General features: G+C 51.2%; 4 protein-coding genes and 1 non-coding gene across 8 annotated transcripts; 2 read left to right on the forward strand and 3 right to left on the reverse strand.

Moving 5' to 3' along the window:
• The first annotated feature begins 29,922 nt into the window (after positions 1-29,922).
• SERHL2 (serine hydrolase like 2) lies at positions 29,923-50,846 on the forward strand. Its single transcript, XM_052640028.1, has 12 exons — positions 29,923-30,041; positions 30,737-30,886; positions 31,005-31,118; positions 31,471-31,512; positions 31,909-31,928; positions 32,336-32,410; positions 34,030-34,139; positions 34,546-34,625; positions 41,252-41,286; positions 47,877-47,959; positions 49,522-49,618; positions 50,431-50,846. Exons 1-12 carry the CDS (start codon positions 30,038-30,040, stop codon positions 50,548-50,550), a joined length of 930 nt encoding a protein of 309 aa, XP_052495988.1. The 5' UTR covers positions 29,923-30,037; the 3' UTR covers positions 50,551-50,846.
• On the reverse strand, positions 49,819-57,771 carry RRP7A (ribosomal RNA processing 7 homolog A). The gene is made up of 7 exons (XM_052640029.1): positions 57,682-57,771; positions 55,645-55,787; positions 53,577-53,702; positions 52,777-52,894; positions 52,497-52,594; positions 52,020-52,218; positions 49,819-51,334 (listed from the first exon to the last, which is right to left on the reverse strand). Exons 1-7 carry the CDS (start codon positions 57,752-57,754, stop codon positions 51,249-51,251), a joined length of 843 nt encoding a protein of 280 aa, XP_052495989.1. The 5' UTR covers positions 57,755-57,771; the 3' UTR covers positions 49,819-51,248.
• Positions 57,772-61,242: 3,471 nt separating this feature from the next.
• POLDIP3 (DNA polymerase delta interacting protein 3) lies at positions 61,243-83,094 on the reverse strand. 3 transcript variants are annotated; one of them, XM_052640101.1, is made up of 9 exons: positions 82,956-83,094; positions 71,757-72,147; positions 70,918-71,004; positions 69,848-69,886; positions 67,898-68,077; positions 67,236-67,313; positions 65,584-65,713; positions 64,459-64,525; positions 61,243-63,486 (listed from the first exon to the last, which is right to left on the reverse strand). In XM_052640101.1, the coding sequence occupies exons 1-9, from the start codon at positions 83,012-83,014 to the stop codon at positions 63,309-63,311; spliced, it is 1,209 nt and encodes a 402-aa protein (XP_052496061.1). In that variant the 5' UTR covers positions 83,015-83,094; the 3' UTR covers positions 61,243-63,308. The 3 variants fall into 3 exon arrangements, with proteins under 3 accessions (XP_052496061.1, XP_052496060.1, XP_052496063.1); XM_052640100.1 differs by having other exon boundaries at positions 69,848-69,943; XM_052640103.1 differs by lacking the exon at positions 70,918-71,004 and having other exon boundaries at positions 69,848-69,943.
• A 304-nt stretch (positions 83,095-83,398) lies between these two features.
• Positions 83,399-83,548, forward strand: LOC128049060 (U12 minor spliceosomal RNA). The gene has a single exon (XR_008199436.1). It is a non-coding gene; the product is annotated as a U12 minor spliceosomal RNA (small nuclear RNA).
• Positions 83,549-86,309: 2,761 nt separating this feature from the next.
• LOC128047283 (NADH-cytochrome b5 reductase 3) lies at positions 86,310-111,247 on the reverse strand. Of its 2 annotated transcripts, none has more exons than XM_052639392.1 (9): positions 111,161-111,247; positions 101,538-101,669; positions 98,016-98,088; positions 97,539-97,645; positions 95,289-95,418; positions 94,757-94,840; positions 94,469-94,554; positions 91,019-91,118; positions 86,310-87,440 (listed from the first exon to the last, which is right to left on the reverse strand). In XM_052639392.1, exons 1-9 carry the CDS (start codon positions 111,179-111,181, stop codon positions 87,268-87,270), a joined length of 906 nt encoding a protein of 301 aa, XP_052495352.1. In that variant the 5' UTR covers positions 111,182-111,247; the 3' UTR covers positions 86,310-87,267. The 2 variants fall into 2 exon arrangements, with proteins under 2 accessions (XP_052495352.1, XP_052495351.1); XM_052639391.1 differs by lacking the exon at positions 111,161-111,247 and adding an exon at positions 104,158-104,277.
• Positions 111,248-140,946: the final 29,699 nt, after the last annotated feature.

The raw sequence follows: 140,946 nt of genomic DNA on the forward strand, positions 1-140,946 counted from the left end.
TTTTCTTGGGCTCCCCAAATCCCTGCAGATGGTGACTGCAGCCACAAAATTAAAAGACACTTGCTCCTTGGAAGAAAAGCTTTGACAAACCTAGACAGCATATTAAAAACCAGAGGCATTACTTCGCAGACAAAGGTCCATCTAGTCAAAGCTATGGTTTTTCCAGTAGTCATGTATGGATATGAGAGTTGGACCATAAAGAAGGCTGACTGCCAAAAAACTAATGCCTTTGAATTGTGGTGCTGGAGAAGACTCTTGAGAGTCCCTTGGCTGCAAGGAGATCCACCCAGTCATCCTAAAGGAAATCAACCCTGAATATTCACTGGAAGAACTGATGCTGAAGCTGAAGCTCCAATATTTTGGCCACCTGATATGAAGAGCCAACTCATTGGAAAAGACCATGATGCTGGGAAAGATTGAGGGACAGAGGAGAAGGGGGTGACAGAGGAGGAGACGGTTGAGTCCATCCCTGACTCAATGAACATGAGTTTGAGCAGACCCTGGGAGACAGTGAAGGACAGGGAAACCTGGCGTGCTGCAGTCCATGGGGTCACAAAGAGTTGGACACAACTTTGGCGACTGAACAGCAACAAATAAGGGCATTACCATAAATCAACAATAAATCAAAGAGGCCCTCTGCTATCCAACATCGTACTGCAGGCATTAGGCAAAGCAGTGAGAGAAGATAAACCAATAAGAGGTATAAGAGGACTTCCCTGCTGGTCCAATGGTTAAGAATCCACCTGCCAATTCAGGGAACATGGGTTCAGTTGCTGGGCTGGGAAGATTCCCCACGCTGAGGAGGAACCACAACTGTTGAGCCTGTGATTCAGAGCCATCAGGCAAAAGAACAGGGGAGAAAAAGAGCAAATGTATCCTTCATAGGTGATATGACTGTGCACCTAGAAGGCCCAAAGTATTTTATATTTGTCTTCATTGTTATCATTTCTGGAGTCATTCATTTCTTGATATAAATCCAAATTTTCACCTGGTATCATACACTTTCTGCCTGAAAAACTTCCCTTAATGTTTCTAATAGCACAAGAATAGATTCTTGGCTTTTGTTTTTCTAAAAACATCTGTATTTTTGCCTTAGTTTTTGAAAGATATTTTCACTGGGTGTAGCCTTTTGAGTTGACAGTATTTTTTTTTTTTCATCTCTTTAAAGATACAATTCTTATCTTTGTTCCTCTGAGTGTAATGTATTTTTTTCCTCTGGCTGCCTTCAAGATTTTTCACTTTATCTTTGGTTTTCAGCAGTTTTAATATAACATGTCTAGATTGGGGCAGGGGGAGAAGGTTCTGGAGTCACACCTCCACTTCTCTAACCCAATCTCCCACCTGTCAGCACCCAAGTTTTGGAAGGACTTGCCACCATCTGCTTGTGTAAGACAGTTACACATGGTGCATGTAATAGCCAAGGGTCCCCCCTCCGGCTAGCTCAGGTCTTAGGGAATGTGCCAGGCACACTGTGCTACACAGGGCCACAGCCAAAGGCCTGCGGATATTATTGCCCCTGGGGTGGGTGGTGGAAACCCAGAGGAAGAACCTACCAGATGTTTAAACCATGTTGCTTTTGCAGTAGCTGAGTCCTTTCTGACTCTGCGACCCCTATGAACTGTAGCACAGCCAGGCTCCTCTGTCCTCCACGATCTCCCAGAGTTTGTTCAAATTCATGTCCATTGAGTAGGTGATGCTATCTAACGATCTCATCCTCTGCGGGGCCCCCACACCATGTTGCATCCACCTTTCAAACACCCCGCAGGATCTGTCTCAGCAGCTAGCGCTGGTCCGTTCCCAGCTTTCGGGTCTTCTCCACTTGCAAATGAACCGCGCCATAAATCCCGGCAGAGGCAAAGGCATGATTTTCTCAGTAGGGGGATGCGGAACGCTTGGAGACCTATATAATAAGCCGCGATCGGCAACAAGCACTTTCTCTGCCTGTTCATTATTGCTGCGCTTTAAGAGGCACAGGGAGGTCCCGCTCTCGCCCGGATCCAAAGAGACGCTCTGAGACTGCCTCGGGGGCGGGCGGCCGCTCCAGCACCAGCAGAGACAATGGAATACATTTTGAAATGTCTTTTCCCCAGTGCGCTGCCAAGCAAAACCCTCGGAACCCTTCTGGGAATTCACTGTACATGGAAAGAAAACGAGGCCGGGCGGTCGGAGCCAAGTGCGCCTCCCTCGGCTCAGCTCCCCCCGCCCAAGGTCTCCGAGGCCGCGCCCGTTCCCAGCGGCTGTAGTTGGGGATGCGCTCGCTAAACGCAGTCGCTATCTGCAAAGGCTCACGTCCCCTTCGGTTTTGAAGGCGTCTCTGTTTCTTCCCATTGATTGAACCGCCCGCCGCAGAGGAAGACCCCGACAGCTAAGCCCCGGAAAGCCGTCTTCCCTTTTCTTCTCTCCCCTCTGGACAGACCCGTACCGGTGGTGCACAGCAGAGGACCTGCCTGAGCGATGGGTCGCTACCCGCTCTCCTGCATGACGTTCCCAAGGGAACACCAATTTCCCATGCTTTAAAAATTCTCCTTGGAAAAAAAAAAAATTTGTAGTCACGGAAGAGTCCACCAGCCGGAACTTCAGAGACGGAGAGCTTGAAGTTACAAGCTCTGAACCTATTGCTAAACCCGCAGAGTCCCTCTGATCCCTGCTGGGTCAGGAATCCTCGCTGCTCCTAGTGCTGCTGACAGTGGTGTGTGACAGTTGGGCCGATTTGGCTCACTTGAGGGGAAAGGCCAATCTGGGTCAGGGAAAGTTATGAATTAGACCGAGTATAATAAAATGTATGCCTTTTAAATGATCTATTTACAATCTTTATTTATAATTCTTCATGCATACTGTAAAGAAAGGTCTTATGAAGGGAAATTTGGGGCAGGCCCCTATCAGTCATATTTGCATGGTTTGACTCTTGCTGTGAATACAGTTGAGGACTTCCCTGGTGGTCCAATGGCAGACTCCACACTTCCAAAGCAGGGAGCCGGGATTCGATCCCTGGTCAGGGAACTAGATCCCATATGCTGCAACTGAGTCCTGGCACAGCCAAATAAAAGTAAATAAAAAATAAGTAAATGTTTAAAAAAACAAACACAGTTGAGGACCAAAGTAAATCATTTATCTTCTGTCACTACCCAGGAGGAATGAAGATGCAGTATTTATCACCAAGACACTCAAGTAAAGAAAATTTTTCTTTCATTAACTAAACTTATAAAACAGTATAATAAACCAATAATATTTAAATAAAAATATAATAAAATCTGTGAAAACCAAGACCAACTGATCAATTTTTTTTTTTAATCAATATTTGGCTATTTAGAAGCCAATATATCTTTACCCAGAATATAAAGTTCCTAACACCAGAAAAATCTTTTAACCACAACCTTTGACCAACTCTCACTAAATGTGCTTTGCAGCTAGGACTTTCTAAGAATGTTTAGAACTCAGCCTCACTTGTGTTATTCAGAGTTCTTCAGAAAAGTTCACTGAGTCAAAAATGAATTCTGAGTTAAGACCAAGACTCTTATCAAAACTAAACTTGAGCTTCCCCCTCAAGTTACAATATATTTATTAAATGTCTTTAAGGGAAAATCATTAAGTCCACTGAATTATGCATCACAGACAAACTATATGGGGCATATGTTTGTTTTTTAAATTTAAAACATATTCACACACAAACATTTTCCAGAACACTTATGCCTAATAATTGTGTAATTATATTAAATGTGGGCTCAACTGTATAAAATTGTTACCTTCAAAAGACATTTTGGGTAAAGATGATAGAATAAGTCATCCCTCAATACCTAACTGTCTCCATGGTGTGTTTCTGGTCCCTTTTACTTTCTGTTTGGGAAGTTCTTTGGTCAATGCCCATTTTACAGACCAAAGAACTGGAGCACGGAGGTCACACACGGAGCCTGTGATAGAATCACTCACGAGCTCGTGAGCTGTTCTCTCCCACCAAGAAGCCACAGTCCTCGAGGGCTCCACATCCACCCACTTGTCTGTCTGTAGGACAGCAGATTCTAGATAAGCATGTGAGGTCAGTCACTTCATTCATGTCCGACTCTTTGTGACCCTGTGGATTGTAGCCCGCCAGGCTCCTCTGTCCATGGGGATTCTCCAGGCAAGAATACTGGAATGGGTTGCCATGCCCTCCTCCAGGGGATCTTCCTGACCCAGGGATTGAACTTAGGTCTCCCACATTGCAGACAGATTCTTTATCATCTGAGCCACCAGGGAAGTCCAAGAATACTGGAGTCGGTAGGCCATCCCTTCTCCAGGGGAACTTCCCGTCCCAGGAATTAAACCGGGATCTCCTGCATTGCAGCTGGATTCTTTACCAAGTGAGCTACCCGGGAGTAACTAAATGCAAACTTTTAAAAAAATCTGATTTAATGTTTAAAAATGGCAACCCCTTCCAGTATTCTTGCTGGGAAATCCCATGGAGAGAGGAGCCTGGTGAGCTACAATCCATGGGGTCAAAAAGAATCAGCCACGATTGAGCAATTGAGCACAATAATATCTCATAGAACTACTATCGTATGAAATACAGTTTGGAAAATCATGTTTTCATATAAATCCAAGGAGTTTTAAGAGTATGAAAAAATTTTCCTTTTCCTCCAAAGTTTAGAAAATCAAATCAAGAGTACTGTGGTCATGGCACTTCCCAGGTGGTCCAGTGGTTAAGAATCCGCCTTGGGATGCAGGGGATGTGGGTTCCATCCCTGGTCAGGGAACTAAGATGCCGCATGCTGTGGAGCAACCAAGCCTGGACACTGCAGCGACCAAAGACTGTGCACTCTGGAGCCGTCGTGCTACAGCTAGAGAGTCCGTGGACCATAGGAAAAGATCCTGCTGGTGCAACGAAGACCCAACAGTTCAGTTCAGTCGCTCAGTCGCGTCTAATTCTTTGTGACTCCATGGACTGCAGGACAGCAGGCCTCCCTGTGCATCAGCAACTCCCGGAGCTTCCTCAACTCATGTCCATGCAGTTGGTGATGCCATCCAACCATTTCATCCTCTGTCGTCCCCTTCTCCTCCCACCTTCAATCTTTCCCAGCATCAGAGTCTTTTCCAATGAGTTAGTTCTTCACATTAGTTGGCGAAAGTATTGGAGTCTCAGCTTCAGCATCAGTCCTTCCAATCACTATTCAGGACTGATTTCCTTTAGGATTGACTAGTTTGATCTCCTTTCAGTTCAAGGGACTCTCAAGAGTCTTCTCCAACACCAGAATTCAAAAGTATCAGTTCTTCAGTGCTCAGCTTTCTTTATAGTCCCAACTTTCACATGCAAGAATGCTCAAACTCCTGCACAATTGCACTCATGTCACACGTTAGTAAAGTAATGCTCAAAATTCTCCAAGCCAGGCTTCAGCTATACGTGGACCATGAACTTCCAGATGTTCAAGCTGGTTTTAGAAAAGGCAGAGGAACCAGAGATCAAATTGCCAACATCCGCTGGATCATGGAAAAAGCAAGAGAGTTCCAGAAAAACATCTATTTCTGCTTTATTGACTATGCCAAAGCCTTTGCTCACAATAAACTGTGGAAAATTCTGAAGATGGGAATACCAGACCACCTGACCTGCCTCTTGAGAAATCTGTATGCAGGTCAGGAAGCAACAGTCAGAACTGGACATGGAACAACAGACTGGTTCCAAATAGGAAAAGGAGTACGTCAAGGCTGTATGTTGTCACCCTGCTTATTTAACTTCTATGCAGAGTACATCATGAGACATGCTGGGCTTGAGGAAGCACAAGCTGGAATCAAGATTGCTGGGAAAAATATCAATAACCTCAGATATGCAGATGATACCACCATTATGGCAGAAAGTGAAGAACTAAAGAGCCTCTTGATGAAAGTGAAAGAGGAGAGTGACAAAGTTGGCTTAAAGCTCAACATTCAGAAAACGAAGATCATGGCATCTGGTCCCATCACTTCATGGCAAATAGATGGGGAAACAGTGGAAACAGTGTCAGACTTTATTTTTCTGGGCCCCAAAATCACTGCAGATGGTGACTGCAGCCATGAAATTAAAAGACGCTTACTCCTTGGAAGGAAAGTTATGACCAACCTAGACAGCATATTAAAAAGCAGAGACATTACTTTGCCAACAAAGGTCCATATAATCAAGGCTATGGTTTTTCCAGTGGTTATGTATGGATGTGAGAGATGGACTATAAAGAAAGCTGAGCACTGAAGAATTGATACTTTTCAACTGTGGTGTTGGAGAAGACTCTTGAGAGACCCTTGGACTGCAAGGAGATCCAACCAGTCCATCCTAAAGGAAATCAGTCCCGAGTGTACACTGGTAGGACTGATGCTGAAGCTGAAACTCCAATACTTTGGCCACCTCATGCGAAGACCTGACTCATTGGAAAAGACCCTGATGCTGGGAAAGATTGAGGGCAGGAGGAGAAGGGGACGACAGAGGATGAGATGGTTGGATGGCATCACTGACTCAATGGTTATGGGTTTGGTTGGACTCTAGGAGTTGGTGATGGACAGGGAGGCCTGGAGTGCTGCGGTTCATGGGGTCGCAAAGAATTGGACACGACTGAGCAACTTAACTGAACTTTCACATCCATACATGACTACTGGAAAAGCCACAGCTTTGACTAGGTGGACTTTTGTTGGCAAAGTAATGTCTCTGGTTTTTAATATGCTGTCTAAGTTGGTCATAGCTTTTCTTCCAAGGAGCCAAACCTCTTTTAATTTCATGGCTGCAGTCACCATTTGCAGTGATTTTGGAGCCCCCCAAAATAAAGTCTGACACTGTTTCCACTGTTTCCCCATCTATTTCCCATGAAGTGATGGGACCGGATGCCATGATCTTCGTTTTCTGAATGTTGAGCTTTAAGCCAACTTTGTCACTCTCCTCTTTCACTTTCATCAAGAGGCTTTTTAGCTCCTCTTCACTTTCTGCCATAAGGGTGGTGTCATCTGCATATCTGAGGTTATTGATATTTCTCCCAGCAATCTTGATTCCAGCTTGTGTTTCTTCCAGTCCAGCGTTTCTCATGATGTACTCTGCATAGAAGTTAAATAAGCAGGGTGACAACATACAGCCTTGACGTACTCCTTTTCCTATTTGGAACCAGTCTGTTGTTCCATGTCCAGTTCTAACTGTTGCTTCCTGACCTGCATACAGGCTTCTCAAGAGGCAGGTCAGGTGGTCTGGTATTCCCATCACTTTCAGAATCTTCCACAGTTTGTTGTGATACGCACAGTCAAAGGCTTTGGCATAGTCAATAAAGCAGAAACAGATGTTTTTCTGGAACTCTCTTGCTTTTTCCATGATCCAGCGGATGTTGGCAATTTGATCTCTGGTTCCTCTGCCTTTTCTAAAACCAGCTTGAACATCTGGAAGTTCATGGTCCACGTATAGCTGAAGCCTGGCTTGGAGAATTTTGAGCATTACTTTACTAGCATGTGAGATGAGTGCAATTGTGGGGTAGTTTGAGCATTCTTTGGCATTGCCTTTCTTTGGGATTGGAATGAAAACTGACCTTTTCCAGTCCTATGGGGACACTGCTGAGTTTTCCATATTTGCTGGCATATTGAGTGCAGCACTTTCACAGCATCATCTTTCAGGATCTGAAACAGCTCAACTGGAATTCCATCACATCCACTAGCTTTGTCCGTAGTGATGCTTTCTAAGGCCCACTTGACTTCACATTCCAGGATGTCTGGCTCTAGGTGAGTGATCACACCATCATGATTATCTTGGTCCTGAAGATCTTTTTTGTACAGTTCTTCTGTGTATTCTTGCCACCTCTTCTTAATATCTTCTGCTTCTGTTAGGTCCATACCATTTCTGTCCTTTATCGAGCCCATCTTTGCATGAAATGTTCCCTTGGTATCTCTAATTTTCTTGAAGAGATCTCTAGTCTTTCCCATTCTGTTGTTTTCCTCTATTTCTTTGTTTATCGGTGAAGAAGGCTTTCTTATCTCTTCTTGCTATTCTCTGGAACTCTGCATTCAGATGCTTATATCTTTCCTTTTCTCCTTTGCTTTTTGCTTCTCTTCTTTTCACAGCTATTTGTAAGGCCTCCCCAGACAGCCATTTTGCTTTTTTGCATTTCTTTTCCATGGGGACGGTCTTGATCCCTGTCTCCTATACAATGTCACGAACCTCCATCCACAGTTCATCAGGCACTCTATCTATCAGATCTAGTCCCTTAAATCTATTTCACACTTCCACTGTATAATCATAAGGGATTTGATTTAGGTCATACCTGAGTGGTCTAGTGGTTTTCCCTACTTTTTTCAGTTTAAGTCTGAATTTGGCAATAAGGAGTTCATGATCTGAGCCACAGTCAGCTCCCAGTCTTATTTTGCTGACTGTATGGAGCTTCTCCATCTTTGGCTGCAAAGAATATAATCAATCTGATTTTGGTGTTGACCATCTGGTGATGTCCATGTGTAGAGTCTTCTCTTGTGTTGTTGGAAGAGGGTGTTTGCTATGACCAGTGCCTTCTCTTGGCAAAATTCTATTAGCCTTTGCCCTGCTTTATTCCATATTCCAAGGCCAAATTTGCCTGTTACTCCAGGTGTTTCTTGACTTCCTACTTTTGCATTCCAGTCCCCTATAATGAAAAGGACATCTTTTGGGGGTGTTAGTTCTAATAGGTCTTGTAGGTCTTCATAGAACCGTTCAAGTTCAGCTTCTTCAGTGTTACTGGTTGGGGCATAGACTTGGATTACTGTGATATTGAATGGTTTGCCTTGGAAACAAACAGATCATTCTGTTGTTTTTTAGATTGAATCCAAGTACTGCATTTCGGACTCTTCTGTTGACCATGATGTCTACTCCATTTCTTCTAAGGGATTCCTGCCCACAGTAGCAGATATGATGGTCATCTGAGTCAAATTCACCCATTCCAGTCCATTTTAGGTCATGACCCCTACCCCTGTCAAACACAGCCCCGCCCATCAACAGAAAATAGGATTAAAGATTTATTGAGCATGGCCTTGCCCATCAGAATAAGATCCAGTTTCCCCTGAAGTCAGTCTCTCCCATCAGGAAGCTTCCACAAGCCTCTTATCCTGATCTGTCTGAGGACAGACAGAATGAAAATCACAATCACAGAAAACTAATGAAACTGGTCACATGGACCACAGCCTTGTCTAACTCAATGAAACTATGAGCCGTGCCGTGTAGGGTCACCCAAGATGATATAAATATATAAAGATGAAGAAATAAACAAAGATAATATAAAAATAAATAAATAAAGTCCTCCTTTATGTGTGTGTGTGTGTGTGTGTGTGTGTGTATATATATATATATATATATATATATAAAGAATACAGTGGACATAGTCTAGAAGAAAATCTTACAGCCTGAAGTTAGGATGTGTGCATGCTAAGTTGCTTTAGTTGTGTCTGACTCTTTTTTGACCCCAAGGACTGTAGCCCACCAGGGTCCTCTGTCCATGGGATTTTCCAGGCAAGAATACTGGAGTGGGTTGCCATGCCCTCCTCCAGGGGATCTTCCTGATCCAGGGATCAAACACAAGTCTCCTGCATTGGCAGGTGGATTCTTTACCACTAGCACCATCTGGGAAGCCCCTGAAGTCAGGAGGTCCTGGCAAATCATTTGATTTCATGTCTCTAGGTCTTGATCTCTTGTTCCCTGAGGTTCAGGGTTCAGCTCACACCAAGATCTGTGACCTGGCCTTACACCTCATACACGGGCCTCTTCCGCAGCTGCAAGGCTGCTCCACATGGGCCCAACACGCTTTTGCTAAATGAATCAATGCCCCTAAAAGTACAAATGATGTGGCGCTGTTGGGAGGAAACAGGAACAGGCATCTCTGTTTAAAGCACAATCATGAAAGAGGATATTTATTGGGCTTTTAACTTAATCTGGCTTTCTTTTCTTTTACCTATGCATTAATATATGTTATAATTTCCGATTTGGGGCTGACTGCAGAGTTTGTTAGGAGCCAAGGAGAGAGGAATAGTGGGGAGGTGAAAAGCCCATACGGCCATCTGCGTGCTTCTACTGACACCAAAGGCTCATCATGAAACTGACACTCCTAGTGCAGTCTCACTTCAGATCTGCTCTTTTTGTGCAAGAAAGGCTCAGGAGGACCTGTCAATAATGGGAAAACGAGATATACCAACTACTGACTGAGTCTTAAGTGCAAGTTTTTCCTCTGTCTGACCTGTGCCTAATTTTGCAGGTATATATTAGCAGTCAGTTGCTGGTAACCTCATCCTGCTTAAGTGCCCCATCTAGGATGCCCTGGCCAGCCTTGTTTTGTTTGCTTTTCTTTTTTCCTTTTTTCTTCTTTTTTTCAGTGATGGTTGTAGTTTTAGAAGGAAAGGTTGATGATCCTAAATAGATAGTTCTGGTCCCCTACTGCAGTCCCTATGGAGGGCCTGTGGCTCTACTTTTAGCAAAGTAATTCCTTTTTTCCTGTATAGTTTTTGAAAAGGCAAGATGGGGATTTTGTGGCTGTTGATGTGTGTGTGTGCTGTGTGCTTAGAGTCTTTGCAACCCTATGGACTATATAGTCCACCAGGCTCCTCTGTCCACGAGATTTTCCAGGCAAGAATGCTGGAATGGGTTGCCATTTCCTACTCCAGGTGTTCTTCCCCGCCCAGGGATCGAACCCACATCTCTTTCGTCTCCTGCAATGGCAGGCAGATTCTTTACCACTGCGCCATCTGGGAAGCCCCAGGTGGCTGCTGGTACATCCTTCTAATACATACCTGCAAAATTAGACATGTGCTGCAGTTGGACACATGTTAACAAGATTTTAGAGACTTTCCTGATGGCCCAGTAGTTAGGACTCAGAGCTTCCACTGCTGGGGGCATGAGTTCAACCCCTGATCAGGGAACTAAGATCCCACAAGCTGTGCAGTGCAAAATAATAATAATAATAATAATAATATTTTAGAGAGTAAGATTCATCCCCTGTTCCACTACATAGTAAGCCAGAGCCCTTCACCAAACATGACAAGCTGCTGTCGAATTTCTTCAAACACCAGGAATCACGCGGAACCTGGCCACGCCTTCAGCTTGCAGGATACCTTCATATCAGTGTCCTTGACCCCCTTTCCCTCTCCTTAAAAATTAGCGTCCATTTTTACCTCTGAGGAATGCTAGTTAGTTCATGGTCCAGGAGTCACACAGGAATCACCCTCAGGGCCCCCGCAGCCTTGGTGAGGAACCAGACTTCATTCTGAGTGCTGGGGAAGCTGGTGAAGGATTAAGAGGTGAGGCATAGCCTGGCCTCGCTTACATTCTAAAAGGATCATTTCATTTGCTATGGAGACTATTTCCCCAGTGCAAGGGCGAGAGGATGGCTTGGGTCAGAACGGGCGGTGGTGGGTGGAGGAAGAGGTGGATCAACTCTGGATGAATTCTGAAGATAAAGTCAGTGGGATTTGCTGATGAACTAGAACACTTTTGCGCAATGTTTAAATCCCTGCTACTGCCTTGTCTACTGTGCCAGGTAGATAAGGTTCTGTTTCATATGCATTACTCAAGTCAAGACCCATTTTCCTGCCCAAATGTTAAGAGGTCAGGGCAACCCCATTGGCTGCACCGACTTCCTGCCCTAATCTGGCAGCACTGAGCTAACTGTACAAGCAAACCTGAGCCTCCAATTCCACTGCATTCGAAGTGCGTGCTGCAGCCTTATTTAAGAGACTAGATAGGAACTTCCTCGGCGGTCCAGTGGTTTAAGACACCTGCTTCCAGTGCAGGGGCCACGAGTTCAATCCCTGGTTAGAGAACTAAGGTCCCACATGCTGCATGGCACAGCCAAATTTTTAAAAAAATAAAATAAAAGCCTAGATGGATGGCCACAATGGAAATGCCCATTCATAGATAAATTATAGCACACCCAGACTCTGAAAACTGACATAATTGTTTAAAAGGAGGTAGAAATATACAGGCTGATGGGAAAGATGTCTGCCACATAAACACTGTCAGTAAATGAATAAAGTGCATGAAAATATGTATGCTTTCTATTTTTATTTTAAAAGCATGATCTAGAAGGAAATGGCACCCCACTCCAGTATCCTTGCCTGGAAAAGCTCATAGACAGAGGAGCCTGGCAGGCTGCAGTCCACGGGGTTACATGACTGAGCATGCGTGCATGAGGGTGGAGGGAGATGGGTTGGCAGCAATAAACTGGTAAAACTAAAGAAATAAAATAAAAAGCATGTGCATGAGCTTAGAACAGAGAGCTGGGAGGTTGCATACCGCTGTGATTGGTAACTTCCCCAGGTGTGGGAGGGCAGAGGGTGAAAAGGACCACATATACTCTGTACTGGTTGCTTTTTTTTTTTTTTTTTTAACAATTATTGTGTTCTTTTTATAGTAAAAAATTAGATCTGTTCCCCTCACAGGTCCTGTCCAGCTCTTGCAGGAGCTGGAGAAACATCTCTGCCCCTCCCCGCACCCTCCACCTCTTGTTATCTCTCCCAACGCTTTGCTCCTCTAGTCCTGCCAGGCAATGCCCTGCAAGGCTGCTTCTGGCTCCCAGCTTTTGGCTTCATGCCCTGGACTCCATTAAAGCCTCTTTTCCATCTGGCAGTGCCCACAGTCTGCCATCTGGAGACGGCCCTCACCCCCAGATCCTACCCCACCAGGCTAACCTGACCACCCACTGCTCCCGGGCCCCCTTCTCTAACCCGGCCCCCATGCCCATGTCCCGGAAGGTCTAAGACACTGATACACTTTGAAGCGCTTCTCTGCTGGGAAACTTCCAAGGTTTCCACTGCCTGTGAAATAAAATCCAAGTGCTCTGGCAGGGCAATAAAGGCCCTTTGCTAAACTTGGCACAATGTCCCTGCCCACTTGGGGCCATTCTCCTGATTGCCATTACCCAAGCTCAAGCCACACCAAACTGCTCAGGGTTCCAAACATGCCACACCCTGTAGGCCCTGTGGTCGTTATACCTTTGCTCAAGGAGCCTGGGATCAGCTCCACACTGGTCCTTATCCTTCACCCCCAAGTACTGATCCCAAGCAAACAAATATATAGCTGTCAAAGCCTGTGTAAAATCCCCCTCCTCCTGGAAGCATTCTCAGTCTTACCTTAGTCCTGCAGGAATAGTTACCCTCTGCCTGCTCTGTATTCTGTAGCATTTTGTACATTATGAGGTCAGTCATAGCTCAGGAATCAAAAAGGAAAAAAACCAAACCATAGCCTGTGGGTCAAATCTGGCCTGCCACTGATTTTTGTTGGCCTGCAAACCAAGTGTGTCTTTTACATTGTAAATGGTGAACAAAAATCAAAAGGAGAACATTTCATGACATATGAAAATTATATGAAATTTAAATTTCAGTCCATAAGTACATTTGATTGGAACAAAGCCACACTTCTCTACTTAGTTAATGAGTGTTCATGGTTGCTTTTCATGCTACAATGATAGAACTGAATAGACTCCATGACCGCAAAGCCTAAAATATTTACTAGCTGGCTATTTTTTGTGCTCTCACCTCGTGGCATGTGGGATCTTAAGTTCCCTGACAAGGGACTGAAACCGCCTGCTCCAGCAGTGGAAGCATAGAGTCCAAACCACTGGGCCACCAAGAGAGGCCCCACCTGGCTTTTTATAGAAACATTTGCCGGCCCCCGGACTGCTCTGTTTATGTATTTATATGTCAGTTTTCAACAAGACATTAAACTCATAAAAACAAGAATATGCTGTACTTCCCTGTCTATCAAAAAGATAGCCCTTAATACTGTATCCAGCATGTAGCAGAATTTCAGTATTTAGTGAGCAAACGCTTAGCTGTGCTCTCAAAAGGGAGAATATACCAGGCTCCTGATCCATGGAGGAAATGTCACCATAAAACAAAGATCAATGCCAGGTGTTACTGGGATCAGTGGTTAACATTATTTTCATGAAGTGGAGAGAAAATAAAACATGTCACCATCTCGATTCCATCCACAATTTCTACTGATTAAGGACAAAAACAAAGACATAAAATAACAAAAGAAAAGTTGCTTTTCAGGGAAATTTCCCAGGCTCCGTTCATTCCACTGATCTTATTATCCTAACCAGGCTCTTTTAGTAGGGACTGTAATTATCTTAAGACTTTGCTTCAGATACACAGGGCCTCTCCATTTCCTCTCTCATCACACCCAAAAAGCTGATTAGTTTCTGAAGTTCCCCACAATTTGGTCCTACCCCAACCCATCCAACCCCAAATAGGATTTCTCTCCCCACAGGCAAATTGGGCTCTATTCTCCCCAAACAGCCATTTCCTGCCAAGGCCACTGACTGAACTCTAAGCATCCTTGAAGACCTACCTCAAGCCCACTCCTCCTTCCTGGAAGATTCTGACTCCTCTAGGTTTCCAGGACGTGTGTTAAAAACAAAGCAATTACCCGGTTAACATCAAAATATCCACAAACAATAAATGCTGGAGAGGGTGTGGAGAGAAGGGAACTCTCCTACACTGCTGGTGGGAATGTAAATTGGCACAGCCCCTATGGAGAACAGTACGGAGGTTCTAAAAAGAGCTACCATATGACCCTGCAATCCCACTCCTGGGCATACATCCAGAGGAAAACATATTCTGAAAGGATACATGTACCCCAATCTTCATTGAAGCACTGTTTACAATAGCCAAGACATGGAAGCTACCTTAATGTCCATCGACAGAGGAATGGATAAAGAAGGGGTGTGTGTGTGCACACGCGCGCGCAATGGAATATTATTCAGCCATTAAAAAGAATGAAATAATGCCATTTGCAGCAACATGGACGGACTCAGAGAATGTCACACTGAGTGAAGCAAGGCAGACAGAAGGAGAAATATCACAGGATATCCCTTAAAAGTGGAATATAAAAAGAAATGGTACAAATGAACTTACAAAACAGAAAGAGACTCACAAACTTAGAGAAGAATTTTATGGTTGTTGGGGAGAAGGATGAGGGGCAGAGATAGTTGGAGAGTTTGGGATGGACGTGTACACACTGCTACATTTAAAACGGATAACAGCAAGGCCCGACTGTATACAGAGGGAACTCTGCTCTATGCTATGTGGCAGCCTGGATGGGAGGCGGGTTTGGAGAATGGATACATGTGTGTGTATGGCTGAGTCCCATTGCTGTTCACCTGAAACCACCGCAACCTATCACAGTTTGCTAACTGGCTATACCTCAATATAAAAGAAAAAGCAAACAAAACAATTACTTGTCCTAGAACTCTTGGCACTTGATAGAGTCTGGAAAATTAGTAGCCACAATAGAATTACATATATTGTATATAGTATTATATACACTGCATATATTATATATAATATACTGTATATTCTCTGCGACAGAAAACTTCATGTCACTGTGTTTGTGTATCCCACATGGGTCAAGACCCTCAGCAAATGCTTGAAGGTTTTTTGAGGTGGGGGGATCAAAAGAGGAGTAGCCGAGATTAAACAAGAAGCTCAAAACTGTAATACTAAAAGTAAACTAAAGTAAATTCTTTTTTTCAAAAGTAAATTCTATAATGGAAAACAACATACGAAGCTAGTGACAAGTCAGTGGGATCAGCCTGAGGTTCAGGGAATAGGTGCATGCCGTCCATTCAGGACGTTCTCTTTCACCAAAAGAAAGTGTCACACAGGTCTCCAGGCCAGGATGGAAATGCGCCCCGCCTGAGAAGGGGTTCTAGAAGGAGGGAGAACAGGGTTTGGAGGGCACGATGAGGATGAGACACTGTTCTTGTGTGGGGGGGTGTCTTTCTGTCTCTCTCAGAAGCAAACTCGCTCCTGGAAACCATCCAAAGGGTGGGAAGCAGCCGGTGCTGGGTGGCAAGAGAATCAAATTGAGTCGAACCTCACTTGGTGGAAAGCAGTTTTCCCACCTGTGAGTCCTGGTCTGCAGGATTGGTTAAAATACTTGTGTTTCCTCAGTTGCAACACAAGGGGCTTGGATGAAATTTTCTCTGGAGCCCATCTGAGGGCCTCTGAGCATCTATGCCGCCTTCAACCTGAGACTTTTTCACAATCTAAATGGAGACTGAACTGCGGCCTCACCAGAGGTGGGAATATCCTGAGGCCAGGAACAGGAGCCAAAGGGAAGCATTGCGGTAAAATCAGCGGGTGATCGTCAATGCACGCGGGTGTCGCCCACCACAGGGATCCGAGACAGGATCCAGTCTCTGAGTGCTCCAGAGCACTCTGATGGCGAGATGAGTGAGATGAGGAGCCCGGCTTCTCACGGACCCTCAGTCCCTGTTGAAAGAGAGAAGCCAGCAGGGCTGGGTGGAGCACCCCACATCTCCACCCTGGGGCGCTAGGGAGGGGACAACCCGACGGGCAGAGTGCGGAGGCTCAGAGACAGGAGGAGGCGCCGAGGCCAAACTTGACCTCCCTTGAGAAGCTGTCCAGGGCCTGCCCTGGTATGCTAGAGGCCAAAATAATTACCACCCTGACCTCCCGCAAACTCTGTTCCATTTAGTAAACATTAATTTAGGAGGCCCAGCACTCCCAGCAAGAAAGCAGCCTACTCTTATTGGGAGGAACCACTGTATCGTCATAGCAACCACGGGTTATGCCACCAGTCCCTTTCAACTGAAAGCCTCTTGTCTTAGGTTGGGTGCCTTGGGAAACAGAGCTGGAGTCTCCTACTGGTGCATTCAGACAGCTAATTGGGGAGCCTCTCAGGAAATGGCCTTTGAACAAATCAGACAGGCTGGGCAGAAGTTGAACTCTGATGCAGCTGGGAGTCATTGTTGTGTTAGCCCGCCAGGCTCCTCTGTCCGTGGGATTCTCCAGGCAAGAATACTGGAGTGGGTCGCCATGCCCTCCTCCAGGGGATCTTCCCAACCCAGGGATCGAACCCAAGTCTCCCTCTTTGCAGGCAGATTCTTTACCGTTTGAGCTACCTGGGAAGCCCTGCTTGGAGCCTCACCTAATTCCACAGGAAGCTGAAGAGCTGGGATGGACTTTCAGAGTGGTCCCGAATCAAGGTAGGGGGCTGACCCCAGCATGGACTGGATGTTAGCACAGAACTACCCAGGGAGGTCATATCCTTGGGCATGGCAGGTCCCTTAATTAAAGGGCAAGTCTCGGGGAAGAACTCAGCCGTGAGATTTCACAGCTGACGGCTGGAGGAACCTCGGAGGATGCTGGTTGGGCACCAAGCCTCCCCTTCACTTCTTAAGGGCAGCCTGTTTTGTTCTCTGTTCTCTGTATGTCGGATTTTTCTCTTCCTGCTCCTTAGGTTGCAAGGATAGATGATGGTCACACCATTGCTCCTAATTTTTAAAAAATGTGTTCCATTTGTCTGAAGACAAACCTAGACTAAGGCTGGAATCTCAAACCCAATTCCAGATTTGTGGGGCAGAGACCTTGGTTCAACTTGGGTCAGTGTGCCCACCCAGTAATTAGCTATGATCTCAGGTTAGAGTCCAAGATACCAACAAGGCTGCCCAGGACCCACCCTGGTGACAATGTGCATGGGAGGTGGACAGATCTCCCCAACGGAAAATTCTTGTGAATTAGGCATCCATCCAGAGGTAAGCACAGCAATGAGTAGGAGCTTCTAGACTGAAGTAATAACATATGCCAAGGCATGGGAGAGTGGCGAGTACGCCATTGCCGAGAGTTCATGCATTTATTCATTTGACAAACATTTACTGAGCACCTGCTATGTACCAGATGTAATTACACGCTAGAAATACAACTGCAAAGAAACTGGGAAACTGACAACAGAGACGTAAGCGGCCGTCCCCAGAGCACTTCCCAGCAGCGCTGAATGTAGAACCTACTAGAATACTTCCCTGAGATGTTTTGGTGAGACGTTGATGTATAAAGTAGCAGAGGTCGAGTTGACCTTTATCATGGTCATTGAGCAAGAAGAAAGAAAACCCCATTTCTTCTGTTATATGGTAGCAGTTGAGGCATTCTAGTCTGTGTTGCTCTGGTTGCTTAATAAACCAGGAAGAGCCTACCTCATTTGACTGTGGAGACCGTGGTGGGCAGGATGCAGGATTCGGGGCACGGGCGTGCCCTGCACCTGGCTGGGGGAATGCCAAAACATTAGAACTCTTGCTTCATTTTACAGCAAGAAAATGTGTCCCACACCTGACTTGGAGGAACCAGATGCACCTGGACTTCCTGTTCTGTGCTCCTTCCATGCCCCAGGGAAGATTGCAGTCCTTGGCTCACCTGTGACTCTGGCAGCTGACCACGGCAGTTGACAATGGATGATCTGTCAGCCCTCCTCCCGCCCGTCCCTCTCCCCGAGCTCTGCCCTGCGGCTTGAGGATAGTGATATCACTGAATGCTGACTCTGTGCCATACATTGGGAGAAAGTAGGGAAAACCATTAGACCACTCAGGTATGACCTAAATCAAATCTCTTATGATTATACAGTGGAAGTGAGAAATAGATTTAAGGGCCTAGATCTGATAGATAGCGTGCCTGATGACTATGGAATGAGGTTCCTGACATTGTACAGGAGACAGGGATCAAGACCATCCCCATGAAAAAGAAATGCAAAAAAGCAAAATGGCTCTCTGAGGAGGCCTTACAAATAGCTGTGAAAAGAAGAGAAGTGAAAAGCAAAGGAGAAAGGAAAGATATACCCATTTGAATGCAGAGTTTCAAAGAATAGCAAGGAGAGATAAGAAAGCCATCCTCAGTGATCAATGCAAAGAAATAGAGGAAAACAACAGAATGGGAAAGACTAGAGATCTCTTTAACAAAATTAGAGATACCAAGGGAACATTTTATGCAAAGATGGGCTCAATAAAGGACAGAAATGGTAGGGACCTAACAGAAGCAGAAGATATTAAGAAGAGGTGGCAAGAATACACAGAAGAACTGTACAAAAAGGATCTTCATGACCAAGATAATCATGATGGTTTGATCACTCACCTAGAGCCAGACATCCTGGAATGTGAAGTCAAGTGGGCCTTAAAAAGCATCACTATGAACAAAGCTAGTGGAGGTGATGGAATTCCAGTTGAGCTATTTCAAATCCTGAAAGGTGATGCTGTGAAAGTGCTGCACTCAACATGCCAGCAAATTTGGAAAACTCAGCAGTGTCCCCATAGGACTGGAAAAGGTCAGTTTTCATTCCAATCCCAAAGAAAGGCAATGCCAAAGAATGCTCAAACTACCGCACAATTGTACTCATCTCACACACTAGTAAAGTAATGCTCAAAATTCTCCAAGCCAGGCTTCAGCAATACGTGAACCGTGAACTTCCAAATGTTCAAGCTGGTTTTCAAAAAGGCAGAAAAACCAGAGATAAAACTGCCAACATCTGGTGGATCATCGAAAAAGGAAGAGAGCTCCAGAAAAACATCTATTTCTGCTTTATTGACTATGCCAAAGCCTTTGACTGTGTGGATCACAACAAACTGTGGAAAATTCTGAAAGAGATGGGAATACCAGACCACTTGACCTGCCTCTTGAGAAATCTGTATGCAGGTCAGGAAGCAACAGTTAGAACTGGACATGGAGCAACAGACTGGTTCCAAATAGGAAAAGGAGTACGTCAAGGCTGTATATTGTCACCCTGCTTATTTAACTTATATGCAGTGTACATCATGAGAAACGCAGGGCTGGAAGAAGCACAAGCTGGAATCAAGATTGCTGGGAGAAATATCAATCACCTCAGATATGCAGATGACACCACCCTTATGGCAGAAAGTGAAGAGGAACTAAAGAGCCTCTTGATGAAAGTGAAAGAGGAGAGTGAAAAGTTGGCTTAAAGCTCAACATTCAGAAAACGAAGATCATGGCATCTGGTCCCATCACTTCATGGCAAATAGATGGGGAAACAGTGTCAGACTTTAGTTCTGGGGGCTCCAAAATCACTGCAAATGGTCACTGCAGCCATGAAATTAAAAGACGCTTACTCCTTGGAAGAAAAGTTAGGACCAACCTAGATAGCATATTCCAAAGCAGAGACATTACTTTTCCAAGAAAGGTCCGTCTAGTCAAGGCTACGGTTTTTCCTGTGGTCATGTATGGATGTGAGACTTGGACTGTGAAGAAGGCTGAGCGCCGAAGAATTGATGCTTTTGAACTGTGGTGTTGGAGAAGACTCTTGAGAGTCCCTTGGACTGCAAGGAGATCCAACCAGTCCATTCTGAAGGAGATCAGTCCTGGGTGTTCTTTGGAAGGACTGATGCTGAGACTGAAACTCCAGTACTTTGGCCACCTCATGCGAAGAGTTGACTCATTGGAAAAGACTCTGATGCTGGCAAGGATTGGGAGCAGGAGAAGAAGGGGATGACAGAGGATGAGATGGCTGGATGGCATCACTGATTCAATAGACATTGAGTGTGAGTGAACTCCGGAGTTGGTGATGGACAGGGGGGCCTGGTGTGCTGCAATTCATGGAGTCGCAAAGAGTCTGACACGATTGAGCAACTGAACTGAACTGAACTGAACTTCTCTGTCTTATCTAGTCTACCCTAGGAATCAGGTGTTAGAGATTTGCTGGCTTGCTTATCTTCTTTTCCCCTATCTCTTGATAAGACAATGGGATTTAATAAAAGATAACCCATACATCCACTGGATCATGGAAAAAGCAAGAGAGTTCCAGAAAAACATCTATTTCTGCTTTATTGACTATGCCAAAGCCTTTGACTGTGTGGATCACAATAAACTGTGGAAAATTCTGAAAGAGATGGGAATACCAGACCACCTAACCTGCCTCTTGAGAAATCTGTATGCAGGTCAGGAAGCAACAGTTAGAACTGGACATGGAACAACAGACTGGTTCCAAATTGGAAAAGGAGTACGTCAAGGCTGTATATCGTCACTCTGCTTATTTAACTTATATGCAGAGTACATCATGAGAAACGCTGGACTGGAAGAAACACAAGCTGGAATCAAGATTGCCGGGAGAAATATCAATAACCTCAGATATGCAGATGACACCACCCTTATGGCAGAAAGTGAAGAGGAGCTAAAAAGCTTCTTGATGAAAGTGAAAGTGGAGAGTGAAAAAGTTGGCTTAAAGCTCAACATTCATTTCGAAAACGAAGATCATGGCATCTGGTCCCATCACTTCATGGGAAATAGATGGAGAAACAGTGGAAACAGTGGCAGACTTTCTTTTTTGGGGCTCCAAAATCACTGAAGATGGTGACTGCAGCCATGAAGTTAAAAGACGCTTACTCCTTGGAAGAAAAGTTAGGACCAACCTAGATAGTATATTCCAAAGCAGAGACATTACTTTGCCGACTAAAGTCTGTCTAGTCAAGGCTATGGTTTTTCCTGTGGTCATGTATGGATGTGAATTGGACTGTGAAGAAGGCTGAGTGCCGAAGAATTGATGCTTTGAACTGTGATATTGGAGAAGACTCTTGAGAGTCCCTTGGACTGCAAGGAGATCCAACCAGTCCATTCTGAAGGAGATCAACCCTGGGATTTCTTTGGAAGGAATGATGCTAAAGCTGAAGCTCCAGTACTTTGGCCACCTCATGTAAAGAGTTGACTCACTGGAAAAAACTCTGATGCTGGGAGGGATTGGGGGCAGGAGGAGAAGGGGACGACCAAGGATGAGATGGCTGGATGGCATCACGGACTCGATGGACATGAGTTTGGGTAAACTCCAGGAGTTGGTGATGGACAGGGAGGCCTGGCGTGCTGTGATTCATGGGGTCACAAAGAGTCGGACACGACTGAGCGACTGAACTGAACTGAACTGAACCCATACTATCTGAATTTGTATAATAAGAACTTACTCTTCTTGTGATTAAAAAGGTAAAGCAGTTATCCACAGCAAGACTGTATATGAGCCTAAGCTGTAATGACATTTTGAAGAAGCAAGGACAACCTAGAATGCAGTTTCCTTAACTGTAACCTTTGAAAAAAAAGAGAAGCCCAAAGTGAGAGGATCTCTGACTGTCAGGATTGTATTTCCTGGGCAACAGCAAAGATCTGTAGGTAATGCAGTCCTAGGCAACTCAAGCGTCTCTGGGTAATGGCTGGCTGGCAGCAAGGGTCTCTGGGTAATGCTCGGGTGGCACCAAGGGTCTCTGGGTAATGCCCAGGTGGCAGCAGGGGTCTCTGGGTAATGGCTGGGTGGCAGCAAGGGTCTCTGGGTAATACCCTGGTGGCAGCAAGGGTCTCTGGGTAATGCCTGGGTGGCAGCAAGGGTCTCTGGGTCATGTAGTCCTGGAAAATGCAAGGGTCTCTGGGTAACAGCAAGTGTCTATAGGTAATGCAGTCTGTCGCTGATACTGCAATGACACAAATGCCCTGACATGGCTTTGTTTAACACCTAGAATGTGTTTCTGGTGCATTTGGCTACACCCCCTCTTCCCTATGGAAGGACTCTATTTGGATCAGCCCCTCGCCCATTTTACACTTGTTCATTGTAAAGGTGGGTAACGAGAAGACTTCTGGAGACTCACACCACATAGACTTCACTGCAGAGGCCCGCATGGCTATCATCCTATCCCAAAATATCTGTGACTGGGCTCCAAAACAAGAGACGCCTGTGTCTTGTGTTGTGTATAATTTTTGGTTATTAATTTGCTTTTAAAACTTCTGTAATTCTCATTCCACCATTCCTTATAAACTTTTTTATTTACTTACTGGCTGCGCTGGGCCTTGACTGTTGCATACGGGCTTTCTCTAGTTGCGGCGAGAGGGGGCTACTCTAGTTGCGTTTCGCCAGCTTCTCTTGCTGCAGAGCACGGTTTCTAGGGCATGAGGGCTCAGTAGTTGTGCTTGTGGGCTTAGATGCCACACAGTATGTGGAATCTTCCAGGGACCAGGGCAGGCAGATTCTTAACCACTGGACCATCAGGGAAGTCCCTCAAGCTCCTTAAGTTAATCGCATCTGCAAGATCTCTTTTGCCATGTAAAGTAACACAACCACAGGCTCCAGATATTAGCACGCAAACATCTTTGGGAGGTTTTTTTCCTACTACAATGTACTTTATAGATTTTCTTTTTTTGGACTCCTTGTAAAGTGTATTACACTGTCGTTCGCTTTTGTGTCTTGCCTCTTTCGCTCACCATTATGTTTGTAACATTCGTCCACGGTACTGTGTGTAGCATCATTCATTTTTTGTCATTGCTACATTGTAGCCCCTCAAATTCATACACCACGGTTTATTTATTCATTTTCACTGATGGCCATTTAGATCATTCGGCTTTTGAATTTCACAAGCAATACTATTTGTACACATGTATCTTGACGGTCAGAATCCTTTGATTCCGCCTCTTCGGTCTCCTCCCCACTCTCAACCACCCCCAGCCTGGCTATACTACCTCCCTGTCTAATCCCTCCTGTCATCACCAGCCGAGGGCCTCCTGACATGCTTCTCTGCTCTGGCTCCCAGCACAGGGTCTGGGGAAAACCATCTGTCCACAAAATCTTTCTTTGATGAATCTGAAAACAGAAGTGTTGGGGGCAGATGAACCTTGAGACCCTCTCAGTTAGACATTCTGGGATAAAGAAAGCGGCTTCCCTTTCTCACCTGAGGCCACAGGAAGACCCTGGCGGTGACAGGACGGTGCAGTTGGACCACTGGTTGAGCTACCGAGATCTTACACCTAATGGTCAGCAGCCTCCACAAGACCCTCCACGTATGGTTTGCAGACCTCCCCAGCAAACAAAGGGTTAAGGCGGACTCCAGCCTGGCAAGAGGTCACACACTTTGACTATCACTCCAGAAGGGTGGGTGTGGAAGGAGAGTTAGCTTTACTGAGTCAAGGTCTATCGGTCTAAAGAAAACAATAACAACTGATGGTTTGGGTGAGCTCTATTTTATGACTTCTTAATTAATTAATTTTACAGTAGGTCCTTGTTGGTTATTTTAAATAAGCAGGGATCTCCCTGGTGGATCCGTGGCTGAGAATCCACCTTCCCATGCAGGGGACACGGGTTCAGTCCTTGGATGGGGAGCTAAGATTCCACAGGGCAACAAAGCCCATGTGCCACAACTGGAGAGAACCCCCTAAATGCTACAACTAGAGAAAGGCCACATGCCACAACAAAGACCCAAATAATAATAATAATTAATAAATGTAGCAACATGTCTGTTTTGTGACTTTAAGGTCTAAATGAAATGAAGTGAAACCCCCCCCAAAATAATAATAAATAAATAAATAAATAGAGCAAAATGTTTATTTTGTGATTTTTAAGGTCTAAATGAAATGAAGTGAAAACCCAAAATCCCTGGGCCAAAAGACCTAAAAGGGAAGCTGTGGGTCTTTCTCAGAAGGAACTGGCTATTTAGTCCCTCAAAGAAGAGGTTTTGTTTGTGGAGGAGAAGCAGAGAGGCAGGCCGTTTCCTTCCATCTCATCAGTCACCTGCGGGCTCCGAGGAAACAGGTCAGGCCTGGCCCCCGGCAGAAGCGAGAGGGGAGATGGAACAGCTGGCCGGGCAGAGGGTGCTGAGGTCACTGTGCTTCAGGCAGGACGGGGCTGGCAGGCAGCCAGCTAGGGCTGAGGCCATCAGGGCACAGACAGCTCTTGTGACTGCGTGGCGTGAAGTGCCAGAGCGCATGGCCAGCCTCGGGGCTGAGTCAGCTGCCCTCGGCCACCTCGCTCACCCTGAGGCTGCTTGTCCAGGGCCAGGCACCCCACCGGGACCCGGCACTCCCGTACACCAAGCCCCCCTCGCCGAGACCCCAGCACACCAGCCCCCCAGGCCGACCAGCCTGGGCTACTGCCCATCGCTGTTTCAGTTGGCTCTGATACACCCCCTGTCCCCTAAGTCATCATCTAAGTCCTGAATCCAGGCCCCAAGCAAAGAGGATCTGCTCTCTCGAAGCCTCTGGAGCTGTGTCCACTCACTCCTGCCCTCCCCGTCTGCAGGGGTTGGTGGGGCGGTGGGGGAGAGGGCAGGGGTCTGTTCTGAGGCTGAGCCCATGCAGGTCACCCTCAGTCAGGGCCCTCGTGCCTGGGCTTGCATTTGTGTACAGCGGGGACATCTCTAACAGTGTGAAACTAAGCTGACCCACAGGGGACTGAAAATAAGATATGAGCAGCATCCCCCAGAGACTGACCCATAAAACAACACCAGAGGCCCCCAAACATGGGAGCAGTCCCATGGGCACTGCACCTAAGGAGCCAAAAAGAAAAGTACAGTTCTTCAGGGGCCCTTGTTTCCTGAGGTTATGCACCATTCTTTATTCTTTCCTGTATTAATTCATTCAACAAACAAATCTTCAAGCTCTTTTCACGTGCCATAGCTGTTCTCGTAACCTATTATTGTGTAACCGTCCGCACCAAGACTTGGTGACAAGGGCTTTTCTGGAGATGACTCAAAACTAGAAGTGAAGCAAGACTGACCGATTTAACTGCATTAGAAACAAAACAAAACAAAAAGACTTCTGTGTGGCAATGAGTACACTCATAAGTCAAATGAAAGACATTTGGGGAAAACATATGCAACTCATGTCACAGAGAAAGAACTAATCTCTCTAATAGAGAAAAGACATTTAAAAACACAGATGGCACTGAGGTTCATAAAAAAAAAAAATCAAGCCCACTTAAATCAAGAGAGAAATTCTAACTATAAGCGCCCTGCGAAACCATTTCTCTTCTAGCAGATTGACACAAATTCAAAAGCTGGAAACTGGCCTCCTCTGTCAAGGCCACAGGGGAGCAGGCAGGCTTGTCCAGCACAGGTGCAGTGCAGCATGGGACAGTCTGGCAATGTGGAAATCTACCAACATCATGGGAAAAGGGGGAGAGATTTGTCCACGTGTACATTAAAAAACAAAAAAACTGAGGAATACTAAGAAATTAATACAAGTTTCCTGAATTGAGTGGTAAGAGTGAGCTGGCCAAGAATGGGGTAAAAACAAGATGCCCCACTGCATACCTTCTTGCGTGTTCCTTCTTTGAACAACAGGAGTGCCTTATCACTTCAAACAAATATGCATAACTTAATGAGACATAAAATGCACAAGGTCAAATTGTATAGGACCTAGCTAAAATCATCTTTTAGAAGTGTAAAGCTTTAGGGGATTTCCCTGGTGGTCCAGTGGTTAAGACACCGTGCTTCCACTTTAGGGGGCACAGGTTTGATCCCTGATGAGGGAACTAAGATTCCGAATGCCTTGAGATGCAACTCCCCACACCCACCCACACCCCCCCCCCCCAAAAAAAAACTGCTTAAAGCTTTAAATTCGGAGAATAGGATACAAGGGAAAAAAATGTTTTAAGTTAAAGCAAGTTGGAACAGAGCAAAACAGGCTTGTTAATAATGGCTGACATTTCACAGTGCAACATACTTGCTATCCCCTCATGTATTTAATCATATCTAAACTATAAATCAAGGGTTCTTGTCAGGTTTTTGGTTTTTTAGTGGAACTCTTAAGTTTGGGTATAATTTTAATTCACAGAAAAAGCTACAGAGATAGTATAGAATTTCTTCTATGTCCTTCACCTAGCTCCCTATGATGTAGACACCTCGAATAACCATGATACAAAGGTAGAAATTAACATTAGGATGTTACTATGAACTAAACCCTAGATTTTAGATTTTTCCAGTTTTTTCCAAGAATGTCCCTTTCCTGTTGCAGGATCCAATCCAGGATACCACACTACATTTAGTGTCAGAGATTGCCTTTATTTCATAAACTTAACCGAGGGAAATTTCCCCTTGCTGATGGACTAGGAACTCCTGGGAACATTTCTGCCTCTCACTTATTAATACCTTCCTACCTCTCTGGATGTGGACAGTATTCTGAGGAATGTAACCAAGGGAGTAAGGACACAAGACCTTAAGAATTACTCCCTGACTTCCCCAACTCTGGGCTGTTGCTTTTGTGAGTCCAGAGGGACAGGCTGGGAGGAAATGTTCTTTGTCATTCTCAGCCAATTCAATTGGCAGAAGTTGATTGAGCTTCTGCTGTGTCCAAGGGCTCTGGTAGATGCTAAAGGGGCAAACAGAATTGAGTAAGACCTTTTCCTAATTTTAGAAGCTGACATCTAGGGACGGGACCCAGCCGAACACAACACCATACAGGGGATGAGAGGTGGTGTACCGGCAGCAAAAACAAGAGATGGGGAGATACACGTCTCACCTGCAAGGACTGAAGAGGGCTTCCTGGAGCAGGTGACTTTCCAACCATGCTTTGAAAGAAGGGTAGGGTTTCAATGGCAAGGCAAAAGGGAAGTGTATTCTGGACCAAACCACAAACAGAGAACCCATAGGCTGGGGTTCCTGCAGCTGGATGTGTACCCCAAAGGGCAGGGAGACAGGGGACTTCCCTGGTGGTCCAGTGGCTAAGACTCCGGACTCCCAATTAATTCAAGGGGCCTGAATTCAATCCCTGGTCGGGGAATTAGATTCCACATGCTGCAACTAAGAGTCTGCACACCACAACGCAAAGATCCTGCATGCAGGACTTTCCTGGTGGTCCAGTGGTTAAGAATCCAGCCTGCAAGGCAGGGGACACCAGTTCGATCCCTGGTTTGGGAAGATCCTACGTGTCTCTGGGCAACGACTGAGCCTGTGTGCCACAACTGGTGAGCCTGAGCTCTGGTACCCAGGAACTGCAACTACTGAGCCCACGTTCTGCAGCTACTAAAGCCCATGAAGCTGGAGCCTGTGCTCCCCAATAAGAGAAGCCTCCACATTACAACTAGAGAGTGGTCCCCACTCTTTGCAACTAGAGCAAGCCCATGCCCAGCAACGAAGACCCAGCACAGTCAAAAAAAAAAAAGATCCTGCATGCCACAATTAAGACCCAGCACAGTCAAATAAGTAAACGTTAGAAAGAAGAAGGGAAGATGGGCCTCAGAGACAGTCTCTAGTGCTAGGCGGGAGATCCACCTCTCTCCAGCAGGCAGCGATGCCAAAGGCCAGAGCTGCGGCCATGCAGCAGGGGGAGCTGGTGGCGGCAGGATGTGTGAGTTGGAGCAGGGGGCCTAGCCGAAGGGAGTCCTTGTCTTCTTGGGGTGATGGGCACCCAGCCCAGGGGGTCACTGGAATGGGAGGGGTCAGAGGCAGGCAGTGAAAGGGTGCCATGGATCCCGGTCAAGATGTGAATGTGAGGATGAGGAAGAGGATGGGGTGGGATGACTGAGGGGAGCCTGACGGACATAGGTGAGGCAGCGGATAAGGTCTGTGAGGGAAGGGCCGACTGGACTGAGGAGTGCAGAGGGGTGCGTGCATGCTCAGACGCTTCAGTCACTTCAGTCACATCTGACTCTTCGGGACCCCATGGACTGCAGTCCACCAGGCTCCTCTGTCAATGGGATTCTCCAGGCAAGAATACTGGAGTGGGTTGCCATGCCCTCCTCCAGGGGATCTTCCCGACCCAGGGATTGAACTTGCATCTGCCTGTGTCTCCTGCATTGTGGGCCAATTCTTTACCCACTGAGCCACCTGGACTAACAGAATTTGAGGTCAATGTGCTAGCTAGAGAAGTCCCCACTCAGAGGTCAGGCTGGAGCCTGGTGCCAGGTATAAATATGGCATCATCCATGACAAAGAGGTGGAACCCAGGGCAGTGGAGGAAGGAGCCTCTTCACAGGGGCCATGTCCCTCCCTGTAGCTTCTATACCTCAGGGTCTGTGACCCCTGCTTAACTTGTCCAGGAGGCCACAGCATTTCTGGAACTCACGGACACTACCATGCATGTACCCACTGAGAGATGGTCTTGTCAACCCCAGCTCCCAGCTGACCCTCACCACTTAGTAAGGTCCAACCTCCTTAACTCCACACTCGGCCCCATCCTCACCTTTATGCACACTGTCCAGCCACCAACACCTTTCCCTGCACTGTGACTCGCTGCCAGTGTGTCCCCCACCAGCCCTGTCTTCAGAGCCTTGGTCTCTGATCCCCTCCCCCTGACACACACCTACACCCCAGGGAGAATTCACTGGACAGCTCTCTCTCTAGCCCTCAGCTGCCTGGATTCTGGGCTCCAGTTAGGGGCTCTGCTGGGCCATGACCCCTCAGGGTCCTAGGCTTTCCAACTAGCAAATGGTGCTAAGCGAAGAGGAAGTATTTCCACTTATTTGTCCTAGACCTGTCACTTTCAGAGGCTCAAAAGATGCACTTTTGCACCTTTATTATAGGATTTGGTATCTCAAATATCCCCTTCATGATTTGGAGTTCTTGATCCTCTCCAAGCTCAATGTCATTGTCTATAATCCTCCCTTACCTGGGGGTTCCTCCATGTTCCCAATTTACACATTCATTGGTTCACTGGTACAACCAATATCAAGGCTAGCTCGTGCCAGAGACCTTGAAGACCCCAGGACACCGTGAGAACACAATGGAGGCAGTCCCGCCTTCCAGGAGAACGTTAAACCACTAAATAAAGAGCATCCTCACCTTTAGCCCTCCAGTGGGGGTCCGTGAGGACCCAGGGGGTGCCCCGATCGCTGGAGCAGCTTCCTGGGCCTTCTCCAGCTCCTGATCCCGCGCAGGGGTAAGGATGGCCATGGGGATTGAGCAAGGGTCTGGTCCCATCGCCCCCGAGTCAGGCAGAGCCGGATCTGTTACCTAAGACACGGCCCCGGGTGCAGCCCAAGATTTTGGAGGTCGTTTGGCCAGAGCCCGCGGGCTCCCCAGCCGCTCTGCTCACAGCTGAGCGCTCAGCCCCCCGTGGGCGCGTAGGGGCTTCCCATTGTAAGCACGATCGGGGATCAGGTCTCCACAGGAATCCGGTCTCCACAGGAATCCACCCAGCCCGCCGGAAGTCCTGCACGTGGGGGCGGGGGCGGGGCCGACCATTGGTGGGCGGGGCCGAGGGCGGAGGGAAACGGCCGCTGGTGGGCGGGGCCGGGCCGGGACAGCCTTTGGTGGGCGGGGCCGAGGGCGGAGTGGGCAGGTCTTTGGTGGGCGGGGACGAAGGCGGGGCGGGAGAACGGAAGCTGGTGGGCGGGGCGGGGCAGGGCAGATAGGACGTTTATGGACGGGGCCGAGGGCGGGTTTGGGGAAGGGACGACAGCTGGTGGGCGGGGCGGGCCACGACCATTGGTGGCCGGGGCGGGGCGGGGCCGGGGGCGGGGCCGGGGCCGGGGCAGGGCCGGCTCCCGAGGAGCCAGAGCCAGAACGGAGGTGTCTGTCCCACGGGGGAGACTTAGCTGGAGGAACGGCCTCCGTGCAACCTTGGGACGCGAACGATGGGTGAGGCTCCGCAGTCCCGGGCTCCCTAGACCGGAGTGGGATGGGCGAGGCCACCCACCGGCGCGAGGGTGGGGCCCCGAGAACTGGTCGCACTTGGTCTCTCAGGATTCCGGGGGCCCCAAGTTAGAGATGCAAACTGGCGGGGGCTCTGGGGGCACGCGGGTCTCAGGCCTGGCCAGGAGCGCCTGCGGGTGAAAAGGTCAGCCCTGGCGATGGAGGAGAGAGCCGGACCTGAGCGGGCCGGTGCCCCGGGCGTCAGGGCAAGGGGTCTGGGGTCGTGCCACCCGCGCTGAATCCGCTCTCCACCTGATTGCCCCTGTGTGACCTAGGGCGTGGACTGCACTTCCCTGTGCCTCAGGCTTCTGGGTTTGGGAAGGGAGGGCGAGAGTGCTCCAACTTATTGTGAAGATGTGGGGAGATGGGGTCCACGAAGGCTTAGAAAACCTTGGCCATTGCTTATTACTCTGTTTACTCCAGTTTTACAGGAAAGAAAACTGGGTCAAGAGGTTTTAGTAACTTGCTCCAGGTCGCATGGCCATAAGTTACAGAGCCCAGGCCTAGCTAACCCCCACCCCCAACTTATTCTAGAAAATTCTACTGTGAACCCCTCCCAAGGTTTTTCCTCACCCAGTGGACCCAGCTTACCTCTCCCTCCTCCAGGTAGCCACACACCCACATCCGGCTCTTTATTTCAGGTCTCATCTCAGAGCTGAAGCTTGCTGTTCCCTGGGGCCACATTGCGGCCAGAGCCTGGGGCTCCCATCAAGCTGCCCCTGTTCTCTGCCTTCACGGCTGGCTGGACAATGCCAACTCCTTTGACAGACTCATCCCTCTTCTCCCAAAAGGTGGGTCTGGGGGCTGAAGGGAAACCATGGGGTGAGGCATCGGGGTCTGTAGGAGAATCAGAAGTGGGGGAGATGGTTGACCTGGATGCCTCCCCCCCACCCTCTCCCCCTGTCTCAGACTTTTATTATGTTGCCATGGACTTCGGGGGTCATGGGCTCTCATCCCACTACAGCCCAGGTTTCCCATACTACCATCAAAACTTTGTGAGTGAGGTCCGGAGAGTTGCAGCAGGTGAGCAAGAGACAGAGCCTATGTGTTTGTCTGTAGGGGTCGGGGGTGGGGTGGGGTAGGGAATTGGGGAGGTGCTCTGTGAGTGGGATGTGATGGCCAGGAAGCAACGCTGGCCTGAGAGTGCCTTGGGGTCTGGCCCTAATTCTGCCAGCAACTCATGGGTGACTTTGTGCAAGCTGGAGAAAGATAGCTTCTTCTCATGAGTTCCAACCCCTCAGTGGCAGTGGGGGCCCTTTCAGGGTGTTTCCTGAGTGGAGCATCCCAGGGCACAGGGACTGCGGACAGGGACTGCGGGGCCGAGGGCAGGTGGCGGAGGCTGGCCCCACCCTGACCTGGCTCCATGTGTTTTCAGCCCTGAAATGGAACCGGTTTTCCATCCTGGGCCACAGTTTTGGTGAGTGCACTGGTCTCCAGCAGTGGGGCTGAGAGGGAGAGGACTAGTACATAGGTTCCCTGAGCCCCTGGGAACTGCAAGGAGATATAAAGGAGTTCGTTAGACACTGACCCATGGGCACCATGCCCAGTGGCCTCAGGCAACCCCCTAAGGGACAGGTGGCCCCATGGATGGCCGTTGTCTCCTGATTTGAGAAGGGAAACAGAGTCAGGTCCGATGCAGGGGCCACGTGGCCCCAGAGAGGGAGCTTCAAGTTTGATGGTGAATGCAGAGCCCCGACTGCTGGTGGGAGACAAGAGCTGGGTGGCCTGTCTGGGGGTAGGTCCTCTGGGAAGGAGTCTAGGTAGGACTCGGAGAGCTGGGGAATATCCGCCAACTACTCTTTTGTCCCCCCAGGTGGCACTGTGGGTGGAATGGTGAGTAGATGGTTTGCAGTGACCACCTCTGGCCCCTCCTCCCGGTGGGATGGGGAGAGTAGGAGCAGGAAGGGGTAGTGAGCCCCAGGCAGCGCATTAGTGGCTTGTGCCAGCTTCCTTTGGAAGTACCCATGATAATCACTGTTGTGAGGACATTCCTGATGGAGTTAAGTGTTTCCACTGCCCATCCCCTCTGCAGAGAACCCTGGAGCATCCAGCCATCACTGGGGTCGGTGCTGGGTCGGGAGGAGGGGAGAGAAAGGTGCCTTGAAAGGATAGGAGATTCCCAGTGGCCCAGTGATCAGTACCCTGTCCCCACCCGCACGCCAGTGTCCCCAGGGGACAGTCTGAGACCGTCTCCTTTTCCTCCCCTCTTCATGCTTCCATTCTTCGGTGTTGCATCATAGTTTTCCTGTATCTTCCCTGAGATGGTGGATAAACTCATCTTGCTGGACTCCTCACCATTTGCCCTGGACATGAACGTAAGGACGGGGCTTGCGCACATGGTGTCCCTGGGGTACCCGGGTCCCAGATAGTGTCCTCAGCCCTGCCGCCTTAGCGGATACCAGGGAGGCAGGAGGAGGTGGAAGACGGTGGACAAGAGGGCTCAGGGATCCACCTCCCACCGCCCCCAAAGGCAGAGTGGTGCTACCTATTCCCTCGGACTGGACAGGGAACAGGGTCACGGGCTGTGTCATCCTCAGAGGCCCTGCTTGTGGCCTGGAGTCTGCAGAAGGCCAGGTTGATCACAACGGCAGGGGTGGAGAGGGGAGGGCAGTGGGCTGAGGAGGCCCTAGGGGTGCACAGTTGGGCGGGGGCACCGGCACTCAAGTGCCCTCACGGTGCACACGCACTGCACAACTGCACACATGAGGTCTGAGTGTGGACTGGTGGGCAAAGCGTTGACCCCTCTCGCCAGCACCACCAATGACGACCACCAGGGTTGTCTCTATATCTGAGTCCTGGCTCTGCCATTTTCCCTGCTGTGTGACTCTGGGCAGGTCACTTTGCCTCTCTGGGCCTCAGTTTCCTCACCTGTAAAATGAGGAGGTTGGACTAGGGCAGGGGTCCACAGCCTCTGGGACCTAATGCCAGATAATCTGAGGTGGAACTGCTGTAATAATAATAGACATAAAGTGCACAGTAAGTGTAAAGCGCTTGACTCATTCTAACACCGTCTCCCTCCCCCACCCTGATCCAAGGAAAACTTGTCTTCCACAAAACTGGTCCCTGGTACCAGGAAGATTGGGGTCCCCGGACTAGAAGATGTGGAGGCACCCTCCAGCTCTGACAAGAGTCTTTCTGTTCCCGAGGGCTTAGCCTCACACAGCTCCTTTATCAGCTTCAGTTTTCTTGTCCATAAGATGTCCACAGATTCCGTAAGCGCAACAACCACAGCTGTCTCTTTACCACCACACACCCAATCCTGGCACACAGTAAGCACTCAATAAGTGCATCGCGTGAGTGGAGAGCTCGTGGGTTACAGTGAGGATCTCCGAGACCGTGGTAACCACCACTCTGGCGTCTTTATTGGTTTCACCCACTGAGCTGACAAACACTGTGCCCCAGGGGGGTTCCTCGGGAATTTCTGGTGACCCTTGGCTCCTCCCGGGGTGGATGGAGGTGTCACTTCCCATCGCTGCTCCAGGCAGTGGGCCTTGGATGAGGCCAGGCCGTGCTGAGAGTGAGCTGGGCTGGAAATGGGTGCACTGGAGGCTCCCTCCAGGTTGTACCCCCTCCGCAAGTTCCTCTCCACCATGTAGCGTGAGAGTGTCAATTAGAACAGATGAACTTGCCGTTCAGTTGGACCCTAATAGTGCACCTTTGCAAAGCACTTGGCAGTTAACAGAGCTCTCTCTTCCCCTCCGTCTTCAGCCCGACCCCTCCAGCTCTCCCGGGCTGCAGGCTGGGCTGGGCAGCTGTGACCGAGGCGGACAACTTGCTCCAGGTCACAGGGCTGACCGGCAGGGGCTGATCCGGTGCCCTGTCGCTCTCGGGTTCAGAGTATTCTCGGGCTAAGAGGGTGTGCCGCTGAGTGGAGGGTGGGGCTGGGCGAGGAAGTGGGTCCCTGCCCACCCATCAGAACCCACGTCTCCTTTAGGAGATAGACAACTTGCTGACCTGCAAGCGGAGGGCCATAGAGCATGTGCTGCAGGTGGAGGCCTCCAGGAAGCCCGCGCAGGCGGTCAGCCCGGAAGAGATGCTGCAGGGGTGAGTGGCGGGTGGGACCAGTGGGAGTCGGAGACCTGGGGAAGCTATGGACCACCAAGGGGGGAGGTCTCGGGCCTGGAGGAAGCTCCGTCTCCTAGTCCCAAATCTGCAGCACGCCTGTTTCTCTGTGTGCTCACCTGGCGCTCCTTAGCCGCCCCGGCTGGGACTTTGTCTGCCCTCACTCACCCCACCCTGTAGCTGTGCCCTTCGCCCCACCCCTCCACAAGCTTTCTGCCACTCCTGGTACCCACACACACACAGACACACACACACTCACACAACACTGACACAAACATCCCCATTGGTACAGGCGCATGTCCTTGGCCGGTGGCCTTTCCCCACCTTCCTCTTCTTTCGCTTGGCCCCCCACCCCCGCCCCAGGCATCCAGTGTGCCCTCTTCCCCAGGTTCCTGAAAAACAATAGCCACGTGGGCGAGGCGTGCGGGAAGCATCTCCTGCAGAGAGGAACCACACAGGTGGCCACGGGTAAGGGGCTCGCTGTCCAAGGCCTTTGCTTATGGGCACTGTCCTTTCTGAGGAATGACAGTGGCTAAGCTTTACCGCTGCTTGCTCTGGAACAGGCGTGATCCTAAGCGCTTCGCAAAAGTACCTCCTTTAATGCTCCTGCTGACTTAAGCATGCTAAGTTGCTTCAGTCATGTCTGATTCTTTGCGACTCCGTGGACTGTAGCCCGCCAGGCTCTATGGAGTTCTCCAGGCAAGAATATTGGAGTGGGTTGCCATGCCACTGCCCTATACTCATCCCATTTAAAGCAGGAGAAATGGAGACTCAGATGGGCCAAGCATGTGCTAGGTCAGACGGCTGCCGCACATCCCAGAAAGTCACATCCTATGGGGAACTTAGTCAGGGGTCTGGGGGCTCATTGTCGAGGCACAACGCTGCCCTGCTCTGCCAACCCGGTGTGCTGGGCGTCCAGTGTCCAAGGCGAGGCTTAGAGGACCCCCACGGGGCAGGCGACTTTTAAGATGTTTTTCAGAATGGAGAAGTTGAGTTGGTGGCACCTTGGTTTCAGGGCAGCATCAGGCCTGTGTTTTCTGCATGTTATTTCCCAATATATTCAATCAGGAAACCTTTACCCAGAGTCCGCTCTGTGCCCAGCCCCGAGGGTGGTGAGTGAGAGCCAACACCTGGCTGGCACGACCCCAGGGGACGCCATCCACAAGTGCCCTCGCTGGCAATGACTCCCCGAGGAGCTCAGAGAGCGTGGGCAAGCTCTTCTGGACTCCTAGACCTTCCCAGGTGACTTTAGTTTATGAAGAACCAAATGAGGCCAGAGTCCAAAGTCCAAGTGCCCTCGGGGAGGAGTTGGGGAATTACCCCAGCTGCTAGAGGTGGGGCCTTGGGAAGTGATGGGGACCTTGAATGGAGACAGCAGGGCAGCTGCCAGTGGCCATCACGTGGGGACTCAGGTGGCCAGAATTTCTAGTTGTTCAAGAGAAGCCAAAGTTCGGCTACGCTGTCTTTTTTTTTTTTCTTTTCTTTTTGGCCACATGGTGGGGTATGTGGGGCCTTAGCTCGCCAACCGGGAATAGAATCTGGGGCCCTGCAGTGGAAGCGCGGTACCTTAGCCGCCGGACCACCGGGGAAGTGCCTGCTGTGCTGTAGTTTTTCTCAGAAGTTGCCAACCCACCATTAGGTCAAGGGGAATATCCCTGAGTGGGTTGGCGACCTGTTCTTGTCTTGGTCACCATATCTGCCCCTCCCTGCAAATCCATCATGGAGAAGGGAGGTGGAGTGCAGAGGCCTATGGGCTCCGGCTCCCCTGATGGCAGACTGGAGGGGCCCCGAGGCAGAAGTGGGCTAATCTGGAATAAGACGGGGTGCCTGGCGAGGCTGGAGAAGCCGATTAGGGCAGCCCGGGGTCACATGAGACGGTGAGCAGACGCTGAGCCAGGTGTCAAGGGGGTGGGAGCAGAGAAGAGAGGCGTCCTGGGCAGTGGGCAGGCGGCTGGACGGCTGTGTTGGGACAAGCCCCTCTGTGGCAGTGTGGCCCTTTGAGGCCTTGGGTTAACCTACAAGCAGACCAAGCAGTCTCCCAGACCCAACCAGACAGGGTGACCCCAGGGAGCTCGTGTTCCAGGCTCTTCCTGAGTCCTGACCCCCTGACAGCCCTCCACTGCATTCTGGAGCAGGTCACACCCCCATCATCCAACCCAACCCCCCAGGATGTGTGTTTCTTTCCTAGGGCTGCCGATACAAAGCCGCACAGATGGGGCAGTCTACACGGCAGATATTTATTCTCACAGTTTGAGGCCAGAAGCCAAGATCAGACTGTTGGCAGGGCTGTGACGGGCCATCTGAGCCTCCCCCCGGCTTCTGGTGGCCTCAGGCGCTCTTTGGCCCATGTGTGGCCCCGTCGTTCTCCCCAAGTCTTCCCAGAGTCTGAGATGAGAGCACTCTAGGAAAAAAAACAAGTAAGGGAGGCCAGAGTTGGGGCCGAGCTGGTCCTTTGCTCTCTTCAATAGAAGGGCCTGGGTTGACCTCGTGGAGAAGGTGACCTCTGAACCCAGCGATGCAGGGAAACCTCCAGGAAAGGCTTGAGGCAGGAGCTTGATTGGGCTTCTGGGAGAAGCAGGAGGCAGCAAGCAGGGCGAGGAGGGAGGTCAGCTCCGATTTTATTGGCTTCTTATCCGTGTTCCTGTCATAGCCCTGGCCCAGGCTGTCTAGAAGCAAGCTCAGTTGTTGGCGTGAGGTGGGGAGAGCCCTGCTCCGGGTGGTTTCGTGACCATGGACAGTCCCGTGTCAGCACCCGGCCGCTGCGGTGCTGACTCGGTCACTAGCTGGGCTGCCCTGGGGCTGCAAGCGTGATTTGTTTGACTTGTACACTTGAAACGCAAACACTGGACACGAGGGGAATTTTGAACAGGTCGCTTGTGTTTAGAATAGAAAGGTTGTGTGTGAAAATGCAGAGTTCCAGTTTCTTTTTGTTCATTTGTTTGGCTGTGCCGGTCTTAGTTATGGCATGCGGGATGTTTAGTTGTGGCCTGCGAACTCTTAGCTGTGGAGTGTGGGATGTAGTTTCTTAACTGAGGATCGAACCTGGGCCTCCCGGGGTTGGGAGCACAGAGTCTTAGCTGCTGGACCATCAGGGAGGTTTTCTTTTGAAAAACGCAAAGAGCTGGTGACACCCTCCCCACAGGCAACAGTAGCTGGACGGAGACCCCACCATGTGCTGGTGGGCGCAGCACCCACTCTGCCCAGCTCCTGTGGGTGTCTGCGTCCATGAGCTTGGCAGGTCCCCGCAGAGAAGGGGAGTGGTGTGCCACCTTCCCAACACCTCGCACAAGCTCTCCAAACGCAGAGATTTCTATGGGCTTTACCCCATAGGCATGCTGCTGCTGCTGCTAAGTCGCTTCAGTCATGTCCAACTCTGTGCGACCCCATAGACGGCAACCCACCAGGCTCCCCCTCCCTGGGATTCTCCAGGCAAGAACTCTGGAGTGAGTTGCCATTTCCTTCTCCAATGCATGCAGGCATGCTAAGTCGCTTCAGTCGTGTCTGACTCTGTGCGCCCCCAGGGACAGCAGCCCACCAGGCTCTTCTGTCCACGGAATTCTCTAGACAAGAATACTGGAGTGGGTTGCCATTTCCTTCTCCCAATTCAGCCTCTAGTCCCTCTCTTTTCTCCAAAGGACCAAGGTGGGGCTGAAAGTTCCAAGCTCCTACTCATGGCCTGATCTTCCTGGTGACCAGCCCCCACCCTAAAGCCATCGAAGAACCACCCAGGATCACCCCATTTGAACAAAAGACACTCCTATTGCCCAGGAAATCCCAAGGGATTTAGGAGTTCTCTGCCAGAGACCAAGTGTTAGGACAAAAGATGACGCTTTAGGCAGGGACAGTTTTGGGGAGCGCTGGCCAGGAGCCAAAGAGCAGGACTCAAAAATACTTTGTATCATATCACCACGGCACAATCGGCTGTTCCAAGAAAGGGGGGAGTCTAGGGTTCTCATAACATCTGCCTTCAAAACTGTTTTCTTATAAAATGTATATTTCATGCAACTTTCCAGGGATTTCTAAACCCTTGGAGGAGGCGTCCCTCACAAGTCAGGGGCTGGGCCAGCCTGAGGGGTCCCAGCCGCCAGGCTGACCTCAACCTCAGCCCTCCCTGGTTCCTTCCCAGTAAAACAGATGCTGGCGTCTGCCTCTGTGTGGTTGTTGAGGGAATTAAATGAGGTGAATTGGCACAAAGCCCTCCTCATGGCTGCTGGCACGCGGTGACTGTGGGATTGGAATCTCACTGAGAAAACACCACGCGCCAGTCTCTTTCACAACCAGGAGCACCAGGGCCACTTGCTTTTGGACCTGGAGCTTGGACTTCTTATTTAAGTGACATCTGCTGTGGCCCACCAGTCTGAGAAACACCGTTCCTGCCCTCACAAAGGTCACTGTCACAGGAGAGGCAGGCAGGAAAGCAGACAGGTGCGGGAGTGCCCAGGTGGGGCGGGAGTGCCCAGGTGGGGCGGGAGTGCCCAGGTGGGGCGGGGGTGCCCAGGTGGGGCGGGGGTCAGCTGGAGGCGAGGCTTGGAAGAGACGGAAGACGACCTCAGGGCGGGGCAGGGCCTCAGGGCAGAGAAAACAGCACTGTGGGGTCCTCAATACCTTGGGGGTCACCCCACCCCCAAGATAAACCCCCCCTTTTAAGTCTTTTCACATCCTCTGAGCAGCAGAAGCTCAGGCTTGGAGGAGGGAGGAGGGCCGTGAGCCTGGAGGCCAGGAGACGCAGGGGTCAGCTCCAGCCCTGCACGTGCAGCAGAGCCGGTCATCTGTGCAGGGAGGTCGTGGCCAGAGCTGAAGGCGGCCCAGCGGCCTCGGCCGTGGTTGCATCAGACAGCAGTGATTTAGTAGTGCAGTGACCAGAGCGCCTTCCGATTACATGCTCCTTCCAAGCATTTCGAGTCACGAATGCCTAAGAACCCCCACCAACAATTAGCTATGGGACTGCCCTGGTGGGCCAGTGGTTACGAATCCGCCTGCCAATCAGGAGACACGGGTTCCATCCCTGATCCTGGTAGACTCCACTTGGCGAGGGGCAGCTGAGCCCATGAGCCTGCGCTCCTCATCAAGAGAAGCCACGGCAGTGAGATGCCCACACCACTGCGAAGAGCAGGCCCCGCCACCAGAGAAAGTCAAGTGCAGCCACGAAGACCCAGCGCAGGCAAGAATACTTTAAAAAATCAGCTGTGGACAAAAAAGAGACCAGATAATCCCCTTGTCCTCATGGAAGCTGTGACCTAGCAGAGGAAAGAAGCACAGGCGGTAGATGACAGAAGGCATTAGAAATTTCTGGGGACAACAGAGAGAAAGAAGTCATCTGCGGTCATCTGTGCAGGGAGGTTGGGCGTGAAGGAAGGTCCCGGAGGCCTGGCTGGGAGCGTGGTGTTTGTGCAAAGGCGGGTGCAAAGGAAGGAACAGCCTTGCTTCTCTCCGGCAGCACGTCTGCGGGGTGACCACGTCACTGTATTCTCTCCCCTACTCAGGCCCTGCACCACTCAGATCAGGCTGCCTCCAGGCTCTGAGATTCTGTACCCTCCCTGACACCCTGGAGCCTTTTCTTTTTTTTTTTTTAAGTATGAAAGAACACAGGAAAAACTGTTGGTTTTATTGGTATTAGAGGGTAGTTTTAATATAAGCTAAATACAAATGATTGTTAGATATTCAGTCACTTTTCTTGCCAAACAATATGCCAAGATCAACCTTGAAGCATTTATACAAATGAAAATGTTTTCATTTTTAGAGTCCTCAATTAACTCTAAGGACTCCGTATACAAATTTGAAAACTTGAACTTATCAATGATTCATCAAAATGTTGCCCTACTAATAACTGAGTGGTAAAAAAAAAAAAAAAAATTCTGATTTTTAAATTAAATAGCTCCAGGTGAAGCCATGTAATTTCCCACATCTGTTATCTTTGTATTCTGCACAGAGTTCCAAGGCAAAGATTACTTCTAGTTTTATGCCCTACCAGAGTGGATGACTCGTGTGGCTGGCTCATCACGGCCTCTTAGCCTTCTTTCCTGAGAGATCCTTCACTCCTTTAGGGGGAGGCATAGGAGTTGGTTTCCATGGAATTGGGTTAGAAAAGGCTGGTTCTGGATAAGAATCCCCACTGTAAAAAATGGGTTCTTTTTCTGAACCCATCCCTCGTGCTTTTCTTCAGCAATTGTCTTTCTCTTTTCACGTTCTTCCACTTCTTTCTTTCTTTTCAGCTGTTGATTTAATTCCTACTGGTCTTGGAGAGTTTCCTAGGCTGGCATGAGGTGGCTGTGACTCACCCTGGGGACATGGGCACTGGTGATGGCAGTGTTTGGCTATATGAGCTGATGGCGGCTGCCGTCCTGACTCCCGCCGCCCTTTCTTGAGGGGACATTGCCCAGGCGGGAATTGCTGGGCCGCATGTCACTGTGCTGTGCTGTGCCTAGTTGCTCAGTCGTGTCAGACTCTGCGACCCTATGGACTGTAGCCCACCAGACTCCTCCGTCCATGGGATTCTCCAGGCAAGAATACTGAAGTGGGTTGCCATTTCCTTCTCCGGGGGATCTTCCTCACCCAGGGATCGAACCCGGGCCTTCTGCATTGCAGACAGATTCTTTGCCATCTGAGCCACACAGGATAGGTGGCCCCTGTAGGGACTGTGGCAGAGAACCCAGATGGGGCTGGGACCACCCAGACCTCCCCCTGACACACAACCTTTCTTTTTTGGCTCAATTTCTCTCCAACAAGTGATGACGTTCCTCTTAGCTTTTTGGTGCTTCCTGGTACGTAAAGATCCCAGTGAACATTTCGGGGTCCCAGAGATGAGATTGTGATGCCAGGTGGGTAGCTGTTCCCACTGCCACCGTCACTCTGCTCCCTCCAGGATGGCTTGGAGGCACCTGCCTGGGCCACTCCAGTCCATAGCAGGGCAGCTACAGGCAAGCTGTGCTCTGAGGAAGCCCGAGAGGATACTCAGGGTGGTCCCTGCGGGCCCAGACTGAAGTGATGAGCCCTGGCTGGAAGGACCCAGGGTCCCTGGAGAACTGAGCTGTGTCTCCACCCCCCTCCACTTGCAACCGGCGGTGCTGAGTCCACGTCTTTCTGCTTCCTCCCAGGTGTGTGGCTGAACAGAGATCAGAGGATCACTTGGGTGAGTGCTACTGTCTTCCCGACCCGTCACAGTGCCTGTCCACTTCTTTCCTTTTTTATGGTAGTAAGAGATATATTGTATAGCATGATAAACAACCATTTTCAAACCATTCGTGGCATTAAATGCATTCACGATGTTGTACAGTTGTCACCAACCCAAAATTGTTCATCATCCCCAATGAAACCCCTGCACCCGCTAAACACCACCTCCCCCGTCCTCCTCCCCCAGCCCCTGGAAACTGCCAGACTGTTTTCTGTCTCTCCCAGTTGACTCCTCCAGGCACCTCGTATAAGTGGGATCACACAATGTGTGACTTTTTGTGTCTGGCTTCTTTCACGTAGATAAATGTTTTCAAAGTTCCCTCGTGTTATAGCATGTGTCGGAATTTCATTCCTTTTGTGTCTGAGTAACATGGACGTGGGCCTCCCTGGTGGCTCAGAAGTAAAGAATCCCCCTGCCAGTGCAGGAGACATGGATTCGATCCCTGGGTCAGGAAGATCCCCTGGAGAAGGGAATGGCATTTTTGCTTGGGAAATGCCAGTGGACAGGGGATCTTGGTGGGCTACAGTCCATGGGATCTTTGCCTGAGAAAGATTTTTTTTTTGCCTGGGAAGTCCTGTGGGCAGAGGAGTTTGGTGGGCTACAGTCCATGGGATTGAAAAAAGTCACCACCACTTAGCAGCTAAACAACAACAAATATGGATATACCATTCATCCATGAAGGCAAGGCCTGCTGTCAGCCGTGTTGTGGACAGACTTGCAGTTCCATCTCTTTCCTTACGAGTGTCTGGAAGAAAGACACTCTACACAGACAAACACAGACATTCTACAAAGACAGACTTTTGTTCTAGGGCTTTTTTTTTTTCATCGTTTAGGTGTTTACACGTTGTTTAGTTGCAAAGTCGTGTCTGCTGCTTTGGGACCCCATGGACTGTAGCCCACCAGGCTCCTCTGTGCATGGGATATTCCAGGCAAGAATACTGGAGTGGGTTGCCAAATGGTTACAAATGCTTAGATGGATTTAGAATGACTGGAAGGGCAATAGGAGTTCCAGGGCAAGCCAGCCGACAGCTGGGGGAGGACGTGGTCAGAAGTCCCTTAGAGCAGGTGGGCCGTGCCGGGCCCCAGGAGTGGGATGGAGAAGGGAAGGACGCTCAGGTAATTGTGACCATACAGGTGAGGCCTTGGAGTCGGTTCTGGGCATCTGAGGGGCGTTCCTGCTGGAGGGTTTGAAGACTGAAAGAGGAGAGAGGGGGACTGGTTAACAAAAGGCCTTAGAGGACTTCGCGGGCAGTGCAGTAGTTATGAATCTACACTTGAGGGCTCAGCTTTGATGCCTCGCTGGGGAAGTTCTGCATGCTGCAGGGTGTGGCCAAAAAACAAGCCAACTAAAGGCCTCAGAAAGTGGCAGGCAGCCTGGAAGCAGCCTGGTGTGTGACAGGAGTACTCTAGAAACTCAGTCATCTCTGCCACAGAGAGGCTGTGTGACCTTGGGCAAGGCACTTACCCTCTCTGAGCCTTGGCTGTCTTGTGTGTAGAAAGAAAAGGCATTCGTTCGTTTATTCATTCACGCAGCCAGTTGGTGAGCTGCCAGGAGGTGCCAGCCCCTGTGCATGCCTTCCTGGGGGGCGGCTGTGAAGACTAGCTAAGGTCACGTCCTGAGTGACCAGGCACCGTGCTGTCACTTCGGCGCTCACAGACGAGGCTCTTTCTGCGACCGTGTAAGAGGGTTAAATGCTCTACACTGTGAGACGCTAGCATTTGAGGAGGGAAATTCTGGCCCCATGGAGCCTGCTGAGAGCTGTCGCCCAGGCCCAGGCGTGGACGCGAGGCCTGAACCAGGGCATCAGCCAAGGGGATGGGAATGTTCGGAGTTTTGTTTTTGATCCAGCTGGAATTTGTTCTCAAGCAAGGAGGGGTTGTTTGTTTGTTTAGTTGCTCAGTTGAGTCCAACTCTTCGTGATCTCATGGACTGTAGCCCGCCAGGCTCCTCTGTCCTTGGGATTTCCCAGGCAAGAATACCAGAGTGGGTTGCTCTTTCCTCCTCCAGAGGATTTTCCCAACCCAGGGATCGAACCAGGTCTCCTGCATTGGCAGGCGGGTTCTTTACTGCTGAGACACTGGGGAAGCCCGTGGAGGGGTAGGGATCCATTTTCATTTTCCCCAGAGGAACACCAGTGGGTCCACCACCAGCTATCCAGGGCTGTCCGTACCACGGGGCTCACTCTCTGTGTCTTGTCTTCTGGGTGCCCATTCTTGGTGGGGGAGGCGGAGCTTACGGCTTGATCCCAATCAGCAGGGTCCTGGAGGCCCTGATGGAGAGGTCTTCCTCCAGGGAGAGTCTCCTGGCTGCCCCCCCGGGCCTGAGTCAGGCTGCTGTTCCAGCTGTCCGCTTCCGAGAGCACAGTTTGGGGTTTTTAAGTTTCTGTAGTAGAGCTACTCCTGCCAGTTTATTAACTTTTAGACTATTTATTTACTTGGCTGCGTGAGTTCTTAGCTGTGGCACGAGCAGTCCTCACTGTGTCTTGGGGGCTCAGTCGTCGGGGTGCGTGGGCCGAGTTGCTCTGCTTAGAGTCTTAGTTCCCCACCCACGGTCGCACCGGCATCACCTGCATTGCAAGGCGAATTCTTAACCGCTGGACCACAGGGAAGTCGGTTTGTTTGTTTTTGAGGGTGTTTGGAAATGCCCTTCCAGCCTCGGGGACTGTGCCCACAGCTGTTCTGCAGGGGCAGCCATGTGGTCATCACAGGGCCCAAGGGAGAGGGCCACTCACAGATGGGAAGACTCCCCTTGGGGCAGAAACTAAATCGCCAAGAGACAAATTCTAGGATGGGCCTGTCCCTGCTTTTTATGTCCCATCGATCTCTTTGTCCACATCAAGTCACACGTTCTAATTCCCATTTCTTTCTAATACGTTTTGATAACAGATCTAGTCCACTCTCCTTGTTCTTTCACACATTTTCTTGCTTTTTCTTACATATTCGCACTTCTGAGTGAAGTTTAGAATCATTGACTTCTGTTAAAAATTATATTGGGATGAATTTGTAGAATACTTTGGGAATTTAATTATGAAAGTTATGAATGGGGCTCTCCCAACTTATAATAAAGGCACCACCTCAGTTCAGTAGGGGGCGGGCAGTGGGTTATCTAGATGGAAAAGTATGACCCCAGGTCCCTGCCTTACACAATATACAAAAAATTAATTCACCGTGGATCATAGATCAAATGTGAAGGGTGAAACAGTAATGTTCTAGAAGAAAAATTAGGGAATGGCTTCATGACCTTGAGGTAGACAGATATGTTTTAAGTAGACAAATACACACACACACACCATGAATCAATGAAAATGTTGATAGATACAGCTTTATTAAAATTTAGAATTTCTATTCATCAAAATAGAAAAGTAAAAAAAAAAAAAGAAGAAGAACTTCCCTGGTGGCTAAGACTTTGTTCCACCAATGCAGGGGCCCTGGGTTCGATCCCTGGTCAGGGAACTACAGCCCACGTGTCGCAACTAAGACACGACAGAGCCGAATAAATAAATAAATACACAGGCTTGCGGACGCACTCACATCTGGAATATGTAAGGAACTTCTACAAATCAATAAGATTAGAGGCTGACAACCTCATTTTTAAAAACTGGCGAAAGATTTGAACAGGCCCTTTCTGAAAGAGGCCATCCTGGTGGCCGATGAGCACATGAATGGTGCTGGGTGCCATTAGTTATTAGGGCAACGCAAATCAAAGCCCAAGCGAGAGACCTTCACACCCGCTCCAGAGCAGCTAAAACCGAAGTTGTGACAGTAAATACCAAGTCTCGGTGGGGATGTGGAGAATCCAGAACTGTCCCACACTGCGGGAGGAAGTGTAAGTTGATGCAGCCATTTTGGAAAACTGGCAGTAATTACTGAAGGAAAACACATGCAAATTCTGTGCCCAGCAATCTCAATCCTAGATATACACCCGGCAACGGTGTATGCTCCAGAAGACACGGCAGCTTGATTCATAATAGCCCCAAAGTGGAGATCACGCAAATGTCTATCAACGATAGAATGCATAAACTGCCACGCATTCATACAGGAATGTGAAAAACACACATACAGACCAAAAGAAGCCTGAACCCAGAAAGAACACTATGACTCCACCTATATGAAGTTCGAACAGCCGCAAAACTGTTCCAGGGAGCTAGAGGTCAGAACAGGTGGTGTCCTTGGAGAAGACCCCCAGAGGGAGCAGGCTGGTTGCTGAGCAGGTCCAACCTCCACCGGGGTCATGGTTACATCCTTCCGTGACACATGTACCCATGTGTCAGAAGCCATGATGAGGTAATACTCAGGTCTGTGCACTTCATTATAAGTTACACTTGAATTTATTGTTGTTGAGTTGCTAAGTCGTCTGACTCTTTTGCAGCCCCATGGACTACCCATCAGGCTTCTCTGTCCATGGGATTTTTCAGGCAAGAATACTGGAGTGGGCTGCCATTTCCTTCTCCAGGTGATCTTCCCATCCCAGGGATCAAACCCATTGAATCTCCTGCATTGGCAGGTGGATTCTTTACCACTGAGCCACCTGGGAAGCCCACACTTGAATTCCAAAAGAAAAATATAGATCAGGGAATGGAAGCACACTAGGAAAAGAAGGTCAAGGGAGGGATGGAGAAGAAAAGAAAAAACAGAAGGAGATAAGATGCGCCCAGCAGCTGTCCTCAAAGGCTTTTTGGAGCCTTCGTATTGTTGCCTTTGAGGAAAGCACTGCACAAACCCAGATCTGTGTTCTGTTTTCACATCTGGAGACATGCATGGAGGTGATATCCCTCAGAGACCTGCCTGTAATTCTGTTGAGGGCCTGTCTGGGCCATCAAGCCACAGGACCCCAGTCCTGGTGGGAGAAGCAAAATTAAGGCAAGCCTGAGAGACTGAGCGCCGAATTGCTGCTTTTGAGCTGTGGTGTTGGAGGAGACTCTTGAGAGTCCCTTGGACTGCAAAGAGATCCAACCAGTCCATCCTAAAGGAGATCAGTCCTGAATATTCATTGGAAGGACTGATGCTGAAGCTGAAGCTCCAATATTTTGGGCACCTGATGCGAAGAACTGACTCACTGGAAAAGACTCTGATGCTGGGAAAGATTGAAGGTGGGAGAAGGAGACAACAGAGGATGAGATGGGTGGATGGCATCACCGACTCAATGGACATGAGTGTGAGTAAACTCTGGGAGTTGGTGATGGACAGGGAAGCCTGGCCTGCTGCAGTCCATGGGGTCACAAAGTGTCGGACACGACTGAGCGACTGAACTGACTGAACTGAGAGACTGCGGGTGGGGAGCAGTCCGTGCCTGAGCTGAGTCTGGCGCCATCTCCTGTCACCTGTTGTTATTTAGTCGCTAAGTCGTGTCCAACTCTTCTGTGACCCCATGGACTATATATAGCCCGCTAGGCTCCTCCGTCCATGGGATTTTCCAGGCATGAATACTGGAGTGGGTTGCCGTTTCCTTCTCCAGGGGATCTTTCCAGCCCAGGGATGGAACCCACATCTCCTGCCTTGGCAGATGGATTCTTCACCGCTGAGCCACCTGGGAAGCCGGTCAGCTGCTGACTGAGACACAGTTGCTTTGCCGTTCTGATCCTCCGGGGAGGCAATAACATGTGGCATGTCTGGGTCCTCAGTAAATCTTCATCCAGCAGGCCTTGTGGCTGACAGGGGGACCTCTGTTTCTGGACATTGCAGCCTGAGGAGAAGATAGCTGGGAGGGGTCAGGGCAGAACCAGGATGCGTTTTCTTGGCTGACCAGATAGCTGTGTGTGCGCGCGTGTGCTGCAGGGGAACCAGACACTAACAATCAGTCCATGTGGGGGCGCTCTTGAATTAACCCACTCGGCACACACTCACTGAACCCCGTGCCCGTCACACGCGTGCTGAGAGCTGTGGACACAGAAAATCCCGAGCACCCGCCCTCAGTGGGCTCTCGGCCCAGAGCAGCGCAGTCCAATAGAAGTATGACGTGCGCTCATGTTAAAGTCACACCTTCTTGTGGCCATACAAAAAGAGTGAAAAGAAACAGGTGAAGTCAACTTTCATAATACCTTCTAACTCAGTGTATCCAAGATGTTGTCACTTCAGCATGGAATCAACGTTAAAAAAAAGTCGAGATATCTGACATTATTTTTTCATACTAAGTCTTTAAAATCTAGTGAGACAGCATGTCTCAGGCTGGATGAGCCCCAAGCCAAGCCCTCAGTAGCCACATATGGTTACCGTGTCACGCCTCAGTCCTAAAACCTCGGTCTGAAGTGGCCCGGGGTCACTTCTCTGCATGTAGTTGCGTGGCCACACCTGGCAGAGGGGGGCCTGGACATGCCGTCTGCCTGGGCAGCCATGAGCCCAGGAGGAGGAATAACGATTACGGGGACAAGAGTCTCCAGTCTGAGTGAGGTGAAGCCTCTCTTGAGGTGGTGATGTGGCTAGGCAGCAGGCTTGGTCCTGGTTGGGTGCCCGAGGGGGGCGTCCACTGCTCCCAAGAGAGCTGGGTTTCCACCCATAGCAGCGCCTGGGGCCTTGTGGCAAGAATTCACTGGGGTTTTTTGTCTCTGCAGCCGGAGCACTGCTTTGATTTCGTCAGCAGGGAGCTGTTCGTGCAGTACATCAAAAATCTGCAGGCCCACGTCCTGCTCATCAAGTAAGTTGGAACCAAGCACCCGAGACAGACCCGAGTTTCAGGAATGCCCAGGTCTCCTGGTATGAGACCACTCTGCCATCTTTCCTGGGCAGCCCCCGACCGGTCGCTGGTGTGTGGAAGGCAGGCGAGGGGAGGGGGATGGGGAGAGGGCGCTGGGGGTGGGCAGGGATGGCACCACACCTTTCCACGGGTGTCTGTGTCCGGAGGGCGGGGAACACTCAGGTGTAGAGGGACTGGCAGTCAGTACCGCCTGGCCCTGTCCTCCAGCCATGCCGGGCCCCGCGCATCCCCAGGCCAGCCCTGAGCCTCCATCTGCTGTCCCCCCCTCCGCCATCCTCAGCCAGAGGCCATCTGCCGCCTCTGGGCCCCACAGCCCATTGAACATCCTTCGGGGGGGCTCAGGTGCCACCCCTGCTCCACTGCATTCAGCCTGGACCTGGGACCTGGCAGGAACTGTGACTTCCAGGGACACGTCTGCCGAGCACAGAGGTTCAGAAGGCAGGGACTCATGGGGGGCAAATCCCAACCCCAGGGAGGGATGCTGCACACCCTCTGGGACATCTAGACTTTACAGGTGAGATAACGGGCGCTGCTGAGGGCGTGGAGGAGCTAGAAACTAGAACCCCGCCAGGCTGCTGTGCGACTGTAAAACGGCGCAGCCACTTTGGGAAGGTCTGGCAATTTTTCAAGCCCTAAAATCACTGTGTGACCCAGCAGTTCCACTCCTCGGTGTAATCCCAGCATCTGTCCACATCACACTGAGTGCTAGTGGCTCACAGCAGTGTCCTTCAGAACAGAATGAACTGAGTGTGGGAGGCAACTCCGATGTCCGTCAGCCCACCGACAAGCAAATAGGCTCCATCCACACGATGAGATGGAATAACGCAGTGACACTACAACAGGCAGGAACCTTGAAAACATACTCGTTGAAAGAAGCCAGTCGGGAAAGCCCGCGTACTGTGTGATTGCATTCACTTGCAAGTCCATATCCATCATTTGCTCAGTCGTGTCCAACGCTGCGACCCCATGGACTGTAGCCCTCCAGGCTCCTCTGTCCATGGGGTTTCCCAGGCGAGAATACTGGAGTGGGCTGCCGTTTCCTCCTCCAGGGGATCTTCCCGACTCAGGAACTGGACCTCCTGCATTGCAGGATCCCCTGTGGCTCAGTTGAGGTGATAAATAGGATCTAAAATTGACTGTAGTGATGGTTGCTCACCTCTGAATGTACCAAAATCCATGGAACTGTACATTTTAAATGGGTGGAGTTAACTCTATAAAGCTGTTCAAAAAAGCACACTCAGAAGCCTGTTCAGATCCTGGCTCCACCATTCAGTGGCTGTAACCCTGGGAAGATCCGAGATGAAACTTGTACAGGCCTTGCTGAGCTGCGAGGGCCAGTGGGGACTGACTGACTCAGCCCTGAACTAAACCTGGGCTTGAAGGGCCTGGCAGTGGGAAGGTTAGAGGGATGCTCAGGCTTGGGCCGGTTTCAGAGCCTAGAGCCCAGGGCAGAGGCAGGGCATGCAGGGAGTGGTCCCAGGTGAACCTCCCTTATCTTACAGAGCAACCGAAGGATATTATGCCATAAGAAGAGAGAACGACGGCAACAGGGAGCCCATGATGTTCGTGAGCAGCTCACTTAAGTCTGTCCTGAAACAGGTGTGTGCCCAGGGTTCAGGGCAGCTGGGGTCAGCAGGGGCTGCCAGGCTGCCCTGAGCTCCACCTGTCCATCTCTTTTCTTGCGCTGGGACCCCTGCTCTGGGCCCAGGTCTAACAGGTAACCCCAGGAGCTACCAGGCCTCATGTTCCACTGTGGTCCCTGGAATCACATATAAATCACACAGAAAGCAGGCTTTTCATTGGCAGAATCTCCTGGTTTTATTGTCCTCCTGTACTCCTGGGCCATGCCCAACTGAGTGGTTCTACAATTTCCTGGGGTCTCAAATGGGAACAGATGACCAGGCCCACCAGCGGGTGCCAGGCTCCAAGTTGGAGGGCTGGCACGTGGGCTGTGACTTTGATGTTTGCCTGGGCCCCTGGGAGCACCTGGCATTTTGGGAGCATCACCTAGTACAGACAGCCGACCCTGGGGCCTGAGCAGACAGCTGGGTGTCATCACAAAGGGGACGCCCCTGTGTGCCAGGCAATGTGCAGTCCTTCTTCCTGCTCTGTGGGCCTTTCTCCCGGGCAAGATGGAAAAGCTGCTTGTTCCTTCTTCAAGTGAATATTATCTGATGACCAGACCCAGGAGCAGCCTCTGGACTCTCGAGCTCTACCACCTCAGCTCAGAATGGCCTAAAACCCGAGGGCTGGGCACTTCCCTCCCAGGAAGGCCTTTCCCACTGGCTCTGAGCCAGGCCCGTCTGCCCCCTCCCCGACTGACTAGGGCCTGCAGAGCTGTGGACACGTGGAACCGCTGGGAGGCGGCCTTCCACTGGGTCACCTCATCCCATGTTCCCTTCTCTCCCCAGAGATTCCAGTACTTGGAAGTCCCAGGCAATCATTATGTCCACATGAACCAACCCCAGCAGGTGGCTGGTGCCATCAGCTCCTTTTTACAGAACAAGGAAGGAACCCCAGCCCCCCTGTAGCCCTGGGCCTGGGGCTACAGCCGCCTGCTTCAGCACCAGACTCCCAGCTCCCAAGCCCAGACCAGTGTGCTGGGGACAGGCCCCTGGTCCCGAAGACCAGCACAGCCAGAAGCGAGTGCTAAGGCAGAGCTGGGGGTGGGGGCGTGGAGGGGTGTAAGATTCTGACTTCAACATCTGTGACTTCTGGGGGGTGGGATGGTGTCTGTTTTGTGACTAGGCAGAGGGTATGTGTGAGGCCTGAGATAGGCCCAGCTGGCTTTTATAGTCCTTTCTTGCCACCCAGCTGCATAAAAAATAAAATGTTCTTGTATTCTGCTTGTGAGGCCGTCTCACTGCCCACAGGGGCTTCTCTATCAGGAGGAAGGGGTGAACACAGCAGTCAGTCAGCCCTGAGAGGAGAGTCCGGAGCCAGACGGGGACGGGACCCAGGACAAGGAAGGAGCCAGCTCTGGGCCAGGGGCTTCCGGAGGCCAAGTCCTCGCTCCGGGCCCTAGGACGGCCGAAGCACACAGGAACTGACGGGTGACTCTGTACTTCACCCCACCCTGTGGGCTCAGGTCTCTGGGGTGTCACACAGCGGCCCCTCGGCCTGGGCACAGCCGTTGAGACGGGTGTTCCAGGACCCCGGGTCCTTGCTGGCCGTAAACTGCCACCCAGTCACCACCCTGCTCCTCGGGGCCTGTTGGGGTGGGCGACGCTCAGTAGGGTCGGAACTTGCGCTGGGCCCGCATCAGCTCGATTCTCTGCTTGTCCTCCTCGAACTTCTTGCGCAGCTGCGCGATATCTGGGGCGAGAGGGCAGGAGGGGAAACAGGGCCGGGTTCAGACGGCAGGCCGGGCGGGAGCTATGCCCCGTGGCCCCACTCGAGAGGACAGCAGCACCTCCCCTCAGCCGCCACTGCCCCGGCTGGCGCTCAGCACGGCCTCCCCCATTGCCTCTGTGCTAGGAAACGGTGCAGATGCCAGGAAATGGAACTGGGCAGCAACCCAGTCAGAGGACGCAGGCTGAAGTGGAGATGGCATGCCTGAGGTTTCAGACAGAAACTACCAGGTCAATGGGGCTTCCCTGGTGGCCCAAGGATTAAGACTCCGCCTTGCAATGCTGGGGACTCAGATCCCACACGCAGCAGGGCCACTCAGCCCTCATGCCACAACTACCCGAGCCCAGGCACCTCAACTAGAGAGGGACCCACCCATCACAGTTAAGAGCCTGCTCACTACAATTAAGACCCAACAAAGCCAAATAATAATAATAAAAAAAAAAACACAACCTCTGTTATCCCCTCCACCTCCAACACACACCCCGAGGTGAAGGAAGAAGGCTTTGGGGGTGCTGGGAGATCCCCGGGACCCCTCTCCCAGCCTAACAGACCAGGGAGCTCCACGCAGCTGGGGCTGGCAGAGCGGCCACAAGACCACGGCCCGGGCACCCAGGCAGGGGGTGAAGGGCGGGGCCCTGGGACGCCTTACGCTCCATCTTGGTCTCGCGGTGCTGCCAGGCGTAGAAGTTGAGCAGCTCCTTGCGGGCGCGCTTCCGCCTCTCCCGCTCCAGCACCCGCAGGCTGGCCGCCTCCGTCCTCGGGAGCACTGGTCGGCGGCCCCGGCGGGTCACCTTCACCCAGCCCTCCTCGTCGGGGACTCCTTCCTCCTCCTTGGCCTTGGCCTCCTCCTGCAGGTTACAGGGCCCATGACGGGCGGGCGCCTGGGAGCCACCCTGTGGCCCCAGGAGCCCCTCGCCGCCTCCTCTCTGCTCTCCCTCCCACGCCTGGCACCACCCCGCCACCTCGGCTGCTCCCTCCGCGCCCAGCACCATGTGCCCTCACGCTGCTCCCTTCCAGCCCTGATCGTCGGCCCCGACGAGAGACCATTTTCCGCGAGAGGACCGCTTCCGGCTGGATGTTACCAGCTGGGAGGCCCAGCCAGCCGCCGCCCGTGCGGAAGCCCCACCTCCGCTATCTTCCGGTCGTACGTCTCCATGAAGGCGTCCACCTCGACCCTCAGGGCCTCGGGGTCCGGCACCGAGTCCGTGTAGTCTCGGATCCACTCTGAGGGGGAAGAGGGCGAGGGAGACGGGGATTCCTAGGCCCGCCTCTCAGGGCTCCCCCAGGACCTGCAGCGGGGCGGGATCTCCTCGCCCAGGCCGCCAGGATGCCCACCCTGAGGGCCAGGCGACACGGGCAGACGCGGCCCCCGAAGCTGCCCTCCCCGCCCGGGCCGCGGTACTGACTGAGGACGCCGCTCCTCACAGGGTGACTCTCAGTGGAGACCAGCAGGGGGCCCTTCAGGGCCAAGGCGGCCGACATGCCGCCTGGCTTCTGGAACACCACGTAGGCCACCTGGAAGCCCTGGAGGAGAGAGGTCAGTGGCAGGAGCCTTCCCCAGGGGCGTCTCACCCCAGGGCCCCCCACCCGCCCTCAGCCTGACTGCTGCGGGACCCGGGGAGAAGGGCTGTACTAACCCAGGGGTGGGGTGCCCACACTCCTAGCTACGCAACTTCTGCTAAGAGTGACCCGATCCAGCGTCTTCACCAGGGAGCGGTGGACCCTGGGGCCTGTTTCACTTGTGGGAGGGACTCGGGGAGGGCGTGCTCTCCCGGGGCCAGGGATGGACGGACAGACGGGGCGGGGGGGGCGCCCGCAGAGTCCCCTCAACAGGAGGAGGTGTGGGCTCCCGGACACAGAGAAGGGAGACCAGGGCCACCGAGCCTAAGGGAGAATCAACTTCCGCGGGGGGAAGCCAGTGGTGGGGGTGCTCGGGGAGACCCCTCGGGCGGGGAGCAGAGATGTCTTTGAGCTTCCCCCCCAGGACGATGGAAAGAGCCGGACAGGGAGGCTCCAGGACGTGGCAAATTCGGGTGGAGGCCGCTCAGCTGACAGGCCTCCTAGACCACAGGTCAGGACGGGCCTGACCACAGGTAACACCCTAATTGCCGCGGCCACCCCCGATGCCACGTTCCCCTCACAGGCAGGGGACACCGCTCGGCCCTGCACACGCCCTCACTGCTGCGGCCCGGTCCTGCAGGCTTACGGGAACTGGTTTGGGGTGAAAGAACTTCGACCGGGGCTCCTTTGGGCTCTCAGCAAGCTCTGGCTTCTCCTGTAACTTCACCGACTGGACGGGCCCGCAGGGGGAGAGGAGGCGGGACAAGCACTCCTGCCAGGGCAGAGAGAAGCGCAGGGTGAGCCTCCCGCCACACCGGAGCCCCGGAGTCCAGCCTGCGGGGCGGGCACAGAGGGCCTGGGCACGCCACCTGCTCTTCAACACCAAGGTCACAACCCCAGCCCCCCACGGCCCAAGGGGGCCACCTTTTTTGACTTTGTGTTCAAAGCTGTGGGTAAAAAGGGACTCCAGAAGGAGGAGACAGAAGGGAGATGGAATTCAGGTATAATTTTTTGGCTTTATGACCTAACCCTGCTGGAAGCATGTGCCCAGGGTATGCTCTTGTCTGTTCCGGAAAGGGACTGCTCCCTTTGAAAGGCCACCTGGCTGAAAGATCTCTTTCCCCCTGTCAATGTCTCTGAGGGATCTCCAAAGGAGGAGTGGGTTCTCAACTTTTCTTTTCCCACTATTACAAGAATGCATGCATGCTAAGTCACTTCAGTCATGTCTGACTCTTTGCAACTCCGTGGATGGTAGCCCTCCAGTCTCCTCTGTCCATGGGATTCTCCAGGCAAGAATACTGGAGTGGGTTGCCATGCCCTCCTCCAGGGGATCTTCCTGACCCAGGGATTGAACCCAGTCTCCCAGAATAGGTGGGGATGTTTTTAATTGTATTTTGATTTTATAAATTTTACTACCTGAATCACCATTTAGAAATAATTAAATCTCCCCTGTTGGAATCAGGTTGGTGGTTATCGCTGGCAGGGGGAAGGGGCGCAGCGGGATTTCCGGGGTGTGGGCGATGCTGTTTTTCAGTCTGGGCGCAGATGACACAGATTTGCTCAATCTGTGAAGTGCAGCGAGTGCTACACCTGGGCCCAGGTGCTTCTCTGTTCATACAGTAGTCTTCAGGAAACATTAAAAATGACATCCTCCCCTCTCACTGTTTCTCTCTTTAACTGCAGAGGAATCTTTTAGAAATTAATATTTCTTTTCTGAAAAAAAAAAATTCATCGAAAATCCAGCAATTCCTTTAGTTTCTCTTCTGTAAATTAAAGAAATACTAAATTTAATAGCTTTTGTGAAGAAAAAAAAAAGTAACACATATCTGCATGCATGCTAAGTCACTTTAGTCATGTTCAGCTTTTTGCAACCCTATGGACTGCAGCCCACCAGGCTCCTCTGTCCATGGAATTCTCCAGGCTAGGATACTGGAGTGGGTTGCCATGCCCTCTTCTAGGGGATCTTCCTGGAGGGATTGAACCTGTGTCTCCTCCATTAGCAGACAGGTTCTTTAACACTAGCACCACCTGGGAAACCTCTGAACAGTAGACTCAGAGGTAATTTTACTTTCTCCTACTTTTCTTTTTTTTTTTTTTTTACTATGGATGCGTATCAATTAAAAAAAACAAAACAATGTTTATGTTGTCAGACTTCACACAAGTAGTTAGCACAACCTTCACAATACTCAAGAAAAAATGTGAGAACAAGCGTCTGTCCTGGAGGAGGCATGACAACCCACTCCAGTATTCTTGCCTGGAGAATCCCATGGACAGGCAGGCTCCTCTGTCCATGGGGTTGCAAAGAGTAGGACACGACTGAATGACTAACACTTTTGGTTTCAAGTGTATCTGTCTTAGGTGGAATTATGCTTGGCAGACATAGTTATGCAACAACTGCTTTAGGCAACAGAAGACTTTAGCTGTACTATAATACTGCCTGCAATGGACATGTATCAATTTTATAATCGGGGAAAAAACACGTAACTCAAACAATTCTGGGTAACATATAAGAAGCTATGGGCTCCCTAGAGAATTATATTTTAAAAAGGACATCCTTAAAATGCCAACTTCCTGTTGTAAGGGATGCAGACTTCCAGACACCACCCCTCGGGACTTCAGTTAGCTGCTTCCCTCCCATCACTGAGGACTGGGGGGTGGGGGGCCCACAGGAGCCCCTGCCCCAGGCTCAGGTTCCCTTCCAGACACCCGTTTACCTCTGTGCAGTACGGGGGCACATTGAGGACAAAAAGAGTCCGCTTCTGAGGCCAGGAAGACTTGGTACCTTCTCGAACTTTGTGCTCTCTCACATAGAGGTAATGAGAAGACTGCTGCTTTTCAGAGAATTTGATCGGAATGGCTGGAAGGAACATGGGAACAGGGAGGGACGACACACGAGTCAGGTTCAGGCTGTCCCTTTTTAGTCCTGTGTGCCTGTTGGTCCGCCCATCCACCCATCCATCCTTCACTGAGCTCTTCTCCTAAGCAAGGCCTGTGCAAGATGCTTGGGCAGGCTACACGGCTGAACGAACACCATCTGCCCAGGAGGGGCTCCAGTCGGTAGTAGAGAGAATTTTAATGGGATGCGAAAGGAGAGAGGTTCAAACTCTGCTGCTCTGGGAGTAAACCCCAAATCCTTACCACGGTCCCCCATGTAGCCTCTCTTCACCCCATCTTCCCCTCTCCACACCACATACCTCCTCTCTGTTCCTCCAATCAGCCAGGGCCTCACCCATGCTGCTCTGAAACATCAGCCCTCATCCTTCCACCCATTCTTCAGGTCCTCACTCCCTCGGGAGAGCCTTACATGCCAGGTTAGAGCTACCCGCTTTGCGCCTTAACATCTCTCTCAGTCTCTAAGCCCCTTGCTGTGTGATGATTTGGATAATCGCTGGCATTCCCATAAACTTTAATCCTGTCACAAGAGATGCAAACTTCCAGACACCACCTCTTGGGGCACGGAGAGCACGGAGAGCACGGAGAGGATCCAGCTGCAGCCCTGCACTCAGGAAGCTCACGTAGTGAAGTGAGAGGACAGAACAAGTCAGCACGTAACAAGGTGGTATCAAACAGGAAAGAAACACACAGAGTGAAGTAGAGCAGGCTAATGGGTGACAGACGCCTTTGGGGACCACCTCTTTGAGGAAGTAACATTAAAGCCTCCACCAGGGGCTTCCCCAGAGGCTCAGTGGTAAAGAATACACCTGCCAATGCAGGAGACACAGGTTGGATCCCGGATCCGGGAAGATCCCACATGCCACAGAGCAACTAAGCCTGGGCACCACAACTACTGAGTCTGTGCTCCAGAGCCCAGGAGCAGCAACTGCTGAAGCCGGCATGCCCACCTAGATAGAGCCGGTGCTCCACAAAAGAAACCACTGCAATGAGAGGCGCACTGCAACCAGAGAGCAGCCCCGCTCCTGGCAACTAGAGAAAGGCCCGAGCACCAACCAAGACCCAGCACAGCCAAAAATAAATAAAATTCCAAACAGGAAGGAAACACACAGAGTGAAGTAGTGCAGGGTAATGGGTGACACAGGCCTTTAGACATCTATCAGGACCACCTCTTTGAAGAAGTAACATTAAAGCTTCGACCAGAATGACACGAAGCCCTGTAACGGGGCAGAGCTGTTTGAGGAACTCAGAGGAAAAAGACACAGTAAGTACAAAAACTCTGTGGGTGTAAAGAGCTTGTTGTCTCGGAGAAACAGAAAGACAGAGCTTGTAGGTCAGCTAGAGCCAGGATAGGAGGGATGTGATGTCTGGATTTTGTTTTACGTGCTAACTTTAGTCACTGCAGAGAGTTCGTCGGGGATGGCCGTGTGAGGCAAGATCTGAGTTAAATCTGACTTTAGAAAGAACATTCTGGCAGCTGAGTGAAAAACAGAAGGCAGGGGAACAGGCGAGGTGAGCGCTGAGGCGGCTGGACCAGAAATTGCAAAAAGGGGCTGATAAGTGGATGGGTGTATCTCAGGGGGGAGAATATAGACAGACACAAGTTCGCCCTGGAAAAGTGTAGACGGAGGTGTGCTCACTCAAGGAAAGCGTTGGCCAAACTAGGCTCGTCCCGAGCCAAGTGAACCCAGACGAGAACAGGTGCCGCGTGGGCTGAGGGGGCCCGGGGCTTCAGAACCTTCTGGGGCTCACGTCCAAGCGTGTGACTGCTTCTCGGGGTCCTGACCCACTGCCGACCCCCCAGGCTCTTCGTGGAGAAGCATGGCCGCTCCCCAGCCTCGCGCCCCGGAGCCCCTTACCTGAGTAGCCGGGCAGGGTTGGAACCCCCGAATCACATTCCCGCGCCGCACGCTTCCTTCTGCGCGCCACCATCTTGCCGACCGGAAGCTGCGGGGGATGCTGGGAGTTGTAGTTGGTCGCTGGTAGCCGTTTCCGTGACGACGGCGCCTCCTGGGGCCCCGCCCTCTCGGTTCCAGGCCCGCCTCTTGCGACCCCTAGTTCCCGCCTGCCCGGTCCCGCGGTCCTCCCAGGGCCCAACCTTTAGTTCAGTCGCTCAGTCGTGTCCGACTCTTTGCGACCCCATGAACTGCAGCACGCCAGGCCTCCCTGTCCATCGCCAGTTCTTGGAATAAGGAATTATATTAAAGTACACAATTATATCATGTAAAACAACACATGAATATGCAAACATTTATTATTTGTATGTAAATATTATGTAAATACATATATATATTAAAAAGTTACCACAGTATACTATTGTTTTTTATCAGTGTTGATATTTCTAAGTGCCGAAACATTCCTTCTCTAGATATCCCGTAGCCCTTTCCCATTTATAAAATAATTGTTTTAAATATTTCCTTTACATGCACTGAGAACATCGTTATTATTTTTGCTAACCACTAGGCTACCAGAGAACTCCCAACAACCATTATTTCTTCGACTTTTACTTTTCTCCTTCTGGGACTCATGTCACAGATTTTAGACTTTTTGTTACAGTACCATAGGCCCCCAAATTCCTTCATTATTTTTAAGTCTATTTTTCCTTATTGTTCAGATTGGGTAGTTTCTATTGTTTCACCTTCAAGTTCACAGATTCTTCTCTATTACTTTTTTTGGGGGGCGGAAGGGGGAGAATGGTACTTGTAGTTTTCAACTTTATTTGGCTGCACCGTGCGGTTTGTAGGATCTTAGTTCCCTAACCAGAAATCAAGCCCACAGCTTTGGCAGTGAGTTCGAAGTCCTAACTACTGGACCTCCAGGGGAATTTGGTGTATTTTCAACTTGAAAAGGTTTTTCTCTACTTCTGAAACCAACTTAAAGTGGTTTTTCTTTACTTCAATTGTTTGAAGTTCAAATATTCCATCAATTGTTTTGTGTTAATCGCTTCTTGATGCATTTTTAATGGTTGCTTTTAAATCCTTATCAGTAAATAACATCTCTGTCATCATTGAGTTAACATCCATTCTTTTCTCCTTCAGGGTGAAATTTTCCTGATCTTTAGTATGATTTGGAGAAGGCAACAGCACCCCACTTCAGTACTCTTGCCTGGAAAATCCCATGGACGGAGGAGCCTGGTAGGCTGCAGTCCATGGGGTCTCTAGGAGTCGGACACGACTGAGCGACTTCACTTTCACTTTTCACTTTCATGTACTGGAGAAGGAAATGGCAACCCACTCCAGTGTTCTTGCCTGGAGAATCCCAGGGACAGGGGAGCCTGGTGGGCTGCCGTCTATGGGGTCGCACAGAGTCGGACACGACTGAGGCGACTTGGCAGTTAGTATGATTGACTATTGACTGAAACATGGGCATTATGAAAGTTCTGTATCTTATTTAAATGTTACAGCACACCTCCTCTAATGGGCATGGAAAGAAACTGCGTCATTACTACCAGGTTATGGGTGGCAGTGAGCTCCATCATCCTAGACCCTCTGCTAATACCCTGGTTGGGAGGAGCTGTGGGGAGGTGCCCATTTCTCCTCCTGTGGCCTCCACTGACATCAACTTAAAAGTCCCAGCTCCCAGATTTGGGGGTGCCCCCAATACAGCCTAGTGAGTGAGCATGCATACATATCTAGGACTCAACTTGGCATTTACTAGTGAAGGTGAGGCTGCAGTTTTTCCTGTGGTGTTTCACTAGTTTTCTTTCAGTCTTGTTAAGCTATCCCTTTTCGGGTCCTCACTTGGGGTTTTGGTTGTTTGTTGGTCTGCTTATTCAGCACCCAGCTTGGCATATATGAAGCAAAAAGGAAACCCAGGGAACTCAATGCTGGTCATTCACTGGGTCCCCAGCTCAGTCTTTTTTCTTTCCACCTTCCAGTCTTATGTTTTATGTAAAATAGACAAGGTTGTATTTAGTGGAAAGGATAGGAATAAAATACTTGCATTCCATCTTCCCATAAACGAATGTAAAATGGTGCAGCCACTGTGGAAATCAAAATGGTTGCCATCTTCAAAAAATTAAAAATAGAACTGCCACACAATCCAGCAATTCCTCTTCTGGGTATATACCAAAAAGCTGAAAACAGTCTTGAAGAGATATTTGTACATTCATGTTCATAGCATTATTCACAATCGCTAAAACATGGAAGCAACCCAAGTGTCCAACAGATGGATAAGCAAAATATGGTATACACAGTGGAGTATTATTTAGCCTTAAAAAGAAATGACACATGCTACAACATGGATGAACCTTGAGGACACTATGCCAAGTGAAAGTCAATTAAGTTCAATTGCTCAATCGTGTCCGACTCTTTGCAACCCCATGAATTGCAGCACGCTAGCCTTCCCTGTCCATCACCAGCTCCCAGAGCTTGCTCAAACTCTCGTTCATCGAGTTGGTGATGCCATCCAACCATCTCATCCTCTGTTGTCCCCTTCTCCTCCTGCCTTCAACCTTTCCCAGCATCAGGGTCTTTTCAAATGGGTCAGTTCTTGGCATCAGGTGGCCAAAGTATTGGAGTTGCAGTCTCAGCATCAGTCCTTTCAATGAATATTCAGGACTGCTTTCCTTTAGGATGGACTGGTTGGATCTGCCTGCAGTCCAAGGGACTCTCAAGAGTCTTCTACAACACAGTTCAAAAGCATCAATTCTTCGGTGCTCAGCTTTCTTTATAGTCCAAGTCTTACATCTATACATGACTACTGGGAAAACCATAGCTTTGACTAGATGGACCTTTGTTAGCAAAGTAATGTCTCTGCTTTTTAGTATGCCGTCTGGGTTTGTCATGGCTTTTCTTCCAAGGAGCAAGTGTCTTTGGAGCCCAAGAAAATAGTCACAGAAAGACAAATATTGTGAGTCCACCTACGTGAGTAGTTAAAATCATGAAACAAGAAGCGGACTAGTAGTTGCCAGAGGCTTGGGGGAGGGTGGAAGAATGAGCTGGTGTTTAATGGAGACAGTTTCAGCTCCATAAGATGAAAAAGCTCTCGAGATGGATGGTAGTGATGGTTGTACAATTCTTGTGAATGTATTTAATACCACATATTTTATCACAAAATCAAAAAACCTACCAACTAATTTTTTTCTAGTACATAGTTGATCTAAGAGGTAAATTTTACCCCCAAGTGTAACTTCAAGGCAGCGACTCCCCTGTTCCCTATGAATAGATCTATGTTCGAGTTGACCATGCTTATACTCATGACGCACTTTAGGCCCAGGAGGTACTGAGTTTCTGTGCTAGGTCCTTCCCAAACATTCATGCTCATATTCTCTCAATTGTGGCGAAGTTTAAAGAGTCCTGTGAGAAACTGCCTGAAGGTCACAGCTGGTGAGCATCAAAGCAAAGGCAGATCTCTTTTTTCTGGTGCCAAATTCCAAGAGGCCCCTTAACATAATCTTTTAAGAAATGACAGCTCAAAAGTAGGAATAACAAACGTTTATTCAGAAATGGGTAAGTAACACATAGTCTCCTCCATCCCTTAATGCCTCTTCCTCTCCTTTTGGAAAAAAAAAAAAAAAGAGAGACAGACGGGGAATGTAGGGGTGTGGGAGGTGGAGAGGGACAAAAGGACTGGCCTACCACCTTCTCGTTTCCCACGATGACACCTGTAGAACAGGGGGAAAACAGACTCTACCCTGCAATGGACCACACAGCCACCCAGAGGACAAGGTCCAGAGGGCCAGTGGGAAGATAAAGGCATACAGGCAGGGTAGTTACCTTCCCTACTGGACGCAGAGTCCAAGCAGTGATCTGACTGTCTCCGGACCTGAGAAGCCAGCTCCTAGTGTCTTATGGACACTCTCTGGGGTCAAGAAGGGGAGAGTGTAGGAGGAATGTCTTCTAGCTGATGAAGAGAACTCAGTTTGCACCCATTCAAAGAGGGAGAAGAGAACAAAAGCAGCCTTCTTCAAAGTACTGGACAGCGACCACCATCAGGCACATTCCCTGGACTTCCCAGGCCTGGGCAACCTCAGAGCTGGAGAACTGAGCTGAGTTCAAACCTAGGTCCTTGCTGCTTGATCTAACTCTGTGGAAATGTGAGTTTCCAGGTTTTTCTTCGCTGGAATGGCCCCAAGTAGGTCATGAAAGACTCTGTCTACACTTTCTAGGCTTGTGCCTTTCACACTATTTACTTACAGAATCTTGCTCCCCAAGACTCGCCAGCTCTGCTAGGCTGGATTCCCTCTACAGTCCCAACAAACCAGCAAGACACTGAGGATGAACGCCCCTGGAGTAATGCTGTCCTGGTGTAATCAGGGCTTCCCCCTTGGTTCTAGAGTTGTGCCCCCAATGCCTGGAACCACGCTGAGGGGACAACCTATCCACCTGCCTGGAAAGGCTGCTCTGCTCTCTCAACTCCCTCCCCACCGTCCCCTGCTCCCCTCCCACCTCAGTCAAGGCAGGAAAATGCCCCTCTGGTCAGGATGAATGGGTCACTCACAGCAGTGGAGACAGTGCCCCCTGGTGGCTGCTGGATATCTGCCACCTCTCAGCTTCCCTGACTATTGCATGAACCTGAGGCCAGGAAAAAAACATCTTGGAGCAAGCCAACATCCCTATTCAAACAACCCCAAGGTCCTCCGTGTCACAGAACAGGAGGCAGACCTTTTGAAAACCCAACTATCAGAGAGCTGGCATTTGCACCAAAACCAAGTGTGACGAGTGCTAGGCTGGGTGAGAAATGGGGGGCTAACAAGGCAGCCCTGCCCAGCAGTTACACTCAGAAGGCCAAGAGAGCTGGGCTAGGCCATTCGGCACAACTCAGGGGAAGAAGAAATGTAAGCTTGAGAATTTACTCTGGGTTGACTGAGACAGTAGGGTCCCCCAAACCAAGAGCTAGGGTACACTCTTTCTGGCAGAGCAGTAGCCTCACCCTGCCCTTGCCAGGGTTCTCTCCAGAAAGCACTGGTCTGGAGCCAACTGCAAGGAGAGGACAAGGAGCCCGCGACCTGATCCCCACCCAGGCCATCTCCACTGACCAGGAGAGTGAGTGGCAAAGCTTTTGAGCTGATGTGGTTCCTATTAGGATGGCAGGGGCTTCCATTCCCTACTTTGTTTGAAAAGTTTTAAAAAGAGAAAGGGGAGTCAAACCCTCACCCTGAAGAAAGCAGTATCCTTCAAATAGCCCCTGCCCTGCATTCTATGGGGCCACAAGAAGGCCACTCAGAGAATTTAGGGCACCATTTCCAGATTTAAAAAAATCTATTTGGGGCTGAGTTTAGGGGGAAACACTGAACAACACAAGTCTACCTTGGTGATGAGGTGGAGAGAGAAGAAATGCACTACAGGAAACGTGAGCATACAGAAGAGCGCAAGGCAGAACACAACACGGAAAGGCGGCTGCTGCCCAGTGAGGAGGCTTCTACCCCCGGTGGCCCTTCCTGCACTCGGGGGACCCCAGCCAATGGCCCCTTGGTCACAACTTTTGTTTAGGGAAACAGAGCCACCCTCCTCTGCCCCTGCTTCTGGCTGTCTCGCTCCCCAGCTCAAAGTTTGATTTTGAATTCTGTGGGCTGTGTAGTCACAGAGGCCCCCGATGACTTGAAAAGCGCCTTCAGGATGGTGTCAGGATCCACTTCAGCTGGAGGGTTGGATGAGGCGGCAGAATTCACTCTGCGAGGCAGCTCACTCTCCTTTTTCACTGAGGGGCTATCACTCAGCCGTCTGTAGAGAGCAGAGAAGAGTCAAAATCCTCGTCAGGTCCCTCTTCAGTGGAGAAGGGTCCCACCATTAGCTGGAGATCTGTTGTAAGCTAGGCACCAAACACAATGCTTTCCATACCCTTTTACCCTATTTCTTATAGCAAACCTACCATTCTTTAAATTTGCTAAGAAAGTCGAGATGCAGCCTGCTAAGATCTGGGGTTTTAAGTTTAAGCCTCAAGGGATAGCCAAACACACATCAGCATATCACACATTCTGAGAAGTTCAGTAGATTTAATTGGGTCTAGCCCAGCGGTTCCCAAATCCACTAGGTCATAAAACCCACATTTTTCAGAATACACCTTAATCCTGGAACACAGTTTAAGAAACTCATCTAAACCACACAATTCAATATCCAGGGTTCAAACTGCAGTCTTTCTAAATTTCAAAGTCTATTACAGGCCTGCCCCTCACTATACCCATGTTGACAAGCCTAATATTCTCCCTGGGTCTCTGTATCCGCCTCAAAAGGACCTCCTTTTACATATCAATCTAGACATTTTCTGCATCTCAGGCTTCAAAAAGTCCTCAGTCCTGAGCCAGGCATGTACACTGGGTGTGTAACAAAATAAGGGGGAGCACCCAGCATAGTCCCCAGAGTCAATCATGAGGAGGTGGGTTTTCTGCTCATCTGACAATGCACACCCAATCATGCAAACAGGGACACAACTAGCCTTCTCTCCACTTTCTAAATTATAAGGCAGGGAATGAGGTTAAGTTAGCCCCTGTGGGGTCAATCTCCTGTAGAAATGATATAACAACCCACTCTGTACAAATTTAAGCCTCCTCATTGGCTGGCTGCTCTCAGAGCAGAGGAAATGGAATGGAGCTGTGATGCAAACATTTCACTCCTCACAACAAAGAGATGATCATGCCCAGTAAACAAGCAGAAAAGCCTCACATGGTCCCCAGCACCTCTGCCTTTGGAACTTACAGCAGGATGGGCTGGTCTGAGGTGATAACATTCCCATTCATGTGGAGGTTGCACTTCATTGGTTGCCCTGAAAAACCAAAAAAGAAAAAGCTCTGCCATGAGCCCTCAGCTCCTCACATGGAAGGACAGGGACTGCCGCTTTTGTTACCAGGAGTCAAAGCACCCACCGCTGGCAGCTCTGGCTTCACAGCTAGGGCTGGGGCTGTCAGGTTTCAGCAAAGCCCAGAGACTATGAGGGTTATGAGGTCCATGAAACTTTGGTAATGACAGTGTCAAAAAGCAAACTGGCAACACACCCTGCTTCGTGCAGGAGGAGATCAGAATCAAATTAAGGGAGAAAGTACACACAGCATGAAACAACCCAAACTGGTTGTGAAGTAAGTAGAAAGGGGAAATGTTTATGGTACAAAATTTAGTGAAAAAAATTCGGAAGTGTATGTTCAGATTTCTACTTTGTCCATGAAAGATTAACCTTATAAGTACCAGACTCCCACTTTGCATTTTATGTAGTAAGTATAACAATAACAGCACAAAAAAGGGGAAAGTGGGACTATAGCCTTATTGGAGTAACATTTCTAAATTTCACTGTGGCTACATTAATATTAATCTGAAATAGACTTTGATAACCTACAATATATACTATAAATCCTTGAGCAACTGTTAAGAAAAGAAAGTGACTCAAAAAATATACTGGAAAAAATCATTAAAGGAACTAAAGTGCTACACTAAAAAATAATTATATAATGCAAAAAAGGCCACATAAAATGTAAATGGATTAAATAATACAATCAAAAGGCAAAGGCTGCGATAACCAACAAGGATCTACTGCATAGCATAGCACAGGGAACTATTCTCAGTATTTTGTAATGACCCTTAAGGGTTAAGAATCTGAAAAGGAAGATTTATACAACTGAATCACTGTGCTGTACATCTGAAACTAAAACAACATTGTAAACCAACCACACTTCAATTAAAAACAAAACATCACTGCTTATTCTTAGTACACAGGAGGCCCTGGAGAGTTTAGAGCACTAGGCAGATGCCCACCTACTCATCCCAGAGGAGGGCTTCCCCCGAAGGCCTGCTGTGAGCAGCGAGGAGAGGAGGCTGCTTTCTCTGACTTACCATCCAGACACCGGTTGTTATACTTCTTATACGCGGTGATGGCATCGTCCTTCTTTACAAACACCACCTCTGCTACCCCAGGATGGACCAGCCGAGCTCGCTTCAGGGCTCCACAAACACAAAAAAGCTCCTATGAAGAGCAAGAGGGCTTGGGTTGGGGAAGAATTTCAGGCGGTTGTTCTCCCTGCCTGCAATTCACGCATTTCAGACAGGGCTCTGGGTTGACAGGTGGCTTCACTCTGACTGAACATGCCAAGCAGCCAAGATTTCAGGAAGGCTCCATGTCATAGCAGTATTCCTGGGACATCCAGAGGCCTCGACCTGGGGCCAGATGAGGGAACAAGTTGTGCTGGGCTCAAAAGCCTTGTGATCCCTATGACTCAAGTCACCCCTAAAGTCCTCCTGCCTCAGTGCCCACTTCCTCACCAAGGGTAACAGTTATGGAATATGGTATTTCTGTCAAAAGAGTGCTGTGTCATGAAAATGGATGGATGTGTAGGGCTCCACTGGATGTCCACATGGATGGACAAAGAGTGGTTAATATATCACCCGGGAACCAGTTAGAAACACAAATTCCGCAGTTCAATGCAGGGTGACCAATCATCCTGGTTGGCAAGATTGAGGGGTTTCAACTAAAACCATTTTCAAGGCAGGGCTTTGTACACATATCATCATCATCCTTTACTCCAATCCCTCACTTCTCAGATGAAGAGACTGAAGTCAGAGAGGGAACACAGTATGGATACAGACTGCAAAGGCTAACTAACAACCATTCCATTTCTTCACCTGCAACTGCCTTCACAAGGCTGTAATGAGGACAAAGGGAAGATCTGTCAAAAGGTCGTTGAAATGATTTCCAACGATAAAAGGGAAAATGGTACATATCAAAACCAAGACACGAAACTAAATACTAAGTGTGATCCTAATTTTATTATTATTATCATTTTTAAACATCTACTTTAGGCTGTGCAGTACGTGGGATCTTAGTTCTCCAAGCAGGGATTGAACCCAGGCCCCAGCAGTGAAAATGCCGAGTCCTAACCACTGGGCACCAGGGAATTCCTCTGGCTCTGGATTACAGGCTATGAGGAAAAGAGGTTAACATATCTGGCCTGCCTGCTCTCCTTTGGAAGAACTGCTTCTAAGGTTGACCCTTAGCTTGGGTTTGGGATCTTGGATTCTGGGAGGGCGCTAAATCACCATAACTGGTAAGAGTGGCAACTTGCAACTAAACTGTGCCAACAATGTGGTTCATGCCAAACACTTGATTTCCTTCTGTGTCTGGAATTTTGGTATGTGGCAGGCGGACGGTGCATATGTGATTAGTCCCTGAGAAAAACTCTGGGGACTGAGTCTCTAATGAGCTTCCCTGGTCTTTACCACTGACTGCTGGGGGAGGAAGTGCAGCCTGTGTGACTCCCCTGGGAGAGGACTCCAGCAGTTTGAGTCTACTTTCCTCTAGCTTTTCCTCCACAAGTTGTCCCCCTCTGCTGATATTGCTTTGCATCCTGTAATGCATCTCAGCCCAGACACAACTCTATGCTAAGTCCTGTGAGTCCTCTTAGACAATCAGCTAACCTGGGGGTGGTCTTGGGGACCCTTGGAACAGAAGTGGCTTGAGATCTGAAATTCTGGCAGGCCACAGTACTCACAACAATGTCCTCCTCGGTGACTCGAGGGTGCAGATTATTCACGGTCATCTTGGTGCCTTCCAAAGGGCTGAGGACAGGCTGCCACAGATAGAAGAACGTTACCAGAAGTTACCAGAGAACAGAATGTTACCAGACAACAGCTGTGCTCGAACCACAGAACTCACTTCGGCCAATGACCAGGAAGGCCCAGAGGAAACCTCTATGGAGTTTCCTATCACAGCTGGGCCCCTCTAATCACGTCCCAGTCACCTTATGCTAAGGAATGGAACTTCTCATGTTTCCCAAATATTCCAGGCCTTTTCAGGCCTGAACCTCTGCACAGAATGCCACTCATGCTTCAAGACCCATCCGGCTCAAATGGCACTTTCTCCTTAAAGCCTGTCTGTGTCCCCGGTGCAATGAGGGGCTCTTTCAGCAGTGCTCCAGGCAGCCCTGTGCTGCAGCAGGCATGGTGCTCTGTCTGCAGCTCTGTTTCCTACTCGCTTGCCTGTGGGCTCTCTGAGGGCGGGGTCTACTGGATCTTGGTTTGCTCATCTGTAAAACAGGGGTGGCAACACCTACCTCACAGAGGCACTATGAGGACCCAACGAGATGCGCACTGCCCACCCAGCTCAGGCTAACTCTTGACTAGTGTGAACATTTCTCCTTCGCCTTCACCTCACCTCTGCAGGCGGCAGCTCTTTGGGGGGCTCCTCCTTGTTCACTAATGTCCGGGACATGTTGGTCAAGGCTTTTGTCCGAACAGAGGAGGAGAGAGCAGGAGCAGTGTACGCATCATTCTGAACCACTTTGGTGAGAGGAAGGGCCTTGGACATGGACAGCTTGGAACTGCTCACCCCGGCCTAAACAAAGAGGCAGACAGAAATCTGAGAAGCCAGGGACCCAGATACCCTAGGGGACTGACAACCCCCAATCTCAAGGCCTCCTACCTCCCCAGTTCCATTACTAATTTAAAGCCAGAAAGGTACCAGCTGCCAGGGAAGGGACAGGAGGAGGACACACGTGCTCACAGAAGCCACGTTCCAGTGTAGGGAGCCCTTGGCAAGAAGCGTCCAGGCAGTTTCCAAACAGGAGCCACAGCTCAGCAATACCATTTAGACTTGATAAAAACCTACAATCTGGAGTTAGTCAGAGTCCAAAAGCTTGGAGTCAAGTTCATTCCCAGATATGCTTCTATCACCATGGCCTGGCTGGGACTAGGAAGTTACTCTTAAGAACGCCCAGATCCTCGCTTTTTGGTCCCTGTTCTGGTCATATAGAGAAATTACAAGTAGCTCACCTTTGCAGCTCCCAGATGGTCAGGTGCATGCTAGCAGAGTCAGCACATGCAAACCAGCAGAAACCGTTCCCTCCCTCCCTCCCCTGCTACCCTTAACTGGGGAAGTGATCCCTTAGAAATATAAACCACCAAACTGCCTGGTTTTAATGTGTCTGGAGAAAAAACAATGCATGAGGCAGAAGTCGTTAGTGGTCTTGCTCACTGAGGACACTGTCTACCAAGCACTGATTCATGGAGAAAGGAGGAATGCAGCGGCCAGAGAGACAGATGATGGAACAGAGTTAATCCCCCAGCTTCTCCCAACCCAGGTGACTCAGTGTGGATCCCACACTTCTCAAGCTGTTTCCTGAGTTTCAAGAGCCAGCAGAGTGCAGTGGTTAAAACATGGCCTGGGGGCCAGATTGCTGAGGCTTAAATCCTAATCTACTACTTACAAGCTGAGCAGATTTATTTACCCTCTCTGTGTCTAACTCCTAGTCCATACAATAGGGGTAGTAACAGTACCCATCTCACAGGGTGGGGAGAAAGGGAACTCTTAAATAAGTTAATATAAACAGATTTTTCCAATTAGGGTTAGCCGCTAACTGAATTAGCTGACAGCCCCCCTGGTAACAGACATAAGCACTCTAATGACTAGAAAGGCGCAGCCCCTTTGTAACAAACTGGCATCATTCAGCTTCACATTTCAAAGAGCTTCAAGGATAACCAGGAAATTGGTCCACATATTCAGTGCAGTGACTAAAACTGAGTCTCTGGATGCCTGAAGACCAAATTAAGGCCTGGGTACCCACTCGCCTCCTATGTGTGATCTGGTTGCACACACTGAGCCGAGCAGTGCAGAGCTCCCTGACGTTCCCAGATATACTGCTTTCTTTCCTTCTCTGCACGGCAGAACATCCATCAGACTTTCCCTCCACGCAGGCGGCACCTGGTGGAGCTTTCAGGAAAGGTTCAGTTTATTCTTGCTAACACATCAACCAATGGAATCCAGATTCAAGAATGGGGCCAGAGCTGATGACCACAGAAGGAAGGGAACTGGCAGAATGTCCTTCCCTAAAGGAAATAAAATGTGACTCTGTCCTGTGGGATCACTGACATTTCCCCTGAAGTCTCCAAATCCAGCAACTGGGAACTAGAGCCTGCAGTTAACAAGTCTGCAGACATGCTAAGCCTCAGTATTTATAAAAACCAGGGGTTGGATTAGTTCCAGTTCTGATAATCTTAGGACCCAAATAAGGAAATATTTCTGATTGAAAGATCCTACTCTCCACCACATCTCCCATGCACCTGATCAGAGACACACAGAGTTTAAGAAGAATGTAAGATCACATACCATGTGGTGGAGAAAGCTGCCTGAGGCTGCAAATTTCATCTGTTTAGTAGGAATGGGAGCGATAACATCGTCGTCATCATCCAGGTCATATAAATTCTGAAAATAAAGAAATACATGCTAAAGTAGCATGCAGGCTCTCAGCACACATTTGGAGTAAGGACAGCAGGAGATGAGAGCTGAAATAATTAAGCGAGGTGTAGGCAGAAATGCGTACACCTGAAGTAGAATGGAGTGCCTGGGCAAACTGGCCTGGGTGACTGGGGCTCAGTTCTGGCAGGCTCCCTGCCCGTAAGAGCCGAATGCAAATGCTGTGAAATTTCAGGTACATCAGAAGTACCTTTCTACAGGTGGGCAATATCTATTACGGATTCCTAAAATGCCCTGTTTATACCTTTGGGCTTAGAAAGTCTGTGCTGGGCAATCTGGTCTACAGAAATAAACTCAAACTGTAGAAAGAGCTTTATTCTCCAAGATGTTCATAGAAGCATGTCTAACAGTGAAAATTATAGGAAAATGGTTGATATTAACTAAATGTCTACTCAATGGATCAAGCAGTTATTAAAATGTTTACAGTAAATGTGAACCACAGAAAAATGCTTGAGTTATAAAGTGAAAACAGAACAATATGAAACTGGATAATAACATACACAACTACAGCTATGCATTAAATAAATAATAATCTCTCTCACATATACACACACACAAACAAGAAAAACACAAGAAGAATTCAGGGCAGAACTTCAACAGGGGCTCACTATCGAGAGCCACAGCATAAGAACTACCCCCATCTCCCCCCTATCTTTCTGTTTTGCTAATTTTCTATAGTAAGCACACACTACTTTTATTTAAAAAAAATAAAAAGACTTTCAACTTGCCTCTCTGCTTCTATGCATTTAAGAAATTTCTTCTTAAAACTCATAAACTGCAATAAGAGTCAATCTCCAACTCTTCAAATCGGAACCCTGGGCCAGGCATCAGTTAATCCACTTGGAAGATCACATCAAAACACACACTTGTGTGCAGTCTCTCTCTCTCTCTCTCTCTCACACACACACACACACACACTCCACCTGTTTGGCCTGGTGGTTATTGACGACATTGATCCTCATTCCAGCAGGGTGAGCATGAATTGGTGCCATGGCCTTCTGCTGTGGAACCTAGAAACACCCAGTGGTCATAATTCATCCCACTTGGCCTACATGCGTTCTCTACAAGTAGGGGATAAATGAACTTTAATATGCTGGGCATTCAGTTTTGGTCTGTGGTAAAAGGTCCTACAGAGTGCCTCATTTGCAAAGCAGGAAAGCGACAGGAAGACTCATCATCCCAGAGATCATGTAACAATGCACCTGCAGGGCTCAATGAATCTGGCTTAATAAATGTTCACTGCTTCAGCAGTTCCTATTACCAAAGTTGCTGCGAAGATTAAATGATTCTGTTTCTGTTCCCTTTGGGGGCAGTGGCTCTGCAGGTGGCCAGGACTCTGCACTAAGAGCCAGGTCTGACAAGGCTTCTATCCTGATGCTTCCACTGACCAGCTGTGTGACTGCACGAAGATTCACATCTTTGAGACTTAGATTCTTCTTTTATAGACTGTGGCAATAACCGGGGTTGCATGAGGAACAGATGCTCAGCATCTGCACACAGCACTAGCTCAACTAGTCTGTCCTCTTCTCTCTTCCTTCTACCACTATTTCACCTGCAGAGTCACTTAATTTCTCTGGACAATCCCCACCACTACCCCACCCGTTTTCTTTTACATGAAACTGAGATGATATCTTGCCTCCACATATGGTTACTCTTCAAACAGTTGGGGGGCACTGTCATTTTGCTTAAACACACCTGGTCTCTGCCTGATTCCACAGTTGTTACTGGTTTCGAGGAGTTTTTGGCAGGAGTCTCAACCTACCTGGATGGTTTTAGTGAGCTTCAGAGCAGGGGTCACTGTCCCGATGGGTGGGCTCATGAAGGCAGCAGGGGAATTCCGCTTCAAGCTGATTTTCTCCCGGGCATCAGCAACCTGGTGGGGCTTCTGGGGCGCTGTGCTCTGTTGCTTGCGCGAGTTCAGCATCTCTCTGGCATCCTGCACTTTCCCTTTGATCCGGAACCGAGCATCTTTCTGCAAAAGCTTTTCCCGGGCATCCTTGACTCCCAGCTTGAGGCGGGCATCTGAGAGGCCAATTTTCTGCCGGGCATCAAACCTCTGCTGGAAGGTGGCTGTGCGTGCTGGCTGGCTAAGAAGGCTCTGTTGGAGCCCAACACGCGATCGGACACCTCCCACTCCTGGTCTGGCATTGAGCCTGCAAATAAAAACTGCAATGTTAACAAGATCTGAATATCAACAATAGCCTGTGGTAGTAGTAGAGTTGTGGTAATACTGGGAACAAAGGAGGTCCTGGAGAAACCAGAAATCTGCTTCCTCTTAGAGAAAACAATTAAGTCTATACAGAGACTTCTTTCCCAGTTTTATGCCTTTTAAGTCTGCATGGTAAACAAAGTAAGGCAGGAGGGCCTGGTGGTTTCTATCATTAGGCAAGACTGCTTTGCACCCCAGACCAGGTGTTTTGAGACACTATCATGGATAATAACCTCTAAACAATACCAAATGAAATAAGAATATTTCCCAGATATCGTAACCCCACACAGCGAAAGAGTAACTTCAGTTTCCAAATTTCTTTCATATCCTTGTTCTCTATCAGCCCTCTCGACACCCTGTGAAGCAAGCAGTATTTTGCCCATTTTACAGTGGAAGACACAGGCCTAGAGAGGTCCAATGATCAACAAAGGGCGCCCAGCTGGCCTATGACAGTCTCGTGCCTCCAGGGCAGGTAGACACCCCCAATGGGCTGGGACCAAGAAAGTCAACACATGGGTCTGTCTCGGAGTCTGAGGTCTAATAAAGACATAAAGACTTGGAAGAAAAGAAAAATAACCACTCTGTCTGAACTGTTTCTATTCATAACACTGTGACTTCAAATGTGTAGGTTTTTTCCTCATGCCAACCAATTCTCCAGCTCTCGAGACACCAACTGGGTGTCTGACAGCCCAAATTTGACACTACCTACCTAGAGCTGGCACAGACTCCAGTGGTTAAAGGCTCAGTCCCACAAGACTGCCCTCACTTCAGAGAACAGTTTCAAGTCCTAGGCTTCCTGTTCATTTGACAAAGGTTATAAAATTGAGGGTTCACAAGACCCTCCCCCCAAGTTAGATAATTTGCTAGGGTAGCTCAAAGGACTCCAGAAAACACTTTACTTATTATTATTACCAATTTATTACAAACTATACAACTCAAGAGCAGCCAAATTGAAGAGATGTATAAGGCACGGTATGGAAAAAGGGTATGGTAATACCACCCTCCTGGCACATGGATGTGTTCATCAACCCCAAATTTCTTCAAACTCAACTGTATAAGAGTTTCTATGGAAGTTCCATTACCTAGCATAACTGATCAAATCACTGGCCACAGATGATAATCGCTTAATCTCTAGATCCTCTTTTCTCCCTGGAGGTCAAGGGCAGAGAGTGGGGGTGGAGATGCAAGTTTCAACAAGCTAAGCAGGCCTACATCTTTCTGGAGGCCAGCCTCTGTCCAGGGGCCCACTGAGAGCTGCCTCATTGGAACAAAAGATGCTCCTAACACCCTTACCACTCAGGAAATTCCAAGGGTTTTAGAAACTGTATGCCAGGGACAAAGACCAAATATATATTTATTATACTCTGAAACAACAAAAATATCAAGTTCAGAAACTTAAAACTGGAAAGGAACAAAACTCCATTAAACAAGCCCCATTCTCTTCTGGGGCTCCTTTGTTGGCTCTTCAATGACTTGAGAGTAAAACAGAAGAGCCCTTCAAGTACAATCCTTAAAGTCCTCCCTGGGGTCTGCGGGCTTCTGCTTCACCCCACCTGCCCACCCCACCACAAAGCCTCCAGCCACACATACATACACTCCTCCTGTGGCAGGTGCCCTGGCTGGGGACACAGACTCCCACAGCAACACCTCCTTTTTGGGAAACCTTCTTTGATCCTTCCAGGACGGCCCTCCTTTGTGCCTGTTATCACGACTGTTTGTGTTGTTCTTTTCTCTCCCCACCTTGGACTGGGAGGGAAGGGGCAGATGGGGATCACTCCTGTTTCAGAGCCCCGTGCTTTGTATGTGTTGCTCAGACCTAGCTCAGTATCAGAAACGTCTAAGGAGCTTCTTAAAAATACAGCTCTTTAAAAAAAAAAAAAAAGGCAAGAAAGAAAACAAAAAGATACAGCTCTCCAAACCCCACTCCAGAGCTACTGAGTCCAAAATCTGTGTAAAAGCCTGGGCATATGCATTTTTCATTCCACAGGTGATCCTGGAGGATAGCAGTGCTGAGAATCTCTGGCCTGGAGTTTAAGGCAAAATTGCTGAATAAACAAGTTCCTGCATCATGTCCTACCCACATCACAGCCCAAGCCTCCCAGGAGGCATTCTTCATCACCAGCAAGCCTCTGGGTTCTCCTATGCCTCATGCTTCCTCAGCTGGAAGCTGAAGTGAGACTGTTTCTCAGCTCTTCTGCTAACAGCAGAAGCACACCCAAAGGTGAGTCTTCCTAGCACCACTAAAAGAAAATCTGGACCTTCATCTTGTTATCCAAGCACAGTGGAAAAATACTTGCTGCCTCTAACAGGCCAGAGCCAGACCTAAGGCAGTGATGCACAGTACCGTTTTTCTTTGAAAATCAACAAATTATTTTAGGATTTAAGTATTTTCCAGTGGGTTTACACAAAAAACAGGTGGGAGAGTGGAAGGGGTCATTTACAGAATCGATCAGATTAGGCTGAAGGTGGGTGGGACTGCTTGTGCATCCCTGCTCTATTTTCCCATGTAGTCTCTGGGAGACTGAGGTGCTAGAAAAAGCAAGCCCCAAAGGAATGAGGTGTTTAGGGAGACCACTAAGCGCCATCAGGGAGAGGGAAACAGTTGTGTACAGCAGGAGCATCTATTTGTCCCTGAACTGGGCTACCCTAGGCTTTGTGCCTGTGAAGCCATGGGAAATAGTGAGGCTATGCTTTGTGGTAAGCACAGAAACCCGTAGCTGCAGAGGAGCCCTTGGTATTTATGGAGAAACTTTCTAACAAAGCCCTGTCCCCAGGACCAACTGGCAGGTAAGGCCTCCACTAAGGTTTGTTTGGTTTTTTTAAAAAATGCTTTCAACTCCCTGTATCTGTTGATGATGCCCATCAAAGAAAAGCAACAGGTTGTCAGTTCAGACCAGGGTCTACTACTGAAAGTCTACTCGTAAAATGTGGGAAAAAGATTTGGATCAACATTTACATGCACATCCAGATGAAACCCGAGTTAGTGGAAAGCATTCCAGATGAAATTCCTCACTCGTCAAGAATTGGAACTCTCTGAAGGCAGAGGCCTTGGGTACCAAAAGGAGCAAAGTGAGGAACGGGACGCCAAACTATGGGGTGGGCTGGAGCAGATGGGACATACAGATCAACAAATAATCAGCATGCTCCCGCTCTAGGAGAGGAAGGGCCAAGGTCTGTGGGCTGTGGGCAGCCTTTCAGGATTTCTGGAAAGAGTAGTGTCAAAGGACATCCTCAGTTCAGTTCAGTCGCTCAGTTGTGTCCAACTCTTTGTGACCCCATGAACTGGAGCATGCCAGGCCTCCCTGTCCATCACCATCTCCCGGAGTTCACTCACTCATCTGCATCGAGTCAGTGATGCCATCCAGCCATCTCACCCTCTGTCATCCCCTTCTCCTCCTGCCCCCAATCCCTCCCAGCATCAGAGTCTTTTCCAATGAGTCAACTCTTTGCATGAGGTGACCAAAGTACTGGAGTTTCAGCTTTAGCATCAGTCCTTCCAAAGAACACCCAGGGCTGATCTCCTTTAGAATGGACTGGTTGGATCTCCTTGCAGTCCAAGGGACTCTCAAGAGTCTTCTCCAACACCACAGTTCAAAAGCATCAATTCTTCGGCGCTCAGCCTTCTTCACAGTCCAACTCTCACCTCCATACATGACCACTGGAAAAACCATAGCCTTGACTAGACGGACCTTTTCCAAATATGGAAAGCACCCCCAATAGCCCACAGCTTGCAGCTTCTTTGCTCTTAGAGTCCTCAAAACACTGGACAAAGCTTCTATCAAAGCACTTACCATGCAACATCACAATGATTTATTTACAAGCCCGCATCTCCCACAGGACTAAGAGCTTCTGAGGGTAGATCCTATGTCTCCTCCTCCACATCAATACTGCCCCAGGGGAATGACAAAGGCTCTAAGAGCTCTGTCAGGGACCCCACAGGGTTTCTATCTTATCTTCTCCTTTTAGGCTCACCATCTCTGAGATTACCTGCCATCAGTTCCACCTTACAGGGGAGAAACCAAATCAAAGAGCACAGTCATTCCAATAACAGATTTTAAGCTTTCCTCTTTCCTACTCCAAGCCTCAGGGGAGTTAAGATGGGAGAAAGGATGGCTGCCCTAGAAGGGCTTCTCCTAGAGAAGACTGCCTCTGCAAACGCAGTCCTCCACCGTGCCCTAGGATCCTGGCCACCAACTGCTCTCCCAGCTGAGAAAGGGCACCCACAGAGCCATGGCACAGGGGCTCCTCCGGCCCGTACCCCAAAAGTGGACCCACAAGGATCTTGTTGAACTGCAGGTGCTTCAGGAAAGGCCTTTTAGAAGAGAAAGCAGCTGGTCTCTGACTGAGTGGACATTACAAAGGGAACCAAGCTACATAAACACTGACAACGAAGGCATCACTGATGACCAGGTCCACCACACAGGAGGGGTCAGACACATCCACAAAGAAATGTGAGCAGGTCCTGAATGAAGATCACCTATCTTCAACTGTCTTCTCTCATCACCAGGGTACCCCTTCCACAGGCTCCTGATATTCATAACTATAGGAGGTGCGGTGATCTTATCCTGTAATACACCGTATCTTCAGTTCAGTTGCTCAGTCATGTCCCATTCTTTGCGACCCCATGGACTGCAGCACGCCAGGCCTTCCTGTCCATCACCAGCTCCTGGAGCTTGCTCAAACTTAGGTCCATCAAGTTGGTGATGCCATCCAACCATCTCATCCTCTGTTGTCCCCTTCTCCTCTTGCCTTCAATCTTTCCCAGCATCAGAGTCTTTTCCAATGAGTCAGTTCTTTGCATCAGGTGGCCAAATGATCTTACCACACTGTAAAACTGGGCAAATCTAGACCCCGTGGCATAAATTATGCTTTCAAAAAATCTACTTACCCAATTTCACCATTCAATCAATTAAACATTATGGCCAAAAAAAGAAACAAAGGAAAAGAAAAAGCTGTTGAAAGCAACTATTTTGAATAATTAAAGGAACAATGAGATTCTTGAAAACAAAATTCATATCCCTGGACAAAAAATGAGGAAAGGGGCAGATTCAAAAGTTTTCTGGTTCATTCCAATTGGGTCTGAAGAGTAAACCTTTGCAGTCGGAGGAGCAAGGGAGATTAGGTCTCTGCAACCTTAATTTACTCATATTCCTCAACAATTTCCCTTCTCTGATAAACTGCAATGGCTGTTTGAAATGTCAGTATAGAGAATTCACAGGAGTTTGTGCTTGATAAGCAATGTCTACCATGGCCACATAAGGGGCAACTGGCTACTATGGTTTATGAAAAGATTTTTACAGTGGAAGCACTCTCAACTAATCGTTTTGAGCACTTAACTGCAGATCCATAAACTCTGCCTCACCTCCTTTAACCCTCACCACTCTGAGAATTAGATTATTATCCACCTTTTATAGATGGGGAAACTGAGATTCAAGGAGAGTAACTATTTCAAATCATAGAGTGATAATGGTAAAGCATCTGCTTTTCAATGCGGGAGACCCAGGTTCGATTCCTGGGTTGGGAAGATCCCCTGGAGAAGGAAATGGCAACCCACTCCAGTACTCTTGCCTGGAAAATCCCATGGACACAGTCCACAGGGTCGCAAAGAGTCGGACACGACTGACCGACTTCACTCATACCTCATTAAGGGTTTCTCTGGTGGCTCAGTCAGTAACAAATCCGCCTACAATGCAGGAGATGCTAATTTGATCCCTGGGTCCCCTGGAAAAGGAAATGGCAACCCACTCCAATATTCTTGCCTCGGAAATCCAACGGACAGAGGAGCCTTGTGGGCTACAGTCCATGGGGTCCCAAGAGTTGGACACAACTTAGCAACAAAACCACCACCACCACCACACCTAGTTAAAATACCAATAAATCGAGCATGGGTCAAAAACAAAGAACAAGACTAGAAAAGTTAAGGAAGGGTGAATACTGTCCTCAAACTAAGAAAAAAATGAGGACTCCAGTTACATCCAGGGAAACAGTGCACCCTCTAGTGACCAGAGGGTGAAAACACACACACTAAGGATGGACTCACCAGAAACCCGCACACCATACTGCTTGTCTGGCAAGAAATACCACCATGGTGGCCCATGCTGCTATTTTTATCTACTTGAACAGCACAAAAGGTACATTTTCAGGAGGGAGGTGATACAGTTGTGGATGTAGGAGCCTAAGTAAGCTACTTTCACTCAATTACATATATTTGGTTCTCTGGTTACATCACTTCTCAACTTCTTTCATGAGCAGCTTTAGGGGGTTTCAGTGTTCAGGATTTTTCTAATTACTGCTCCTCTCCCTGCATGAGAAGACAGCTATTCATCCCAGCAGGCAGTGGTACTGCTTATATGGCAGGCATTAGTCATCAGGAACTTTTCAAGTAAACACTCCTGCTAGGAGCAGGTCTCTAATATATCGAGCCAATTCTGTTCCCCTCGTGGCTCCAATAACTGCTAAGGACTCCCCCCTCAGTGGAACCCCCAGTCTGTCTCCCACTGACTGCAGCCTCCCTTCCCACTGCAGACTGTCTGATGTTCCTGAACACATTCTGGGGTTTTGGCCTCAGTAAACGTTTGGGAGGGGGAGAGAGGAGTGTTTTTACTGCCCTGCCTCATGATACCTGTAACAGTGCAACTGTGCACTGGTTCCAGGCGCTCACCAGGTACTCTACTAGGTCCTAGAAGAGCGGTGTGGGCAAGAGAGCAGACACTTACTGGGGCCTGAGCCCTCTCCCCCAGCACCCTCCCTCCACTGGAGCCTGGCAGACATATGACCAGGGAAGGTCTGTCTAGGGCTAGGAATGCCTCACCCTCTTGGATCTGCCTGTGGAGGGCACAGTGGCCCCTGGCTCTGGACAGATGTCCAGTCCAAAGGATTTGGAGGGACCCTAAATTGTTCAAAGTGGGTTTTAACCCATGGGGTCTCTGGGTTAGGATGTGTGTGTTGAGGTCATGTTAGAAAATAGACTTCAGTTCTAACAATTACTGAGGGTCAATTCTGAACTATGCACTTTAGAGACACAAGGAAAAACAAGACAGGATCCCCTTACCTTTGTGCCGATGTTTCATTTTAAATTATAATTCTTCCCTTCCAAGCTAACCTAACAACTCATTTCCCTCCTCTTTGTTTTAGGTCTAATTTCTTTTACCTTATTTCAATAAGGAAACCAGCAGAGAGTATGGGAGCAGAGCCCTGGTCTCAACTGGAAAATTCCCTAACCTCTCCCCACAGCTCCAAGGATTCTCCACATTCGTATCTAGCTCAGAGCCACTCACCTCCAGCACACTCTAGGCCCAACTTCTCCATTAAGACTACCAGTCACCATCTACCTGCATGGAAGCAGTGACAGCTATCCTCTGACAGTTAAACTAAGCAAACCAAAGAGGAGGGTGACTTGACTAACCAATTACGTCCAAAGGAAGAAACTGACAAGAGAGGCAGGCCCACACTGCAGCTGGTGCCCAGTGCTACCCTGAGGAGACTCATCTATGGGTCTTGAACAACTGAAACCACTATAGACATGCTGTGTTGGAGGAAGAACAGCACCTCACCACAGCCTGGATGAAGTATCATAAAATAATTCCCCACTTTCTTGAATCTCATATTAATCAAAGAACTTTCTGATGATTAATTGAGGGCCAAATAATAATGATGGTAATGACACCTTTCCTGACTTACACAGTACAATGAACACAAAACAGAATAGCTGTTCTGAAGAACAAGCACATTCCACGACTTTTGAGAATCAGTTTATTTACACTTGCAGAGGCTCAGTCCTTTGCTATTTCCTTTAAGAAAAGAAAAGAAGTTTTCTTTTTCTTTTTTTTTTTAAAAGAAGAGAAAAGAAGTTTTCTGAGATGGTCATAGGCTCTTCCTAAATTATTAAGCACAAAGTTCTCTCTGTGACATCCCTACACTACACCAAGGTGCCAGTAAAGAGATTTCTTCTAAGGAGCAAGTAGAACAGCATTTATTTACTGTAGGAAATACCATTTGTTCAGACCTTTCACAGCTCTTCACAAGAACTCTAACCCCCTCACCCCCGATCTAGTTTTTCTCTTTTGGCTGTGCAAGCAAAATGAAGTTTCCAGTAGGTTTAATCCAAACCCAGCATGTGGTCCAGTTTCTTTCACACTGTCTCTTTGCCTGCATTTCCCCCAATTCAATTTTTACGTAATAGCAACGCAATATTCTCACACTGAAGACTGGATATTACTTCTTTCCTTAAAAGCCTTCATTAACAATAATGACGAGAGCTAACATCTACTGGGCACTTAGCACCCATTAGATGCTTTCTGAAGTACTTTAGATACATTAATTCACTTAGTCCTGACAATAACCAGTAAATATTACCCATGTTTTACAGATAAGAAAAGAGAGGCATGGCATGGTTAAGTAACTTTCATATGACAAGTGGGATTGAAACTTGGCAGTCTGACTCTAGGACCCCAATGCTTACTTACTATGTCCCCTAAAGGAGGGATTTGGGCTTCTACTTCTTTAAAGCCATCTGCTGAACACTTACTATCTGGTACAAAGTTTAAAACATACACTCTTACATCCTCATATTTAATCTTCTCAACCACCTCAGTTCAGTCGCTCAGTAGTGTCCAACTCTTTGCGACCCCATGAATCGCAGCACGCCAGGCCTCCCTGTCCATCACCATCTCCCGGAGTTCACTCAGACTCACGTCCATCGAGTCCGTGATGCCATCCAGCCATCTCATCCTCGGTCGTCCCCTTCCCCTCCTGTCCCCAATCCCTCCCAGCATCAGAGTCTTTTCCAATGAGTCAACTCTTCGCATAAGGTGGCCAAAGTACTGGAGCTTCAGCTTTAGCATCATTCCTTCCAAAGAAATCCCAGGGTTGATCTCCTTCAGAATGGACTGGTTGGATCTCCTTGCAGTCCAAGGGACTCTCAAGAGTCTTCTCCATCAACCACCTACCTGGAACCGTTATTACAAACAAGGAAACTGCCTAAATCAGAGGTCATCAGGCCACAGAAGCACAGAACCCCACAATGGGGCCCGCCAAGGGACCAGGTCTGCCTGGCTGCAGAGTCTCTGCTCTTGTGGGGGATCCACAAATACTCCCTTCCCTGCAGTCCCATCCAAGGCCTAACACAAGACACTACACACATCAACACCAACTCCAGGTACAGACTGCCTGCAGTCGGGAACCAAGGGGAGCGCCTGCAGGAAGCTCAGGTCCTGGGAAGCTGGCTCCCTCAGCAACTGTCCAGCAAACCTGTGAAACCTGGATGGGCTCAGACGTCACCAGAGGACCCAGTACCAATTCCCTGCCAGTTACTAGAGGGTAGACCTAAAAGAGGGCTTCCCAGGTGGCGCAGTGGTAAAGAACCTGCTGGCTGAGGCACAAGCCACAGGAGACGCCAGTTCGATCCCTGGGTGGGGAAGAACCCCTGGAGGAGGAAGTGGCAACACACTCCAATAGTCTTGCCTGGAAAATCCCATGGACCAGAAGAGCCTGGCAGGCGACAGTCTATGGGGTCGCCAAGAATCGCACACAACTGAGCACACAACACAACCACAAGGATAGAGGAAATTAATGCTGCGTGCCTATTATGAACCAGAAACCTCGTGAAGGGCTGGCTGGGGAATCGGGGGCGGGAGCAGTTGTGGTGGATCTGTGTGTACAGGTTGAGGGTGAGGGATACCTTTCGCACAGTGAAAAGAATCCATTTTCCAGCCACCACACAGGCGGTATTAATAAACATCTGCCGAGTGAACGACTGCCGGAGAAAACAACATCCTTCTTTACAGCCTGGCTTCTCCACAAGGACATCTGAACTAATCTAACGCGTGCTAGAAAACCACTGGCCCAGGTTTCCCATCTCTTTCACATAGATGAACTGGAGCCCTTATAGAGTCTGGAAATGACTACCAATACTTTAAGGGTCCAGAGGAAGTTTGGGTCACAAAACTGCAAGCCAGCTACGCGACTCTTCACCCCGACACAGAACAGGGTTCTCTGACAGTCAGCAAGAAACGGCCGGCCTCCCGCCCCGTCCCGCCAGTTTGTCTTGCCCAAGCCCGAGGCCAACTCTCAGAGCGCACTCGGCCCCGCTCTGAGCTCTCCGCAGCCGCGGGCAAATTCCACCTCCAGCCCCTCACTTGGAAAACATTAATAGCTGGCTGACAGGACTGAGCGCCGGCGAAGCGCCCCCGAGAACCTGAAATGCCTCACAAAGGGCTGCGAGTTGTGAACAGCGGGGAACCGGGCGAAGGATTTGGAAATCTTAAAGGTCTGACTTTGGGTCGCGGTTTTGGCAGAAACAGACCCGGAGAGTCTGAGCAAGTCACTTCCCCGAGAAACTCCAGTCCTGACTCGAAGGCCGCGCGGAAACCTTGGCGCCGCGCCCGTCTCCTCAGAGGAGGAGGGGGCTGCGCCGGGGAGACCCTCCGGACTCCAGGCAGGCCGCGGGGCAGCGAGTCCCGTCCGCGGCCGCAGCTCCGCCCCCGGCGGGCCGCCCCTCGGGCCGCTAGCACAAGCCCAGCAATCCTGCCCCTTCATCGGCAGCGGCCCCACCAGCCTCCGCGCCTACAGCCAGTGGGCGGCCGGGCGACCCGGCCCGCGGCGGCGGCGGCGGCCGGGCCAATGAGGAGCGCGGCTGAGGTAGGGGGCGGGCGCAGACTGGCCCTCCGCGTCGCTCCCGGGCCGCTCCCTCCTCCGTCTCAAGCCCCACTAAGACTAGGACCCTGAAACCCGAAGGGAGAAAAGGCCACTCACCGCCCCTTCGCTGCAGCTCCTCGCTTTCGGATGAGCTCGTCCAGAGAGATGTCGGCCATCTTGCACCGCCGAACGAGCCGAGAGCACCTTAGGCTCCCTCAGCCTTCGAGCCCGCCCCTTCGGCCGCTGTGGAGCGACTAGCGGCTTCCGGCGTTCGGCAGATGAACTCTCGCGACAGTTCAGAATGAGAAAGGAACCGGAAGGGGCGGGGCTATCCCCGTGAACCTTTGCGAGCCGGTTGCTTATCTGCATATTGTGGCCCTACCTTTCCCCCCCTCTCTCGCAACTAAAAAATAGTAAAATGAAAAGCGACATAGAACAATGAAATGAATAAGGCAGCCTTCAATGAACAAAGTACAGGCTTTAACGTTCCACTTTTATACTCACCGTATTGCTAATGAGATTGGGATTCATTACCTAGGAAGTAAGCCAGTTACGTCTTTATGCCTTAAACTTATGAGTAAGGAAAATAACGATTCGGGGTGACGCCCGAATCCTCACTGCTAATGTGAGACGAATTTTTGAGCGGGTAAAGGTTGCCCCTAAGGTGACCCGCCTACTTTGCGGGATGCCTGGGAGTTGCGATCTGCCCGTCCCCCTTATACTCTAAAAATTAGAATGGTTTGGGTGTGTATGTATGGGATCAAGATTGAAAATAATCATCGATAGTATGTTTGTTACGGATTATTTGCAGCGAACAATTTGTTCCTGTGTTCTTTAAGGGGATTGTGTGGACGGCTAATATTTTTAACATTAATTGTTTGTGTTTGAATGCAGCACACGGGGTCAAGCAGCTCCCAGTCTCACGTGTCTTACTTTCAGGCTGTATAACATTCAGAAGCCAGCCGTTTTTCCTTCCTGTGTATATATGTACTTGTGTCTTCCTGGTCTGCACTGTGAGAGTGGGGCAAACAGCACAGGCTTTTTGCGATCTAAGTATGTAACATGTGGAATTGCCTTTTCGTTGAACCGCCTGCCCTGACCCTGGCATGAGATGGGTAGTCAATCGTATCTGAGGAGTTAATGAAACCCGGGTCCCTTGTGGTTCAGATGGTAAAGAATCTGCATATAATGCCGGAGACGCGGGTTCAGTCTCTGGGTTGGGAAGCTCTCCTGGAGGAGGGATAGGGCATGGCAACCCACTCCAGTATTCTTGCCCGGAGAATCCCAAGGACAGAGGAGCTGGTGGGCCGCAGTCCATGGAGTCGCAGAGTCGGACACGACTGAGACATTAACACACACAATCAATGGAAAATACAGGCGATGCCTTGAGCACAGTGCCAGGCACGGACTAAGTGCCCTATGGGTCACTACTGTTATTCTTTTCTAGGTCCGGCGAGTGGAGTTAAGTTACTCTTGACAGCACCACAACACAATAAAAAAATCCGGCGTCGGAAGGTCTGTGGAAAAACGAGCTGGTGAAGCCGGAGGGGGTCTGAGATTGGGCTTCAGACGGAGGGGGAAAATCCAGGTCGCTTCTGCACTGCCGAGACTGGGTGCCGGTCCCCTAAACTACTAGAGTAGGGTCCTTAACTGATACTATATCTGACAGCGAGCGGGATGGCTCTCCACCAGGAAGATTTCGTAACTCTGGGGTCGCACTTGGCGGCCCGGGCGGCGGGGATCCGGTCACGTGAAGGGTGCACAGGGTGGGGCGTCCCGCTGGCCCTCCTACGCCGGAGACGTCCCGGGGCTGGAGGTGCGGGTTACGATTCTCTGGGTCGGGGTTTCGCTCCGTTTCTTGCACGAACACACAGGACTTTTTGCCCGGTGAGGACACACATGGATTGCCAGCAGTGCAGCTGCGCTGTAGCCAAAGGTACTGACTCCTGCTTTCCTTGGAGACTAAGCAAGGATTGTGCCCGGGCCTGGGAGAACCGCACCGGGGAGGCAAAGCCCGGGAGGCGAGACTGCGCCGGGCGGAGCCCTTGTGCCTGGGCTCAGACCGGTGCTTCCTCCGGGGCCTGCGCCCGGCACTGACATGCTGAAATGTGCATCACTTTATACATTCCTTTTTTTTTTTTTTATGGCCCAACGGCATGTGAGATATTCTTTCCCCGACCAGAGATGAAATTCTTTACCCGCTGCAGTGATAGCACTGTCTTAACCTACTGGATCGCCCCTTTTACTTTTTTTTTTTTTTTTTTTTTCCTTTTATAATATGGTTGGAGCTTTGCGTTGACTTCTAAAAAATTCTGCATGGGTAGGTGATATCTATCACCTGTGAATTCACTTCAGGAGAGTAAAGGGGCTGTTAAAGTGGAAGTTGCTCAGTCTGGCTGGACTCTTTGCAACCCCATTGACTGTAGCCCACCAGTCTCCTCTGTCCATGGCACTATTCTTGCCTGGAGGAGTAAGTTGCCATGCCCTTCTCCAGGGGATCTTCCTGACCCAGGGATCAAACCCAGGTCTCCTGCATTACAGGCAGATTCTTTATCTGGACCCTGAATGAAGGAACTCCCTTCTCTACCTGTAGCCTCCACAGGACAAGGTGACACCTGCCTCACCTTGGGCCACCCCGCCTCACCACCCTGAAAACCACTCACTGCCCTCAGCCTCAGTCTCTCTGTGGGAGAGGGGGGCTACTAACTTTTTCCTACTTCTTTCAGGGTGTCCAGAGGACAGCGTACAATGGGAAAGACTGGGGTCACATGGGGTTGTCTGAAGTTAGGACTGGGCACACTTTCTGACACAACGGAGATGATCTGTGCAAGACTGAGTGTGAGGGATGCTTGACTCCCAGGGTCCACACTCTGTTTTCCAGGAATCTATCCTAAAAGAAACCACCAGAGATGAGGCTGAAGATACCCATTGTGACTTACAAAATCTGCAAACTGGAAACAGCCAAACTGTCCAACAGCAGGGATCTGCTACATAAAAAGCCATGATCTATCAGGCTTATGGCGAGTTTCTGACCACACAGAGAAAGCATACCTGCCATTAGGGTGAGCAGTGGCCACACAGTGGACCGTGTGGTTCCATCTCAGTTGTAAGTGTTTGCCTCTGGATGTCCACAATTTTCCTGGGTATAGTTTTTATTTTTCCTGCATATATATTTTTTTTCCTGTGACTTATTTCTTTTCCTGTGTATATTTTTCTGTACTCTCCACAAATTTTCTTTTTTTTTTTTTTTGGCCATGATGCAGAACCTGTGGGATCTTAGTTCCCTGACCAGGAATAGAACCCGTGCCCCCTGCAGTGGAAGCATGGAGTGGAAGAACAGCCAAGGAGTTCCCCAAAGTTCCACTAAAAACACAAACCAACCTCAGAAATAAATGCCAGGTCTTGCACAGCCCCTTCCCCTCTCCTGCCCCAACAACGTAGGTCACAGAGCCTCCAGGAGTTCCAAAAGGGTTTAAACTAGCAAAGTTTTACTTCAATGTTATGTTTGCTCATAAATGACTCTGAAAAAGCCAATATGCAAGAAGCTAACACGCTGTGTCTAAGGCAACGTCGAGGCCACTGTGAATGTCCTTCAGACAAGGGGCTCTGCTCGAAATCTCCCTGACCTGGGGCAGGGGCAGCAGGGGGGCTCTGGGACGGATGAATAGATGCACACCATCTCAGCTCTGCCATCAGGGCTGGCTGCCTGGGACGCTAAGGCCGTCGATGGGAGGTGGACTGCTTGGAACTTCCAAAGCTGCCTGAATGTTTGGGTGTTTTTGCTGAGGCTTTGGGAGGGCCCACGTGCCAGCTGGAAGGGCCCTTGGCCAGCCCCCTCCTCCCACACCAGCCCCAGGGACAAGCCCACCTCCCTGCTGACTGGACCTGCTGGGCCCTGGGTGGTTTGGCCAACCTCTCACCCCAGCAGCCCCTGCCACGGGGACTTATTGGTGTCAGCTACCACGCAGTGTCAGCTGTGGAAGCCTGGCAGTGGCCCTGAAGCAGGCAGGGGTAGCAGGCGAGGGTCTGCAGCCTGGGGGAGGGCCTGCGGCCTGCAGCTAAGGGTTGCTTGTCCATTTCTGTTTATTTCCAGGGTGTGGGATGCTCTGGGGAGGCTGGGGAGCATGGTCCTGGCAGCCTCCACCCAGTAGTGTGTATGTTGGGATGGGCAGAGAGGGAAGGAACATCTCCGGCGAGGCCTAGACAGGAATCTGTCTTAAAGGTGGCCAACAGTGGCCCACCTGTAACAGACACCTGCTCCCAAAGGGGCCCCTCAGGGGCCAGCCCAGCGGGGTGACCTCCCAGGCACGGGCAGGCCAGGCTGAACCCGGCCGCAGCTGGAGACATGGGGCGGGTGGTGTTAATGAACAGTGGCAGGAGGGGTGGGTGCGGCCAGGGCACAGTGAGAGCGGGCAGCAGGGCCCGTCCATCAGAAGGCAAAGCAGCGCTCCTTCGGGTGGCCCACGCGGTCCAGGTTGGGCAGGCAGGCATACTGGATCATGGGTGGGGGTCCGCACATCAGCACCAGCGGTTCCTCCTCTGGGGGCGGCAGGTGGTCCCGGATCATCTCCTCGTTCACGAAGCCCTGGCTGTAGTCCCAGGCTGCAGGGCGGGAGACCAGGTGAGCCTGAGGGTGCCCGTGTGACCGACCACCAACTGCCCACCACCCCCTCCTCCGTGATGAAGCTGCTGTGCCTGGAAATGGCAATCCACTCCAGCACTCTTGCCTGGAAAATCCCATGGACAGAGGAGCCTGATAGGCCACAGTCCACGGGGTCGCAAAGAGTCAGACACGACTGAGTGACTTCACTTTTTTTTCCACAAGAATGGAGCAGACCTCGGCCCTGATCCCCTGCCCCCATGCCTGGCTCACCTGGATCACAAATGCAAGCCTGTCAAGGTTCCCTAACCACACTTTATAGTTCGCAAAGCCTTTCACTTCTACTGGCCTCTTGTGTGACCCTCGTGGATGGACAGGGCGGGGCTTACTGATCCCATTTTACAGATGTGGAAACAGGCCCAGAGGACCCAGGATTGTCTCAGGTCACACAGTGAGGCATGGACAGGGCTGGGACATTAACCCCAGGTCCCAGAGATCCCCCAGCCAGTGCTCAGTGCCAGCCTGGTCAGGGTGATACTGCCTACCCTCCGCTCCTCTTCTTGCTACCTACCAGCCCCGTGCCTACTGTCTGACTCCATGGAGTGTTGGCCCACGAGGAGCCATCTCTAGTCCACAGCTGTAGTCCCAGTGCCTAGACAGCCGAGCACAGAGTAGTTGCTCAATAAATAATGAACAAAGGAATGTGTCCCGAATAAGCATTAGATGCTTTTGAATTGTGGTGCTGGAGGAAACTCTTGAGAGTCCCTTGGACTGCAAGCAGATCCAACCAGTCCATCCTAAAGGAAATCAGTCCTGGAAGGACTGATGCTAAAGCTGCAACTCCAATACTTTGGCCACCTGATGCAAAGAACTGACTCACTGGAAAAGACCTGATACTGGCAAAGATTGAAGGTGGGAGGAGAAGGGGACGACAAAGGATGAGATGGTTGGATGGCATCACTGACTCAATGGACATGAGTTTGAGTAAACTCCGGGAGTTGGTGATGGACAGGGAGGCCTGGCGTGCTGCAGTCCATGGGGTCACAAAGAGTTGGACACGACTGAGCAACTGAACTGAACTGAAATGAGCCAGAAAGCAGCGAGGCCAGGACACAGGCTGAAGTTCCAGATGCAGGATCCTCAAAACAGCAGCCTCCTTGAAGTCCTGCTTGCCTCCCTATCTTGCACACGCATATGCGCGGTTGTATCTCCAGGTTTCGCCTGAGATCCAGAGCTGCCTTTTATTCCTCCCAGTGACTGCCAGTGCCCATGGTGAGAACCTGGCGCCCTGGGGCTGGCAGGACTCTAGTCCCACATGGACCCTCAGGACTGACCCACTGACGGGGGCTGCTCAGGGACAGGGACCAGCCAGTCCTGGTGCACGGCTCCCTGCCCCCATCATCTGTACTGCCCAACAACGTGACTCCCCTTTGCAGATGCATGAGGAGCAACCCAGTCTGAAGCTCACCTTGCTCCGCAGTTCTTCAATGGTCAGTCGGGACAAACACTGCTTGGGGACTGAGGGCACATGCTAGCCCCTCAAATGACCCCTGTGCTGAGCAGCTCAGCAGGATCTCAACCCCAGAGGGACAAACAGAGGGACTTGCCGGATGCCCGCCACCTGCTGCCCGCTCCCTCCCCTCCAAAAAGCCACCCTCAGCCACCTCCTGATCCCACGGTGGGCGCCTGACCCCAGGCCAGCCTCTGAGCCCCAGCCAGTGAGTGGGGCCCTACCCAGGCCAGCCCTCTGGCTTGGCTCCAGCGAAACAGCAGCCGAGGGCCACGTGAGCAGCAGAGCATCACTGCGTTTATCAGACGAGCAGGGCTCCACCAGGCCTGCCTGAGGCTGGGGGGGGACCCTGCACCCTGAGTCCCTCCGGCTCCAAACACCCAATCGTCTGGTTTCTCTGTCCTTCATGATCTGGAAGAACCTCACTAAAGCTTTTGACACCAACAGAAACGCAGCTGCGGAAGTCCAAGGTCATGTGGAGGTCACCAAGGGACCTTGTCTAAATGGAGACTGCTCCGTGTCACACCCTGTACACTCCACGGGGGGCAGGGGGGGAGGCGACGAGGGACGGGGGGTGTCCCCTGAGGGAGGCAGGTAAGTCGGTCTCAGCTGGTCCTGGATGAGGGAGCCTCCACTGTGCTGAGCAATGGGGTATATTCTCTACCTCACAGGCACTGTGCTTAGTGACTGACCACACCTCCCCTTTCACACCGGCTGCTGGGAAGCTCAGAGTGATATGCATGGTCAGTCCTGGTAAGGCCGCACCACAGCCCATGCTCCTGTACAAACCTCTCTAGATTCCATTTTATGGGCCTGCCCTTGTTTTTCTTTCACTCTGACTCACTCCATAAGTCTCTATAAGCTGCCTAAAATCCCTCTGGAATGCGGCGGCACATAGGCAGGTAGATAACATTTTATTAACAGATCTCAAAGTACTTTGTAAAAAACTCCATGGGATTAAACCCTATCTGCTAGTATATGAAATGTACAGGTGTATAAGATACATCTCAGTTTTACAAGTATTTTTTTTTAGGCAAGTATTTCTCTTTGCGTGCATACTGAAGGAGACTGTGAGGGAAATGTGGTCAGTGGGCCCCTCCCCCGACTCTAGCTCCACAGTCGCCGCGCTGGCCTGGTACCATGTTCTTTTTCAGCATCAACCTTTTCCAGTTTATACCTCATGGTACAGCAGTCCTCCAACTACTCTCGAATCGTGGTCAGGGTAATAATAAACATAAGTGTAAAATACCAGAAAACTACCCAGCTGTATCTCTTCTTGGGCCATACTACTTGGTTCCTCTTAAAACTCTTCCTAGGAGGCGGCACTTTGGTCTCGTCGTTGCCAGGTGCCACCACCAGAGGGCGGTGTCCATGAACAGTGCGTGCAGGCTATGCGTGCTAAGTCGCTTCAGTCGTGTCTTTTTCAGTTGACTCTTTGCGACCCCATGGACTGTAGCCCACAAGGCTCCTCTGTCCATGGGACTCTCCAGGTAAGAACACTGCAGTGGGTTGCCATGCCCTCCTCCAACTAACAGTGTGGCCAGGCCTTTTGCTGGCAGGAGACTGGAGCAAGGTCTAGCTCCCAGAGGACAACCTTGTTTCGAGTTTGGGGGCAGCTTTCACTCCCTGCCTCCTGTGTGTCCTTGGCAAACAGCCCAAATACCTGGACAGGCAGAGTGAAGGTAACTGTACATCAGTGCAGCCCATTCCATCAGCAGGGCTGATGACGGCACTGAGGAAACGATCCCCCTTCGCCCCCAGCACTGGCCTCAGCTCGGGGGGAGAACGGCGGCCTTCTATGTCCAGCAGTGCAGGCAGGGGGGCGCCTAGGGCTCCCTAAGAGGCGGACACGAGCTCAAGTCCTGGCTCTGGGGCTTTCTCGCTGTGCGCCGTGGGGCACTCACCTCCCCTCTGACCCCTCTCTCCTCACTGCCCTCCCCTCACAGGGCCGCCGTGAGCTGGACCAAGGGAGGCCACGTGGACAGGAGGCTCCACCTGGCAGAGGGCTTGCAGCACAGGCGGGCATGGGCCAGCATCCCCACCGCAGCCTACCCGCCCGGGCACGCTCACCTTCAGGGGCTTTGTCCACCGTGTACCAGAGCTTGAAGCGTGCAGAGTGCTCGTTCCTCAGTTCCTCCAGCTCGGGCCGCAGCAGGATGTCCTTCTCGGTCTGGGGGGCGGACAGGGCCCAGTGGTCAGGAGGGACAGTGGCAGGGATTGCCCTTGGAGACCCTCTTCATCCCGCCCACCCGTGGGCCACACGCTTGGCCAAGTTTCCAGGCAAAGTCCAAGTCTTTCTATGTTCTGGCATCTCGGGCTGTATCCATAGGTCCATAATTTAAGGAATACAGATGCGACTCCCCAAATCACACAACCCACAACCTTGCCCACATCGATCCCACTGCTTGGCCTGCAGCTCCCCACCTTCACCCCCACTGATTCCACTCAGCCAGCCCCACGTGGCCCTGTAGAGTTCAGCTTGTTTCACCTCCTCCAGGAAGCCTTCCTAGACCTCCAGGGAGTGTTAGCAATCTACTCTGGAAACATTCCCTCTTTCCACTCCTAAGCACACTTTGCCCGGAATGTTTGCAGGTCACTCACAGATCTGGCTCCTCCGGTCAGTGAGCGGTACAACTGACTCACAGGACTGTTGTGAAACCAGGGCCAAAGAGCGCCGTTAGCCAGCAAAGGTCACCCGCTCACTGACCTCTCCTGAGCCCCCCGCTGGGACAGGCAGGCAGCGAGAGAGGCAAGGAAACTGTTCTGAACATCCTCCTTTGTGAACAACACCTCTCTGACCACCCTCAGTACCCTGTCAATTCCTTAGGATCAACCTGAGGAAGTGGAGTCCAGGGCAGAAAATTCCCCGTAGTTAGGGCCTCTAATACAAGCCACTGCTTTATTCCCCACGTAGGTTACAGCCAACACACATGCCTGCAGGGAGTCCTCTACACCTCTACCAGGACTGGGTAATGATCATTTAAGCTTTGCCAGTCAGACTGATGGAAAATAAAGCTTGTGTCTTATCTTTTATTATGAGTAAGCTTGTCACTGGTCTGCTCATATTTTCTTATTAGTTTGTAAAAACTTTTTATATGAAGGATATTAATTTTTATTGATGATACATTATGTGTCTCATCCTCAGTCATCTTTCTACCTTATTTATCAGTTCAGTTCAGTCGCTCAGTCGTGTCCAACTCTTTGTGACCTTTTTCCCCAGAGGAGCTTTTCATTTTTAAGCAGATGGCTCCATCAGTCTTCTCTTTGACGGGCTCTCCTCCAGTGTCTTGCTTAGCCTGACCATCTTGGTTCATTCATTCAGTAATACTTCTTGTATTTAAAAATGCTTGCCCTCTACTTTTAAAGCTTCACTTTTTCGCACATATATCCTTAACCTACACTTCATTTTTCTATGAGGTAAGGTAGGGATCTACTTCATTTTTCCCCAAGTGTACAGCAACTAACCCATGACTCCTTTTCGCCTCCTCAGGTTTGACATGTCACCTGCACCAGATACAGAGTCTCATTTACACTCAGGTCTGCTTCTAGGTCAGGGCCGTTCACCCAAGCCTTCTACAATGACGGGAATGTTCTAGATCTGTGTTATCCAACAAGGAGACTATGCAACAACAAAATGTGCCTAGTGAGACTGGGAAAGGGTGTTTATTTATTTAATCTTAACTAACCTCAGTGTAAATAGCCACATATTCTAGCATGTTTCAGCACAGTCCAGACTTCCTGCTGTATTACCCAGAATCACAGCCAGTCCAGTAAGCCCAGGTCTCACGTGTGGCTCCAGAGCTGTGCTCTTTTTATCACTGACACTTCTTGGTATTCTTCCTTGTCACTCTTCTTTTCAAAACTTTCTTGGCTGCCCATGTGTACTTTGTCTTCCAGGCCACAGTGTGTCATTTTGTCATATTATAAAAGGAAAAAAATGATCCTACTGGGACTTCTGAGTATTACTTTCTGAAGAACTGACGCCTTCAGAACATCAGTCTCCCTGCCCAAGAGCCAGGCTGCCCTGCTGTTTATTATCTCCCTGACACCCTTCTGAAAGCGGGGCTTCCCTCCTCACCCTGGGTCCCCGCCGGCCTCCATCCCCGCCACCTGGTGCCTCCAGGAAGAAAGCACTTATCTGCAACGTTAAGCGCTCCTGTCCCAGGCCACCTCAGTCCTCACACGGTCCTGAGAGGTGGGCCCCTGTTCCCCTACACTGCAGATGGGGAACTGAAGGGGCTGCAGCCCCCGTCCAAGCCGAGCACACACGTCACTCGGGGGAAGCAGGGAGAGCCAACAACCCAACTGGAGCAAAGCCGCGGTTCCCCGTGTGGGGTTCCCTGCGGACCCCCAGGGTCCCTGACACCCTCTAGCGGGACCCTGAGGTCAGAATGATTTTCACACGATACTATTTTTGTACTTTTTTCACTCTCGCTCCCTCGCAAGCGTGGAGTGGAACTTTCAGAGGCTACGTGACTTGTGACACCGCACTGACTAAGTGCAGAAACAGAATACAGGAGCCACCGCCCCCGCCGACAGGCAAAACGACGCCGTTTCAGGCGACAGAGGGCCTCCACGGAGACCGCCCAGCACCACCAAGCGGAGTGCAGCCCACCCGCTCACCCCACCAGCCAGCCTGGAGTTTCTGGCTCTTTCCACCCACCCCTGGGCCTGGTCAAGGCCGCGCTGGTTGACCTCAGGGCAGTTTTCTGCAGCTGTGTGGGAGTCCAGGGACCTCAAGCCAACCTTTCCCCTCTGGGCTCAGCGTCCTTGCAGATGGATGGGGCAGAGCCTGGGCCAGACGGACCCAGGGCAGGCTGACCTGAACCGTATCTGAGAGGTGCGGGGGGCCTGGTGCACGCCCCTCCACGCAGGCAGGGGGCGTCCCATCTGAACCTCCCCACAAAGGGGCCTCACTACAAAATCCACATATTAAGTCATGAAACGCTGAGCCTGGAGAGATCCTCATGATGACCTGGCTTTATCAGCTCATTCCTCAGGGAGACAGGGAAGCCCAGAGAGGGAGAATGACTTGTCCAAGGCCACACAGCAGGCCAGGGCAGGCAGGCAAGCGGCAGGCATGGGGAGGAGGACATGTGCTTGGGAGCCAGAGAGCCCAGGTCCAAACCTGACCCCAACACCCCCAGCTCGGGGACCTCGGGCGGGTGCATCCTCTGCACCTCATTTGTGCAGATGCACCTCAGGCTCTTCCTGCATCCGGGGTGGGTCCCAAATTCCATGTGCGGTAGAGGGAGTGCTGAGGTGCCGAGCAAGCGGCCAGGGGAGCCAGTCTCGGTGTGGGGGTGCTCCAGGGGCCTCAACCCCCCAACCAAGCAGCCCTGCTTGGGTCAGACGCTCTAGCTCTGCCCAACCTCACCAGCTGCTGCAAGGCTGCTGTGCACAAAACTCAATACACCTTCCAGCCACTGTGAGCATCCCCGCAGCGCCTTGCAGATTCCTGAGCAGTGCCTGCCCGGCACCCCACCCTCAGGTCTGCAGACCTCAGGACCGCCCACTGACCTGGTTGGCGAAGAGCAGGTGGCACACGGTGTGGTCATCAGGGTCCTTCATGATGGCGCGGATCACCTGCAGTATTGGCGTGATGCCTGCAAAACAAGCCACCCCCACACGCTGTGTGAGCGCCTGCTGCATACACACAGCGCCAGGCAGATTCCCGGGGAGCTGCCAGGAGAACCCTGACCTCAGACAGCTCCCGGGCGCTCATAACCTGTGTGGCGTCCCATACCCTGCCCCCGACTCGACACCTCCGCCCTCCAGGGACTCGGGCAGGGATCCAGGTCCACATACCCGTTCCTCCTGCGATCATGCCCACAGATTTCACCGTCTTGATGACAGGGTCGGACTTCTTGTCTGGACGGATGGCAAACTTTCCTGGGGAGAGCAGACGGGGTGAGGTCCAGCTCTCAAACAGACCATGCTTGGGGGTCAGACGGGCTGGAAACCCTGCCCCATCTCAAGGGTTTGGGTGTGGCGACCACCATACCCCCCAGCCAGTCAGGTGAGTAGGATGGGAAGAGGGGACTAGGGCCAGCTCAAATGCCAAGAGCAGCAGGAGGCTGGAGGAGCAGGGGTCCCAGCTCAGCCCTCCCCTGGTTTGTTTAGAGCCTAACAGAGCTAGTCTGTGGGCACGATGTGCCCCCCAAGGCTGGTCTGCAACCCCTGCACTGACCACCTTGACCCCTAACAGCTAGGGAAATGAGGCCCCAGAGAGGAGGTGGCCTGCCCTACAGGAGTCACCCTTCCAGGCAGCAGCAGGGGCAGGACCTGCACCAACATCCACCACACCAGCCGGGTCCTTGGGGAGTCCAACCCAGATCACCTTTGCCCTGGTAGACCAGCAGCCCGTTGGGGCCCCGGAACTCAATGGTGTCGCCAATCTTCATGCTTTCCAGGTACTGGGACATCTTCCCTCCAGCGGGAAACTTGGGATGGGTGTCTTTGAAGTAAACCTGCAAGACACATGCACCGTCCTCAGCCCCTGTTCCCAGGCTGCCAGGGTGAGCTCCGGGGTCTTCTGCGGCTGCGTGCAGCCTGCTCACTCGGTGCACCTCCCACCCATCAGAACTTACCTGTCTGTGCCCCGTCCCCCCTGGGGGCCTACCTTCCCCGTAATGTCCCCTTGGAGGGCAAAGCACCAGCCTGGTGTCCACGGCAGCCGACCCGAGGGCCTGAAGTGTAACATTCTGCCAAGACCCATGTCTGTGGCCCCTCCCAGCAAGAGATTCCCATGGCTGTCAGCCCAGTGCGGGCCCTGTTGGTGGCTGTTCAGTTCTTTCCGCTTTGCTCTGCCGTGAAAATGTCACTCTTGGAACAACTCCCTTCTCTGTGCCCTTTGGGATTTCAGCTTTGGGAAAAAGGGATGCAGCTACAACTCTCGACAAAGAGATGGGCAGACAGAGGAGGAGCTCCAGGACAGAGGGGCATCTGTGCTGGGCCTTGAAGGGCAAGCAGGAGTGATGGGCAGAGAGGGGGCAGGGGCAGGGTGTGCCAACGCCAGGGGCCTCACAGGGCTTGGAGACTCTGGGTTGCGGAGGGGAGAACCCGTGTCTGCAGGACAGCCAGCGTGTCTGTGTGTCTGGGGTCGGGGAAGAGAGTGGGCAGAGCCCACTGTGTGCCAGGCCCGTGCTCTGACCTTTAGCCAGGGTGAATCAAGGGGGCCACGAGGTCTCCAAGCCAGGAAGGACCTGGTCCTCGTGAGCATTTCATCCTCTACTTGAATCTCCACCCCCAACACCTCCTCTACATCCGGCTGGGGTGAATTCAGCAAGAAGAGATGCATGAACCCTCACCACCTTCCCGTTCCTTCTGGACAAAGCCCCCTCCCTGCAGGGCCTCCAAGGCTCTGCCCAGCCCCACTGACCCTCAAGTCCTCAAGCCTCCTCCTGACCCCAGAGCCTTTGCACAGGGAGGGTCCCGTCCCTCCATCTCCACCTGCTTGCCTCCTCGTTGCCTGCTCAGAGGGACGGGGTAGGGAGCACAGCTGTCGTCACCCTGCCCCAGCTCCAGGGTCCTCGGAACAAACACTGACCTCTGTGTGTCCATCTGTTCAGTGTCCACTCTCCAGCCAAAGACAGGCTCCCAGGGCCAGGTGGGCTGGGCACCCGGCGTGTGGCCTGAGTGACACTGAGCAAAGAAGGGACCCAGGCCAGAGCCAGGACTGCCAGGCCAGCTCCTTTCCCGCCCTCACAGACCCAGCGCCCAACCCGGGACACGGAAACCCCCAGGGCTGAAGCTGCGGCCCAGCGGGGGTCTGTTTCTGGATCCCCATCCTGAGGTCCAGTGAGGGGCCTGGGGCCTGCACGGCGGCGCTGGGACAGTAAGCCTGGTCCCCGGGGGGGTGCTGAGCCAGGGTGGCTGTGGGCGGGGGCTGTGGTTTGGGCCTTGACTGGAGAAGGTGTCTAACACCCCACACCCACCACCAGCTCTGGCAGGTTCCCACTTTTTAGGGGTGTGTAATCAGAGAAAGTGACTCACTGCTGTAAAGCTTGTGTTTCTCATTTTCACAAAAATGTACTGGGTTAGAGGTGTCACTTCTCCTTCTGCTCAGTGTCTTGTTTTTTAAGATCCTTTCTGGGTGGTCTGTGTCTCTCTGGTCTGTTGCTTCTAACGGCTCTATCTTCCCCGTGGTGTGCACCCACCCCGACTGGTGGGGGATCCCAGACAGCCCCTCACCCCAGCGCCCACACAAGGACCCATGAGCCCCACACCGCATCACCAGAGGGCCTGTGGGGTGCTTCTCAAGGGTGAGCAGGCACCCAGCTCCCTGGGCCTCCCCCGTTTGCGAGTGGGAAGGCAGGCCCTGCATGAGCTGGTGGGCCTGCCCGCTTCCTCTCCGGCAGACCATCTGTCCTGGTTTGAAGACACTGAGCCTGAATCCCACCCCCCGCCCTCTGCTGAGACCCCCATGCTCGGCTTGTGCTAAGAACCACAGGGTGCCCCTCACTCTGAGACCAGGCTCAGCGAGCACAGGGCCTTCGGGGGCCAGATTCTGGGGCGTGTGGGCCCCGTGGAGGCCTGGGCTGCAATGTGGTCACCCCTGCCCCACCCAGCTGTGGCCCCAAGGCCTCACCTTGATGACCAGGTCCACAAAGCCCTTGTCGTCATCGCTGGAGACGGGCGTGTAGGGCCGAATAACCAGGTTCCCATCAATTCGAGCCGAGAGGTAGATGTGCTGGCCTGCAGGACGGCGGGGGTGAGTCTGGGCCCGGGACCATCCCTGCAGCGTCCCTTGGGTCTTGTCAACCCACTTCCCTGTGCCCCACCACAACCTGGACTGACCTCGGCTCCTGCTGTACCCCTCACCGCCTCCCACCCCAGCGACTCCCATCATATTCCAGCTCTCTGCCTTTGCTCGTGCTGGGGCCACTGCCAGGGACACTGGGGCATTCTGCCCTCTTGTTCTGACACTCATCCTCGAAGGCCTGGGATGGCTGACACCTCCTCCCTGAAGCCCTCCCTGCTCTCACTGAAATGTAAATCCCCCCGCCACCCCCACCTCCCTTTCCCAGCGCTGGCTCTGTGTGGGCTGGGTCGGGGCTGCACTCACCGACGGGGAGGCCCAGGATGTGCTCAGGCGATGGCAGCGCAAAGCGGAACCGCCGGGTGTCATGGCTGATGACCTGCAAGGAGGCCGAGCTGCTGGACGACACCCAGGGCAGAGGGGCCACCAGACCCAGAGCTGCCACCCTGCCCCAGCACCAGGGTGTCACTGAGAGATGACACTGACAGGCGGACACACGCCCTGCACACACGTGTGTATGTGAGGGCACAGAGGCCAGCCACACACTGCAAGTGTTCTGTTCTCGTTGGCCCAGAGAAGGGCAGTGACCCACCCAGGGCCACAGAGCAAGGTGGCTGGGAAGGGAGCGAGCTCCAGATCCCAAAGGGAGGCTGCCAAATGGCCCAGAAAATTCCAGGGCTTCCAGGGGCAGGAGGGAAGGAACCACCTCTGCCATAGCTTGAGAAGTGTCCTGTCCTGGGGTGTTAAGAGCCTGGAGGCTGACCACAGAGTGGGGAAAGGCTGAGACAGAGCTCCTGTGAGTCTTGGGGCTGGGACTTGAGAGAGGGGTTCTAGAAGCCACTAAACCAAAAGCCCCCAGTAGGCAGGATGGCATGACTGGCAGGGCTACACGGGGCGGGAGGCACGGCAGCCTCACTGCCCGGGAGGTGGACATGGCCATGTACGCCCAGGGCACGGTCAACAGGCAAAGGCCATCTCCCCTCCAGGGCGGGCAGAGGTGGCTCAGGACCAAGGCTGGGCCGAGGACGGGGCCTGGTCTTAAGAGAGGCCAGGGAGGAGAGCGTCCCACAGTGTCAGAGCTAGGACATGAACCCAGTGCCCAGACCCCGACTGGGCTCCAGAAGGCCCCTGGGGGGGGGGGGGGGGTCTCCCCTGCACCAGGCGCTGCAGGACAGTGGTTGTGGAGGGGCCATTGGAAAGGCAGGCAGCTAGCTGTCTGCACTTGTGTTCATGCTCACAGGAGGCAAGGTCCAGTAATGGACAGTGCTACCACCCAGGGAGGCTCAAGAGACCTCCAAAGGGCCAGAGCATCACTGGAGTGAGCAAGCTGGGGCAGGAGGCCTGGATCTCAGGAAAGATGGCACCCAGCCCCCACTCAGGATGCAGGGCTTACTGGAGGCCGGTGGGTCTCTCTGCCCCATAGTCCAGCTGCAAACAGAGGCCTAAGGCCTTCTGCAAGTGGATTCCAGGATTATCAACCAGTCCTGGGGTTCGAGGTCAGAAATCCACATGCCAGACATTTTTGGAGGAAGCACAGAAATGAGGCAAAGACCCTGAAGATTACTGTGTTTGACAACCTCTAGCCCAGGACAGCAAAACTCACGAGGCTGACATCTGAGAGGGCTTGGCATGCTGCTGCTTCCAAGAAGCCACTGGCCATGACAAGCTGAGCAGTAGATTCTCAGAGCTCAGGGCGACCCTGCCCATCACCTGGTCCAGGCCCGTTCGGAGAGGGGAAGGGCGGGCAGCCGGGACCCTTCCCTGTGCCACAGCAAGTAGCGAGAGCAAGTCCACCTGCTGACCCTGCAAAGCCACCAGGAGGCTACAATGGGGGAGGGTACCTGCTAGGACATTGGACACTCGCCACCCCTCAATCACAGGGGCCTGCAGGGTCCACTGCGGACATCCCTGTGACAACACCAGAGAGCTGTCAAACGGGATGACTCGGCTTTGCGTTAGACATGAAAAGGGGTCTGTGCGGTGTGTGAAGGTGAAAGTGGTAGTCGCTCAGTCGTGTCTGACTCTGGACTGCAGCCCGCCAGGGTCCTCTGTCCATGGGGATTCTCCAGGCGAGAATACTGGAGTGGATTGCCATTTCCTCCTCCAGCGGATCTTCCCGACCCAGGGATTGAACTCGCATCTCCTGCATTGCAGGTGGATTCTTACTGTCTGAGCCACCAGGGAAGTCCATGTCGTACAGCCAGGTAAAAATGTTAGGTTATTTAAAAAGAGAAACTAAGCATACACACACCTGAACGTCCACACGTCATGTACGTAACCAATGTGACGCCAGGGAAGGCTCACGATGACCCGTGACCGGGACCCGCTTGCACAGGGGTCATGGTGCGGGGGAGGGGAACATTCGCACCTTGAGAACAGAGCACGTATAAATATGTGCCTTTTTTAATAAAAGTACAATTTTTATAGCGAGCACATGTAAATCATACATTACTTCTGGAATTAAAAAACAGTAACAAGGGTGTTCCCTGGTGGCCTAGGGGTTAGAATTCTGGGCTTTCACTGCCGTGGCTGGGGTTCAATCCCTGGTCCGGGAACTAAGATCCCACAAGCCACGTGGTGAAAAAAACAAGGAAAAAGAACTTTCTGAAAAGAAAAGGATTCAAAACATTGTGATTTCATTTTAGTAGGAAAAAACTGTGTACATGATATATTGAAAGGACTAAGTCTGGTCTCATCTGGGAAGTGGTCATTTTTTTTCCTTTGGCCTCTTTCTGGTTTTCGACTTCTAAGAAGAACTCCTGGTACAATTAAGGTCACAGGCGCTGCAGCTCTAACATGGAGCCCAGGGCACAGACCAGAGCCCAGGATTCAGGCTTGCAGCAGGTGACTGGCTTTCTCTGCCCCATGACTCAGTTCCTCCCTGCCACACCCCTTCTGAGGCAGCTGCCTGTGGCCAGAAATAGCACGGGGGAGGCTTTGATGGGGGAGAGTGAGGAGGGAAGCAGCCCTACAGGGTGGGCGGCTGGGCAAAGATGGGGAGAGGATGGTTTTAAATCAAAGCCACGATCGGAGGTTTGAAAAAGGAAAAGCATTGTGCAGACCCAGCCACAGTCAAGATCACGGGGGCACGCAGGGAATCAGGACTCTAGGGGCCCTGGGTGGGTGGGCCTGGGAGAGAGGGAAGGAGAGGGGAGGAGACCTTGTCTTTAAGGAAGGGGCCCTGGAATGCGGCATCCTGGATGACCACGAGGCCTATGCCTGAGTCCTAACCCAACCCCTAGCTCACAATGTGACCTGAGTTAATCCTCTCTTGCCCTCTGTTTTCACATCTGTAAAACGGGTACTTAGACCCAAAAGTCCAAGTACAGCAACGCTCCCACTCTGATTTTCTGTGGGATAGTAAGTGTGGCTCAGAGAACCTGCTCTGTGGTCAAAGACCCGGGTTCAAATCCCTCAGTAATTTACTGGTAGCCTTAGAAATGGATATGCATGCATGCGTGCCAAGTCGCTTCAGTCATGTCTGACTCTTTGTGACTCCATGGACTGTAGCCCGCCAGGATCCCCTGTCCATGGGATTCTCCAGGCAAGAATACTGGAGTGGGATGCCAGGCCCTCCTCCAGGGGATTGAACCTGCATCTCTTATGTCTCCTGCATTGGCAGGCATGTTCTTTACCACTAGTGCCACCTGGGAAGACCTTAGAAATGGACATCACCTCACTTTCCCCATCTGTAAAATGGGCAAATAATGGGATCTACTTCAAGAGGGTCCGTACCCTAAGCACACAGTAGATGCCCACGAAATGCTCTGACGCTGAGAAAGAGAGAGAGGTGCCTGTGCCCCATGACCCCTCAGGCCCCGCACTGACCTCCTTGTCAATCAGCCGCAGCGGGTACTTGATGTCTGGATTCTCGAGTGTGATGGCCGGGGTGGAGCGCTGGAACAGCTTCATGATCAGGCTGTACAGGAACCAGACTGGGGAGAGGACCACGTGGCCCAACTGAAACGACAGGGCAAACACAAGAGGTCAGCTTGGCCCCAGGGAGGGTCTGCCCCCTGCCCTTCCCCCAAACACACCAGTTGGTCCACACCTCTGGACCGCTCCTCTGCCAGGAACACCCTCTCTCCACTTCATCCAGGCACCCTGGCTCCATCTTGGTGCCAGCTGGGAGACGCTATTAATACAAAACTCAAACTCATGAAACTCATCAGTGTATTACTACATCACTGGAAAAGCTCCATTTCCCCTGAGGAACAGGGACAAAGAAAGCTACGTAACTGAGCATGTAGCCCCTTTTCACTATGGCTGCCAGGAAGCTCAGCACAAAGTTCTCAAGTACCTGTGCTTAACCTTGAGTACTGCATATCTGTGCTCCCTTCCTCCCTCCTCGACTCAATCTCCCTGACTGCATTAAGTGATGTCAAGTGCTAGCTCTCTACAGACAAACCCCTGAGCCCTGGGGTTCTGCTTTCAGATGTGAGGGGCAGCCGGGGCACTGAGCCGGCTGCTGGGAAGCTCTGCTCCTTGCTGGCTGGGTGGCCCTGGTCGAGTCCTTTCCCCTCCTCTGAACTGAACTGGACAAAGGTGACCTGCAAGGCCCCCTGAAGCTCTCCACATCGTGCTGAGCCCCACGCGGGGGTTAACCTCACGACGACCCTGAAGCAGGTGCTGACGTCACTGCCACTTTACAGACAAGGGAACGGCTCAGGGAGGTGAAGCAGCTCACCCAAGGGCACAAAGCTGGCAGGTGGGGAGCTGGAATTCCAGCCCGAGTCCACCTCCCTCCCCAGCCATGCTCTTATGACATCAGTCCCCGCCCTCGACATCACGCTCACCCTGCTATGTGGCTCTAAGGGGCTCTTCCTCGTCAGCCCCCTGCACCCCCTCCCCTGTGCTCTCAGCCTCACAAAGACCCTCAGAGGTGGTCTGGATACTTTGAAGACAGAGAAAACTCAAATCACATGGCCAGATAAAACTGCTTAGGTTTTACCTGGAGAGGACATCCTTGCAAAGAAAGGCAACTAGCCTGCTCCTCTTTCTAGCTGTGTTTGTCCCTGGGAAGCAAAACCAATGAGCCTCTCTACCCTGCTTCTCCATCTGTGAAATGGGGATCAGAAAACACACTTCCTGGTTGTCGAGACGGAACTCAGCCATGGAAAGCGGCTAACCCAGGCTGTCCCCCAGCAGGCCTGTGACCTCACTGGGCATGTATGTGGGTGCAGCGGCTACCCTGGGCCATCCGGAAGTCGTGTCCTTGGTAGCTTCCACTAACAGGACCACAAGCAAGACCCAAGGAGAAGACAAGAACGGCCTCAAGACCGCTCAGACCAATCCTGCAGCAGAGAACCTGGCAGACCCCACCCTGAGCAGCAAGCAGCATAGGAAAGGGGCCAGGCTCACCAGGCGACTCCTGACATGGAGCGAGAGGGGCCAGCACTGCCCATGCCTTCTTCAGGACCCACCTCCAACACGAGGAAACAACGAGGGGCCGTCCTCTGGGACCACTGGCACAACTCTTCAAAAATATCAAGGCCACGAGAAACGAAGGCTGAGGAACGGGTTCCAGATTAAAGGAGGCTTTGGTGGGTTGCAGGGTGGCCCCCAAAAGACCTGTCCACCCAGACTGTGGGGATGGACAAAGGGGTTTTGCAGCTGTAATTAAACCACGGAGGACTTCCCTGGTGGTACAGTGGATGAGAATCTGCCTGCCGATGCAGGGGACAGGGGTTCAATCCCTGGCCGGGGAACTAAGATCCCACATGTTGCAGGGTAAGGAAAGCCCAAACGCCACAAATACTGAGCCTGCGCCCTAGAGCCCACAAGCTGCACCTCCTGGAGTCCCCGCACCGCAACTATTGAAACACACACACCTAGAGCCCGTCTCCACAACTAGAGAAGTCGCCGCAATGAGAAGCCTGGGCACCCCAGCGAGGAGTAGCCCCCGCTCGCCGCGACAAAAGAAAGCTCTCACAGCCACGAAGACCCAGTGCCGCCGGAATAAATTAACTGGGAGAAAAAAAAAGCAAACTAAGGATCTGGACGTGAGATCCTCTTGGATTCTGGCCAGCAGGCCCCAAATCCCATGACAAGTGTCCTTCTCAGAGAGAGAAGAGTCAGGGGAGAGGGCTGCATGAAGGAGGAAAGGACCCTCCCCTTGGCCTCCAGAGCGCGCCCTGCCAGTACCCTGATTCCAGACTTCGGGCCTCCAGAGTGTGAGAGAAGGAGTTTCAATTGCTTTGTACTATCTAGTTTGTGACAATTTATATGCAGTCAGAGAAAATGAAGACAGGGAAGCCCCCTACCTACAAACAAGTTCCATCCGGAGAGCACTTTTGTGAAGTCCAATTTGCTCGTAAGTCTGACACAGGCACCCAACTCACACAATCAGCTATGTTGTACTGTACTGTAATGGGCTTATAATACTTCTCACACAAATGATACACAAATAAAAAATAAAGGCAACATTTAAAATCTTGCAGGAGAGTACCTTGATAAATACAGTAGTCCAGTACAACAGCTGGCACACAGGGTCTGGCATTGAGTAAACAGATGAGAAGAGTCACGGGCTGGAGGCGGGAGAAGAGGTGGGAAACGGTGGAACTGAAGGACTGTCAGCAAGAGCAGACGGAGGCCGAGCAAGACAGTGTGATTCCATCCGCACCTCATGCTGACGGACACACGTTTGCATCTCTGAAAGTCTGCATCGTGCAGGGTCATGTGTAAGGCACGAACTCTACACCCCTGTGTTTCTGCGTTCTGAGTCACTGGGAAAACCTCCACTTCCCCTGAGGAATAGGGACAAGGTTCGTATGGAGGAGACTCACTGTACAGAGGCCAAAGGGACAGAAAAACTGCAGAAAAAATGCAATGGGCAGTTTTGAATTAGATTCTGGGCCGGGGGGAAGAAAACACAGCTGTAAAGGACAATCCTGGGACAACCGGCGGAATCTGCATTAAGGCCCACGGATTAGACAATAGCACTGTTTGTTTCTGATTTGATCACCAACCTGCAGTTATGCAAAAGAAAGTCCTTGTTCTTAGGAGACAGACACAAGCATTTAGAGGCAAAGAATTAACATAATGTCATTTACTCTCAAACGGTTTAAAATACACACATACAGTAATAAGGTAAACACAACAAATGCGAACACCTGGTGTATTTTGGTGAAGAGTATATAAGGGCTCTTTTACGCACTCTTCCAAACTTACTGTAAGTTTGAAATTATTTCAAAATTAAAAGTGAAGAAGGCAGTCCACACTAGCAGTTCAAACAGCAAGGTCAAGAACCAAAAGTTCTCCCCAAACACTGGTTCTCAAGGAAACGGTCTCACAGCTTGTTCACTTGTCCTCCCTAGGGTACCTCCCTGAGCTTGGTTCTCACGGTAGACAACCGTGCATGTTCTTCCGCGCAAGTTCCCCCTTTTCCTTGGCCGCCAGGAAGCTCAGAGCCAAGTTCCTTGCCTGCGGGGAGGCCTCTCTGCTTCCTCTGCAGACCTCTTGAGAAGATCCTCCCCTCTCTAGGCCCAGCCTCAATGCTCCCTCCCTTCCTGGAAGCCCTGCCAGTACCTGAGGCCTCTGAGCCTTGGTGTTCTTATCTATGGGAAGAAGGTCAGGGCCACTGACTGGCCTACCACCCAGGGGAGCTGGGACATGAGATGAGGTAGGGGGCTGAGGTCACGGAGGGGTCTATAACCTGGGGAGTGTGGGCACGTGTGCGTGCCTGCACACACACACACACACACACACACAGGAACTTTCTCTACCACCCTCATGGGGCCCCCACCACAAGTGAAGGAAGAACACAGACACCAGGATTCCACACCAGGCCTGGCCCTGCCCCCCAAACCAGCCCAGCGGCTTCAAGTTGCCCAGCCGCAGCTTTGGTTACAGGCCTTTTGTTGGGCTCAGAACACCATCGACAGTGCCTAGTACCTCTCTGGCAGACAGGGCCTCCGGGCTTCATGCAACCAAGGCCTCATCCCACGGGGCCCCTGGTCTGTACCAGTGGGTGTAAAGGGAAGGCCCGAGGGAGCTGGCCTCAGCACACACCCTGGCATACACACCCTCCCAACCCCTGGCCTGCACAGGGCCACACAAAGGGTCTCTGGTCTCCTGCTCATTTACCTACCACCTACAATGTCCCAACCACCACGTGCTATTTCTCCCACCCTGAACTTCATTTAGGGCCCATTATGGGGACTTCTCTAGTGGTCCAGTGGCTAAGACTCCTCGCTCCCAATGCTGGGGGTCCAGGTTCAATCCCTGGTCGGGGAACTAGATCCCACGTGCTACGACTAAGACCGGACACAGCCAAACAAATAAATGAATAAAATAAATATTGAAAAAAGTTCTGTTGGCAGCCCAGGACTCCAGGGGACGCGAGGTTGAGACCCAGCTCAGGACTTCAGGAGAGAATCTTCACCTCTTCAGGCTCCACCTTCCTCAGGAAGGTCCCACCTAATGCTGCCGGCGGTGGGCGGGCGGGGGTGGGGTGGGGGGTGGGTGGGAATCGAGGCTGGAAAAGGCCATGCGCACACATGGCCCAAAAGCACACATGGCCCCGAGCTGGCACTGCTCCACAAGTGGGCTGCGAATCCTCTGAGCTAATCCTCACTTCAACCCCAGGCTGCAGCACCGTGACTATCACACAATTAAGGATAAGCCAACTCTGTCCTCAAGGGACCACGCTCAAAACGAGTGAGACTGCTGTCCCCGTTTTTCAGACAGGTTAAGAGATTTGCCCAAGGCCATGAAACCCAGTCCTGTGTAGTCTGGTTCTTCTGAAGGCGCCTCCCAAGACAGATGCCCTGGAGCCCACAGCCCAAATCCCCGGCTCCACCGAAATCCCATCTCCCACCTCCTGCAGCCAGGCCCCAGCAGTCCAAAGCAACGGGCTGCTCCCCCCGACCCCCAAACCATCACCGTGGCTCCCCACTGCCTACACTCAAGGTCCCTACCATCCTGTCACCAGCCTTGTGTGCTTCAGGCCTCTGCACACTCTTCCCTCATCCAACCAGCACATTCCTTTCCTATTTAGCTTCCAAGAGTCCAGCTCAAACCTCAGATCTCACCTGCCAGGCCCCTCCCTGGCTAATCAAGCCCTTAGCAGACTTCCGGAGCCCCCACTGCCCTTTGCCAACTCCCCGGGGAGGGTGGGACACTCTGATGATTCCTCTGCTCCAGTCCCCTTCCCCGTCTATCAGGGAAGGCATATTCACCGGGAACATTGTTTAGGAAAAAAACTGAGCCAAGTTACATTTGCAGGAAATCACTATTGTCGGCAGCCCTGGAAATAAACTTAAATGACATTAAGAGCCAAGCAGAGCTGTGCTCCCTGGAGTTTTCCTTCCTCCCAGCACAGCTGTTTCAGCGCATGCACAGCCAGGTTTGATAACTAAGACCCCTGGCTGGCAGGTAAAAAACCTGCCCGAGATGCAGGGGACCCGGATTCGATCCCTGGTTTGGGAAGATCCCTGGAGAAGGAAACGGCAACCCACTGCAGAATTTTTGCCTACAGAATTCCATGGACCAGAGGAGCCTGGCGGGCTACAGTCCATGGGGTCACAAAGAGTCAGACACGACTGAGCAACTCACACACACCCCTGGCCTGCAGTTCGCTGCGCAGTCTGCAAAGCACCTTCCTCTGCGTTTCTTCACTGACCCTCCGCCGTGGGAGACGGGCCAGCTGCCTTCCTCCTTGGCTTGGCAAGGCCCAGGGTAGAGTCTGCACTCTGGATCCCCTGTCTCTCCCCTCCAATCTCTCACCCGCCCCAAATGCCAAGCCAGGGCAGGTGCTGAGCCATGAAAAAAGGCTCATTCGTCAACAGCTCTGAAGGCGAGCCCTCAACACTGACCCTGGCCCTCGCACAGAACTTGCACATTCCAGGCACCAGCTCCATGTGCCCTGGATGCCAGCCTGGGGCTCACACGCCCAGGCCAACTCCCCACGCGCGATCACAATGCAGAATGGCAGACACAGGGAGGTGAGGGCCCTGGTGTCTCATCTCCAGCAGTCAGAGCAGAGACTTGGTAAATATCTGTGGATAAATTCACATGGGGACAAGCACCAGCGCCTACCCCGCAGTCTCTCTGACTTCTCTTACTTTATCTGAATGTTTCAGTAACTAGGACAAGAGACCAGATGCCCACAGTGGGAGGGCAGGAATCGGCCCTCCACCAGGCACTGCCCAGATGGGTGGATCCTGAATTCCTGGCGGACACACCTGCTTCCCAGAGGTGGGGCTGGAGCCGCTGCTGGAAGGAGCTGACCTGCGACTGATGGGTAAACATTAGCGGTCTTTCCTCCAGTCCCCACGCCCAGCTGCTCCACGTGAGCACAGGTCCTCAAGCCCAGCACGCGGGCACTACGGCCACCCTACTTCAGTGAGGACACTGAGGCAGGGTGAGAACTGGCGGCCAGTTCGGTCTGTGCACTGAGCCCGGCGACCACAACTCTGCCCCCGCGGACAGTGTGGCCACTGAAGAGAGCAGGGGTGGACTTTGCACAAATTCCTTTCCAAGAGGCAGCTATAGGCAGACGCTCATTGTCAGTCGGTCCTTCAGGACACAAACCCCAGTGGGCACAGCTGGCAGAGAAAAGGGTGCCGTGGAAAGGTCAAAGCTTTGTCTCTGGGAAATTGGGAGGCTTTACCAGACTCACAAGGGGTTGGGACGGCCTGCCACCCCTGCAAACAGTGGGCAGAGTAAACAGGATGGACGAGGCTAAGGCCCCATCTCAGCTCCTCAGTGCACTGCACATACACGTGCGCACACACACACACACCACCTCCCCCCGGCCACCCGGGGGGCTAGGGGACAGCTGCCTCCCAGGCCTTGACCTGGTGCCCTAAAGGTTACACTCTGCCCACCATGGAACCCACCTCCCTTTCCCCGCCTCTGATAACATAGGACAGGGAGAGGAAAACGGGGCACCAGGGTGTCTCCAGGGAGCCCCCAGCCTGCCCAACAGAGCGGAGAGGCGGGGTAGCCCTACCACCCCCATGCGGCACCCTGCCAGCAGCTCACCCCCTGGAATTCCACTCCCCCCGACCCTGGGGCCCTGCCATCCTCTCTACCCAGGTCAGGTCTCAGCAGGCAAAAGGACCTGCCAGGACCTCCACCTGGCAGGCGTGTTCCTCCCCAGGTGCCAGCCCCCTGTGCTGAGGCCTACCTGCCTGCTGCCCGCCCGTCAGCTGTCCGGCTGGGATCTGAGCGTCCACCTCCCTCAAAGCCCCCTTTTCAGGAAGTGGGAGGGAACAGAGGAAGTCCTGCAGCGAAGGGCTCCTGGAGCCAGGCTCCTGGCTCGGGGCTCAGGGTGAAGGGAACCCAGGAGGAGGGGTGGGTGCAGAGCCTATCCGCCCAATTCGCCCTCCGCAAGGGAGGCCCAGCCCTGCTGCCCAGGGGCAGGGGGATTGGGACCACGGGCTAGGCACAGGGCTGCCGGGGGCAGGAGAAAGCCTTGGCCTCTACCTGTGGTGGCAGCCTGTCCGGGTCCACTGAGCACTCACGTCTGTGCTGGCAGCAGGGGAGTCAGGGTTGGGGCCGGCCAGCTAAACCCCCCAGCATGTACCCCCAGGTGGCTGGCAGACTCCAGAGCTAACCCCTCTTCTGTGAGTGGGAGGAGGCCTCTTGCAGAGCCTGCACGTCCCAGATAAAAAGTCTGGTGCCCCAAGCCCAAGCGGGCCTCCGGCAGACTGTGTGGAGCCTCTGTGCCCAGAGGCAGGGCTGGGGTCTGCTCCGGGTATTCTGGGTCAAGCGGGGACCCCAGCAGGGGCCCACGAAGAAGGGACCATCCCACCACCCCTTGGACAGAGGAGGCTCAGGAGTTGGGGCAGGTCTCCTGACGCTCAGATGGGGTTCTGTCCCTCACAGAGGGGCTACAAGGGGTCCTTGGCTACTCAGCAAAAATACTGAGCAGCCACATCCCAGGGTGCGTGCTTAGTCACTCAGTCATGTCTGACTCTGTGCGACCCCGTGGACTACAGCCCGCCAGGCTCCTCTGTCCATGGGATTCTCCAGGCCAGAATACTGGAGTAGGTTGCCATTCCCTCCTCCAGAGGATCTTCCGGACCCAGGGATGGAACCCAGGTCTCCTGCATTGCAGGTGGATTCTTTACTGTCTGAGCCACGAGGGAAGCTCATCGAAGGGACGCAGAGACAAATCCAGGCAACGTGTATGGCTAGAAGGTGAGAAGCCCTGTGGGAAAACAGCAAGGGGTGGGGTGTGTCTGGGCTGGGGGGTAGAAGGCTGAGCGGTAAGGAAGGAAGGCAATTTCTGGGAACACGGTCAGGATGTTCCACTGAGCTGGGGTGATGCCCCCAGGCTTGCCCTGAGTAAAGCTGCCCCTCGGTCTGAAAGGCCCCGAGTCCCAGGCTGGGCCACTCACCCAGAGCAAACTGGCCAGGCCAGGAGGCTTTCTGCCTCATCCCCAAGGGGGAGCTGCAAAGAGCCGGAGGGTGGAAGTGGGGGAGGAGGCCAGGCAAGAGGCTCTGGGCCTCCTGCTCCCAGAGAACCCCAGCCAGCCCCAGGGACCAGAGTGTGGGGGGCAGACCTGGCCACAGCCTGGAGGGGGAACACAGGCCACCCACCCCACTGCGGCTTCTGAGCAATTCCAAAGGAGGCGGCCCTGGGCCCGGCCAACATGACAGCGTGACAGTGGACTTTGCGGCCCCAGGAGTTCAGACTCGGCCTGCAGGGCGGGTGGCCAAGGTCCCCAGCGGCATTTTCTTCATCTGTAAAATGGGGCCTCGCCAGTTTCTTGGGTTAAAAGAAACCAGAGCCCAGCATGCAGCCCAGGACAGGGCTCAGGGGTGGTGGGTGGTTAAAAAAAAAAACACTCCGTGATCCAGCAACATCTCACGTGTGCACACACACACACCCACTCCACACGCACACACTCACAGGTACGCACCTGTTCACACTCTGGCACAGCTGCACACTCACTCACCGTCCCTAAAACCTAAACACACCCCTCAACACACGGTTGCACATGCACACACGTCACACCCACACCCCGGTCACATACACATCTCACACTCGCACAGAGGCGACCGTTCACACTTCACACGTGTTCACACTCATGAACTCACGCGGGGTCACCAGTCTCTTTCACCGCCCCCACCCCGCACTCGCCCATCCCTGGCGCGCACACCCGCACTCCTGGGCCGGGCAGAGGGGCGGGGCTCCCCCGGAGCTCGGCCACCCCCGCCACCCCAACCCCGGCTCCGGGCGACGCCCCTCGGCCGGGAGGGCCGGGCCGGAGGGCAGGAGCCCGGGGCCTGAGTCACGGCCGCCGGGGGACGGCCGGGGCGCGGCGGGCAGGGCGGGGCCGGGTGGGGTCCTGCGTCCCACGTCCGAGCCGGGCCCCCCCGCCCCGACCCCGAGGCCGGCCGCAGTCGGCGCTGCCCGAGATGGAGGCCCGGCGCCCGCGGCTCCGGTCCGCAGCGATGCCCCCCGGCCCGCGGCGGCCGGCGCCCGGCTCCCCGCCTACCGTGCTCAGCTGGGCCCCCATGCTGCCGCCGCGCTGCGCTCGCTCCGCCGCCGACACCGCTGCGCCCCGGGCCCGCCCGCGGCTGCGTCACCCCGGAGGAGGGGCGCGCCGAGCCCGGCCCAGTGGCGGCGCGCGGGGGGCGGGAGGCCGGCCTCCAGGCCCCGCCCCGCCCGCTTCCGTCCGCGGCCAGAAGGTGCCCCGGAGAGGGGCCGGCGGAGCGCGTGGGCGGCCGGCGCTGTTGGCTACCGCCCCCCGCCCCAAAGCCCACCCACCGACCCGCTGTGTGGCCTCCAGTAGGACGCTGGCGGTCTCTGGGCCTCGTTGGCCGTCAAAGGGGAGAAGATGGCGCCCCCTGACCCCCCCCCCATTGTTGGGCTCTAAAATAAAATCCGGAAAACTCTGTGGCTTCCCAGGCTGGCAGGAGGAAGCCCCTGCTTGGTCTGACTTCTGATCGCGCCCCTGAGCCTCCCCGGGGCCTTCTCGTTCCTCAAACCGGCTGGCTCCCACCTCCAGGCCTTGCCCTCTCCCTGGAAGACCATCCCCACTTGCCTCAGGATCAGTCCCGCCTTATTGCTTGGGCCTCAGGTCAGATGTTCCCTCCTCAGTAAGACGTGCCCTGACCTGCCCGCCCCCTGCAGGCCGCCCCTCGTGGTCTTCCCAGCGCTTAGCATTGAGCTGAAGTCATCCCATGTGTTTGCTTAAGGGCGGCCTGCCCCTTGTCCTACCCCATCACAGTGAACTCTGGGCTGCCTGCATGCCTAGAGCCTAGCACAGAGCATATGGCAGCGAAGCGGGGAGGTGAGGTGGGGTGGCTGCGGGCAGAAAAAACGTGAAAGGTTTGTGTTAGTCCCTCAGTCCTGTGGAACTCTTTGTGACCCCCCCATGGACACCAGGCTCCTCTGTCCATAGGGATTCTCCAGGCAAGAACGCTGGACTAGGTAGCCATTCCCTTTTCCAGGGGATCTTCCTAACCCAGGGATTGAACCCACGTCTCCCACATCTCAGGCAGATTCTTTACCATCTGAGCCACCTAGGAAGCCCCGCTGCATATAGTTGGTGCTCAATAAATACTTGTTGAATGAGTGACTTAAAAACAGGCAGTGGGCACCTGTTCTGGATAAACCCATGCTGGCCCCACGGGACTCTCTAGCCTTGCTCTTCTGGAATGGTCTTGGACTGGACCGTGAGCTCCTGGTACTGTAATCAGCAGCCTGTGGCAGGCAGTGTATTCCTGCAGTGTGGAGCTGGCCAGGCACAGGACAGCTGGGCCTTCCTGGCAGAAGGAGCTGGGCAGAGCCTGGGGAAGAAGTGGACAGACGCAGGGTCAGCAAGACCAGAGGGGATGATACAGTGGGACCTGGAGGTGCTGGTATGATGTGACGTCAGGGTGAGGCAGTGTGGGGACCCAGGTGGAGGGAACTGGGATGTAGGGGGTTGTGGGGAGCCCTGGAGGATTTTGGAGGAGGAAATGGCAACCCACTCCAGTATTCCTGCCTGGGAAATCCCATGAACAGAGGAGCCTGGCGGGTTACAGTCCATGGGATGGCAAAGAGTCGGACATGACTGGGCAACTAACACGAACTAACTAACTAACTCACTAACTGGAGGATTTAGGCAGATGAGGGAGTGACCAGCTGGTTTTGAAAGGGAAAGCTGGGACTTCCCTGGTGGTCCAGTGGTTAGGAGTTCGCCTGCCAATGCAGGGTACACAAGTTCCATCCCTGATATGGGAAGATTCCATAATGCGATGGAGCAATTAAGCCCATGAGCTGCAACCACCGAGGCGGCGTGCTGCAACGGCTGAAGCCCACACGCCTAGAGTCCGCGCTCCACAAGGGAAGCCACGGCGGTTAGAAACCCACACCAGCCGCAAAGAGAGAAAGCCAGCATTCAGCAGCAAAGACCCAGCACAGTCAAAAATAAATGAATGAATGAGCAAGTCATTTTTAAGAAGGGAGCAGCATGGAGAGGACAGGGAGAGAGACCTCTTACCATAGAACATGAGGGTGAATGCCACCGCAGGTCGGTGAGGTGTTCTTTCAGTTTTAACGATCACGATTTTCATATTACCAATAGGAAAGCTTGATGTCAGCGTGTGCAGCCGGTGAGTTCCCAGTGCTAGGTGCTTCCTGGGCTACCCTCTCCAGAGCCACCTTCTAGGAGGCCGGGAGAGCAGCAGGTCACCCCCAACCTCTGCGTCTCCCCCAGTCACTTCGAATTTTCTCCCTGTTTTTTGTCACTCCTGGACCGATGATGCCTCTGGCGAATGTGGATGTGTGATGCTGGGTTTTCTTCTCCTTGTGAAATTTGGAGGTGACTAAGTTGGCTTTCTCCTTTTAATCATCCTCTCACAAGCCGTGAAGAATTCCCAGAGGGCTTTTCTTCTAAAGACTCATCACCTAAATGGCATTAAATCAACAAAACTTAAATCCTGTTTAGATCAAAGCTATAGACACAAATCCAACCAAAAAAATCCTACAGAATTACAATTAAGATTGAATCTCTTTTTCTGTCTTATGTTTTCACTTCAATTACTATATGCACTTGTAGGCTCAAAAAGGAAATAGCTTTCCTCTTAAAGTTATCACTGCTGTTGTTGCCTCTCTTAAGTTCATATTAACTGCCCATTTCTTTTCCTGTTTATCTTTTTGAGCCTTTTCATAATTGTTTTGATATATAAAATTTACACGATCAGTTCAGTTCAGTTGCTTAGTTGTGTCCGGCTCTTTGCGACCCCGTGAACCGCAGCTCGCCAGGCCTCCCTGTCCATCACCAACTCCCGGAGTTCACTCAAATCCATGTCCATTGAGTCGGTGATGTCATCCAACCAGATAACAATCAATATAAATTACTGAAGCATTTTACTCTCACCACAGTAAAACCTGTTGTGTTTACACCTCACCCCACTGACACACTTCTATCTGTACAGTGCAAAAGGGGATATCACTTCTGTTTACATCTGAAGGCTTCTCTAGAAAGTAACCCGCATGCCAGGCCTGGCCTCGCAGGTGGGAGTTGTGGCCCAGTTTCTTTGTAGGATTACAGGGTAAACTTCTCCCCAGACTCCAAAGGGGCTGTTCACCTCTTGCTTGACTGTAGGGTGGCCTCAGTGACAGAATGTTGGCAAGTGAGAAGGAGCAATGTGAAGAACGAGGGATGGCATTGATTAGGTGGCCCATCCCTACTCTGGGGACTCAGACCCAGTGGGGCGGGTTCAGCAGCCAATTCACTATATGACCACAGGCCAAGACCTTTCTCTTTCTGGGAAAGGGCTACTTCTGATATTTCATTCTGGGTCAGCGTTCCTTCAGGCTTTTAACTTTTTTCTTTTATTTATTGATTTTGGCTGCACTAGGTCTTTACTTTGCACATGGACTTTGCCTAGTTGAGGTGAGTGGGAGCTACTCTTCGCTGTGGTGCACAGGCTTTTCCTTGCAGCAGCTTCTTTTGCTGCAGAGCAAGAAGGGGAAGCTGGCTTCAGTAGTTGTGGCATGCTGGCTTAGTTGCCCCGGGACAAGTGGAATCTTTCCGGACCAGGGATCAAACCCGTGTCCCCCGTGTTGGCAGGAAGATCCTTAACCATTGGACCACCAGGGAAGTCCTCCTTCAGGCTTTGTACTTGGAAAAATGTCCAATGTACAGAGAAGTTGCAAGAACAGTATGATGAACTGTCAGATTCACCAACTGTTATTATATGTTTTTTCCAGTAGTCGTGTATGGATGTGAGAGTTGGTCCAAAAGAAGCCTGATCGCCAGAGAATCGATGCTTTCAAATTGTGGTGCTGGAGAAGACTCTTGAGAGTCCCTTGGACTGCAAGGAGATCAAACCAGTCCACTCTAAAGGAAATCAACCCTGAATGTTCATTGGAAGGACTGATGCTGAAGCTGAAATTCCAATACTTTGGCCACTTGGTTCGAAGATCCGACTCAGTGGAAAAGATCCTGATGCTGAGAAAGATTGAGGGCAGGAAAAGAAAGGGGTGACAGATAAGATGGTTGGATGCCATCACTGACTCAATGGATATGAATTTGAGCGAACCCTGGGAGATAGTGTTGGACAGAGGAGCCTGGTTGTGCTACAGCTCACAGGGTCAAAAAGAGTTGGGCACAGCTTAGCAACTGAATGACAACAACAACATCATCTGACGTCTTCCTTCTTTCTTCCCTGTCTATCTGTTTGCTTTGGCTGAACCATGGAGAGTTAGCTGCAGACAAATGGCCCTTCACCTCTGAACCGTTCACCATGCTTCTCCCAAGAATGAGGCCATTCTCCTACATACCACTATGCAGGCATCAAATTCAGGGAATGTAACCCTGAAACAGCACAGATATCTTATCTCCAGTCTGCATTCCACTTGTCCCAGTTGCTCCATATTGTCCTTTCTAGCCATTGTTTTTTCTGGCCCAGGCTCTAACTGCAGGTCAGGCTTGGCAAGTTTACTTGGCAGGTGTCTTCAGTCTCCTTTAACCAGCGGACAGATTGGATCACAGGGCAGGTGATGGCTCTGTTGGCGCCTGCCTGGTCTCCCTATTGTAAAAGTAACTTTTCCTTTGATGCCGTGTGAATGTCCTAATTCCCAACAAACTTTCGTCCAATGGTTTTAGCATCCGTTGATGGTCTTTGTCTGAAACAATTCTCATCAAGGTGGTTTAATTGGTTTACAAGGTTGTCGTTTAGTCGCCATATCATGTCCGACTATTTTTGACCCCTTGGACTGTAGCCCACCAGGCTTCTCTGTCCATGGGATTCTCAGGCAAGAATACTGGAGTGGGTTGCCATTTCCTCCTCTAGGGGATCTTCCCTACCCACGGATCGAACCCACGACTCCTGCTTGGCAGATGGATTCTTGACCACTAAGCCACCTGGGAAGCCAGGTCTACAAGGTACTTTGCGCGGGGTGGAGGGGAAGACCTTTGTCTTAGTTATTCCTCAAGGCCCTTCAGTGAGTCAAAGAACAGAAACTCCCACAAGCCTGTTTGCCTTCAGGGTAGGCTGAGAATCCCCTGCTTACTCAAGTCTCAGATCCCTGGGAGAAGCGGGGGAACAGGGCAGAGAAACCAGGAGTTTCTTTTTGTATAGAAGGAACCTTTTATATAGGAGGAAACTAGGTCCAGAGAGAGGAGAGAAGTGGGAAGCTATGGAATAATTCCTCCCAAGGAGTCTCTGGGCTCCCGTCCATTCCATGGACCAGGGCGGGAGTCTGGAAAGGAGGCTTTCAGGCCAACTACGGGCCAGAGCATCAGGGTCCAGGATGGGACTATCCAACCCCTGCCAGCCCCCTTGGTCTCTGTTACCTATGTAGGACCTAGGTTGTCAGATTTGGCAAATAAAATTTCAGGATGCCCAGTTAGATTTGAATTTCAGTGACAGGATGAGTCATTTTTTGGTTCAAGTATTCCAAGATATTGCACTTATACATGAAGTGAAAGTCGCTGTCATGTCTGACTTGTTTGAGACCCCCGTGGAGCGCAGCCCACCAGGCTCCTCTGTCCATGGGATTCTCCAGGAAAGAATACTGGAGTGGGTTGCCATTTCCTCCTCCAGGGGATCTTCCCAACCCAGGGATCAAACCTGAGTCTCTTAAGTCTCCTGCATTGGCAGGTGGGTTCTTTACCACTAGCACCACCTGGGAATTCTTAAACATACCTATACATACCTATGCACTTAAACATACCTATATTAAAAAAAATTAAACTAAAACCTCAAGATGTCCAGGGTGTTTGGACTAACATTAGGGTTGCCAGGTAAAACATGGGACACAGTTCAAATTTAATTTCAGAGAAACAGTGAATAATTTTTTCACCTGGGTATGGGGAATTTAAAAAATGTATGGCCCATATGAGGGCTTCCCTGGTGGCTCAGAGGTTAAAGCATCTGCCTCCAATGCGGGAGACCAGGGTTCGATCCCTCGGTCAGGAAGATCCCCTGGAGAAGGAAATGGCAACCCACTCCAGTATTCTTGCCTGGAGAATCCCATGGACTGAGGAGCCTGGTGGGCTGCAGTCCACAGGGTCACAAAGAGTTGGACACGACTGAGTGACTTTACTTACTTACTTATGGCCCACATGGGACTTCCCATATGGTCCAGTGGTTAAAACTCCAGGCTTCCACTGCAGGGGGCATGGGTTGACCCCTGGATGGGGAAGTAAGGTTTCACATGCTGGGTGAAATGGCCACATAAAGAAATAAATAAATACTGTATGGCACTTAGAGCTGATTCACTTAGTTACACAGCAGAAACTAATACAACATTGTAAAGCAACAATACCTCAATTTAAAAAGAAAGAAAGAAAGAAAATCATCAGGAAGAAATCAGAGTCAAAAGCACTTTCAAGGAACCTCCCCAGCGGCCCAGTGATTAGGAATCTGCCTTGAAATGCAGGGAACGCAGGTTCAATCCCTGGTCGGGGAACTAAGATTCCACATGTTGTGAAGGAGCAAGCCTGCCTGCCACAGCTGCTCGGTCCACATGCTGCAATGAAAGATCCCACCTGCTGTAACTAAGACCCAAGAAAGCCAAATAAATTTATTTTCCTTTTTTTTTTTTTTTAAAAAAAAGCAGCACTTTCAAAAGGGGCAGAAGGTGATCTCATAAATTTTGGTAAAATAAATAAGTAAATTTTAAAAATGTATAGCACTTGTTACCACGTGTAGGAAATGAGGCAGGTAAAGTCAGTGGGGGCCTTGAATGCTGGGCTGAGCTGTGCTTCTGATAGTAGCTGACAGCTTTGAAAGAAAGGATGAAACCTTGGAGGTCCATTGCCAAACAGTTCTAGAAAGTTCTCTGACTATGGAGCATGGGCAAAGGGGAGCGAAACTAAAGTCCAGGGACCAGTCAGGGGAGACTGCAGTGGCTGGCGACATGCTGTGAGGCCCAGGCCAGTGGTCAGCAGATGCAGAGAACACTCAGGAGGCAGGACTGATGGGGCCTGGGGTCCCCCAGCTGGGGCGAGTAGGCAGGAGGCATCTGGCCTGGCATGCGAAGGGCGAAAGTTTCGGGGGGACTTTGGGAGGGGGCGGGGAAAGTCTGAGAGGCAGTAGAGACCAGAATCCGACGTTCAGAAGGAGGAGAGAGTGGCCCTGTGGCAGGGAAGGAGGGACACGGAGCTAGCGCAGGTGGTGGACGGTGGAGTGACTGCCCAGGAGGCATTTCTGCCCAAAGTGTTCCCCTGCCACGTTTCTGCTATTGGAGGAGCTGGCTGGACCTAAGGGCCCTGGGAGAGGAGGGCTGTGTCTCCTGGCTCCTGGAGGCGGGAGGGGGTGCAGCCAGAACCAGCCTCACCACCCGCCTATCTGCACTCAGAGCTGAGTGCCTGGAGAGACCGGTGAGATGATATGTTGGGAGCTGATGTTATTAATCCCCTTGTGCATTTCGCAATCCGAAGAGAACGTGCGGGCTCAGTCGCTCAGTCGTGTCCAACTCTTTGCCACCCCAGGGACTGTAGCTCCCCAGGCTCCTCTGTCCATGGAGAGAGTTTTTTGTTTTTTTTTTAAAGATGGAAGGAGCAGCAGGGACTGGAATCGCTTTTTAGCCAGTGACTGAGGCTTTACTGGTAGAATTAATCACCTGTTCAGGCTGCGAACGGGCTTCAGCAGGGAGGGGGTGCTGGGACTGGAAGGCGGCTCTGGTGTCACCAAGTCTGTCCTGCGGAGGCCTTTCTGGAAGCCACACAGTCTGCTCTGGTGCAGTCCCTGTGCCAGCGGAGCTGGAATGTTGATGCAACAGGAACTGGTGCCTGCATGTGCTGTAGCAACAGCGCCAAGTTCTCCAGAGGTATTCACAGCACAGGCCCTGCCAGCAGGGTCCCAAACCCCACGGAGCAGTGGCATCTGGTCAGCACTCCTGGACCAGCGAGGCTGAGAGTGAGTCATCAGGGCATCCTGTCTCCATCTTACAGAGGAGAGGCTGTGGCTCAGAGAGGGAAGAGCCTGGCCCGATGTCACAAAGCTGGCGAGGGTTGGGAATGGAGTTTGAACCCAAGTCTATTGGCTTCTGAAGCTCAGTTCTCCCCACAGCCTCCCATCCCTGGAATCAGGCATCTGTTTTCCTATTTCCTGCTGGTCTGAGCCACCTTCCAGAGAAGGGCAGAGACTGACTAGGGGTTGCAGGGTCTGTGTCACTTCCTCCAAAGCTTGCCTTCTCCAGATCAGAGATTTTCAAATCTTGACTCTTGCTGTGTGACCTTGGGCAAATTCCTCTCCCTTCTGGGCCTTACAGTTTTATCGGCTGTAAAGTGAGGGATTATCTAAAATCTAGTAGAATCCGATAGAGCAAAGGTTGCAAATTGTTGGCTGAAGGTCGGCATCCTGCCCACATAAGAGTCTGCTCTGGGTTTGAGCTTCATTTGAGTCAATTGCCAAGTTAGGATTTCTGGCTTCTTGTGACAAATCTGAGGCTCCTGCCACACCAGCTCCCAGCTGCAGGCCTTGCAGGTGCTGGGGTCACAACCTCTGGTGCAGCTGATTCCAAGATCCTTCCGAGGTGCTCCCACAGTGTAATTTCCATACTCTTTGCTTCCAGGGAACCGGGAGATGGGTTCTAGGCACGGCTCAGCTCCTAATCAGCTGTCTGATCTTGAGCCAGTCAGCAGCCCTCTCCAGGCCGTAACTGTAAACAGGGGTGACACACCCATCTCAGAAGTCTATGGGAAGGATGAATTGAGGTGTCAGGTGTCAACCTGCTTTACAAAACGAGTTCTATCGACAGGTGGAAACTAGAAGCATCATTACCTGAGTGCTTATGTTATGCTGAACACTAGGCTGAAGAATCCCAACTGAATGAGGCTTCGTCCCCTGAGAGACACAGAAGGACCGAGCTGAGAACAGTGGGGAGGAACCCTGGGTCTGGGTCTTTCACTTATGAGTGAAATCAAGGGAGACCTCATCAAGGAGGTGACATTGAGCTGCTGCCACCAGATTCATTCATTCATTTCTCATATCTTTTTTTGAGTGCGGGGAGCTATACTGTGTGGCTTACAGGATCTTAGTTCCCAATCAGAGATCGAACCCGTGCCTTCGGCAGCAAAAACGTGGAGCTTTTGGGCCACTGGACCACCAGGGAATTCCCTCATTCCCCGTACGTTTACTGTGTCCCTTCTCTGTTTCTGGCACTATTCTAGGTGCTGGAGCAGTGAACAAGACAGACAAAAGTGCCTTGGAAGAGCTGACATTGGGGGTAGGTGGAGAGTAAATAAAAAATAAGTTTTAAAGATAGACATGTGACTTCACTGGGAAAAGGAACAGCAGGCCAGAGTCACAGGGACACGGGTAGTAGCAGGAGAGTTGCTGTTTTATTTAGGAGCCAGGGAGGCCTTCCAGAGGTGATGCTATTAAAGCAGAGACCTGCAGGAATTCAACAAGCAAGCCCTGTGGATAAAGGGGGAAAGAGCATTCCACACAGTGAGAACAGCAAGTGCAAAGGCCCTGAGGCGGGAGGGTGCTTGGCTCCTTTAAGAAGCAGCAATGATGTCAGTTTGTTCCTTGACTGTGAGGCCACCTTTGATCACTTGCCCAGCCATGTCTACCAGGCTTCTCCCTATAAAGGTCTTTTTTCCCCCCTTCTTTGTATTTAATGTCATCCATGGAGTGGTCTTTTGAGACAGTGATTACATGAGTTGACTTAATCCTCGTAGCAGCCCTAAAGCAGTTTTAAAACGTATCTGTAAATTCTTTGACTTTCCATCCGTTGATAGATGGGAGTGTGTCCCCTCCCCTTGAATCTGGGTTCTGTGACTTCTTGACCAATCGAAGCTCCGGTGGGTGACATGCTGCCGTTTGGGTGGGGGCCAGACCATAAGAGACTGGTGGCTTCCACTTCCCGTCTCTTGGGATGCTTGCTCTTTTTTTAGATTCTTATCGCGGTACACTTGGTTTACAGCCTTGTGTTCGTTTCAGGTGCACAGCAAAGTGAATCTCTTATGCGTACACATACGTGCACTTTTTTTTAGATTCTTTTCCCGTATAGACTATTACAGAGTATTGAGTAGAGTTCCCTGTGTTATACAGTAGGTCCTGATTAATTATAAATTTTATATATAATCATGTGTTTCTGTCAATCCCAATCTTCCAATGTATCCCCCCTACCCCCGCCACCACCCCTCGGGAGCTAGCTCTTGAAACCCAGCCTCCCTGCTGTGAGGAAGCCCAAGCAGTCCATAGAGAGGACCTTGTGGAGAAGAACTGAGGTCTCTGACCCTCAGCTCAGCTGAGCTCCCCAGCCAACAGTCAATAGCGATTTGCCAATTTGCCAGCCGTGTGAGTGTGTCATCCCGGAAGCAGGACCTCCAGCCCCCGCCCCCAACCCCCGCTGACACCTGGGGAGCAGATGAGCCACCCGCCACAAGCCCTGCTCAAATTTCATATCCGTAAGCAAATTAAAAGACTATTGCTGTTGGGCTTCCCCGGTGGCTCAGCAGTAAAGACTCCAGTGCCAGTGCAGGAGACACGGGTTTGAACTCTGATCCGTGAAGATCCCATACGCTAAGCCCACAACTCCTGAAGCCTGTGCACCTACAGCCCACCATCAGAAGCAAGAGAAGCCATCGGCATGAGAAGCCTGGAGGCTGCAGTGAGGAGTAGCCCCTGCTTGCCGCGACTAGAGACTGACCAGACACAACAGCAAAGACCCAGCACAGCCAAATACAATCAGTCAGTAAATTAAAAAACCAAAGACCACTGTGATTTTGTGCAAACCAAGGGGGAAGGGGGCCAGCCCCCGGTGCCAGGCACTTTGCCTGTGTGGAGAGACAGGATCCGAGACGTCGATCGGGGCTCTGCTTTCTCTCATTTCCCCTGCATTTTTCTCCTTCCCTTTTCATGTGCTCACTGCTCCAGCAGAAAGGCTGGGAGAGCGGAAAGCCAGCAGTCTGGGCCAGGGGGAGGGTTCCTGGCATGCGCAGGGCTCCCTGAGGACACGTGGAGGAGGGAAGGCTCCCAGCCCTGCCTGGAGAGATGGACCCAGGGCTGCACCAAGAGGGGAGAGGCTAAGGGCCGAGGGGTCTGCGTCTAGCACTAGTGCTGGCCCGCGGGACGTCTTGTGTGAGTTAGGGAAAGGCACCTCTTTGGGAGAGGCCCCCACCTCGGCCCCACGCTGGGATCCAGGGCTTGGTGAGTGACCACACTGGGTGTCGAGCTGGGTGTCCACTCGCGCCTCTGCTGGGTTCCTGCACAACAAGACAAGATGGTTCTGACTGCACCTGCTTCCCGGTGGGCTATATTGCCATAGCACAGGGGTCCTCCCGGTGTACATGGGCCACTGGGGCCCAGGCAGTCTCCCAGAGAAGCCTCTGGGGCACACAGGGGTGGGGGAGAAGCAAAGAGCTGCTCGGTTTCAGCCCCGCATGCTGATTTGTGAAGACATGTGACTAGCAGAAGCCTCTGAGGACTGGTGACCGAGGCTAGCCCCACCCAATTCCTCATCTGAAACTTCCTCCCTCCCTTTCTTCCTTTCTTATCTTCTTTCAGATTGTTCAACCTTTGCTTACTGGGAGCTCTGTCAGTTAGTTGGTCTATGTCCCTTTAACACAGTATACGTGTGTCTATGTGTGTGAGCCTTTCCGAAGTTTCTGGCATTACAAAATGCTCCAGGCTCATTCTGCATAAGAAAGAAGAAATTCAGTGCTAAGTTGTGTCCAACTCTTGTAGTCCCATAAACTGTAGCCTGCCAGGCTCCTCTGTCCTTGGGATTCTCCAGGCAAGAATACCAGAGTGGGTTGCCATTTCCTTCTCCAGGGGAACCTCCCTACCCAAGAATTGAACCCAGGTCTCCCGCATTGCAGGCAGACGCTTGCCGACACAGGAGCGACACAGGAAGCCCAGACAAGTCCAGACATTCTGTATAATCCCTGCCCTAGTTCTAGGATCAGGCATTTCTCCAAGGAGACCAGGTTCCTTTTATTGGAGAATGGCATTAGAAGCCAAGATCTGGCTGCATGATACTCCATTGTATGGATAAATACATCCATCCATTTATTCATGGATATTTGGGCTGTTTTCCACTCATTGGCTATTATGAGTAATGCTACTATGAGCAGCATCTGTGTACAGATTTGTGTACAAATTTGTGTGTGGGCGTGTTTTCATTTCCCCTGGTGGCATACCTAGGGGCAGAGTTCCTGGGTCATATAATTCTGGGTTTATCTTACTGAGGAGCCACCAGTTAGCTAAAGCAGCTGCACCATTTTCCACAACCACCAGCAGTGTAGGAGAGTTCCAATTTCTCCATCTTCTCACCAATGCTTGTTATCATCTGTCTTTTCGATTATAGCCATGCTAGTGGGTGTGACGTGGTATTGACTTGTATTTCCCTAAGAGCTGATGATCTCAAGGGCATCTTTTTATATGCTTGTTGGACTTCTGTGTACCTCGGAGAAATGTCCATTCAGACCCTATGGGTGGTGTTAGTTGCTAAGTCGTGTCTGACTCTTTGCAACCCCACAGACTATAGCCCGCCAGGCTCCTCTCTCCATGGGATTCTCCAGACAAGAATACTGGAGTGGGTAGCCATTTCCTTCTCCAGAGAATCTTCCCAGCCCAGGGACTGAACCTGGGTCTCTTGCATTGGAGGCAGATTTTTTGCCACATGAGCTACAGGGAATTGCCCACTGTTAATTGGGTTGTCTTAATCACTGCTTTTGGGCGCCCCTTCATTTTGGGGCCTGAGCAGACAGCCTCTCTGGCTTCACCCAGTCCTGACCTTAGTTTTAAAGAAATGAATGGGGGCAGTGGACTTTAGTGAGGGAGCGTGTTATCAATTCCCAGAAGTTTTGCTTATCAGATGTACGATGAGAATGTGGCAGCCACAGGGATGAGGAGTCCCAACTCTGGTGGGGTTGGATGCCCTGGTGAGTGTGGGGGTGGGGAGCACTGGAGGGCTTGCTTGGCCCATAGAAAAGGAGTGGGAACTATCAGGGTATCTGGGCTTGAAGAGCTGACATAAAACAGGCACAACCTTCTCGCTTCTCTGACACCCCTGTCCCTCCATGCCTGCAGGAGCCTTACTCTGCGCCTCCCCAGGTCACCCCCAGCTGAGCCAGCTCCAGGGTGTTTGTCCCCAAACCGGTTTGTGCCTGTTGCGTCCTTTCTACTGTAACCCTTCAAGTAATACAGTGTTACATAAGCTGCTGAAACTTGAGGGCTAACAGAAGAATTGTGGGGGTTTCTGTGAAAACAAACTTGAATCCCATGTAAAAGTTTGATATAGGCAACTTGCTTAAAAGGTTTCCGCAGGACGGGAACCTCCCTCCTGGCCCAGTGGTTAAGACTCCATGCTTCCACTGCAGAGGGCCTGGGTTCGAACCCTGCTTGGGGAATGAAGATACTGCACGGTACAGCCAAAAAAACCCCCCAAACCCCTGCAAATTAGGTGGGTGAAATGACTGCTTAATTCTGCACTCGGATGGCTTCTCAAATCTCTGAAGATTCGAGCTCTCCCTGGGAGCCAAGCCCAGAAGCCCCAGATACGGCCTGATGGGGGTTATCGTTTAGTCGCTCAGTTGTGTCTGACCCTTTTGCAACCCCATGGACTGTAGCCCTCCAGGCACCTCTGTCCGTGGGATTTCCCAGACAAGAATGGTGGAATGGGTTATCGTTTCCTTCTCCAGGGGACTTTCCTGACCCAGGGATTGAACCCACATCTCCTCCACTGGCAGGCAGATTCTTGACCACGGAGTCACCAGGGAGGCCCCACCTGGTGGGGGTGGGTTAGGGCAAAAGCAACGGCCTGTCTCCAGGCAGCAGCTCCAACCTCCAGAGACGTCTGGGCTCCTCATCAGCAAATTCCGAGGGGATGTCCACTCACAGCAGTTAAGGAAAGCTGCTTAAGGCACGCATGCACCTCTGAGTCCACAAGCTCCTTCACTAACTGACCATCCCTGTCCCACCAGGGAGAAGAGGGAGCCTGACCACATGATGGCATCCTGTGTGGGGAGATGGATGGGAGACACCCAGGGTCCGGGAGAGGGGAGGAGCTCGGTGAGGGCCGGGCTTCAGTCTCAGCTTGCCTACCATGTCCCTGGGCCCACACTGCAGCCCTGGGCAGGCTACAGGCAGAGTTAACAGCCCCATTTCCCGGGGGCCATGACATGCCCACAGCGGGGCAGAAGTGGCCCCACGGCCGGTGTGTGGACTGGATTTCGGGGCTCTTTATGCTTCTGGGTCTGGCCCCAAGCCCATGGGGACAAGCAGGGCATAAAGAAATGAGTCCAGGCTTTCCTGGTGGTCCAATGGTTGAGAATCCACCTGCCGGTGCAGAGGGCACGGGTTCGATTCCTGGTCCGGGAGGATCCCACCTAACTAAGCCCATGCGCCACTGCTGAGCCCAAGGGCTGCAGCTACTGGAGCCCGCTTACCCACAGCCCAGGCCACCGACGAAGAGCAGACCCCACTCGCCACAACTAGAGAAAGCCCATGCGCAGCCCAACCAAAAATAAATAAATAACGAAATAAAATTTTTTAAAAATTTAGAAATGAGTCCAGAGAAAGCCCAGGGGTGTAGGTCCCCCAGGACACGGTCTCCAGGATTCAGAGCCTCAGTACAGCTGGGGCTTGGGCACAGGAAAGAACTCAGGTCTGGCGTCCAACAGACCCGGCTTCAAGGCCCGCCCCCTCCATGCACTGGCTGCGTGGCCAGGCTGGAGTCTGTTTCCCCCGCTGCAGCGTGGAGACAATGATACACACGCATCCTCTGTGGGACACATGAGAAGGGGCCCAGGCTCTGGGATGCCAGGTGTGGCCATGGGGGAAAGAGGGGAGCACACTCCCACCCAAAGGACTTTCACTGTCACGGTCACTTCCCTGCTCCGGGCCTCAGTCTCCTCATCCGTGCAAGGGGATGACACCACCTAGCTGGTGGTTGGGAGGCTCAGAAGAGCATGCCTTGCATTTCCCAAACCCCAGCCATCCCAGGGCCAGTGACAGGTTTGCTCCCTTGAGCTCCACCTCCTCTGTTAAGCCCTTAAATCCATTCGCTTTCTTCCTTCATGGCATATAGATGGGGAAACAGTGGAAACAGTGGCTGACTTTATTTTTCTGGGCTCCAAAATCACTGCAGATGGTGACTGCAGCCATGAAATTAAAAGAAGCTTACTCCTTGGAAGGAAAAGTTATGACCAACCTAGACAGCATATTAAAAAGCAGAGACATTACTTTGCCAACAAAGGTCCATCTAGTCAAGGCTATGGTTTTCCCTGGGGTCATATATGGAGGTGAGAGTTGGACTATAAAGAAAACTGAGCGCCGAAGAATTGATGCTTTTGAACTGTGCTGTTGGAGAAGGCTCTTGAGAGTCCCTTGGACTGCAAGGAGATCCAACCAGTCCATTCTAAAGGAGATCAGTCCTGGGTGTTCTCTGGAAAGATTGATGCTAAAGCTGAAACTCCAATACTTTGGCCACCTCATGTGAAGAACTGACTCGTTGGAAAAAACCCTGATGCTGGGAAAGATTGAGGGCAGGAGGAGAAGGAGACAACAGAGGATGAGATGGTTGGATGGCATCATCAACTCGATGTACATGGATTTGGGTGGACTCTGGGAGTTGGTGATGGACAGGGAGGCCTGGCGTGCTGAGGTTCATGGGGTCGCAAGGAGCTGGACACAACTGAGCAACTGAACTGACTGACTTTTTCCTTAAAAAAGAAACTATGTCATCACTAGTAGAGGACAAGGATCTCTTGTCAGAAATAGAAAGTAACCATAAAGATAAGCACAGCGGAGATTATGGGACCACATTCTAGCTGTGCACTGGGATGACCAGAGGCCCGATGGGGGCTCGCTGTCCTCTCGACAGAAGGTGCTCAGAGGCGGCCAGGTGTCTTTGCCCTGAACTGAGCTCTCTTCTCCACAGAAGGTGGGAAAGAGACTTGAAAAGGCAGGCGCTTTCTCTCCTTGACAGTCCACATTAGTGAATGCCTGCCACACCTTGTGGTTGTTCAGTAGCTCAGTCATGTCTGACTCTTTGCGACCCCACAGACTGCAGCACGCCAGGCTTCCCTGTCCATCAGTCACTCAGTCGTGTCCGACTCCTTGCGACCCCATGGATTGCAGCATGCCAGGCCTCCCTGTCCTTCACCATCTCCCGGAGTTGGCTCAAACCCATGTCCATTGAGTCGGTGATGCCAACCAACCATCTCATCCTCTGTCGTCTCCTTTTCCTCCTGCCTTCAATCTTTCCCAGCATTAGGGTCTTTTCCAATGAGTCAGTTCTTCGCATCAGGTGGCCAAAGTATTAGAGTTTCAGCTCCAGCATCAGTCCTTCCAATGAACACCCAGGACTGATCTCCTTTAGGATGGACTGGTTGGATCTCCTTGCAGTCCAAGGGACCCTCAAGAGTCTTCTCCAACACCACAGTTCAAAAGCATCAATTCTTCCGCACTCAGCTTTCTTCACAGTCCAACTCTCACCTCCATACATAGCCACTGGAAAAACCATAGCTTTGATTATATGGACCTTTGTTAGCAAGGTGATGTTTCTGCTTTTTAATACACAGTTTAGATTCTGACTCAAGGACCCCCTGGCCCCAGTGGGACGTGCCCCCACTCAGGTGAGTCCCTCTGTGTAAACTAAGGTGTGTCCTCTCTGTAGACTAAAACTTGGGCGCTCTGGGTTCTTGGTCAGTTGCTTGGGGTCTGGTTAATAGAAAGTCAAGTCCCACAGTCCATCCCTGCCGGGAATGCCAGGGGCAGAGGACCCCAGGGCAGCCCCCCTGAGGTATGGTCCTGCAGAGCCCTGTCCTGTCGGGAAACACTTCTCTACCCCAGGGGACCTCGTGCTATTGGTGTGCCCTGCACACTGCATGGCGGCCCCTGTGGGCCTGCCTTCGGGAGCTGCAGGGATGGGGTGCAGGCCCAGAAACAGGTGTGGCAGAGGGGGCACCAAGGAGGAGGGAGGGCCAGGCAGCCACGGGAGGCCACCTGTGTGGGGCCTCGGCTTTAAGGCAAAGATGGAGAAGGAACGGCAGGAGAAAAGGGGAGAAGAAAAAGGAGTTCTGGTGGTGGAGGAGGTGAGGAGGCAGGGCCCAAGGCCTGGCTGGCCCGTTGAGAGCCCAGTGATAGGGCCAGACCGCCCGCGTCTTGATGTGTGACCTTGAGCAGCACAGACCAGGCCTCTCGCATTCAGGGCTGGGGAGGGCGAGCAAAAGACGTCACCTGGGGCGTCTGGGTAGGCGGCGTGGAGGAGGAGCTGGTGAGCGGAAGCAAGAGGGAACGGCGGGGCCCAGAGCTCTCTGCAAGCTCCTTTCACAACCTTGTTATCCGGCGCCCCCAGGTGGACAATATGAGAATGACAGAAAATCCTAAAGATAAAGGCGAGGAAACCAGCATTGCCCTCCCTTCCCACGTCGAACAGCCACAGGCAACCCCATCTGAATCCCTCCACCTCTCACCTGCTCTGGGTCTCAGGCAGCCCACTGGAATTCTCAGTTTTGTCACTTGTAAAGTGGGATTCAATCCCAGGAGGTCATCAGATAATTGGCTATCCCTCCCCCCCCCCTGACACCGTGTTTTCATTGGTGTGGACAGGACGAAAAAGGTGACCTTTCAGGTCCCAGAAAGTCTGCAGAAGGCTGGAATACTAACACCCCTGACACTGTTGTAGCCACGTGTTCCGGGAAACAAACTCACTCGGACAATACAGATAGCGAGTGCAGTTTATTACACTGGTGGGCCCAAGGCAGAGTCTCTTCTTAGCCAAGGACCCCAGTTTTTGTGAAAAGCTTATATATCCTAAGTGTAAGTGCCCAAACCCACCTCCCCAAATTCCCTGAAACTAGTCTTAACAAAGAAAAAGAAAGATACAAAGTTAATCCATGATTCATATGCCTTAAGCCCAGGTAGTTAACAGTGGACAATTATCAATAAGCCTGCGGTCATACCCCAATAAGCATAATAGAATGTATGATTCTATTTGGTTACACAGATAATTAGGGTATTCTTATAGGCAACAGAGAGTCTAGGTATGAGCCCCGGGGCTCTTCCATGTTGCAGGGGAGAGGGGGGGTCTGGTTTTCTGGTTGGTAAGTCGTTTCCATGGATACTGGGCATATAGCTCAAAGTCCACAGTCCGGCCCAAGATGGAGTCCTGCTTTCAAGAGGGAACCTGTTCTGTTTCCTCCTTCACCACCACCCCCCTGGATAACCCCAGGTAAGGACTGTGTAAGTCCTCTGTGAAGAAAGACTTAAATAAAAAGACAGCCTCTATTCTTGAATGAGAAATCTAATCAACATCGTTTAAATGCCCCTTTTCCTGAATCACTTACTCATTTAAAAAATCCAAATAGGATATTTAAAAACTAGTCAAATGACTCACCTAGAAGAGTAAATGTGTGAAAATAGCTAAGAAAATTCTGAAAAGGAAGAGTAATGAGGAAGGGAAGGACTGACTCTATTCGCTGTTAAAAGATGCGGTGCTTGTTATTATAATTTTCCACAGCAGTTGAGCACTTAATATGTTTCAGGCCCTGTTCCAACGGCTTTATAAAAACAAAAGCATTCAATCTTCATTACAACACTTGTGGAAGTAGGGGCTTAATACAGCGACCCTTTTCTCCTGCAAAGGTTCAGAACCACTGAGAGGAAGACAAGGAAGTCAGGGATCAATATATCCTTACTACTGATAGAAGCTGGATTAGAGGCTAAGGCAGAGGCAGGGCCAACAATGGGCTTCTTTTTTCTTTACTATTTATTTATGTGACTGCACTGGGCCTTAGTTTTGGCATATGGGATCTAGATCCCTGATCAGCGACTGAGCTCAGGCAGCATTGGGAGCATGAAGTCTAGCCACTCAATCACCAGGGAAGTCTTGGCGTTTGGGGTTTTTTTTTTTAAGATTTTTTTTTTTTTTTTTTTTTACTGTGGTGGGTGTCTGTTGCTGTGCATGGGTTTTCTCTAGTTGTGGCGAGTGGGGGCCACTCTTCTTTGAGGTGCTCAGGCTTCTCACTGTGGTGGCTTTTCTTGTGGGGCGGGGTCTCTAGGGCGTGTGGCCTTAGTAGTTGCAGCCCCTGAGCTCGAGAGCACAGGCTGAATGGTTGTGGCTCACGGGCTTAGTTGCTCCACGGCATGTGAAATCTTCCCAGATCAGAAACTGAATCCCTGTCCCCTTGCATGGACAGGCGAATTCTGTACCACTGAGCCACCAGGGGCTTTTTAAAGTAGAGCTCCATCAAGGGAATAAACAGACAAGTCAGACACTGGGAGAAAATATTTGAAAAACACATATCTGATAACTTATATGCAAAATATACAAAGAACGCTTCTAACTCAGCAGTGAGAAAAAAAAAAGAATGACCCAGTTTAAAATGGTTTAAAGATCTAGGCAGACACATCACCAAAGACGTATACATATAGCACATAAGGAGAGGAAAAGATGGCCAATACAATACATACTCAGTTCAGCTCAGTCGCTCAGTTTAGGCAATTGCAAATTAAAATAGTGAGATACCACTACATACCTATTAAAATCCAAATGGCTAAGATCCAAGGAAACAGAAAAACAAAACAAAGCCCACAGCTCCAAATATCGATGTGGAGGTGGAGCAACAGGAAGTCTCATTCATTGCTGGTGGAGATGCAAAACAGCCCCAGCAATCACACTCCAAGGTATTTACTCAAAGGACTTGAAAACTTATGTCCACACAAAAATCTGTACATGGATATGTATAGCAGTTTTATGATTTCATAATTTATTAATATTAAATGATTACTTTCATAATGTTTTCATAATTGCTAAAACCTAAAAATGCAGCCATGACGTCCTTCCATAGGTAAATGGATAGTGAAATATACACCCATAAAGCGGAATACTATTCAGCACTAAAATGAAATGTGGCTATCAAGCCACAAAAAAGATGTCGAGTAACTTCAAACTATCAATTAGCTAAAGAGGTCAGTCTGGAAAGGCTGTATGATTCCAGCTATATGACATTCTGGAAAAGGCAAAACTACACAGACAGTAAAAAGACCAATGCCTGGGGTCCTAGGGGAGTAGGGAGAAGGATGAACAGTGGATGTTCAGAGCGGTGAAATTATTCCGTGTGATTCCGTAATGGTGGCCCCCTGACATGCGTTTGTCCAGCTCAGCACTGTGCGACACCAAGCGTGGACTCTTGTAAATTGTGTTTATGTGTGTGTGCGAGCTCAGTCACTCAGTCGTGTCTGACTCTTTGCAACCCTATGGACTCTAGGCCTCCAGGTTCTTCTGTCCCTGGGATTCTCCAGGCAAGAACACTGGAGTGGGTTGCGATGACCTCCTCCAGGGGATCTTCCCACCCCGGGATCGAGCCTGCGTCTCATTACGTCTCCTGCATTGGCAGGTGGGTTCTTTACCACTAGCGCCACCTGGGAAGCCCTGTCCAGCGCAGGGTGGACATCAATGGAACCATTTGAGAGTCCAGAAACAGACCAAAGGATACAGGTGGCATTTCAAATCGAGGAGGACAGATGATGAATTAGTCAGTAACGAGGTTGGGGGAGATTACTGAGATCTCCTCCCCCACCACAGTCTGTCACATGACCTAAAATTCCACCCAACATAGCCCCTCTCGCTGAGTTAAGGTGCAGTCAGGCTAGTCATTATCAACCCCACTCTTAGAGCAGTGCTAACTTATTCCATAGTCTGTTCCCAGGGGCCCGGCTCATGAGTGGGTTATGTGTGAGTAGGCAGTGGAAGGGCCTCGTCTGGAAGCTGGGCATCCCTGAGGGGTTCTGGGAAATACCAACACTACCCCTGCCCTCGCTTCCCAGGTGGCTCGGGGGTAAAGAACCTGCCAATGCAGGAGATAAAGGAGACTGATGATATCCCTGGGTCAGGAAGATTCCCCTGGAGGGGGAAAGGGCAACCCACTCCAGTATCTTTGTCTGGGCAATCCCCTGGTTGGAGGAGCCTGGTGGGCTACAGTCCCTGGGGTCAGACAGGACAGAGGGACTGAGCAGTCACGCACCCCTGCCCTGCAGCTAACCTGGGCAGCAAGAGGGACTGAGGGGGGAGGCAAGGCCTGGGGACCACCATCTGGGGATGACTCAGGGAGGTGAGGTGGGCAGAAGGGCGGACCATACTTCCAGACAGGGCGCTGCGGACGCGAGTTTGAGCAGGCACAGATGAATGTGTGTGAGCGTGAGTCGTGGGTGCCCAGGGTGTGCGCTTGTCACCCAGGGGAATGGGGGGGGGGGGGGCGGTCGGTCGGAGACAAAAGGCCGGGTCTCCGCGGATTCAGATCTGCCCTCCGGGCCGCTCCTTCTCCAGTGTTCACCAGGAGGCGCCCGGTCTGATTCAGAGACCTACAGTCGTGGATTCTGGGGAGAGGTGCGGGGGGGCTCTCAGGGGCGCACCCGGCCAGAGATCAGACTTAGGGGGCGCTTCGAGCCAGGGAACGTGCCCGCTGGGAGGCTCTGGCCTGCAGGGGGCGGCCTCGGGCCAGGAAAGGGCTCCCTGCGGCTGCGCCGGTCCCGCGGTCTCTGCCTTCACCCATGTGGCCTCCCCTGGGAGGCAGGCGTGGGGGGTCCATGGCCCGGGAGGGGGCTGACCCGCCACGCCCCGGGTCCCCGCCGCTCCAGCTGTTCCGGTTCGTTCGGCGTCTGTCTGTAGGAGCCTGCGGACCCCTCGATGGGGAGGGGATAGGACGCTGGACCCGAGGGCTGTGGGGCTCTGGGGCTGTGGGGCTCTGAGGCTCTGGGGAAACTGTCCGCGGGCGGGGTGCACTGCCGAGGGAGGCTGCGGGGAGGCCTGGCAGGACGCGGGTTAAATGCGTGGAGGAAGGGTTCCAGGCCGGGGGCACAGCCCTGAGGTTGCGAGATCTGGGGGTCGAGGGACCCTAAGCCAGAGTGGGAGAGGCCGGCTGGGGCGCCGGTGAGGGGCAGGGGTCCACCTGCCTAGGCCTGCGTCCCCCGCCCCGCGGCCGTCGTCGAGGGCGCCTCCGAAACCCCTCATCTGCCTCCCAGGAGGCAGCACCGAGCCCCCCAGCGCTCAAGACAAAAATCCTCCTCCTGTCCCCCTCCAGCTCCTTCCCGCGTCGGCCTTTCTCCGGTTTATTGCCCCGCTGCGCTCAGCTCGTCTAGCCGGGTCCCCCTTGCTCTCCTGCGCCCCTGGTTCTCCAGAGGTCGGGGGGATGGAGAGCTTGCACGGAGGCCGCGCTGGGGTCCGCGGACGGCTCGCCTTTGGGCGTCCCCACCTGGTGGGTTCATGGAGCTCAGAGCCGGGCACAAAGAACGTTCTTCATCCGCGTGAGCCTTTACGAACTGCAGTCTACACCCCCGCCCCCAAACCTCCCGTAGGTGCCAGTCCACCCCGCCTCTGACTTCTACACTTCTGGACTTTTCTTCCATGCTTTTCCACTTCCCTTCCTTCCAAACAGACTACATCCTTTGACTAAAAATCCAGAAAGACACCCAGCCCTTGCTGTCTGCTACCCATTAGGAACTCTTAACACTTCCTTCCCGGCAATTTCTGTTTCTTGACGAAGTTCCAGCCACATAGCACCTTAAACCCAAAGGACCCAATAATGGTGCACCAGCCAGCTGGGGGTGAGGTCCTGAGGGTCTCCAAGTCCAGCCCTCCCCCTTGTCCCCACCTCCATCCTCCTAGGCAGGCGCAGGTGCTGAGCCCACTGGGAGGGGGGTGGGGCGTTCCTGAGCCAACATTTCCCACGGGAGTCCCTGCAGCTTGAGCAGGTGAGACCTGAACGCGAAGGTTCAAGCTACTGCAGAACGTCCCATTATCTCAGGCCACTTGTCCCCCTGGCCATTGGTGACGGCGGCCACTTGTGCCTTCTGTGAAATCCTGCTGGGTTAGGGCAGAGTCCTAAAGAGGGGGATGTGACTGAGGACAGAGAGGAAGCCTGGGCCTGCCTTTGACGCTGCCTTTGACACTGCCTTTGACCTTGAGTTTGTTACTTAACTTCCTGAGCCTCAGTTTCCTCACCTGTAAAATGAGAATAATTGTACCCATTCTGTTTCTGGCCAAAGAGTTGGACACGACTGAGCGACTGAACTGAACTGTCTCTGGCAACCTTTTTAATGCCTCTGAGCTTCAATTTTCTCATCTGTAAAATGAGGTTAATTATAGCCTTTTCTGTCTACCTTATGGTTTTACAATGAATTCCCTTCATCTGTTCATTAGATGATTCAGCTGATGATGAAAGGAGAATGTTTGCTATTTGCCTGCAACTGTGCACACACCTTAACTCGTCCATTCCTTCGACCACTCTGGGAGGGAGATGTCTATATTACCACCATTCCGCAGATGAGGAAACAGGCCACCTACTCACTCAGTGTCTACTCACAAGTGCCTGCTTTTATCCAACCTTGGCTACCTACTGGGGTCCCAGTTTTTTCTTCAAACTTTATTTTCAGTTAATTATTTGTTATTTTTATTGGATTATAGTTGCTTTACAGTGTGTTAGTTTCTGCTGTACAGCTCTGCGTATACATATATCCCCTTATTTGGATTTCCTTCCCATCGAGGTCACCACAGAGCTGGGTAGAGTTCCCCATGCTGCACAGTCCATTCTTACTAATTGTTTTTTACATAGTATTGTATATATGTCAACCCCGATCTCCCAATTCTTTCCCCCGCTCCTTTTCCTCTTGGTGTCCATATGCTTGTTCTCTATGTCTGTGTCTCTATTTCTGCTTTGCAAATAAGTTCATCTACATCATTTTTCTAGACTCCACATGTATGTGTTAATATATGATGTTTATTTTTCTTGGGGTCCTATTTTCTTCAGCATCCAATAGCAATCTCCTCACGGTTCTTTAAGCTTCACTAACAGTTTCCTCGAGGCCCTTCCTACCATCTGGTTCCCAAACCAGTGCCACATGTTTAAAGTTTTTATTTCAACAGCATCCTAGTTGTACCTATCAATTTGCCTTCTGGTCATCTACTGCTGTGCGTTTCACTGGTGGCTCCGTGGTAAAGAATCTGCCTACAATGCCGGAGATGGGGATTCGATCCCTAGGTCAGGAAGATGCCCTGGATAAGGAAATGGCAACCCACTTCAGTATCCTTGCCTGGAAAATCCCATGGACAGAGGAGCCTGGCAGGCTACAGTCCATGGGGTCACAAAAGAGGCAGACACAACTTAGTGCTTAGACAACATCTGTTGCTGCATTAAAAACCATCCCCAAATTTAGCAGCTTAAAACAACAATCACTTCTTGCTCACAGTTTGCAATTTCATAGACTCAGCAGGATCATCCCTCAGCTATACATGGCATCAACAGGGATAGCTGACTGCCCAGAAAATTCCCTTCCCAGAGGGCTCCCTCACAAGGCTGGGAGCTCAGTGGAAACTGTTGGATGAGCTAGGAGCCTAGTTATCTTCCATGCGAGCCTGTCCAGAGCTGCTTAGGCTTCCTCACAGCATGGCATTCAGGTACAAGAGGGAAGAAGTAGAAACTGCCTGTTTTCTTAAATGTCAGGCCCAGAGTGGCAAGCCCAGCACTTCTGCTGGGTCCTAGTCCCATCCCAGACTCAAGGGTTAGATGTAAGCTTCAGGTCTTGATGGAGGGGGGACCTGTGTGTATAGGGGGCTGGGACTGTTTGGGGTCATCTTTGGAGACTACCACATCCCTGATTTTACAGATGAGGAAACTGAGTCACAAGCAGGTAGGTAACTTGCCCAAAGCCATTTGCCTTGTGAGAAGAGAGCCCAGAATCAAGCCTAAGCAGTCCAGAGTCCACCAGCAGCCAAGTCCAAAAGCCATTACATTTTTTTCTTGAGATGTGATTTTGGCATTAACAACAAAGTGGAACTGTGCCCAAGATGCTAGCGAGTTCCAAATAAAACAAAATGTGACATTCTTCATGCTTCAGCACAATGAATTCTGGAAATTTGTGTCATAAAATGACTTGCATTTTTCCATAGGAGCCCTCTGTGGCAGACATGGCCAGTTCCTCCCTAATACCCATTTCTCTGTCTTATATAGTAACAGATTTTTTGGTTGGGCACCTGGCTTCCCAACTAACAACTGTTTTTGTGGGTTTTTTTCCCCCAGTTCCCCTTGAGAGCAGACGTGATGAGAGTGATCTCTGGGTCAGGTCTGCTGGCTGAGTATGGGTGCAATGGCAGGAGCTGGAGCAACTGCTTTGGACCATGAGGTGAAAACTGAGTGTGAATGGACTGACAGAGTAGCCAAAGCCTGGGGTGTTTGAATGAGTCTTGGGAGTGGATAAATCCTTGAGCCCTAACTTCCCACCTCTGGCCTCTTACCTAAGAGAAAAGAGAGATAATTCTGCCTTCATTTGCTGTTCAGTCACTCAGCTATGTCCAGCTCTTTGTGACCCTGTGGACTGCACCATGCCAGGCTTCCCTGTCCTCCACCATCTTCCAGAGTTTGCTCAAACTCATGTCTATTGAGTCGGTGATGCCACCCAATCATCTCATCCTCTGTCGTCCCCTTCTCCTTCTGCCCTCAATCTTTCCCAGCATCAGGGTCTTTTCCAATGAGTCAGCTCTTCACATCAGGTGGCCCAAGTATTGAAGCTTCTGCTTCAGCATCAATTCTTCCAATGAATATTCAGGGTTGATTTCCTTTAGGATGGACTGGTTTGATCTCCTTGCTGTCCAAGTGTTTCTCAAGAGTCTACCTTCTTTAAGCCATTGTTAACGCCAGTGTTTGTTTTCACATATCAAATCATGGTAATTTATAGACAATCCAAATGGAAGGGAAAATGCTTGTCCAGGGAGGTAACAGCTGGGCCAGTAGGTCTACAGTAACTTTCAGTCCTGAAATTCTGTGGCTTTTTGATGGAAAAGGGTTGGGCTGGGCTGAGGGCTTCCAGCAGTTTCTTGGCTCTGGACTGGATGCTGATCTTGTCTTCCTTTTCTTTGTGTGAATATTTTCCAACCTCAGTTCTGACCTTCTGTAATTGAACTAGGGGTCAGAATATATTTAAAACCCAAAGGGAAAGTAAGAAGCTGTTTGCAAATGAATTTTCCTTTCAGTCTCTCTGGGAAGCAGGGACAGTTGATCATTTTGCAATAGCCAGAAATCCATTTTGTGAAATGCTGGTTTTTGTTTGTTTTGTTCTCTGCCAAAACATTGCAAAGTAATTGGAGGTTTCATGAACACTGATTAAAAAAAAAAAGCTTGTTTTTCCAGTATGGCTAGGATGTGGAGTTTCCTGGTGAAGAAATAATTCAGGTTTATTTGGCTTCTCTTAGGCTTCTGGTTATGTGGGGGCTTTCCTGGGACAGGGAACAGAATGGGGAGGCTCAGGGGTTGGGGGAGACAAATGCAGATGTGAAAGGGGAGGTGGGGTTGCCAGGAGATGGAGCCTGGAGCCCCAGCATGGTGAGGCTAAGGCAGAGGCAGAAACGGAAGAGAGGGTGACCGGGAAGCATTGGCTGAGAACAGAGGTCTGAGGGCAGGGAAGCCAGGTGGCTGGTTCCAGGGACACAGTCCCCATGCTGGCCTCTCTCTGATCTTATCCATGGGGACTCACCTCGCATGCTTCATCAGGAGTCAGACTGGCCAGACACGGAAGTGGAAAGACCAATGTCAAAATGACATTGACTACAAACGAATCATCCTGACTTAGGTGTTTCCAGATCTTGCAAAGTGGGGTCAATATACACCCTTCCTCAAAGGCTAAATGTGGAGTAAATGAGTTAGCGTATAAAAAGTGCTTAGGTGGCGCTGCTACTGCTAAGTCACTTCAGTCGTGTCCGACCCTGTGCGACCACAGAGACGGCAGCCCATCAGGCTCCCCTGTCCCTGGGATTCTCCAAGCAAGAATACTGGAGTGATTGCCATTTCCTCCTCCAATGCATCAAAGTGAAAATGAAGTCGCTCAGTCGTGTCCGACTCATAGCGACCCTGTGGACTGCAGCCCACCAGGCTCCTCCGTCCGTGGGATTGGCAACCCACTCTGGTATTCTTGTGTGGAGAATCCCACGGACAGAGGAGCCTAGAGGGCTACAGTCCATAGGATCGCACAGAGTCGGAACACAACTGAAGTGACTTAGCATGCCATGATAGTGCTTGGCTGAGAATAAGGGCTGGAAAATGTTAGCAGCCACTGCCACTACCATCGTCAATCATACCATTGTCATTGTCATCATCCTTCCTTCCCCCTGCCCCTGTTTAAACAGACAGTTATTCACTGGAGTCAGCTGTGGTCTTTCAGACCAAGAAAGTTTTGTCATGAGAGGTCCATGCTGCTTTAAAAACAGTGAATTGCTAAAGGCAAATAGTGAGCTGTTTCAATTTCCCTGAAGTTTGAGGACCTTCTGGTTTGGGACTTCTGGCTTTTAAGCACAAGTCAGCCTTGACACATATCTGTTGGATGGCTTTCAAATTTGAGCCACTGACTTTGCCATAGTGCTTCCTGACCTGGCCTCACACTTCCCATCTCCTTTTTATTATCATTTTAAAAAACTTAACTATGGTAAAATACATATAACATATAAAGTATCCTCTCATTTAAAAATAATTTTTTTTTGGCACAAGGCATATGGGGGTCTTAGTTCCTGGACCAAGGATTGAACCCACTAACTCTGCATTGGAATCGTGGAGTCTTGACAACTGGCCCACCAGAGAAGTCCCCTCTCAGGCATTTTTAAGGATAAAGTTCAGTGGTCTTTGGTATAGGCTTCCCAGGTGGCTCAGTGGTAAAGAACCCACCTGCCAATGCAGGAGGTTCGGGTTCAATCCCTGGGTCAGGAAGATCCCTTGGAGAAGGAAATGGCAACCCCCTCCAATATTCTTGCTTGGAAAATCCCATGGACAGGCGAGCTTGCCTGGTGGCCGTCAGTCCATGGGGTTGCAAAAGACTCAGATACGACTCAGCAACCAAACAACAGCAACAATAACTTTTCAGTCCATTCACATTGTTTTCAGTCCATTCATCATTTCCATTTTGAATATTATCTTGCAGGATCTTGATGGTAAAATTCTGTCTCTCTCAGCCATCACTATTTAATCCTTGTTTCCTTTCCAGTAAAATAAACTCTTCCTAAACATTTCAGCTGGGGCGGGGGCTGGGGTGAGGTGGGCATGGGGTTCCCGTCTCACTCATGACTTTAAAGCAAGCTGGGGTCAGAGCTGCTGCTCCCCTGCCCCTGTCCTGCTTGACAGCTGGGCAAGCACGACTGGGCACACGACATCTGCAAGCCAGGGCGGAGTGGGCCCTTAGTAACCTATTGTCTCTAAGATGCTTTGCCATGCAGAAACAGCTGGTTTGGGACTTCCCTGGTGGTCCAGTGGCTAAGAATACAGCTGCCAATGCAGGGAACACAGGTTCGCTCCCTGGTTCAGGAAGATCCCACATCCCGGGGGCAGCTAAACCCGTGTGCCATGTTCTGGTGCCTGCATGCTCTAGAGCCCGTGCTCGGCAGCAAGAGAAGCCTCTGCAGTAAGAAGCCCCCACTCGCTGCAACCAGAGAAAGCCCGAGCACGGCAGCAAAGACCCAGCATGGCCAAAAATAAAGAAATAAATTTTTTTTAAAAATAAAAGAAACAGCTGTTCAAAGACAGTGGGGACATGACCCATACCATGAAGACTCAAGGGATGACTAGTTGGGAAGCAACACCTGAAAAATGGTGTCCTGACTTTAGAGGTGACAGTGTCTGTGAATCAGAGACCAACATAGCCTGTAACAAAACACAGCCAGGAATCAGGACTGTACCGGCGATTGCTCACAGAATTTTTGTTTGCTTTTCCTGAAACTTGCAGGGGGAATGTTTCCAACCGTGGACAGATCAATGGTTTCACTGAATTGGAAGCTGGGACTGCCACAAGGCCGTGCTAGTCTGCTTATCCCTGGGACCAAGGTAAACAGATAAAGTAAATATATATAACATATAAAATATAAATTATATATTTAAAAATATTATTACCATAGCATTTGCCCCACTGTTTTTTTTAAAGTATATTCGCAAAACCAGGCAGCCATCATTACTAATTTTAGAACATTTTCATCATTCCCAAAAGAACCGCTGTTCCTATTAGCAGTCACTCCCTTCCTTACTCCCTCCAGCCCCTGGCAACCACTAATCTGCTTTCTGTCTCTATGGATTTGCCTGTTTGGTACAGTCTATATAAATAGTATCATGTGATTCTATTAGAATCGTATGAATCTATTCATAACAATTCTAAAGCCGTTTCTATCTGGCTCTTCTCACTCCTCATGTTTTCAAAGTTCATCTGTGTTATATCATGTGGCAGTACTTCCTTCCATTTTATTGCGGAATAATATTCCATTGTATGGACATACCCATTCATCAGTCGGTGGATATTTGGGTTGCTATCGCCTTTGGCTATAATAATACTGCTATAAACACTCATGTATGTGGGACTTCCCTGGGGGTCCAGTGGCTAAGACTCTGTGATCCCAGTGCCTGGGGCCTGGGTTATATGTCTGGTTGGGGAACTAGATCCCACGTGCTGCAACTAAGATCCAGCACAGCCAAAAAAAAGAACATTCATATACGTGTTTTTGTGTGGATACATGCTTTTCTTGGGTATATATAGGTAAAGGGAGTTTCTGGGTCATGAGGTAACTCCATGCTTAGCTTCTTGAGGAATTGCCCGACTGTTTTCCAAAGTGGCTACACCATTTTACATCCCCCAGCCATGTATGACATCTCTCTGACACTTGTCATTGTCTCAGCTTTCTGATTATAGCCATCCTAGTGGGTTTCCAGAAAAACATCTATTTCTACTTTATTGACTATGCCAAAGCCTTTGACTGTGTGGATCACAATAAACTGTGGAAAATTTTGAAAGAGATGGGAATACCAGACCACCTGACCTGCCTCTTGAGAAACTTGTATGCAGGTCAGGAAGCAGCAGTTGG

This window comes from Budorcas taxicolor, chromosome 5, assembly GCF_023091745.1.
Source record: "Budorcas taxicolor isolate Tak-1 chromosome 5, Takin1.1, whole genome shotgun sequence".
Taxonomy (NCBI): domain Eukaryota; kingdom Metazoa; phylum Chordata; class Mammalia; order Artiodactyla; family Bovidae; genus Budorcas; species Budorcas taxicolor.

Bases quoted from the DNA above. Each gene is read 5' to 3' on its own strand.
- SERHL2 (XM_052640028.1), top strand. The intron at 30,887-31,004 runs GTGGGTCTGGGG...CCCCTGTCTCAG, and splicing joins CATCCCTCTTCTCCCAAAAG to ACTTTTATTATGTTGCCATG. The intron at 31,513-31,908 runs GTGAGTGCACTG...TTGTCCCCCCAG, and splicing joins CATCCTGGGCCACAGTTTTG to GTGGCACTGTGGGTGGAATG.
- RRP7A (XM_052640029.1), bottom strand. From the start codon at position 57,754: ATGGTGGCGCGCAGAAGGAAGCGTGCGGCGCGGGAATGTGATTCGGGG. The intron at 52,895-53,576 runs GTAAGCCTGCAG...TCTCTCCTCCAG, and splicing joins TTCACCCCAAACCAGTTCCC to GGCTTCCAGGTGGCCTACGT. The intron at 52,595-52,776 runs GTCAGTACCGCG...CTTCCCCCTCAG, and splicing joins TGTGAGGAGCGGCGTCCTCA to AGTGGATCCGAGACTACACG.
- POLDIP3 (XM_052640100.1), bottom strand. From the start codon at position 83,014: ATGGCCGACATCTCTCTGGACGAGCTCATCCGAAAGCGAGGAGCTGCA. The intron at 71,005-71,756 runs GTAGGTTGAGAC...GGGTGTTTCTAG, and splicing joins AGCTCACTAAAACCATCCAG to GTTCCACAGCAGAAGGCCAT. The intron at 64,526-65,583 runs GTAAGTCAGAGA...TTGGTTTTTCAG, and splicing joins TAACAACCGGTGTCTGGATG to GGCAACCAATGAAGTGCAAC.
- LOC128047283 (XM_052639391.1), bottom strand. From the start codon at position 104,208: ATGCCAGACCCTGTGTGCCAGCTGTTGTACTGGACTACTGTATTTATC. The intron at 101,670-104,157 runs GTACTCTCCTGC...CTGTCGTTTCAG, and splicing joins GGACTACTGTATTTATCAAG to TTGGGCCACGTGGTCCTCTC. The intron at 95,419-97,538 runs GTGAGGCCTTGG...TGTGTCTTGCAG, and splicing joins TTGTGGACCTGGTCATCAAG to GTTTACTTCAAAGACACCCA.